Genomic DNA, 144,179 nt, shown 5'->3' on the forward strand with positions numbered 1-144,179 from the left:
CATTTTTTTTTTTTATAATCTAATAATTTTAGTGAGACGATAAACATACAATACCATTGGCTAATTTCAATTAAAAATTCACAAATTTGGTTGAAGGATCTCTGATACTCAAAGAATGATAATATCAATTTCTGGAATGGGCGAATATGTCTATATAAGTTTATATAATACTGAAATGCTCCGACATGAGAAATCAAAAAAAAAAAGGTGGTACGTTAATAATAATAAAGATATCTTATCCCTTAAAGCGTTTTGCAGCTAAATTTGGCTGCGATTTACCACTACTCATGTGCCGATCTAAACTGTAATACAATGAAATTCCATGGAATCCTCTGCGGAAATCCTAAAAATTCCGCGGAATTTAGAACAATAGCTATCATTTAAGGGATAGGTAGGGTATTATTTACATTGTAACACAATTGTCGATAACTGGTAAAGATGGGTAAATCTTACTTTTATCACATTGTCACGTGATGGAGGCGTGAAAAGGAAGTAGACCGTTATTCCGTTCGTGCCGTAGGAACGTTTACATTAAAATTTTCGTGGTAATTCATCTTGGAGCCCATTCCCAATTATTATTGCACTTTTGGAAGAAATATTCGATTATGATTATTTGAATATCATATTATTGATTATCACCCATAATAAATCCATCATGTTGGAAATTTTATCCTAATGGAAAGTTATGTAAAAGCATCTTATGGATTCGAATCATTATAACAGGACTAGACGAACTACTCTGGGAGTAGTCCTGTTATGCTAATCAAGTTCAAATGTTCAAATTTGTGTCAGCCCAATTAAAAATATGTATAAACACTCATAAATTTATTCGCTTAATCACATATGTGATCATAATAAATAGAAACAAATAAATAAAAATAAAAAAAAAATAAACTTTGAAAAGGTATAACTCTTACTTTTTTCAGAACATAACGATTATATAATTAATTTAACAACGAAGTTTAGGTCAGGCCAATAGGATTTTCTGTTTAACAAGAATTTTCATTGAAAAAAGAGGGGAGGGGAGGGGAGAGGGGGGATTTAAAAAAATTGGTAAATTTTTGCTTTTTTTGGTATCTATCTAAATTAAAATTTTTGAGGGGAGGATTTTGTTAAACAGAAAATCAAATTGGTCCGGCCTTAGTTTATAATAAAAAAAGAAGGGACATCACCGACTGCATAATATCCATAATCGAACAAAGCGAAAAATTTGAAGAAAAGAGAAAGGATCAAAAAATTTTATTTTTTCATTCTAGATTCCGGAATGAAATATATATTAATCGAGTATAGTCCTTAAGGAGAATTCTGTAATTCCTCATCTTGAACGTTATCGACGTTTACTGAGATTGAAGTTGTATCATAAGTATTGTTGTTCGAATATACTTGAGAAGTAGGTTGAATACAGTCATATAACTGTGGTTGAATGGTGTTTTGTTGATAAACAGGTTGTTGGACTAGTTGTTGAATTTGTTGCTGAATTAGAGAATGTATATTATTATGGAGTGGAAACTGATGATCGGGAATATGTGATAAACTAATGCTATTATTCAAGCGTCGCGCATTTTCTAATGGATGTAATTCGGTATATTGATATGTAACATGATAGATACGTGTATCAATTGATGAAGGAAAAGGAAAGTAAAATTCAAATGTAACGTTTTGAGGCGCAGGAGTCGCACTATTAATGAAAGCACCCACGTTGTTGATTGGATTATTCTGTTCATTGCTATCACCCATTGATAAGTTAGAATAATCTTGTGCAGTTTGATTATTTGAAGTCATTTTTATAAAGCGAAAAATATTATAGAGAACCCAAAAGTTGGACTGGTTCAAAAATTTTGGTGGGTATATATACACTGGAAATGTTACAATACTTGTTGAATGTCGATCCATGTTCAAAATAACTAAAATAAGGTCATCATTCTATAATAGGTTATTACTTACGCCATCAACTCATCCAACTTATCCAACTTATCCTATTCGGGCTATCTCCAACTCAGGTCTTTCTTTTTCTATTTTTCCCGGTTTTTCTGTAGAAAACAATCTAAGAAAATTTTTGGAATAATTTGATAACCATTGAAACTTCTGTAAATAAAATATCTGTTTATAATACTACATAAAATAGTTTCCTTTTTTATCATTAAACTTACGTTAAATTGGTAAAAATAAGATATCTGTGGAGAACAAGTAAAAGTGATTGTCGTACAAATGATTTGACAATCAACATGTGCATAACGATAAATAATATACAGTACATATCTGAGATAATCTCAGAAAAAATTATACAATTTTCTGACTCTTGATCCAAATCATCAAATAGATTCAATAGATTCGTGATTGTTTCGGACTTATTTCATGAAGCATTTCGTCGATAAAATTTTTTTGATTAGAAGAATTGTATGCATTTAAGATTTAAATTATTCTTTCTAGATTGCAGAATCCTAATAAATCAGATATTCTGGCAAAAGTTCTGTTGAAATTCATCCAAATTCTATGCAAGTTATCGAAAAAATACGTTTTTATTCTGATATCCCCAACTATATATATTTATTGCTTCTTTTACTTTTAGCAAATAATAAAATAATTGTATACCTACGGAATATGAAAAAATTAGAATAATGCTACCAAAAAAAAGCTGGTGATTTTTTTTTTTGAAGTTTTATTTTGTTACACGAATAATTATTTACCATCCTCAATTTTTCAAGAGATAGCAGATAGTTCATAAGACGGCAAAAAAAAAAAATTATAAAACATGGCAAAAAAAAAATTCTATATATCATCGAAATATTTTTATAATGATTTCATAAAAAACCTCTGGCTATTATTATATTATATTTCAGAAAAGTATTTATTATCCATAATAACCTTATTTTTTTTTTTAATAAATCAAGAAAACAATGAATACAAGCTTTTTATAATTTTTCGCATTAAATGTTTTGATTAAAAAATTCGAAAAAGTAGATTCTAAAAAGAACAATTAAATTAAAACGTTCTTTATAATACGATCGAAAAAAATAATAATAGAATTAATTTTTTATTTAATAAAAATTACATAATATAAAATTATAATTTTGCACGAACGGTTTGTGAGGATTTATCAAAATCAGCATAAAGTTGATCAATTATTTTTCGATAGAACTTGGTCATAGCTGGACGTTTTGTTTTAAATCTATAAAAAAAAAATTGAATTGGTTATTTTGATTTGATATTTAAGCGGGTATAAAAAATAATAAAATAAATTAAAAATTAAATTTTAATAAAATAATATTTACGTCGCAGTTATAATTCCATCTTCAGGTGTAAATGCTTTAGGTTCGACATAAATAGCCTTAAGACGTTCAAATCTTTTTTATATATATATAATTAAAAAAAAAAATAATTAATAATCAAAATTTAAAAAAAAATGTATACTAGTTTCTTTTCTTTAAAAAAAAAAACTTACCCGTTTAATCCATATTTTATTCCAACTTGATTCAGATTATCTAAAAGAGCATCACATACTTCTTTATTTTTTACAAGTTCTTCAAACTCATATGTTTCTCCTAAAAGATCGTTTGCCCATGGAACAAATAATTCGGGATTCGGAACTGCGATACCAACAAGATATGATTTCAATGGATCCCCATAAACAAACAATTGTGCTAACAATAGATTTCTTAAGTAAATTTGTTCAATCTAAAAAAAAAGAAAAAAAAATTAATTAAAATTAAATCTATAAATAATTTTTCCTAAAAAAATTATAAAATATTTACTTTTTCGGGAGCAATGAATTCTCCTTGAGATAATTTAAAAATGCTAGTTTTACGATCAATTATAACTACACAACCTCTAGCATCAATATAGCCAATATCACCAGAATGTAACCATCCTTCTTGATCAATCGTTTCTTTAGTTTTCTTTTCATCTTTAAAATATCCAACCATAACACCTTTACCTCTAACACATATTTCACCTCGTGGAAAAGGTTTATCTTCACTTGTATATCCCATTTCTGGAACATCAACAAGTTTCAATTCTGATCTAAAGAAAAATAAATTCATCAATTTATATTTATATATATTATTCTTTTTTAAAAAAAATCTACAAATCAAACATAACTTACGAACAAACTGGAGGTCCAACATGAGATGGTTGTGCATCTCCAAACATAGTTGCACAGCCTAATCCTGTAGTTTCAGTTTGACCATAACCTTCTTGAAAAGAAACAGAAAAAGCGACTCTAAGAAAATCCATCACATCTTTAGCGAGAGGTGCACCTCCAGTACTAAAATATTTAACTCTTCCGCCAAAGAAATCTCTAAATTTGTTTAAAAGAATTCTATCCCAAATTGGATGAGTTACAGATCCAGTTTTTTCAAAATTTTCTGTTTTATCTTTGATTGCCTTTCTCGACAATGCACCAATAATTCCAGTTGATTCAATAGTATGACTTTTTAATATAGCAGCAACCCTATTAAAAATTCTGGGAACACTCGGAAATACATTTGGTTTTAAAACTTTCATATCATCAAATATACCAAATATATCTCCTCTATAATATCCAACTGGACATCCCCAAAAAATCGAAAAAACTTCAACGTTTATACCAAATACATGAGCTAAAGGTAAATAAGAAATATATACATCTCCAGGTTTTATTGGTGTCGCTACTGAAATCGAGGCAAACACTGCTACCATATTTTTATGAGACACCATCACACCTTTTGGAGCTCCTGTTGTTCCTGATGTATACGGAATTACAAATAAATCATCTGGTGTTGGTGGATTATATTTCCTAGGATTTTCTTTTCCTAATGTTTCAACTTCGGAAAATTCATAAATTTTTATATTATATTCTGATGCCCATCCTTTTACACATTCAGCCGTATCTTCTAATGGATCAATTGAAATTATAACTCTAAGTTGTGGAATTTTAGACGCTAGTTTTAACATTGATGTGATATGGTTTGCTGTCATACAAACAATTTGAAGTTCAGCATGATTCGTACAATATTCTATTATGTCATGTCCAAGTGTATCAAAAAGTGGAACTGTAATTAAATTATAAGCTGCATTTGCTTGAATAATTAATTGAAATTCTGGCTTATTAATTGACCACACTCCAACTGTGTATCTATCCTTTTTTCCATTCTTTACAACAGTATCGTTAATATGAACTAATCCACTTCCAAAATTGGTGAATCTTTCAAGAACTTTTTCATATGTTTCCCAAACATAATCACCATAGTTTCCTGTTTTATCATCAAATGGACGATATCCGAGACATGGTTTTTTTGCATGTCTACTAACAGCTATTCGAAAACATAAAAAAAATCATTAATAAATTATACGACGCAGTAATTAATTTAATACGAGAATTAATTACCGTATTGAAAGCTATCAAATACAGTGCTAACTTCGGGACATGGCTTTTCAATTAAATTTTCTGGCATAAACGAGTTTCTGTAGACACCTATGAAAAAAAAAATTTCAGTTTAAAAAATTGGGAACGAATTAATTTTAATTAATTATTCAACGGTTACCTGTTTGTCCGGGTCTTTTTGAATCAGGAACGACGACAGTTTGTTTATTAAAATCAAAATTAGCGAACATTGACATATTAATTGATTTTTTTCGTTGTGTAAAAATCAAAAAGAAAATTTTTTTTTTTTAGGTTCGTTTATATATATATATTAAATTTTAAATAATTGTGTGACTTAATAATCAATTGAAAGGGTTGCCAATTTTGGAATTCTGTACATCGGAATACCAGTTTAATGAAAGAATTGACTATCACGACTATCACTGCGGTAAAACTCCTGATTAACTGATGACAGCTAAATTAAGTAGTACCAGGGGTAATTGCGTAAGACAATAGTGCAAGGGTATTTGATAGAGAACGTCACGAATTACCGTTTATTCTTTTAAAAAAAAAATTTTTTTTCATTGCCAATCTTGTATAAAATTGAATTAGATTATCAGCGGTAAGACGAATACCAGTGGTGTAGGATCGACCACCTGTGTGGTGTATGGTGATATTTAGCAGTGTGTAACAGTGTGTAAAATAAGGGGTGTGAACCATACACTGGTGATGATTAGCATTTCGGCCCACTCAAAATCACGTGTTTGGCCCGTCGCGTTATTTATCACGTCACATAGGAGACCATACACTACACATCTCCTTGACCCTACACCACTCATCTCCGTAGCACTCGATTATCAGTGCGTTATTTGCGTTATTGTGCGCTAATAAAAATTGTGTAAATCTCCGACCAATTAGCGAATCCACATTTTACACGTTGTTGCTTGTGTGATAATTATAGGATTTGTAATTTTTTTTTTCGGACTTCGGATAATCCGGATAAATAAATAAATATATAGGCAAAAAAATTAAAAAATCCCTTATAAATAAGTCATTCCGATAAAAAATAATAATATTAAAAATAATAATAAAATGGTTTATAAACTATTTTTCATCTTTATTAATATTATTATTCTGTCAACTCTTACTTATTCAGTACCATATGATACAGTCGAAAATATAGACTATGATATTATTAAAGGACAAGATAATGAATTCTTTTGTCCAAATAATTCAAATGTAATTTGTTGTCCTCTCTTAGCGCATCGGGTTGCTTCTGAAAATCATTCACGATGCGCAACAATTATTCTCGTTAATAAGAGTGGTTATAATTTGACTTTAGAAACAGTCAACCTTGAAGATGGTCGTTGGGTAACGATGGAAGATTATGGTCGTGTTATTGATGTAAATTGTGAACCACGCTCTATTCTAAATGGTGAATCTGAAGCTATATCTACTGTTACAAGTCATTTTCTTGGTGGAGTATTAGGGTTTGTTACTTTTATTATGGATGATGATATGTCAAGCAAATTTATTATCTCTTGGGATGTTCCAACGATCGGATTCCCTGGATATTATTTTAACTTCATGGATGAAACATCTAAACATAAGTTTGCCATTAATTCTCAAAATACCTTTGGAGATACAGTTTTTCGAATTGAAATTTATGAAAAAATTCCTTGGACTTGGCCAACTATACCGTTATATTTTCTCGTTCCGTTTCTTATGCTTTCTATCGCTATACCTTGCTGTTGCATTTCAATTATATTCGGAGAAACACAATATCCACGACAAGAACAACGACGATCATATGTTCCTCAAAGACAAGGACAACAATTTCATAATAATCTCGTTAATCAACAAAGACGACAACAAGGACGACAATCTTATAATTCCATCAATAAACAAGCTTATAATTTCTTCTAAAAATAGAATTATAGACAGACATTTTTAACATTATTTTCATTTTAATGGTATTTATTTCAGAATGATGTATATTACAGTATATAAAAAAAAAAAAATACAAAAATAATAATTATTATTATACTATCCTTCTCGAAAATTAATCGTAACAAAATGGTATTTAAGTGTAATAATATGAAAAAAATTTTAGCGTGATCCCCGTTTGTGTTCGGAAAGCGGACGGGAAATTTTGGATGAAATCAGTATTATTGTTGTTGCCAGTCCACGCGACAATCCTATTCGGATTATTATTTGGTAATGCTTGGTTGCCATTCCACCAAGTGGAGGCAGCATCTTTGAGATATGCTGGTGCTTAGCGTCGTCACTTCCAACTTGATTTAATTGTAGGTCAGGATTGAATCCATTCAAAATCTTCAAAATCATCATCATTTAAATCATTATAATAATGTTTAACTATTCCTTTCGCTTTATATTTTTCAATTAAATCAAAATATTGATCAACATCCACATATTGATTCATTTGAATTGTTCGTAATAACATAGGATGCATAGGAATTCTATTATTCCAATTATCAAAAAATAATTTTAAAGCTTCTAATTCAGGGGTTCTACTATAATAAAAAAAAAATTTAAATTTAAATAAACTTGCAGGGGAAGAAATAGATAAAATTTCAAATAATTTACTCCAATTAAACATATAAACATCAATAACTAAACCATTTAAAAATTTACAATTAATTAATAAATTTTCCAATTCTAAAATATTCCTATTAAGTAAAGATAATTTAAGATATCTAAGATTTTTACAATTTTGATAAATGGCTCTTATAAGACTTTTATTATCATCACCTACAATACTAATTTCTGTAATATGACCTTTAGTACTTTGAATTAAATTTGTTAAAATATTTGAAGGAACTCTTTGAACTTTTAAAATTTTTAAAACTGGTAAAGATAAATTTTCTAAATGATTCCAATTTGTATTATAATAAGAATTAGAAGAATAAATTTCTAAACTTAATAAATTTACAAGGTATGAAAGAATTTTTGTAATAGGTTTCCAATAAATTCTTAAATGTTGAATTGTATCAGTATGTTTAATTAAAGATTCTTCAAGAGTTTTAAAAAATGGTACGTTTCTTATACTTGAATTATATTTTATATAAATAAAACGAACATCGTTTAAACCTTTTTGAGATTCAATTAATTTTATAACCCCAGAATTATTATTATGTTGTTTAATATAAAATATAAATTTTTTAATTGTTTCAATTATTTTAGATAATCCTTCCAAAATATTTTGATCGGTATTATCATTACAATAAATAGATTCAAGATTTGAAAAACAATATTCAACCCCTGAAAAACGATGTAATTGATAATTAAAATTTTCTGGGATAGTAAGTGATATAAATTTCTTATTCTCATTAATAAATAATTTTAAAATTTCATTTCTTATAATTGATATTTTATAATCTTCAACATTTTTTATACAAGTTAACATTCTTTCCAATAATTGTAAATCTAAACATTTCAAAAAATCAATATAATTAAATAAAGGTTTTTTTTGATCTGTTTCTTTAAAAAGTTCAATTTCTCTATTCTTTAAAAAATCCTTTGATTCTTTTGATAAATGTTTAACTATTACATTAAATAATGTATTTAATGAATTAATGTTATCGGTTGAATTAGTATGATATTGTCCTAGAAATCTCCATAAAATAGATACTGTTTTTTCACACCAAGTTCTATTAACTAAAAGACATGAATAAAGAGTTTTTTTATCATATTGTAATTCTTCCAAAATTAAAATGAGAACGTCTTCGTAGAGTTTAGTCATTTTAGACAAAAAAAAAAAGTAAATAATGATAATCATAACTCTATATATACTGATGACGATATTTGTATGACGAACTGGTTACATTTTGTTACATTTCGCCGAAAGAATTTTCCTATCCAGATTAGGTTAAGCTCAAGATGTGATGAACCTATTAAAAAACATTTGATTCATAATAACGTTTATAACATACAGGTTTTATTCTAGTAGAAATTGGTAAGACTTTTGTTATTAACATTATTAACATTTTATAAATGATTGATAGGATAAACTTTATGAGTTTGTTTAAACTTTGTAACTTGTTTCACACATAAGAAAATCGTGATAATTCTAATATAATTAATGTTTTTCCGGGTATTTGTCATAAACACTGTATAATTGGATTGCTCACGTACCAAAGTACCAGCCATAATGTTTCCATTATCTTCCCCTTTGTTAGATTCTTTAAAATAAATTAGACGGTTTTTTTTTTGATAGGTTCTACGACTACCCGATTCCCACCTTCGGCTATTTTGGTATTTTTCGTCTTACCTGAATAATATTTTATCGCAAAAAACTTTGTAAATCTGTTACATGATCGTCCAAGATCTAAACAAGTTGAATTATTAATTCCGCACGGATCAACATAACAACAATGAATAATAGTAATATAGTATCCTATCGAATTTATCACTGTGCTACCATACAAATTACTAGACAAAAACCGAATTATTGAAAACTGTTATAATATAAATATTTGGATGGTGTATTTAATTCTGGAATACTTTAAATATTTCCATAATTTTTTATAAATATTTAGCGAAACGAACTATTAATATCTTGCTGTTTCGGTAAATTTTATTAATAGGGTTTGGTTTTTTTTGTCCAATTAACTCAATCCTAAAATGAAGCTAATAATAAAGTTGCATTATTTGCATTGTTCAATTATTTCATCATATCCATCATATCAGGTGATCAAACAAATCGTGTTGATCCTACTGAAATTACTTCATTTCTCGTAATTTTAACGCCTTTGATCATCATTGGCTTAAGAAAATTCTTTTATTCTTAAACATAAATGGGATGATTTGCAATCGAATTAAAATATTAAAAAATACGTCCAAACTTCGACCGCATTTTTTTTTAAAAAATTCTCTCACATCATTTTTCCCTTTTTTTTTTTAAATTGTCGTTAATTAAAATTATTTAGTTACATATTTTTTTTAAATAATGGCAAATTTATTACCAAGGGAATCATTGGAACAAATTCTTTATCATTTTAAAAGTGATAAAAAAACTCTTGTTTCTTGCGTTTTAGTGAATAGATTTTGGTGTTCAACAGCATCTTCAATATTATATCAACGTCCATTCAAATTTCTTAATAATCCTTCCCCTAAACTTATTCGTACTCTTATTTCTTGTTTATCACAAGATTCAAAAGATTTATTAATTAAATCTCACGTTAATCCCGAAATTTTTGATTTACCTAATTCAAAATTAAATTATCCTTCATTTATTCGATATTTGGATTATGAATTAATATATAATTCAATATTTGAATTATTTAAAGAAATTTATGAAAAACAACAAAATAATAATAATAATAAATTGAATAATAATAAATTGAATAATAATAACGATAATAATAATAATTATTATTATAGTTATAATTATGGTATAATTACAAAAAGATTATTCACTATTGAATTATTTAAATTAATTATTTCTTCGACCTCTGTTATAAAACATCTTATATTAGATATACAACATATACAAGACGTGATTAATGATGGATTTATTAATTTTGATAATGATATTAAATCTATATTAAATACTTTTAATTCAAAATTTTGTTTATCTCAAATAAAAAAAATTGAATATGGTGGTATTGATGATTTGGAAATTATGAATTTATTAAAAAATTATTGTAATCAAATTAAAAGTTTAGATATTAATTTTTGTAATAGGATGACAAAATCTGAGATAAAAACTATTACTACTACTAATACTAATACTAGTAATTATATTAATAAATATAATTATAATAATAATAAATCAAATAATAAGTTAAATAAGTCGAATAAATCGATCAAGTCGAATAATCAATTATCAAAAGATTTAATTAATTCTCAATTTGGATTAAAAAAAATCACTTTAAGAGGAAGATATGAAAATTTAGGAAAATTATTTTCATCTATTGAAACTCAAATTCAATCTTTAACATTTTTGGAATTATTTGAATGTTATTTAAATGATAGAATTATTATGGAAATTATATCAAAATTTTTTAATTTGGAAATTTTGAAATTTATTGAATGTTATAATACCACTTATGGTAATAAGATGATTCCTTTAAATTTTAAAAAATTAAAAAGATTTGAATTTAAAAGAAATAATTTGGGTAATACCGATCCTTTATTATCAATCTTTAAAAATTCAACTGAAAGTTTAAAAGAATTGGTTTTAAATCAAAATGTTAATAGAATTATTGATAGACATTCAAGACATCGTCCAAGAGTGAATTCAATGTTGGTAAAATCTATTGGTTTATATTGTCAAAATTTATTTTATTTGGAAATTTTTATTACTCAAAATATTATAATTCAATGGTATGATACTTTAAAATTATTAAATAATTTAAAAAAATTATTTATAAATATTATAAAAGATTTATCAAATAATGAAGAATTTTGGATTAATACCACTATTAATTTACCTCCTTCTTTATCAGCTTTAACTATTCTTATTAATTATGATAATTATAATAATATATTATGTTGGATTATGGAAAATTGTAATATTAATTTAGAAATATTACAATTATTGGGTAGGGGTCTAGTTGAGCCAAAAAGTATTGAACATATTATTAATTATTATTATAAGTTTGGTTCTTTAAAACAATTGGCTCTTAAAGAGTATAGCTATACTTTAAAAAGGGAAATTCTTTTATACGTTAAAGATTTATTTAAGGTTTCTTTTATTGGTCCTATTGGTATTTATGAAGAATGTCCAAAACATTCTTCTTTAAATATTCGTTAAGTAATACCAAACGCTAGGTAAAAATTATTTGTTATTTTTCCTATGATATAATTTGATTTTATTTTTATTCAATTTTATATGTTTTTATCATAAATAAAACAATTTGTAATTATTGTATCTATTAAAGAAATAAAATAAATAAATATTTTCTTAAAAACAAAAAGTTTTCGGCGAAACTTATTAGAAATTAAAAAATTATTTCTAAATATTTTTACTATAAATTTATATGCTTGCTCTTAGCCAGCTATAGATTAACCTATAACTGTTTCTCCTGAATACCACGTAGAGGTGGCAAGCTTTTATTCAGGATAAAAAATATTAAAATGATAACTACAGGCAATGCTTTATAAGCAAAACCTATATTATCATTTGGATTATTATCCATAAAAAGTCTCACTTGACTTTTTAACCATATAATAATATACGTCCCTATATAAATTTAACTTTAAAAACGTTAGTACGATTTATATACAACTTAAATACAACGGTTTTAATTTAATCCCAAAAAAAAAAGTTAGTCAAAGAAATTTTTTGATCCAGAAGTCTTTTGGTTTAAGTATGTAAGTGTTGAAGTGCAGAATCAAACCATAATTAAATACAATATTCTAAGAGAATATTGCATTTAATTAATGGACGTATCAAAGCAACTTACATTTCAATATAAAAAATCGTATATTCTAATCTCCAATCCAATAAAATGTTATCCCAGCATTATAATCTTCATATTCTATCCTCTAATCCAATTAGAATGTAAGTGTTGTCGTGCAAAATCAAACCATAACTAAATACAATATTCTAAGAAAATATTTGCATTTAATTAATGGACATATCAAAGCAACTTACATCTCAGCATTAAGAGTCTTCATATTCTATCTTCCGATAATCAAACGAGAATGTAAGTGTTGTAGTGCAGAATCAAACCATAACTAAATACAATATTCTAAGAAAATATTTGCATTTAATTAATGGACATATCAAAGCAACTTACATTCCAATATAAAAAATTGTATATTCTAATCGCACTTGATTTATCATTACTTTGCTTTTCATTTTACGCAACTGCTACCTCTTATTAATTAGGATAATCAGAATCGGTCGAGGCACTGTATATTAAGATTTGTATACAGTATTCTGTTCTATTTTATGTGCTTTATTTCAATCCAATAAAATGTTATCTCGGCATTAGAATCTTCATATTCTATCTTCCATTCCAATTAGAATGTAAGTGTTGTAGTGCAGAGTCAAACCATAATTAAATACAATATTCTATGAGAATATTTGCATTTAATTAATGGACATATCATAGCAACTTACATTCAAATATAAAAAGTATCATATATTCTCATCTCCAATCCAATAAAATGTTATCTCAGCATTAAGAATCTTCATATTCTATCTTCCAATCCAAACAGAATGTAAGTGTTGTAATGCAGAATCAAACCATAATTAAATACAATATTCTAAGAGAATATTTGCATTTAATTAATGGACATATCAAAGCAACTTACATTCCAATATAAAAAATCGTATATTCTAATCTCCAATCCAATAAAATGTTATTTCAGCATTAGAATCTTCATTGAATTCTATTCTCCGATCAATGAGAATGCAAGTGTTGTAGTGCAGAATCAAACCCTAATTAAATACAATATTCTGTGAGAATATTGCATTTAATAATGGACATATCAAAGCAACTTACATCCCAATATAAAAATTGTATATTCTAATCTCCAATCCAATAAAATGTTATCTCAGCATTAGAATCCTCGTATTCTATCTTCCAATCCAATTAGAATGTAAGTGTTGTAGTGCAGAATCAAACCATTATTAAATACAATATTCTAAGAGAACATTTGCATTTAATTAATGGACATATCAAAGCAACTTACATTCCAATATAAAAATCATTAATCTCTAATCTAATAAAATGTTAGCATTAAGAATCTTCGTATTCTATCTTCCAATCCAATTAGAATGTAAGTGTTGTAATGCAGAATCAAACCATTATTAAATACAATATTCTAAAAGAACATTTGCATTTAATTAATGGACATATCAAAGCAACTTACATTCCAATATAAAAAGTATCATATATTCTAATCTCCAATCCAATAAAAATTATCTCAGCATTAAGTATCTTCGTATTCTATCTTCCAATCCAATTAGAATGTAAGTGTTGTAATGCAGAATCAAACCATAATTAAATACAATATTCTAAAAGAACATTTGCATTTAATTAATGGACATATCAAAGCAACTTACATTCCAATATAAAAAATCGTATATCCTAATCTCCAATCCAATAAAATGTTATTCTATCCTCAAATCCAATGAGAATGTAAGTGTTGTAATGCAGAATCAAACCATAATTAAATACAATATTCTAAAAGAACATTTGCATTTAATTAATGGACATATCAAAGCAACTTACATTCCAATATAAAAAGTATCATATATTCTAATCTCCAATCCAATAAAAAATTATCTCAGCATTAAGAATCTTCGTATTCTATCTTCCAATCCAATTAGAATGTAAGTGTTGTAATGCAGAATCAAACCATAATTAAATACAATATTCTAAAAGAACATTTGCATTAATTAATGGACATATCAAAGCAACTTACATTCCAATATAAAAATCATCATATATTCTAATCTCCAATCTAATAAAATGTTAGCATTAAGAATCTTCGTATTCTATCTTCCAATCCAATTAGAATGTAAGTGTTGTAATGCAGAATCAAACCATAATTAAATACAATATTCTAAAAGAATATTTGCATTTAATTAATGGACATATCAAAGCAACTTACATTCCAATATAAAAAATCGTATATCCTAATCTCCAATCCAATAAAATGTTATTCTATCCTCAAATCCAACGAGAATGTAAGTGTTGTAGTGCAGAATCAAACCATAATTAAATACAATATTCTAAGAGAACATTTGCATTAATTAATGGACATATCAAAGCAACTTACATTCCAATATAAAAAATCGTATATCCTAATCTCCAGTCCAATAAAATGTTATTCTATCCTCAAATCCAACGAGAATGTAAGTGTTGTAGTGCAGAATCAAACCATAATTAAATACAATATTCTAAAAGAACATTTGCATTAATTAATGGACATATCAAAGCAACTTACATTCCAATATAAAAAATCGTATATCCTAATCTCCAATCCAATAAAATGTTATTCTATCCTCAAATCCAACGAGAATGTAAGTGTTGTAGTGCAGAATCAAACCATAATTAAATACAATATTCTAAAAGAACATTTGCATTAATTAATGGACATATCAAAGCAACTTACATTCCAATATAAAAATCATCATATATTCTAATCTCCAATCTAATAAAATGTTAGCATTAAGAATCTTCGTATTCTATCTTCCAATCCAATTAGAATGTAAGTGTTGTAATGCAGAATCAAACCATAATTAAATACAATATTCTAAGAGAATATTTGCATTTAATTAATGGACATATCAAAGCAACTTACATAGCCTTCGTATTCTATATTCCAATCCAATTAGAATGTAAGTGTTGTAGTGCAGAATCAAACCATTATTAAAATACAATATTCTGTGAGAATATTGCATTTAATAATGGACATATCAAAGCAACTTACATCTCAGCATTAGAGTCTTCGTATTCTACTCTCTAATCCAATGAGAATGTAAGTATTGTTGTGCAGAATCATTAAATAAAATATTCTAAGAGAATAAATATGTTATTTAATTAATGAGCAACTTACATCTGTAGCCTTTATTTTCTCTTTACCCATAAATCTGTATAATATACTAATTTGGTACGTTATAACGTTATAAAAATACGCGTTCTAACGGATTATTTTAAGAAATATTCATGAATACTACTTCATTTTAATATTACAGTAAGTTATCAAGATATACTTAGCTGTGATTAGTAGCCTTTATTTTCTCTTTACCCATAAATCTGTATATATACTAATTTGGTACGTTATAACGTTATAAAAATACGCGTTCTAACGAATTATTTTTAAGAAATATTCATGAATACTACTTCATTTTAATATTACAATAAGTTATCAAGATATACTTAGCTGTTATTAGTAGCCTTTATTTTCTCTTTACCCATAAATCTTTATATATACTAATTTGGTACGGTATAACGTTATAAAAAACGCGTTCTAACGGATTATTTTTAAGAATATTCATGAATACTACTTCATTTTAATATTACAATAAGTTATCAATATATACTTAGCTGTGATTTTTCCTTATAGAAACAAGTCGTGTTTGTTGATGTTTTCACATTTTTTCTTTACATTTTATTTGTTTAACTTTTTACTCTTTTACTGAAAAAAAAATAAAAATGGAGAAAAAGACGATATATATCTCTCTGTGGGAAAAAAAAGCGATTTTATGAGTCATACTATATACTTCAGCCAATAGATCAGTAAGTTTAATGTATAGTTTTTATTTATTCTCCGCGATGATGATTGACGTAATTTTGATGTCACCGTAATTACTAATAATATGTAAATTATTATCAGCGGTCTAACGTATAATTTTTTTTTTAAAAAAAAAAAAATTGTTAATGTTGTCAAATATAAATTCCTATCATGAAAAATGAAAATAAAATTATCGATTGATCCTTTTCATATGATCTTATTATTCAAGTTCTCAATGATTAAACTGTTATTGAACACGAAAGAATATTATCATATTACACAAATGATAATACAGAAATATTTTACGTAACAGTGAAGCAAATCTTACAAAGCCATGGGCACGAAATATTGATTTCTATTTCCAGCAATGTTTACATCTTATTTTTATTATTTCAGGTCAATTAATTGACCCAAGTATTACTTATCATATTGTAACCGACTTACAAAAAAACCTACTAAGTCTTCGGCCGAATTTTTATCTCGCGTTTGTTACTTTAAAGAAAACAACACTTCAGACTATGTTATATCACGATGCTTTCATAGTTATTGTAGAGAATACTAATTACAATAGTACATCCTACTTGGTCTTGAAATTGAATGCATCCGAACGGTAGCTGATCATTTTGCCATTGAGAAAAGCGGTAATATCGTATAACCTTTCGAAATATGGATTCCGGCTTGTTTTTATGATTTGACTTTTATTTCCGTTTTTTAATTACATATGATTTTAGGAGCTCTGGGATTGGCTGGTGGTGCTTTTGGTAAGTTAACCCGAGCGACAGTAGAATATAATGGAAGGATAACATTGATTGAATAACATAGATTGAATCGATTCTCAATATCGTTTTTTGATAGGATTAGTTAACGGAATTTTTTATCTTGCTCTTCGGACAACCAAAAATTAATCCTTGGTAGGTCATAAGTGTTTTAATATAATTTGTCTTTAAGCATCCGACTGAACTTTAACGAAAATTATCTTAAAGGGCGTGGTGCATCGAATAGAAAAGTTGAAATTTGCAATAAATCCTACACAAGTTCCCAGTCTTTCTACTTCACAGAGGGTGGAGTGGTTAGAAAATAGAATTTTAGAATTAGAAAATATCTTGACAGATGTGCTTAACCCATCTGCCCTGCAAATAATGCGTTATGTATTGTCTCGATCAGAGTCTAATTTTGGAAATGATCGGTAAAATTGATTCCGTGCCAGTAATTGTTTCGTTACAAACCTACAACTTAGAATGCAATAAGAAATTTATCATTTAACAAAATGGTTGACTGTGAAGGTGACATGGCTGTTATTACGTCTTATATATGATTATATGATTGTCCTTTTGTTTGCTGTCTTTTTTAAGTAGCCCTAATTTTCAAATCTCTTCAATTGTAAGAGAGCAGATAAAAAAATTGAAACTATAGTGCCGATCCCATATTTACATAGGTAAATTCTTGAAATTTGCGTTTTAAGAGACTTATCTTTTTTGACTGTGAAATTGTTAAAGTGTAAATGGTATTTGATATTTTTGATTTTGAGCTAACAGACTCAACTTATATACGTTTAGTGGCGAGAAATTTTAATCAAATCCTTTTACTGCTAAAAAAAAACCGTGATAAACAAATGTGAGTTCTTTCTTCGGCAAATTATAATCAGCGATCAATATTAGTTTATTTTAAGTTTGCTTTAAAAAAAATTGGTTGATAATATCGTGGTAAGAACATTTACAAGTTCAATTTTGTACCACTTAATATGGGTTAATAAAACAATAAGAAATCTTTTAGCATATAATAACAGCCATATTTCCTTCACAATGATATCTGGATTTCTAAATTTTGTAACGGACCGAAGTTAAATAATGATTGCATATGAAGATCAGCTTCTATCGGACAATATGACAATGATAAACGAGTGACTAAAATCACACTCATTCACCTATGTCAGATCTTTCACATTTATAATATTTATCACGACTCCCACGATCAATTAACTGCCGCGGCGAACCGTTAATAAGCAAGACGTAATATATCAATTTTAAAAAATAAAATGATTTATTATTTTAAATTATCCAGGTAAACTATTATATTATTATTTCAACAATAAATAAAAATATTTATTCTACAAAAAAAATGAATATTTAACCCGTGTCCTTGCAAACATGGTTGACAGTCTATTTTATTAGTTAATTTATTTAATTTATAAATAACAATAATACTAAGCTCATCTTTTTCTGTCTCATTATGCGCTAAACGCTCTTCACTCTCATTCTAAAAAAAAAAAAAATTATTATTATAAACTTGTTCCATTCTTTTAAAAATGTATTCCTTATACATACCTGTAAGTCATAGTTAAATCACCAGAAAATTTCCATATATGAGATTTAATAGTAGCCAATGTCATAGTAGGAGATAACACCTAAATTGTAGTCAAAAACATAAAAGATATTAATACTTATTCTAATATACGATACTTTTCTTTCATTTAAAATAAAAATTACCTGATCCTGGCAAATTAATTCTAACCATAATTCAGGTTTCATAGCGTTATTTCTTTCTTCTTCAGCTTTAGTAGCAATTTGCCCTGTATTATTTGCTTCCTGATCATTATTATTCGCTTCATTACTATCATTTAAAGATTTTTCGAGATATTCACTAGTAGCAGCCGATTCTGTTACCGAATTACTATTATTTATAGGTGAAGTTGACGGTTGATCTAATTCTAATTTTTCTACTATGTATGCTAATATTTTCCTTGTTCTCAACATTCTATTTGCTGTTAATCGAGCATTGCCATTTGGTAATTCGTCTAACTCCGAACCTTCATGTGGCTTCAATATAAAGCTAATTTTTATGGGCTCTTTAGCCGGTATTTTATTCTACATAACAAAAAAATTGAGTGTTAATAATTTAAACAAAATCTCCCCTAAATCTCTCTCTCCTCACCTACCTTAATGAGAAATTCGATTAACCAAGTAGGAGCCTTTTGTTCGATAATCTCAGCATCTCTTTCCATATCTTCAACAGTACCTCTATATAAATCAACACTAGTAGAAGCTTCATGACTTTCTTCGCTTATTATCACGGTAGTATGTTGTGGTAATTGTAATTCAGGAGTTTCATTAGCCGGGTATGTGACAAATGGTGGCTGTATTAATGGATGCATTTGTCTTATTGGATAATAATGATGTGGATGATGTGGATGATGATATAGTGTTGGTGTTGGTATATTTTGTGATGATGATAAACTTGCTGTGGCTGTATCATCAATTGTTTGTTGTTTTTGAGTAATATTTTCTTCTTGAGATTGTCGTTGTTTCGCTTCATTACTGCCAGTAGTAGTCGAATTTTTTGAATTACTAGTAGTATTTCCTGTATTGCCTCCACCATTGTTACTAGTTTCTTCCGGCTTATTACTATCATTTCTAGAAATTTTACCACTCCTCAATGTATGTTTAAATTTATTCATAAAACTAATAGATACACTATTAGTAGTATTTTGATTAACAAATGCAGGTGGTGGTGGTTGTATAGTAGTAGTAACAACACTACTACTAGCAGAAGTAGAAGCGCCAGTATTGTTTCCATTATTATTGTTATTTTCTCCTTCGGCAACTTTGTTACTGGGGTTACCAGGAGGAGTGGTTGGAGAAGTAGCGGGAGAATTTAAATGATGTGATCCACTAAAGTAATCAGATTGTTGTGAATTTGTTGTTGCAGGTGCAGTAAATGGACCAGTCGTAAATGCTGCTAAAGGTGTAGTTGGTGATTGTGGCAATGGTGGATTAATATTACCACTAATAGGATTAGGATTTGTTGTGGTTGGTGATGTACATGTTGATGATGTTGCTGCTTGTGGTGGTATATTTACATTTACTTGTGTTGTAAATAAACTATTACATTATTAGAAAGTAATATTAGTATTAATTAATTATCTTTATTTTCACAACCTCGTCACCTTCATACCTATTTCCCTGTCGTTGTTGTTGCATTAATTGTCGTTGTTGTTGTATTTCTTCATATGTTTGTATTTCTGCCTGAGTAAATTTTGCAAATAAATATCTTAATACCCATCTGCCAAGATTAACTATTGCAAATAAGAGAAGAGTGGAAAGATCAGTAATTATAACAGAAATCGCAAAAATGAAACTAATATAAAAATTTAATTCTATTTACTCCTCTGATCATCTCGTATTTCTACATCATCTGATAGATCTGCTTCATCCGCATACATTTCTGCATCAAAACATTTACTTTCATCTAAATGCACCGTTAACGCCTATTTAAATAAATAATGAAAAAGTTGGTAAATAAATTATATATTTACCAAACCACATTTATTACTTACACCAATTCTTGTATCAACGGAACACCAATTTGGTATAGATTCGGTTGTATTGATTTCTTGAGCAATTTCATCAATATTACATTTACCATAGACTTTAACTCTAACACATTTTATAATGTCCCATAAAGTAACTTCACCACTATTATCTAACGTAAGTATATTTCTACGATTATTCAGCATAACATATTTAATTAATCCATGTTGTCCTTTTATTATATGATCGGGTTTTTCTCGAACAGGTATTGGATCTTCATAATCTATATCAATGTAATGGTCATCCATCGCTACGCTATATATAGTTGCCACTTCACTATCTGATGCTATTATTGGTGGCGATAATGATGTAGTATGAGTAGGTGAGGATGTTACGGCTGATGTTAATTTTATTAAAGATGACGATGGAATTTGTGACATATTTTGGGAAGATGTTAATGTAGATGTTGATGTTGGTGGTGACGACGATATTGAAATTTTTCTTCTATTTTTTCTCATTGGTATATCTTGCTATAGAAATGCGAGAAAGTAATTAATTGAAATTTGAACTTAAGAGAAAATACCCAAAATTACGTTACTTACCCATCGCTTAATGCCTGAATCATAAGTTGCCGTCCATATATATTTATTATCAAAAGCAACAAGCTAAACAAATCAAGAAAAAAAACATTAAACTTTTTTTTTAAAAAAAAAAAGGTTTCCTTATTCCTCGTTTATTTACCTTGACAACTCCAGCATCTTCTTTGCAAACGGCAATACATTCTCCGTCACTGATTTCCTCACACTCACTATAATCTGTACGAGTAATCAGTCCATCTTTGCTCCCAGAATAAAATACTTCTAATCTGGGATGATCAGAATACAATGACCACACTGAATCTGAATGTATCGTAAATGTATTAATACATCTTTGTCTTGATAGTGACCACAATTTTATAGTGGTATCTGATGAGCCGCTTAATATTAATTCTCCATCGTCACTGATTAATAATGCTCGAATGTTATCTGTATGCCCTAATAATTTGGTTATTCTTTTACCAGATTTTGGATCCCATACTTTAATAACCTGCGATAAGAGGAGAATGAATGTCAAAAAATAATAAAAAATAAAAAAATAAAAATTTTAAATTACCTTCTCGGGCGACCCAGATACGAGAACTGATCCTGATGGATTACACGCCAGCGCGTATATCGAAGATTTAGGCGAATTTTCAGCTATTGTAACTAAAAATAAAAATAGAATAGAAAATTAAAATTGCCAGCTTTTTTCCTTTTTCCCTATAATCATCAACTAATTAAAATACCTATAGGTTGAAACTCTTTTTCCGAAAATCCTGCGAGACTACTAACACTTGATCCTGATGATGACAGCGGTCTACATTCTTTAACATCCCATAAAGCAATTTTTCTATCAAATCCTCCGCTCGCTACCCATCCAGGTCCTGAAGCATATGCCAATGCTTTTATGTAATCTGTGTGATATCCTATTGTATGTGGCGCCGATGTTTTATGAGGATGCCATAATTTCATTGTTCTGTCTGATGAACATGATATCACTAAGAGAGAATAGAATTAATGTTAGAATTTTTTTAAAAAAAGAATCAAATAAGTAAAAAGGAGAATATAAATTTAAATAGAAATATTTACATGTTTCATTATTGTGACATAGTATTATATCATTTACCCAATCCGTATGACTCTGAAATGATTGTCGGAATGTTGATTTTGGTGTTGGTTGCTATAATTATTATTTATTTAATTTTTTTTAAAAAAAAAAATAAATAAATTTTTCGAAAAGGAAAATTTTAATTTATTTATAATAAATTCCTACCGAACTTAATGCCTCTTCATCAATTTCCCAATTCTTTTCGTCATTAAATTTTTGTAAAGGTACGTCATCGTCATCATTCTCTTTCTTCTCACCTTTATCATCTTCAGCTTTATTAATACCATTCAAATTACTATATCTTGGCATAATTTGTTTCCTTAAAGGCAAATGTAAATCCCATGAATTAATCACACCATCTCTTCCCGCACTATATAATATTCCTTCCGGTTTACCGGATGAGCTAAGTGTAGTGGTATCTAATGCTAAACTGTTTATACCTAGTAAATGACCGTGATCATCCTTATTGTGTGTTATTACGTAGCTTACTTTACGCTTTGCTGCCCTTCTCATAATTAAATTCGAACATGTATTGTTCTTATATGTATTAAAAAGATTGTTTTTACTTATTTGGTGATTTAATAGACTAAATAAATTAAGAATACTTAAATAAATTTAAAAATTTGATTATAAATTTATTATTGTAATCAAATGTTTGATTTGTATTTTCATAAATTACATTAAATTAAATTAATCAATTTTTCAATTTATTTAATTAAAGTTACTTTTCTAGAAATTAAAAAAAAATAACAATGATTCTTTATCTTGTCGTTTTTTAAAATGTTTTTATGAATTACAAAAATTTTAACTTTTTCTCTAAAATATTCAAACTTTGAAGAAAGCGGGAAATTTGATCCATAAAAAATTTTTTTTTGTGTCACAAAATGTTGTACTAACAAACGGTACGAAATTGTATTACATTACTTTTAAAGCACGTGAAAAGAATTTCGGAAATTTCCGTATTTTTTTGACCAATTAGAAATATATAAAAAACGTGATGTAGTTTACACGAAGTTACAGTAGATTATCTCATTAAATCGTGAATGATTACTTAGTTGTTTATTTTAACACGTTGTTTCTGATTCTTTTATACATCATCAACATTTTTCACGAAGTTTAATAACTGTACTTTTTTTTACATCGTCTTGAAAAAAATTTTTTATTTTCTCTTCTTTTGTGTAAGTTCTCGAATAAAACTCCTCCTCTTTATTACACCTCGTCTTACCTTGTCCATCTTTGTTTCTCTTTACTTAGTAGGCGAACAATATGAGTAATACACGAGGATCTATTAAAAAGTCAAATTCACGTTCAAGCTCTGAGAGCTCGAATAACTCTAATTTTGATGAGCAATACAGAGACGCGTCGCCAATCAGCACAACAACGACAGACTCATCAGATGATGATAATGGAACCGCACGCGATACTACGCCGACCACACCCACTACACCCACTAAATGTTCTCCATTCAAAGCAAACAAAGAATTATCGCTGGTATCACAAATTCTAATAACATCACCTCATTTTCCGCTACCCTCACTACCCTCAGTAGCTGTATCTAAATCAACCTCACAACGAACAGCTTCTGACAATATAGAAGATTTTAATCATTTTCGTAAAATGAAAAAGCGTATCTATTGGACATCTTTGGAATTAGAAGCTTTGGAGAACGGTATGAAAGAGTTCGGCACTCAATGGGCTAGAATTTTGAGGTCGTATGGTGGAGATCATGGTCCTTTAAGAAACCGAAATGCCGTTCAGCTAAAGGATAAAGCGAGAAATGAGAAACTAAGAAGAATTAAGTCTAGACTAGATTTGGGTATATTCCATATGGCGACCGGTGGTGGTGAAGATATTACGGAAGACGAATTGGTGGAAGATTCAAATCTTTAGATCTTCTTTATCTTACTGTGATTGAATATTTGTTTTTTTTTAAGACTTGTATTTTTTATAAATTTTAAATTTTATTGTCTTTATCGGGCAATTTTTTTATATAGGCTAGTTTTTTTGCACTAATATGAAATTTTTTGAAAAAATTTTGGTTGGTTAGAGTTAGAAAATAGCGTATCCAAAAAACAACATTTCTTTTTAATTGTCATGTTTGAATTCTTTTCTCTAAAAATCAAGTTATTCGCAATAAAAGTTCTTATTCGAATTATGAATGAATATATTTGGTCCGGATTACTTACAATTTAGTTATGATGATAAACGAATTTTTCCTAAGATAGTTAAATTTGTTATTCGTTAAACATCTCACAGCGTACCTACATACAACTCATATTAAAGGTAAGATTTGATATAATCGATTGGATACTGCTACATCAACACGAAAAATTTAAAAATTTATCTGATTAATTTTGAACTATAAAATTCCATTATTTGTGTCCGATTGTCGGTATTGTCGGTATTAGAAGAAATGCCCATTATAGTTATCTTCGATTAGTTCAAATTATTATTATGATAATATATGAACTTTTGTTGTGCGCTTTATACCTTGTGCACATGTATTATCAAGAAAATTAAGGAGTGAACATTGAATTCCAGATAAGATCTTGTATCCTATTCTCAGAAAATTCTCTTCCTTATCGTAAGCATGACAAACTGACGATTAGTCTTGAAGAGTTGAATGGAAACTTGTGCTTCCGATATCATAAAATCAAATTAATGTTTGCCGAGAAGGTGAAGATAGTACTAGTCCTAAAACATTGGACAATGAATTGTACAAGATAGTCAAAGGTATTTATTACTTAGTCTGATTAACTTCCTTATTTATATACTTTCGATTCCTAACATAATTTTTTTAAATAAAAGCACTTTCCTTAAGAGTTTAATGTGAAACTGGAATAGTTGAAAGTTAATTTATAATGTTTAAGCGGTTTTCTAGAATAATTGTTTAAATCTGTTATAGAAACACTTTATTATCCGCTAAATCCACTAACTCGCTGCTAGAAGGAGTAATCACTGAAAGAATCGAAACCTTTTTGCCAAGTTCTTAGTAACTACTCCTGGTTATAAAATTTTATTGCTAACTTGGGTAAGTTTGTCATCAAGAAGAATTGTTGATATAATTCAACATTATATTACCGCTCATTTGTGTTAATCGTTATTAATGAAAGTATGAGTCTTCTGACCAGAATTTCCAGGTAACAAGATAATAATAAGATTTTTAAAAAGTTCGTAAACGATTATTTAGTTAGTTACCAATCAATGTTCGCTATCATGACATCATCTCAAGCTACGTAGGATTTTAGACGATAATATTTAATCTCTCGTGGACAGATTGATGACCTACCCGAATATCGTGAATTTGTAAAGAATTGCCAGAGACTTAAGCTTATTTTATGATAAAACCAAAATTTTAAATTTGTTCAATGGTATTTCAATCTTTTTTTTCGTTTAACCATTTGTACGACAAAGTACTATCCAATTTAAGATAATTATTTTAATTATATAACATAAAAGAAAAAAGGATTTCTATTTTAGGAGTTTATTGATTATTTAATTCATATGATAAAGAAAGGATCTTCTAATTGAAAATTTACTTATAAACGGGCTTTATAATTATCCCATGCATCCGTTATCATTTTGCTACGAATATTATAGCTCATTTAAAAATTAGTGATGTCTGAAGAAAAAGTTACTACTGATATTATTACTTTAACTCGTCACGTTCTCGACGAACAGCGCAGACATAAAGAAGCTAGTGGTGACTTGACTTTATTATTAAATGCTGTTCAGCTTGGATGTAAATTCGTAGCAACTAATGTTAGAAAAGCTCGCTTATTAAACTTGTAAGTCTCGAATTTTGTCATTAATGTAGTTCTATTTAATTCAATTAAAAAAATTAATTTGATATTATCACTCACTGAGAAGCTCTTTTTAAAAAATTAGAGTTGGACTTGCCGGTGGTGCAGTTAATATTTCAGGAGATGAACAAAAAAAACTCGACGTCATTTCCAATGAAATTTTTATTAATGCACTTCGTTCATCAGGGAAAGTAGCTGTAATGGTTTCCGAAGAAGATGATGAAGCTATTATCGTTGAAGATGAGATGAAAGGAAAATATTGTGTCGTTTTTGATCCATTGGATGGTTCTTCTAACATTGATGCTGGTGTTAATGTTGGTACTATATTTGGTATCTATAAAATTGTAAGTGTAATATATTATATTTATAAGAGAATTTTATATTTTCGAGACAAAAAAACTGTCTCTTATTTAAAAACCTTCATTTTTAGAAAGATGGATCTAATGGAACAATTTCGGATGTCTTGAGACCTGGTCGTGAAATGGTCGTTGCTGGTTATTGTATGTATGGTAGTTCTGCTAATATGGTCATCTCAGTTGGTAATGGAGTAGATGGATATACTCTTGATAACGTAAGTTTACCTTCTTGAGGAGCTTGTTAATTAAAACATTCAAACACACACTAAAATTTTCTAAAACTATTTTAGGCCATTGGAGAATTTATTCTCACTCATCCTAACGTAAGTATCGGGATCTATTATCTTCAAAATTTTCCAAAAGCTAACTAACTATTCCTTTATTTTTTAGATTAAAATCCCAACACGTGGAAAGATATATTCAGTTAATGAAGGAAATGCTAAATATTGGGATGAATCATGCACGGAATATTTTAATTCATTGAAATTTCCTCCTGAAGGTAAGAATCCATATTCAGCGAGGTATATTGGATCAATGGTAGCAGATGTACATCGTACATTATTGTATGGTGGTATATTCGCGTATCCCGCTGATAAAAAATCTAAAAACGGCAAGTTAAGAATGTTATATGAATGTTTTCCTATGGCTTTCCTTACTGAGCAAGCTGGTGGTAGAGCTATTACTGGCAAAGAAAGAGTATTGGATATTACTCCTCAGAAGATTCACGATAGATGTCCTATTTTTTTGGGTAGTAAAGACGACGTTGAAGATATAGAAAATATCTATAAAAAACAGTGCTAAAGGGGATAAATTAAGAAGAAATCGAAAAGTATTTAATTCTACATTAGATAAATAAAGAATTTGTATTTACAAATTATAAATATAAACTTTAATACGATTAGTTAACTTCCTTTCAAATGATAATTCTGTAAAATTTACAAACTCAGTAAATTAAACCTTAAAATTATAATTTTTTTTAATTCAATAAAATAATGACATCAAACCAGAACTCGTATAATGTGTTTAAGGAAGAAATAAAAAAAAAGATTTGGATTTTAATGAACTTTAACTTGTTGAATAATAATAATAGTTATATATAAATTAAATTCACAAACTTATAAGTGTATTTATTTTTATGAACTAATACACTAGTTGGTTTACTGATTTATCAATACTAAATAGTTAGTTTGTTAATGTATTTTCTTAAATTGTATTGTTTTTTTATATTTTTAAGTAAAACATAAAAATAAAGTTAAATTTGTTTATAATATATATATATATATTTGTTTTGAAAATATTTTTCTTTAAATGTTTTTTTTTTTGATTTATAAAAGTTAAAAAATTTATAAAATATTTCAACTTTACTAAATCACACCATTGGTGCTCAATACCATAGTATGCATTTTCATGAAAACTATAGCTTAAACTGAAGAAATCACTCTAATTAAAATTGTTCAGCACCTTTAAAAATAATTAAAAAGTTTACTTAATACTTTTTTTTTTAATATCACAAAAAAATTGAAAAACTAAAAAAAATAATTAATTTCTTAAAATATTCAAATAATAATAATAATAATTTAATAAAAAAATAAATTAAATTAAAATAAATTAATTTTAAAATAATATTAAAATAAATATATAAATAATTCATTTTATATTAAACTGTAGAGTATATATTTCAGCATTAAATATTGCAATATAAATTATATTTTATTAATAGAAATATCTTAATTAGACTATTAATAATATAAAATAAAAAAATTATATAATAAATAAAAAAATAATTAATACATATAACTGTAATATTAAATAACAGTGGTATGATTTATAATTTTTGAAATATTTAATACTAATTGAATTTAATAATATTAATAAATATTTTTTTTTAATTATTTTATTAAAAGTTAAATAATTTATATAATTAAAAAAATTTGTAAAATTTACCTATATAAATAAATTCCAAATTATGTAATATAATCTTACTTTCAGTTTATCATATAATATTAAATAAAATAGAAAATTTGCTTTTTATAAAAAGTAAAATTTATATAACAATTATATAATTTTAGTTAGTATTATAGATTTATAGTCAATTTAATGCAAAATAACAGGTTATTTAATTAATAAGAAAAATTTTTTTCTTATTTGATTTTAAAAATATAATATATTATTTTTAATATAAATATAAATTCAATATTTACTATATATATTTAATCTTTCCTTAAGAATATTAATAATTTGCTAAAAAAAAGACTTTAATTTCTTTTAATTTTACTATTTTTTTAAAAAAAACTACAGTATCACAGGTCAAAATGCTAAAAATCAGCAAAAAAAATGGCATGAAAAGCAGTGGCTATTCAGGACCCCAAAAAATATATATGGAAGTCATAAATGATCGGCAAGATTTTGGCCTAAAATAAGCAATTTTTCAGGGCTGGAATTATGATAATGCTAGCCAGTATCAAAACGAACAATAAAATTTAGGCCAGCACTATCTAAAAAAGGCAAGATTTTCATGAAAATTTAGGTTCTTTTTAAGCAAACTCAAATGTGACCTTTTTATGTATTTTTCGGGATCCTGGCTATTCTTGGCTGTTTTTGGCTATTTGCGAATTAATCTATACTATTTGTAAATAGTTTATACAAATTTGTGAATAGTTTATGCAATTTGCACCATTTTTTTGCCTGTTTTTGGTCATTTGACGTGTTTATATTTATAGATTTATTAAAGTAGTAAGATAGAAATTATATAAAATACAAAAAACTATATATTATTTTGATATAAATCACTTATTATTTATTTAAAAAACCTTATATATATACTGTTAATCATTTTAGTTCTATAAGTATAACATATATAAAATGAATATTTTAGTATAAATATTTTATATTTTACATTTAGTAGACTATAAGATCCACTTAATTTTACTATAAATAATAGGATAAATTTAGATTTTTCTTTCATATGTGATATTTAAATCCTTTATTTTAAAAAAGAATATTTTATATACTGATCATTAATTCTGGCCAAAATTAAATATATCATATAATTTAATAAAAAAAAAACTTTGGAAAAAAAGTTTTACTAAAAGTTGCAGAATAAAGAAAAATACATATATTAAATATTTTTAAAAAAGTTTATTTATATATTAAGAATTTCTTTTTTATTACAAGATGTAAAATTTTAACATTATATAAGGGTAAGATATATATTTTTCCTAAATAATATATATAAAAAATTCTTTAATTTTGGGCAGATCATCATATAATTTTGCAGCCAAATTGATTTACATTTTAACCATAAATTGTATGAGTTAGATATGCAGTTGATTATTAAAATTGAATAAGAAATTAACCACAAAATAGTATCAGAATTTTTATATAATAAAATCTAAACTTTTTTTACCATATTTTTTCTCTATTTGAATATTTATTATAACTTTTTTTTTCATTATAAAAATTTTGCATTTTAATAAACAAAATAAAGATAAAAAATTAATTTTATGTATATATATATAATTAAAATGCATAATAAAATTTTTATTAAAGTTCTATATAAAGTCAAAATCCTACTTTTAAACATCAAAAATCATATTAATAAAAGTTGTTTCTCAATTTTCATACCAAATTCTATATATTCTATTAAGCTTTTATATAGCTATAATTAATTATATTTTAAAATACAACTTTTGATGACCAGTAGAAAATTTTAGATTTTCTAATAAATAATTAATAAATGATAATAATTGCTGTACTAAAAATGTTAGCCTTAATTATTTTTTAAAAAATTTTAAATTACGGCTATAAGATTTTTATAGTTTTAATTACGGTATATAAAAATTTTGTGTTACAGCCTTTTTTTGAATTACGGCTAACATCTTTATACTGTACAATATATAATTTAAACTATTTTGGAATAAAATTTTATTAAAATTGCTTTATGTTTCATAAAATTAGATGAGAGCTAAAATTTGGTAAAATTGCAGGCAAATTTACCTGCAATTGCTTACAGTTTAAAAAATAATATGATAAAAATGTAAAAAATGAATAGTAAGAATACAAAAACCTTTATTTTAGGAATAAATAAATTTTATTTAAATAATAATAATCTTTTTACCTTAAAATATCAAATAATTCTGTTAGAAGTATTTTAAAAAGTTTTAAAGTTAATACATATAAAAATTAAGAAAAGAAGCAAGAAAATGAAAAGTAAGAAAAGTAAAATTAAATAAGTTTTCTTAGAAATGCTGTTATTCTTATTAATAAATTAATACAAAACATATCATAAAATACATAATAAATAGTATAATTTTTTATTTTATTTAGTATTATAAAATTTTTTATAATATTAGCCTGTTAATAATTAAAGGACTGAAAACTTTAATACTTTAATAGATTAATTAGAGTTATTAGAAAACTTTTATCTCAAATAATTATATAAAAATATATTGAATATTTAGTAAAGAAAATAAAATAATGTAGAATCATATATATAATATAAAATATAATTGATAAAATTAAACTATCTTAAATTATATTATTGGAAACAAGTACTTTAATATAAAATTTGACTTCTGATTTTCTTTTTTTAACTGAGTAAATCCTAATACTATTTATAGTAAAAGTTATAAAAAATAATAAAGAAATTAAATAAAATAAGTATAATAATAATTTAGCAATAAATAAAAATTAATAAAATAAAAAAATTAAATAAAATAAAAAAATTAAATAAAATAAAAAATTAAAAAAATGAAGAAAATCAAAAAAATTGAGATCTACACAAATTATTGTATAATAAATTGTATATTAAATAATAAAACTCATTAAATTTATATTAGTACTAATATATTATATTAATAGAATAATATTTATTATTTATAATATTTTTTTTTTTGTTATTTATAATTATTTCATAAAATTTAATTATGAAAATTTTTTTGTAATGGCTTTTATTTTTCTTTAATAATTGTGAAACTTCATTATAACTGTTAAATAATTATATAATTATAGAATTTTGCTATAAATTAAATCAGTCTTAAATCACTTCCTTAAAATTTATATTTTACATCAATCATTTTTTTTCTTTAAAAAAAAAATTATTTATATTATCACTTTATATAGATTTTATTTATTTGGATATTATAGAATATAATAACCAAGTTTTTTACATTCTTGATAATGTTTCTTGTTTTTGATTGTAACCATAATTTACAAAATTATATAATTATATAAAATTTACTAATAGGTTAAATCACCCAGATTAAAACACCCTGAATTAAAAATTAGTCTTATACATAATTATAAATTGTTTATTAATATTTAATATGCAAATTTAAGTATACAGTATGAAGTAACTAAAATTATTAAATGTATAATGCCTTTTTATCTTCCAACTTTTTATCTTTTGTTACTTTATTTTAGCAAATGAATTTACTATTATTTTAACCTTTTCATTTCCAATATCAAATATTGATTAATTGCTATATCACTTTCTGATTATTCAGTAATATTAATTTCATATATTTCTCAAAATATTCCTTTAACTTACTTCTTACCAAGTATATGAGAAAAAAACCCTGTCAATCCATACCAGACAAGTCTGTGCGACATATTAGTTTCGCGTATAATCGAAATGAAGTTACCAGTACCTCTATTTTTTTCCCGAATAAATGTGAGAAAAGGTGAAAAATGCTTAGTTATGGTACAGGGGTTGCCACATAAGTAAAATAATGACAACAAAAGTATATGTTATGAAGGGCCGAGAACTTTGTAATTTCGAGATCTACAAGAGTTAACTGTCTTTGCGTCTTGCAGGGTAGATCTTCATGTGAAGAGGTATGAAATTTCCATACTCGTGTGCTTTCAAAGCTTTCTTGACATCATACGATAATGTTAATCACTTATCTCCTTATCTTTTTCCCTAGCAAGATATAAAGCACGTAGGTAGGTGTATGTGGAAGATCAGCCAACTTTCCCACAAAAAACCTTCTCACAAAAAAATTACCAAGGATAGGTATGTATATGCCAGAAATCATGTTTATATGCAAACGAGTTTTTCTCACTATGGGCTCTTGTATTTAGGAAAGCAAGATGCCTTCCCCCTCCACTCTAGCTGACAGGTTAAAAGAATATGAAACGGAAAGTTTTATCAATTTTTTACGGGAAGATTCCAAATTAAGACACAGAACTTGGTGATAAATTTTTTACGAGGCTTTGAGAAGGAAAACATCACCGGACATTTATTTCTTAACCAGACAGGAATGGAGTAAAAATGAAACTTGAAGGAGCTGTGCGAGTAATTTATAATGTTATAACTGAATTCTAATGCGCGTTGTTCTTACGGTCATTATCTTTGGTAACAGATGATCGATGACAAACAAATTTAGCGGATTATCTTCCCCCAATAAATAGAATTTTTTATTCGCATCATGTAACAATTGTAACATGTTAGTTGTTGTTTCGGCAACGTTATATTATGATATTGATGTTGCAGAAATGAGTGGGAATAAAGCTAACAGGGAGTTAGTTCGTTTTTATTTTCAGTTTGGAAAAGCTCTATCAAAGCGACTCGCTATACTTTTGCAAAGCAATCCGCATACAAGGCTGAACAAAGAAGTCAAGGAGGAAAATATAAATGGAGCTATACGCAAGAGAAAAGAAAAATTTATGACATCTTTAACGTGATAGGGGAAGATAAGATTCATCGTATCAAATCCTTTACTGCATCCAGCTTTTCAGATCTAATAAGAAGTGAGGTCGCACTATATTATAAAAAATTTCGAGATTAAAATTACTGCGTCCTAGTCACGTGACTCTGTTCTGAATAATCTGTATGCGTGTTTTTACAAGTGGTGTAATTTGTATTATCCGTGTAATTTGTACGGCAACCTTGTTCACTCAGAGAAACGAAAATAAAATTCACAAGTGATATTAATGAATATTACATGTGCTTCTGTATTCTATTACAATTATGAAAAAACAATAGCTAGGTTTGCACCCTGAAAACTTTTAGGTGAAATTTCTGGCGAAGCTTTAACTAACTATGAATGCGGGAGTGAATAATAGGACTAATTCTGCTCGTCTGAACCAATTCCTTTGAAATCACCACCGCCGTAATTAATAGTGACATTGGTAACATTCGCACTTTGTAAAAAAGAGGTGTTACAGGCCTAGAAACCACAGGTGTTTCTACAGATGATGTTACTGGTCTTGACACCGCAGGCGAATCCTCGGATTATGCAACAACTGATGATTCCTTAGGCGACCGTTCAGATCTCCCTGAAGAAGAACTTGATTGTCGAAGCTTTAGATCCAGAGATTGGCGAGGGATCCGTAGATGCTTCTACATGTGATGATGATGATGTCATACTCGCCCGCTTAACCTCCTAACGCTGTTCGATTGTCGCACAGACCTGTCACATTAAATATACGTGACTCTTGAACAAAGTACGGATGATCTTTATCTGTTATGTCGGCACAATCATTGCGTGCAATGCATTGGGCGTTGAGCATCTATACCTAATCTTAAAAATAGTAACTAAAAATGAGTGAAATTCCGGCTTGTTTTTATATACTGAGTCCGTTTTCGGACTAAAAAAGGCAATAATGAATCCTTTTTTAAAGTTAACATTTTCACTTTCAATAATAAACATTTAAAGTTTTTTTTTAAAAAAAAAAAAGAAAAGAAAACAAATTTAATAAATTCAATTATGTCAAATTTTTTATCATACCTTCATGTATTCTCAGTATTGTTTCAGTTATTAATTGGAGTGAATAATCCACCTTTTAAGCCAGGAAAGAGATTTGAACATACTGCTACGATTGTCGACAACAAACTTTTTATTTTAGGTGGATTTGGCGAGAAAGAAGGAAAAGAATTTTTTTACCTTGATGTTTCATCTCCATTCACCACCTTAAAACCGTCATGGGACGATTTGACGGACATTAACACACTTGAAGCACATTGGGGTGCTATATCCGTTAATGGTGGTGCAGATAACAGTTCATTAATTTTATACGGGGGAATACAATACAATGAAGACAGTAGTCATAGTAATTTTCCTTTGATTCATATATTTGATGCGCAAAATAACTCGTGGAGTGTTCCTGAGGTACCCGGTCAGGAACAAATTTTCTATCTTACTGGAAGCGGAGTTATTGATCATAGCGGACAAATGTATACACTTGAAATTATCCATCAGATGATGGTCGTGTTTGACACGATAGATTTAACTTTATGGAAAAAAAGTTCTATTAATAATATATTTATGACCTTTTATGTCGCTGTCTTATTACCAGATCAAAATATCATTTATTTTAGTAAGCAAACGAGTTGGTTATATCCATTGCTCGCATTACTTTCATTGATTATTAAAGTTTATATTTAGGTGATTCGGACGGAGCTGATCCGAACCTAAGTGAGGTTGATAGTTTAACTTTCAAGCGGACAATGTTACAATTATGTGGTTAAAGATTTCTAAAATTTTTCATTTACATGTAAATAGGTCCTTTTATACAATACAATTGATGATAGATGGCGTGTTCAAGTAAGTTATATAATAAAATCAAATAAAAACTGTTTCTAATATATTTTGAATACAGGAAACTATAGGAAACATACCTTCTAATCGATCGGATTTTTCCGCTGTTCTAGGTAAGTATAAAAAATTTTTAAACAAGAATTTTATAAATGTTACGACTATAGTGATATTATATTATCGTAATTATAGCATTGGATGGTCAACGAGTAATAATTTTTGGAGGTATAAATGAAAATACTATGGAACTTATTCCGGGAGAAGACGCACTTTATATATTGGAAATGAAAAATTTTGAATGGTATATCCCAAAAGTCTCTGGAAATTTTCCAGCTCGAAGTAATCATAAAGCGAACATAATTGGAAAGTATATGGTTGTAACTTTCGGTAAATATTGATCTTAATTATAAAAAAAACTCTTTTCTTTTTTAAAAAAAATATATGTGCTTATATGCCGTATTTTACATGATTTTTCATTTTGAAATTTCGATAGGATTATTTTATTTTGACGGAGTTCATATTTTATTGCTTGATATTAGTAATAATGACGAATATATCTGGACAACAGAATTTACAAATATGGCAATTCAGATAAAATCTAATATTTTTTATTTTATGATCATTATTTTTCATGTTCTTTACCATCTTTTGTAACGTAAACTATCACTTTGAGGTATTCTTGCACGAATTTTCTTGTACTTATTACCATTATTTAATTTTATTTAACAAATAAGATCTTTATTGAAAGTTGAAATAAAGAATTATTATCACACGATATCTCTCACACTCAAGCACAAAAGTATTATAACAAATTAAATGAATTAAGAGATTTGAAGTGCCTATGATTTTTTAAAAGCAAGTTAATTCAGTTAATTAAGGTTTTATATTCAAATAATATGACTTCTTACCTAGTCAATGACTTCAATAGAATCAGTAATTTCCCCAAATTGAGATAATTCTTCGAAATCAAGATGAATTTTACTTGCACCAAAATTTTCTTCTAAATATTTAATTATCTTTGTGCTAGGAATATTAACAATATTTCCCTATAAAATATAAATTATTATTAAACCTATCATAGGACGTACAATAAATAATCGTATTTATATTTACCTGTACGATGACCCAAGTCAAACAAAGTTGACCTGGAGTTACTCCTTTCTTATTCGCTATTTCGTTAATTTTCCACAAGTTTTAAATTATTGGCGAAATTTTCACCTTGAAAACGTGGAATTGTTCTTCTAAAGTCATCTGGGTCAAAATCTTATACTGTATTTTCCCTATAATTATTTTTAATGGATTATAAGTTAAAGCAATCGCAATATATATGGTAAAGTTATTAAAAAAGAAAGTGAAATTTAAAGAATCCTTAAGAATTGGAAGGAATCTTTAGGGATAATACAATTTATTGACTTCGAATTGATTTTATATATTGTTCTTTTAATTAGTTATTTCGACAAATACTATATGGCATTATAATAAGTTGTTATATACATATATATAAATATGACAATAACTTTTTATTTTAATATTCTTGAAAATCTGACTGGTAGTTTAAGGTTACCAGTTTAGATTTATAAAATTTTAATTTTTAATAATAAATCAATCAAATAAAATTAGTTTCACGGCGCAGCCGTTAAATCATGATATTTATGCGACACGTGAAATAACTCTTTTATCTCATGGACCAGTGATGGAAAAAGTGGGAAAAGTATAAATAAACTATAAAAGTACATGAGCATAAAAAATCAATTAGTAAACATGAGATAAATTTATATATAAGTTTAGTGAAAAAAAAAATCATAAATATGAAATTATTAATAAAACCGGCAAGAACTTTTTTATGATAAATTATAAAATATTTGTTAATTGCCCTAATCCTTTTTTTTTTGGACGGTAGTATCACGTGATCATAGTAAAAATATTTGTCACGTAATTTTTAAATTCATCATCCTCTACATCACACCCCTGGTTTCCATTTTTACTATTTATCCTGGAACAATATTTTCGGTGCGTGAAAATTTATTTGTCACAAATAAACCACCCTAGCGTCGCCTCTAAGAAATGGTAGCCGGATCTAATTTGCTGAATTACACATGATTTTTTTGGTACGTTCATGAGTATTTCGATATTTATACACATCTCAATTGCAACATACGTATTTTATTTATACTACTATTCCCAATATCTTGTATTCTTATTAAATCTTTCCAAGTTCTCGGCATAGTTCTACGATTTTCAAGTGCTATAATATCATTATTCATTTTTTTCCAATGAGTTAAAATTAGAACGAACAATTTTTTAATCATAAATGCCGTTTTTGGCTTGTTACGTGATTCTTCTAATAATTCTTAATTAGTATTTACATCAATAAAAAAATTTAAAAATTACATTTTTATATCATAATAATCATGTATCCCTGTAAAAAAAAGTCAATCTTTTTTCCGTAAAAGGCTCATATTTCCGGAATTAATAACTTTATATCACGGAATTTATCGAATTATTTACATTTTCCGTGAATGGATCTGGGAAAGGCTCATTTTACGGAGTTTTTACAGAAATAACGGATAAATTTTTTTATAGGTATATCATATTTAGTATTTCCTGCTTTATATTATTTCGGCAATGTAAATTGTTTTGTTAGCTTGATCATGGTCAAATAAAAAACAGTTCATTAAAATGAAGAGAAAAAAAAAACTGATTTAAAATTGATCAAAACGAAAAAATTAATGCCACGCCCGTTGCATCAAAATGGACGATATGAGATTACCAAAAATTATTATCCGAAATCACGTGTAACCCGGAAAATTAGATCCGGCTACCATTTTTTTGGAGGCGACGGTGGCATTTGATTTCGGGAAAAGGTATAAAAAAAGAAATTGGTCATGATCATACTCTATTGATATGACCATCAAGATTCTTTAAATTTTTAACAGTAACCCCCAAAAAATTATTTCTTAATTTGGACGTGAGATCCTACTGAAAGATTAATTTGTAATTCATTTCGTTGATTTTAAAATGAAAATTAATTTGCTGATCCATGATGAATTACATCGGGTTTATATTTATATAAAGACCTTAATCCATTCTTCTCTGCTATAAAATTTTAATCAAAAAAAAAAAACCTATAAATAATATAAACAATGAACTTAAATATTATTCTCATATTTGTCTTTTCTCTTCTTTTTGTTACGATTTCTCAATCATTGCCCGTAAAACAGATTACACCTTCACTGTTTACCGTCGATGATGCTGGAGACAATAAATTGACTGTAACAGTGCCATGGGATGGAACTGGAAATGATGATAATCGTAATATATACTAATATACTACTTTAAATATTTCTTTTTTCTATTTTATAATAATTGATTAAATAAATATTTATATTTTTTTTTTTTAAAAAAAAAGAAAATCTTGTATCCAGACTCTCTTGTTTTCCTCCCGAAGCCATAACCGTCGCAAATTCTCCTCAGGTAAAAATTTCTTTTTATTTTAAAAAATTCATTGGACTGAAATTTTATTTAAAAACTACTTTCATTTTAAAAATTTAATTATTAGAATCATGTATTTAGTGACCGTAAGGCCTCATTCGAACTAACCGTACTGAAAAAAGACACTACTGTGACTTGTGTATCTGACATTAAACTTGATACGACAGATCCCGTAGTTGAAAAATTTTTACTTAGCTTTGATTTTCAAACATGATTTACGTTCTACCATAGTAAGACTTTTGATAGTTGATACTGGAAATTATTTTTTTAGATTCGAAAATTTATGTATAAAAATTTTTTCACATCCTAGACTAAAATATTATTTTAGATAACAACTACTAATTTATTTTTAATGGTTTATAATTTTGTATATTTTTGGCATATTCGTATACAGTACTATACGGTAATGCTTTTTAAAAAGTACAAACATATTAAAAGATATCACTATAATATCACGACAATAAAAAAATAAGATAATACTGCAAACCAAAAATCGATTTAATATATTAAAATTCTTTTTTCAACTTTATGTAAAATAGGTGCTGTAAATTTTGTGTTTAAAGTAAGCAATCTAACATAAATGCCGACTATTAATTCAAAAAATTACTTCTTATCGTTGTATTTTGTGAGGTGAAGAAAAACTCACTAAATTTCCGTAAATGATCGCATGGTTTCCCATGATGTCCCACTCTTCATTAGTCCTTTAGCTTGCTGTTTTACATGAAGTTTCTTGAAAGCCGAATATATTCCCGATTTTATGTAACTTCAATTTAGAAGACAATTTTGTGTGACAAAATTGTTACTGCGTATTTACAATAAATAAAACTGCAAAATTTCGGAACTTTCACATGTTAAAAAGCGGAAAGAATGTTTATCGTACTGTCTGTACTGTCTGTATTTGGATGACAATTTACATAACTAAAAATTTTGTACGGATCACGTGACATACATGAATGAGGTTTACGTCATCGGATAATACACGTGGGCGAAAAATTCGCAATAAATATTCCCTATATTATATACAATCAAATATAAATGTAGAAAAAAAAATATAACATACTTTTTATTTTAATCAAATATAAATTATCTCCGTAAATTCTCATACAGTAATGCGAAGTACAGAAAAATAAAAAAATTATATACCTTCCGTTCAGATTAAAAAATAAAAAAAACAATTCGCTTTAAATTATCAAGGACCCTGAGACAAAATAGATAATGGCAGGCGGCATTATGTAATTCTAGCCTGAAGAGATGACCAGAGCTAATCGTAAATGAGTGTCGATCTCTTGTTACTTTACGAGGTTTTGGAAGATACAAGAAAAAACTTCACATCAAGTTAGAACATATTATTAATCATGGCACATCAATAGTATAAATATTAGTTACTGGATAGTAGATGTTAGAATATCACCGAACTGCGAAATGTTTTAAAAAAAAAACTAAGAGGGAGGAAACAAGGAAGAACTAATACTTTTTTTCTAAACACTAAAAACCCGAACAATTAAAATAAATATCTGACATTTTTTTTTTCTACAAAGAAAGATGTTTTTATATGTATTGTATATAATACATAATGTAGATAAGTTTATAAACTAAAAAAGGTTCCCAAAAAAAATTTTTTTGTGTAAAAAAAAAATTTAAGAGAGAATTTTATTTATTTATTTTTTTTGTAAAAAAGAAACAGTCCCTTTTATAAGATTTTTTTTATGATCGACAGTATGTTATATTACTGTATGGTATATACTGTATATGATATTATGATATATAAATAAATAATTATGATAATGTGATCGACAGTATGTAATATCTGCAAAATAAATTAAATAATGTACTGTAATGCTGTGTTTTTTGGCGTCATCACAAAAAAAGCATTTATAGACCCATAGATCCTCCATCCATAATTAATTTTAAATTTTAAATTTCCTAATTATTATTCAATTTTTACTTATTATCAATTGGATTTTAAACAAATAACCAAAATACACGAGATTATTACAACTTACAGTATTAATGGATCAAACTGAAAACAGCTCCACACCTTTACAACACACTTCAACTAACGGTGTAGGAATATCTATTATGAGTCTAAACGACTTTCATAATATTAATACCGCGACTCCAGCACCTCAAAACGTTATATTTGAGTTTTATTTTCATTTACCAGATGATACTCGTATCTATCGTGTTACTTATTCTGAATTAAGTCCGTCGGAAAATGTTCAACTTCTAAACGCCTTGCATAATATTAATACCGCGACTCCAGCACCTCAAAACGTTACATTTGAGTTTTATTTTCATTTATCAGATGATACTCGTATTTATCGTGTTACTTATTCCGAATTAAGTCCGTCAGAAAATGTTCAAGTTTTGAATAATGGAATTAATCTATCTCATATCCCTGATTACCTTTTGCCGGATCATTATTATTTACAATTTTTAATTCGACAACAGATTCAGCAACAAGTCCAGCATCCTGTTTATCAACAAAATGATATTCAACAACAATCCTTCGATAATTCTCAATCTACTTCCCAAATATATTCTAATGACACCTACAGTAACGAAACTGTTTCTTACAATATGCAAGATACGAGGAATGCAGGATTCCAGAATTCTTCCTAAGGGCTAAAGACTCTATTATGCATTTTTAATCTTTATACATGCTACTCCATGCAAATTACTTAATAAAATAAAATTATACAAGAAACCGGATAATCTGTCCGGTTTCTTGTGTAAGTTATTTATTTTATTATTTCGTTTCATCTTATTTTTTTTTTGATTATTTATTCGATTATTTTGTTTTATTTTCTTAATTTTTCTTTTTTATAATTAGAACACTATTACAACATAATTTTATATTAATAATAATATATTTATTATAAATTATTTTTTTTATATATAAAAATTATAATTATTTTGAATATTTTAAGTGATCCGATAGCTCAATATAAAAAATTACAAGCCAAATAAATAATCATTTGTACTTGTTTTACTGCGGATATATTACCTACGTGCTTTTATCATTTTAAGTTCGGTCATAAAAAATTCAGACCCAGTGATAAATTCTTCCAAGTTTTAAACGCAAAATGCAAAATGTCAATAAAAATGTTTCTTTACTTCCATATCTTTTTATATAATTTTTTTTTATAAGAGAAAAATAAAAAATCTGAATTAATTTTACATTCACCGAAGGTTAATTTAAAATTTTATATATAAATATTTTATTAAGATATAAAATTTTAACGAAGGTGAATTTTCACCTTGAATACATTAAATTTTCCGATATTTTATGGTGAAATTCGCCAAAGATAAAGATAAATTTTACCTTAATTTACATAATGTGTAAAACTAATTTTTTGATGTTTTTATTTTTTATTATTATTATTTTTTTTTAAACTAAATTTTAATATAATAAATATAAATTATATAACATGATAAATTTTTATCTGAGAGGATTCTTTGACGGAATTTTATTCCTAGTATAAATTTATTCTAACAAAAAACCTAATTTTTTTTCAAGTGAGGAAATTAAGGATATTTATATCCCTTCTACATCCAGGGTCCATCTTTTAGTGGGTAATTGACATGCAGGTTTTACTACATTATTGTTTATCTAATATATTTTGTGGAATGGCAAACTCCGGTATACAAAATAAAGATTAATCCGGTCCCGGATCGTCGAATTTCTTTTCCGTTAAAAAATTTTTAATTTTTAATTACTAAAATGTTTGAATAGTATTGCAAATAATCACAGGTAATTTAATGGCTTGTCTAGTAGTTTTAATGTTGTGCATATAATGGAAGGTTTTCAGTTTCTATTCGGAATTTCGTTACAGTAAATTAAAAATTAATTTTTTTCTATCCGGATTTTTGTTACAGTAAATTAAAAATTTTTATCCGGATCAATCATTATTTTAATCCGGATGATTCACTCTGATTGAAGCACTATTACTGCGTTTTCGGTTAATTCCCGATTATTCTACTGAAATAAGCACTTTAATAAAAGTCGTAGCATTGAGTACTTTTATCATCTATGTATATTTTCAAATAAATTATAATAACACGCATTAGATAAAGATAATTTTTACCTTAATTTACATACGACCCAGAAATATATATCTGATATATTAGGGTCAGGTTTGAGTTTGCGTATTTTGAACTTAAAAAAATCATGAAAATCTTTCCTTTTTTAGATAATTTTTGATAATGCCAGTCAGAATTTATTTCCTATTATAGTAACCGGCTGACATTATCATAATTCCGGCCCTGAAAAAATGCGTACAGCTCATAGTAAAAATTTTTTTCATCAACTGAATTTATATCCCTTCTACATTCAGGATCCATCTTTTTAGTGGGTAATTGACACGCAGGTTTTACTACATTATTATTTATCTAACATATTTGTGGAATGGCAAACTCCGGTATACAGAATAAAGATTAATCCGGTTCCGGATCGTCGAATCTCTTTTCCGAAGATAAAAAAAAATTAAAAAATTAAAAATTTTTAATTATTAATTACTAAAATGTTCAGATTTTAAGGTAATTTAATGGCTTGTTTAGTAGTTTTTAATGTTGTACATATAATGGAAGGTTTTCAGTACCGTGTCGATATGGTAAAATGGCTTTTGTCGTCAAAATAGGGATTCGTTAAAATGGTTTTGGAAAAAATGTGATGTCGGTAAACAATAGCAAGTAGAAAAAATGACGTTGGTAAATTTTATGTCGGTGAAACAGGTGTCGGTAAAATGGATGGATACGACATAGTTTATACTAGAATACATATATTATTATGGCTGATAATAAACTCAATCTTTAAAAAAAAAAAATTTTTTTGTACCGCAAATATTGCAAAATAAAAAAAAATGGGAAAACTAAGAAAAATATATGTGAAGTATATGTATGCTACAGCATTAAATATTGTAATATGAATTATAATATTTTATTAATTATAAATGGAAATATCTAAATTAGTCTATTAATAAATATAGGAATAATAAAAAATTATATAATAAATAATAAAAATAAATAATACGTATGACTGTGGTGTTGAACACCAGTGGTGTGATTTATAATTTTTGTTTTAAAAATTAATTGCAAATAAAAATATAGAGATTATATCTAATTTTATAATAAGATTTCATTAAATTTCAAATTTTATAAAAAGAATTAAAAGCAGTTTGCTCACACTTATAATTGGTGTTAAACAAAACCATCTATTAAAAAGAAACTATATAGTATTCTGTTTATAATGTAAAATAATTAACATAAAAAAAAAACATTCATCTTAAAACATATGCTAGAGAACCTACAGCTTGTACTTCCTCATTAGAGCCTGGATAGAAGCAGAAATACAAGGTATTAGAAAAATCTTCTTGTTTAATAGGGAAGGTGTAATTATTTTCTTGATAGATATAATCAGCAGAAAGGGGAATACTAGATTGTTCATTGCTATATCTTGCTTGTAGCTCAGCTACTCCCCAGATTTTGCATATGTTGTCATTCCAGCTACAAGTTGAAAAGACACATGTGGTGGCACTAATAAAACAGGTGCTGAACATACGACTTTATTTCATTTTTACTGTCCCATACTTGAGCACTGCTGTTATCGTCAACACAGAATGCATCATTTGGGGTAATATTAACACAAGAATCACCATCTCCACAGCTAAAATTAGTATCAACAGGTGTGCCTGGTTGACTAAAAGATTCACATGAAACCCTCACTGATTTCCTTGTAGCGCAAGTATATTTAGCATTATTAGGATCAGTGCATTTAGGCCTAGTGGGTACAGCAGAACCATCAATACTAAAAGTCTGATTTTGTAAATTTACTACAGGTATTCCTATTACAGCTGAAACCAAAAAGAATATATATATAATATATAATTGAGTAAACATATTCTGAAGTTTTTAATTTGTTCTTGTAAGAAACAAAAAAATAAAGAAAATAAAAAATATTATTTTTTGCAGTGGTATTATTAAAATCATTAATATGCATTTTCATGCCACTATTTATACATTTTACCAAGTTATCCCTATAAAAAATTTTATCCGTAAAAATGAGCCTTTCACGGATCCATTCACCGAAAATGTAAATAATTCGATAAATTCCGTGATGAGGTTATTAATTCCGGAAATATGAGTCTTTTTACAGGGTATGATAATCAAATTCGTTTTTATTAAATAAAGTTAAAAAATAATTTAATTTATATTTTTGTAATTTCGCGAAACCTGATTAATAACTTGCACTACGCGGTCATTAAAAAAAATTAATTAAAAAAATGACATAATATTCCGTTAATGAATAAGAAAAGTAAGTATTTAATAATATCAATCGGGTTTCGATTCTTATTTGGATAAACTATCATTTATGTTTAATTAGGTTATCCGAATTAGAGTATCCTGACTTTTCACCGAAGTCTATTTCACCGAAATATATTTTGCCGATTTCACCGAAATACATTTTTACCGGAGCCATTTTACCGAATGAACATTTCGCCGAAGGAATTTTTACCGATGCTATTTCGCCGAAAATTTCAAATTATATTTTTCCAAATGTTATTTACGAAAATTTTGTTACTAAAAATGTTATTAATAATTAATATTTATTAATAAAGAATTAGAGTATTAGATTGAACCCCAATGATTGAATATCAATCGATAACATTTTCGGAATGACCGACCTATTTGGTGTGAAATTGATGATTCGGAGAAAAGTATTCGGCGAATGTCCATTCAGAGAAATTTCCAATCGACGAAATGACCCAGGATCCCAGGCAATACTGAAATAGGTAACAAGAAATAAAACGCGTAGAATAGGCCAAAATAACCATGAAAATCTTTCCTTTTTTAGATAATTTTCATTAATGTTGGTCAGAATTCTATTACTTATTTTAGTATGTGACTTACATGATTATCATAACCTTGAAAAAATGCGTAGAACTAATAGTAAAATTTTGCTAATTTCCTATGACCTATTTATATATTGCTCGGGTCCTAATGACCCTTCGGTGAAACATCCTTTCGATGAAATGGCTTCTGTGACAAGTCTTCCGGTGAAATGGACTTAGGCGAAACGTATATATACACCCATTTAATGTCTTAATCTGGTATGATAGAATTTATCTATATTAAACGTTTATTTAACTGAAATATACTTGCCGTCAGAATTAATTACGACATATGAAGCTATGAAGCTTATACCGTAATATATTAAATCACCGTAATGCCGTAATTATTTAATGCCAAATATACAAAATTACACAAAGAAAGTAAATATTTTTTTTGTTGTGCCGTAGATAATTTGTAATCCGTAAATCTATAATGCTGATCTTGATGATTTGTAATGCCGTAATTTCAATTCGTCATTTCCGACGGCACCTATAAGCTGAAAATTATTTATTTCCAATATATCGATTAAATATTCTGGCTACTAGTTATAATTATTTTATTTATTTTTTCAACATAACGAAGTTATTTTTTATTATCAAATTCTTTTAAATAGCAATATTGAAATTAATTAGATTATTATTAGATTACCCGCTTCAGTAGCAAAAAATGCTTTGTTGTAGCAACAAAATAAAATTTTTGATCGATCAGTTTTACAATGAATTAAAATTTCTTTATTGGTAAAATAAATGCGTGAAGAGTTTAATGAATAATAACTTTACCATTACATAACTGTTAATTTTACCTCTTGAAACTTCTCCTGCAGTGATATATATATATATATATATATTATATATAGCACTGGAAGCTAGGATGTCTACGCAACTCTTCACGGGCTGTGTAGCATTCATGTTTGTACATGTGCGCCAGCATACCGCATGTAGTATTTTTAACTGATAATATATTTGTACTCGTTAAAAATATCATTAATATTTGTTACTATCGTTAAAACATTTCGTATCAATCTGAGTAACTTGTTCATAATTCATTTTTTTTTCTTTATTATGTAACATGTTATGTGCAATTACATCGACAATAATTAAGTGCCGCTGAAAAAATTTTTATCACGTGTTGTATCATTACCAGTTTTGTTATAAATAAGATAGATTATATTATACACCATTTTAATATTGTACAAAATGCATTACACACAGTTCTAGGTCTCTCTTTTTAGGAAAAAAAAAGAAAAAATAATTGAATGTTATAGTTTTGCCATTTTTCTTTCACATTCATTCATTCATTCATACACAATATTAATTAATTTTTTTTGATTTAAGAGAAATTCGATCTATAATCATCGATTTGAATGTTCTTCGTAATTGAAAAAAGTTTAATAATTATATAATTATTATATGATCAGTAACTATTGTAATGAAAAAGTAATCATTGACACGAAATTAATATAATAATAATTTATTTTTATTTTACTTATTTTTGAGGTTTTGAATTTCGTCACTTTTTTATGTTAGTTGTAAAAGCGGCGGTGTTACCATTGTACAGCATTCCTACTTGGAAATATTTTACTTTAGTGACGGATCACATCATTTCTCTTATGATTTATTTAATAGGAATAATTAATATTTAGTTTAGTAAATATATTTTAAAACTTTGACCAATTAAAAATAGATATTAAAGAAAATGTGCGGTCGGCGCAGTATATATACGTATTATATATATATATTTATGATGCATAAATATTTAATTATTACGCTATATGGATAAAAATATCAATGACGAAAATTATACAAGTTAATAGGATGGTATATATATATATTAACACTTATTGAAGATACTATTCTTAATTTCAGTGCCTGAATGATAATTTATATAATTTAAGGATCGTTCAGAACTAAAAATTAAAGGAATACTTATTTATTTGTTTATTTTACGTACTGTATATTTTAATAGGATATGTGTGATTTAACCTAGATTTAGGATAATTTTGTGATTTGTTTATTCAATTTGATCACAATTATAAGGCCACTTTTGTAAAAATGGAATAAATGATATTTTAATTTATTGTACGACCTTATAAAGCATAGTAAATACCGTTGTCGGACCGATTCCCGACATCCGTTTTCCCGGCGTAACCTTTTCCCGACAACGATTTCCCGACAGGACAAATCCGGAATGGACATTTTCCCGAATAACATCTTTTTCCGACATGACATTATTCCGACGATAAATATCGTGAAAATGTAATTTGGTTAGGTATATAGTTTTTAACAATAATACATTATAAATCGCAAATTTAAATTTTTTAAAATTAAGTTTTATTGATAAAAAATATTGTTTTATGATAAATAACTATACAAATGCTTTACAAAAGATATACAAAATAAACTGGGTAAAAATAATCTTCTATTTAGAAAGTAACTGTTAAAAAATTCATGTGTAACAGTTACGTTTAACTGATAAATAATTTTGAATTGCGCAGCTGTCGGTCATGTGTACGTTCCAATAGCCAATCTGAGAGATTTTCATCGCTAATACAGTTCCGGTTAATGAAATTTTAATTGGATTTTTTTTTTCAATTAACGAAAAAAAAACTTACAAATCATGTTTCATTTTCGGTCATTCAAGATGATAAAATGATTGCTGCCACAGCAGATCGATTACCGTAGCTATTCGATTGTTGATTTTAAAATCTTTTTCAGTCTCTTTTTTAGTCCAGATTTTTTTTAAATTAATATAAATAAAAGTAAATTACGTAATTAATTTAATATGTTTAATATGTGAAATTGTAATTGTGTTCAAAAAAAAACAATGTCTCAATTAAGATAAATTACGTGATAAAATGTAATAATTGTAAAATAATAAATTCATTTTTCATTTAATAAAAAAAAAAAATTAAGAAAATATTTACACAAAGAGTAAGTTAGATAAATATAATAAACATAAAATTTAATTTTTCTATTAATTTATTTATTATATCAAAACATTTAATTTTTATTTTATTTTATTTTTTTGCAGTTAAATCAAGTTTTTTTGTGAACCATTTTTCATAATTTGATTTCGGGAAAATATCATGTCGGGATTTTGTCTTTTGGAATATTTATCGTCGGGATAATGTCATGTCGGGAAAGTAAATACATACGATTCAAGAAATGATATTATTGATTAGTAATTAGGCAACATGCATGGTTAATGGGATCGTTGTTTTATTATACGCACGTATATGAATTTCATTTATATTAAAATAGGTCGTGTTCGGTGATATATATACATATTTATAAAACAGCTACATAGATTTGCTACAGTACTATTTACAGACAGAATTTCATCGTGAAATTTAACCGATGCCATTTTGCTGACTTCCATTTTACTGACATGAAAATTTACTTACTCGAAATGCCATTTTACGACTGCCATTTCACCGAAAATTTATTAACTCCCTAATACGCCATAATTTCAAGAAGTTCAACAAACTGATTACAAATGCATTAATAATGCAAGATTTTATAGCATCAATATAAATTGTTCCTTTGTAATCTTTTTTCTCTATTTTTTTTTTTTCAAATAGTACGGTTAGAATTTAAAAACAAAAAAATTTATATTGAAAAACTTCCTTGCTTTCGTAAGGCAAAATTTCATGATCGTTAATACCGTGTCGATCATGTCGGCAAAATGGCATTGTCGCCAAAATAGGGATGGTTTCGGAAAAATGTGATGTCGGTAAAATAATGGCAAGTAGGCAAAATGACGTCGGTAAATTTTATAAAATGGGTGGATACATGTTATTTATGTCCGAATTTATACAAATTACTATTAAACCCAAATAATTCAGAAAATACTAAACAAAATCCCAAGTATAATTGAGCGATAAAAAGGCTAAATATTTTATTAATGGAATAATATAAAGAATAAAGAATTATATTAATAAATAAAAATAAATAAATAATACGTATAACTGTGGTGTTGAACACCAGTGGTGTGATTTTTTAAAAAAAATTAGTTACAATCAAAAATATAGAGATTATATCAGATTTTATAATAACATTTCATTAAATTTTAAATTTTGTAAAAAGAATCTAAAGCAGTTTGTTCACACTTATATTTGGTGTTAACCATACATTAACAAATATATATATATATATATTCTGTTTATAATGTAAAATAATTAACATAAAAAAAAACCATCATAGTACATATAGAGCAGCTACAGCTTGTACTTCCTGTGAAGTACCTGCAGTGAAGCAGAAACTTATATAATGAGAAAAATTTTCTGCTTTAATCTTGAAGCTGTAATTATTTTGTTGTTCTGTATAATCGTTCGAATCTTTATCGTCATATTTTGCTTCTAGCGATTGTACTTGTATTGGATCCCCAGTTGTTGAATATGTTGTTATTCCAGCTGCGAGTTGAAATAACTTTGGTGGTGGCACTATTAAAACAGGTGCTGAACATACTCTCCCATCAACATGATTATTTTCCCATTTTTGAGCAAGCTTACTGTTTTCATCAACACAAAATGCATCATTTGAGGTAATATCAATACAAGATTCGCCTTCTCCACAGCTAAAATTAGTATCTACAATTGTGCCTGGAAGATCATAAGATTCACATGAAACCCTCACTAATTTCCTTGTAACGCAAACGGAGCTTCTATATTTAGTATAAATAGGATCAGTGCATTTAGGCTTAGTGGGTAGAAAACTATCAGTGCTAAAAGTCTGATTTTGTAAATTTTCTACAGGTACTCCTACTACAGCCGAAACCAAAAAGAAAATATATACAATATATAATTGAGCAAACATATTTTGAGAATGAAAAGTAAAGAATATTATTTATTTTTTTACAATGATATTATTAAAATCATTTTCATGCCATTATTTATACATTTTACTAAGTTATGATAAACAAATTCATTTCTTCTTTTATTTTTTTATTCTATCAAATGAAGTTGAGATATTTAACATTTAATTATTTTTTCCATTGATTGATTAATCGATCAATTAAAAAATAATTTAATTATATTTTTGTAATTCCACGAAACCTGATATTAAAAAAAAAAATTAATTAAAAAATGACAATATTCTAAGAAAAGTAAGTATCAATCGGGTTTCGATCCTTATTTGGTTGGATAAACTGTTGTCTATGCCTAATTATGATATCCGAAATTCGATTTAGGGTTTCATTGAACACCGAGACACATTTCGCCGAAATTCTTTTACCGAAGCTCATCTCACCGAAAATTTCATAACATTTTTTGTAATTCCACGAAACCTGATATTAAAATAAAAAAATTAATTAAAAAATGACAATATTCTAAGTAAGTATCGATCGGATTTCGATCCTTATTTGGATAAACTTGTCATCTATGCCTAATTAGGATATCCGAAATCCGAATTAGGGTTCATTGACACATTTCGCCGAAAGACTTTTACCGAAGCTCATCTCACCGATAATTTCAAATCATATTTTTCCAAAATATTCATGATACAGTATTTACGAAAATTTTGTTACTAAAAACATTATTAATAATTAATATTTATTAATAAAAAATAGGTATTTTAATGGGGGCGTCCAAAATCTAGAAACTCGAAATCCCGATGAGCCACGGTCCAGATGCTTATCCTGTACCAGCAAATCTAATTGGATTAGATTGGTTTGTGTAACATTTGTCCTTAATTCGCGTTTTTTAAAAAAAGTTACGAACCGCCTTTTTTAAAGGCATTTACTACTATCGTTTCAAAGTAATATGTTATTTAAAATTTATATTTTGGTATGCATTTTATTAAACTTTATTAATAAAATTGCATATATTACTTTATAAAACATGATTTTTTACTGTAATTTATTATTAAAATTTAAAATTATTTAACATGATTAATATCAAAACAAAAGTACAAAGTATTATATTAGCTTTAAAAGTAATGTTATAAATATATAATTTACAATCTTTTTGAACAACTTTGTTTAATCCCAAAACTTTTTTTTAAAAAAAAATACTTGATACCACAAAAAGAATAGTGGAGAAAGATTGAGAGATTATGCGGAGTTAATATGTAATAAAAGTGATTAGCTAATCAAAAGTTAACTGATCCAGAATAAATATCCGGACCGGTGGATCAGACCTGGTTCGATATTCGAATCTCAACCGGATATTCGAATCTCTCAAACTTTACAAACATATTCGAATCACGTGGAATTTATATGGAGCTTTATTCGAATCAAGAGGTTACCTTAATATAGTTTTATCATTAGTATTATTCATTTATTTTATTTATTTATCCAAAGTTTCTCAGTTACCAATGCAATTATTAATATTAAGTTTTTTAGTAAAATAAAATTTCGAGATGTAGATAACCTGCGTCAAATGTTGATATTCTTTTATCACTAAAGGATTAGGTGAATAACGGAATAACAGATAGACAGATTCTATGCCCAGTACCGCCCTATAAAAAATTTTCTGGGAAAGATTCCGATAAATGATATTTCTCTCCAAAAAACTCCGATAAGTGATCAATTTTCTAAAAAAAATTTTTACAGGGCTAGATGACGAAGAATAATATTCTTTTTCCTTCATTTTCGTTAATTTTTTTAATTTTTGTAATCCTTAATTGATTAAAGTTATAACACCAGCTTACGACCTACCTGCTCGATCGTTGAAATATTTTTTTCTTTTTTATCGTTGTTTTTAACTTCAGCGTGTGACTCAAAAATTTATTAACTGCGCGCCTGCGCCTCACTCCTTACTGCGCCTTAATTTCAAAATATTTCAAGTGCTGAAATGTTAAAAGAAGTTCAACAAACTGTTTATAAAATGCATTAATAATGCAAGATTTTATAGCATCAATCTAATTGTTTCTTTGGTAGTCTTTTCTTTTTTTTTTCCAAATAGTACGGAAAAATTATGTATATTGAAAATCAAAATTTCATGATCGTGTCGATCATGTCGGTAAAATGGCATTGTCGCCAAAATAGGGATGGTTCGGAAAAATGTGATGTCGATAAAATAATGGCAAGTGGGCAAAATGACGTCGGTAAATTTTATAAAATGGGTGGATACATGTTATTTATGTCCGAATTTATACAAATTACTATAATTGAGCGATAAAAAGGCTAAATATTTTATTAATGGAATAATATAGAATAAAAAATTATATTAATAAATAAATAAATAATAAATAATACGTATAACTGTGGTGTTGAACACCAGTGGTGTGATTTTTTTAAAAAAATTAGTTACAATCAAAAATATAGAGATTATATTAAATTTTATATCAAGATTTCATTAAATTTCAAATTTTATAAAAAAGAATTTAAAGCAGTTTGTTCACACTTATTTTGGTGTTAAACAAAACCATACATTTAAAAAAAAAGCCATATATTCTGTTTATAATGTAAAATAATTAACAAAAAAAAAACACCCATCATATTAAAACATATCCTAGAGAAACACATATCCTAGAGCACCTACGGCTTGTACTTCCTCTGAAGTGCCTGCAACGAAGCAGAATCTCATATAATGAGAAAAATTTTCTTTTTTAATAGTGAAGCTGTAATTATTTGTTAGTTCCGTATATTCATTTGCTGAAGGGTTATCATCATATCTTGTTTCTAGCGTTTGTACTTGTATTGGATCCCCAGTTGTTTAATATGCTGTTATTCCAGCTACAAGATGGAAATACTTTGTTGGTGGTTTCACCAATAAAACAGGTTCTGAACATACTCTTCCATCAACATGATTATTTTCCCATTCTCGAACAGAATTAATGTTTTCGTTGACACAAATTGCATCATTTGAGGTCATATCAATACAAGATTCGCCATCTGCACAGTAAAAATTAGTATCTACAACTGTGCCTGGAAGATCATAAGATTCACATGAAACCCTCACTGTTTTCCTTGTAACGCAAGCGGAGCTTTTATATTTCCTATAAATAGGGTCAGTGCATGTAGGCTTAGTGGGTATAACCTTACCCAGAAGACTAACAGTGCTAGAAGTCTGATTTTGTAAATTTTCTACAGGTACTCCTACTACAGCCGAAACCAAAAAGAAAAAATATATAATATATAGTTGAGCAAACATATTCTAAGAATGGTATGGAAAGAAATGTGAAGTTTTTAATTTGTTTTTGTAAAAAAAAGTAAAGAATATTATTTTTTTTACAATGATATTATTAAAATCATTTTCATGTCATTATTTATACATTTTACCAAGTTATGATAAACAAATTCATTTCCTTCCTTTATTTTCTTTTTTCTATTAAATAAAGTTAAGATATTTAACACTTAATTATTTTTTCCATTGATAATTGTATTTTTGCAATTCCGCGAAATCTGATTAATAAATTGCAATCGGTCATTGAAAAAAAAATTAATTAAAAGATGACATGATATTCCTTTGATGAATATGAAAAGTAAGTATCAATCGGGTTTCGATCCTTATTTGGATAAATCTGTCATACTCCGAATTAGGGTTCATTGAAACTACTGATATACATTTCGCCGAAAGTCTTTTACCAAAGCTCATTTCACTGAAAATTTCAAATCATATTTTTCCAAATATTCATATGATATTTACGAAAATTTTGTTACTAAAAACATTATTAGTAATTAATATTTATTAATAAAAAAATAGGGTATTTTAATGATAGAATATCAATCGCCCTGCTGTAAAAAAGGTCGATCCATTTTTTTATATTCCATCTTTTTTCTGTAAAAGGCCCATATTTCCGGAATTAATAACCTTATATCATGGAATTTATCGAATTATTTACATTTTCTGTGAATAGATCTGTGAAAGGCTCATTTTTACGGAGTTTTTATAGAAATAACGGATGTCGCCAACATTTCGGAATGACCTATTTGGTGTCTGTGAAATGGATGATTCAGAGAAAAGTATTCAGCAAAATGTTCATTAAGAGAATTGTCCATTCAGAGAAATTTCCATTTAACGAATCCCCATAAAAATGAAATGTGTTAAATTCGTTTATATTTGTTCATATGTAAAAAACGTCTAAAAAAGCACCATTTTGTCTGATTTATGTTTTATTATTAAAAAACAAAAATTAAACAAAATGGTGCTTTTTTAGACATTTATCACACATGAGCGCAAATATAAGAAAACAAGTTTATGAATTGGCTTCTGCGAAAAGTCCTCCCGGCGAAATGAACTTAAGCGAAATTCTGAATTAGAGGGATATTGGTCACATGACAAATGATTTACAGGATCACGCTATTGTTACCGAATAATGACGGTAATAAAGAGACGAATGGCGGATGACTTATATCGTATAACTACACGGATACCAACGAAATTCTTACTCAATACTACCTATCCAAGGTATTTCCGGTATTGTTCGTTAAGAATCGTCAAGGTAAACAACTATAAAATACGATTAGTAGTAATACGCGATATATAAGACAAATCTTATATAAATATATATAGAAACAATGTATAATAACCAAAATGTAACGATTTTATTTAAATAGAAGGGGAACTTTCGGTTTACAACAAAGCGAATAAAGGTAATAGGGGAAAATTCTCTAGAACAACTATATATGTCTCTTCTTTTATAATGGAGTTGGTAGAGGCGTATTTATATCTTACTGCCATCTCTTTTTCTAACAATCAAGGGCGAAATCTAATCTAATAATGTTTAATCGTCAATGTTTCATCTCAATATATTACAATAGCGATAATTTTTATTGTAAGCCACCTTTTTAATAGAACACAAACGATAATTTTAGACAATTAATATTATTGAACTAATTTTCACACAATTATCTTCAAATAAATTCAATAAAATTGTTACATATAAATAATACAAATAAAGAAAATAAATGATATAACTAATAATAAATAAATAAATTAAAATAGATATAAAAACGATATATAAGTAAAATATCAAATAAAATCAATATCTTTAATATAGTTAACTGATATACACAAATCAGCAACTATACATCGGCGTAAATCGTCTCGTAACACCGGAAATCGACATGTACACAAATGTACCGAAATTTCATCGGATCATCATGTAAGATCGGAAATCACGTGCGCAAAAATTCGCGTAACACTATGTTGAACTCATCCAATAACTGAGTTAATAGTTACTAGTCATTAAGAATACTGTGGCGACCAATAGGAATTAAACTGATTTCAATAGATGCCTCATAAAATATCGGTCAGTAAAATCCCGCACATTCCTAATCGACTGAACAATAACGCAATTTTATGGTGCAATACATACAGTATAATACATATATAATAATGATAAAAAGAAATTAAATTTCTGATTTGAAATCTATAATAAAATAAAATAATAAAATCTAAAGAAATATTTAACGTATGAAAATTAAAAAAAAAATATGAATCCCCAAATCTTTAAACATCCAATAATGGACGACTAAAATAAAAAAGCTTTGAAAGTAGAATAATTTCGATGAGATCAATTTCTTATGTTGGTCTACTTGATGGGTGTGAAAAAATCCGGTACGAAGTGTAAAATGTAAATGTAGATCGTCTTTAAAAAAAAATAACACCTTTTAATTTAATCAGATATAAATTATTTCCGTAAATTCTCATACAATAATGCAATAACGCGCGAAGCACTCATTCTTACTTATTATATTAAAAAAAAATTATATATCTTCCGTTCAGATTAAAGCGTAAAAAAAAAATAATTCTTAAATTTTTTTTAAAAAATTCATAAACAAGCAATACATAAAGGTGACCAAAATAACGTGTAGATTTTTCCTTTTGTTCTTTTGGATAATGCCAAGCGGTATTATGTAATTCTGGCCCTGAAGAGAAGCGCGGAGCTAATCGTAAAATTAGTGGTTACCTATTCGGAGAGTAATAAGATTATTCTTAATTAAACTGGAAATAACTTCACATCACATCAAATTAGTACATATTAATCACGGCACATCAAGAGCATAAATATTAGTTACCGGATTCATGTTCTTCCATTGATTTTAATATTATAATAGGACTTTTTTATTATAATTAGATAATCTTGTACCCATTAAAATTTCAAATTTTACGTAATTACGTAATTTCAATTTTTATAACTTGACGATAAAATCCTTTTAAGAATTCCTTTAAAAAATTTCATCATCTTATTATTCTTATTATTATCATTAAGAGATGTTAGTATATCACCGAACTGCAAAATGTTTTAAAAAAAACTAGGAGGAACAAGGAAGAAATACTTTTTTCTAAATACTAAAAACCCTAACAATTAAAAATGATTTTTTTTCTACAAAGAAAAATGTTCTTTATATATATTATATATAATACATAATATAGATAAGTTTATAAATTAACCCAAAAATTTTTTTTCGTAACTTTTATAGTTTTATTCATATGAGTGATATGACCGATATGAGTTAATATTAGTTTCATAAGGTAAGATCTTTTTTAACCAATAATATTCAATGATACATATAATACTAATTTTAACCAATAAAAATGTTTAATTTGTGTCACGTAAGATTTTGCTTAACCCCACCCACTGATGATAATATTGATTGACTGTATTTTTAGGTTAAACGATATTGAGTATCATCCTCCGATGTTGTATAGTATAGTTGTCAAAAATCTATACAGTATAGTTTTTATCTATACAGTATAATTTTTATCTATACAGTATAATTTTTTATTTATACAGTATAGATTTTATCTATACAGTATAGTTTTTTTATACTATACTATACAACATCGGAGGTATATATCATACTCAATATCTATATTATCGTATTTTTCAACGTTAAATGATCGACACAGATTTTTTTTCTGTATTTATTTTGTTCGGGAGTTTATGAAAAAGGAAATTTCTTACTTTAATAATCTGTGATTTCTGTGATCATCAGCTGACTTCTTGAATGATTTCATTGTATTGCCCTAAATTTTGTCAATCGCTGCTGTGCAACTGTAATACGTTTTAAAAGGTCCTTTTTTTAATTTTTTTTAAAAATTTTTTTTTTACTCCGTTTAGATATAAAATTGAAGTCACATTTATTAATCCAATATGGAAGAATTTATACTCAATGATGATGTATTTGAGCAAATAAAAGATTTTGACCGATGGAACCTAACTGAAGAACAAAGTTTGTTAATTGGTAAGTTAATATTAAATGAAGAATTAAAAAATCGTTATAAAGAAAATGGTTTATGCAAAGAATGTAAGCAGCCTAGAGCTTCTGATAGTTGGTGTCAATGTAAATTTCAACAAAATTTTAAAAATTGGACTAGTGGAAATCATGAAGTTGACAAGTTTATTCAAAAAACACAACTTAAAGCTAAACGTTATCGTGACGTTTTAGAATGGATTGAATATGATAGATTTGAAAATGTTGAATACTTGGCAAAAGGAGGATTTGGAACTATTTATAAAGCAATTTGGAAAGATGGATTTATAAAAAGTTGGGATTCTGAGAATAATAAATGGATAAGAAGTAAAGCTTGGTTTAGGTATTATGAGAAATTCCCAGTTGTTTTAAAATGTTTACATAATTCACAAGATATTACGTCCGATTTTTTAAGAGAAGTAAGTTACTTATTTGTATATAGTAATTTCAAGATATTGTCCTATTATAAATATTAAACTGTCTATTAATTATTATTAATATGGATTCTTTTTTAGATTGGAGCTCATAATATGATTCCAGATACAGGTAAAACAGCACACTGTTTTGGCATTACTAAAGATCCAGAATCTAGAAATTTTATGATAGTAATGGGATATGTAATAAATGGTAGTTTAAGACAACATTTAAATAATAGTTTTAATTCAACAAAATGGTATGAGAAGTTGAAAATTTTACAAAATATTGCAGATGGCCTCAATTATATTCATCAAAATGGGTTAATTCATCGTGATTTTCATTGTGGTAATATATTAAAAGAAGATAGTTGTGCTTTAATTACTGATTTAGGATTATGTCGACCAGCGAATGTAAAACCATCCCAAAATGAATGTAAAGAACTATATGGGGTATTACCCTATGTAGCACCAGAAGTTTTAAGAGGAAAAGAATATACTCAAGAAAGTGATATATATGGATTTGGAATTATTGCATATGAAGTCTATACAGGGCTTCCTCCTTATCATGATATTGTTCATGATAATTTCTTAGCTATTAACATTTGTCAAGGACTTAGGCCAAAATCAAATTATGAAATTCCTCAATTAATTCTAAACATAATTAAACAATGTTGGGATGCTGATCCTTTAAAACGACCTAAAGCAAATGAATTATATGAGTTATTATACAAGTTATATGACGAATCATATTATGATGAAAATGAAATCTATAAGCAAATTGAAGAAGCAGATAAAATTAATGAAAAGTTAACATCATCATCATCATTATATACTGGTCCTACACTTTCATATACTACAAATCCTCAAGCAGTTTACACGAGTAGACTTTTAGATTTTAAAAATCTTCCAGAACCAAAAAATGCTATTGATAACAAGGATGATGATAATTCATTTGGAGAATATTCAGGTAATTAATTTCTTAATTTACTTTACGAAAGCATTCTTTTAATATTTTATTTGATGTATATAATTATTTTTTTTTTATATTATAGAATTAATAGAAGCAATAGATTTTACTAAACTAGACCTAGGTACTTATTTAACATTAACTTTTTTACATGATTTATTTTATTAATAATACTATTTAATAATTTATTTTCACTTATAGATAAAAGTAACTGAATTAAAGAAAGGAAAGGAATCTTGGGTATAAATTTCTTTATTATTTACTATTTATTTTCTTTAACATTATTACAATATGATATTTCGTTGGAATATATTTTTTATGATTAAATAAAGTATTTATAAAATTATATGAAAATAAAGAATTGTTACAAAAATGTAATAAAGTAAAAATTACATTGTATTTTATGTTATGTTAATCTTATTATAAAGTTACCCAACCCAAAGGTAGGTTAAAAACCTGGCCCAGATTTATAGTTCGGTTACCTGATCTGAGCTGATCTAATTTGGAGCTCTAATTAGATATTTGACGGTTGAGACATGGTGATTAGTAAATTAACTAGGTAAAAAAACTAAAAACACTAGGGGAACGGTAAACAATTGTAAAGAACAAATATGTAAAATAAATTTGAAGCAAATATAGAAAATTCGTTTAACGTGTACTAGTAGCAATGGTAATTATATTTCCTGCTGATGATAGTAAAGTTGATTTATATACGGTATGAGTTGTTTTGCAATATTGAAAAAACTTTGATAGGTAGGTAACTAGAAATTTGCTGGCATATGCAGTAGGACTTCGTCCCTATAGTTAATTTTATTTGTATTGTTTAAACAAATAAACTAAATAAATATGTAAGTTGCAGTAATAAATTTTCAGGTCTATAATAGTTTCCATTAACAATTAATAATAAAATAAATTTTAAATTTTTAATATGATTTAATTTTAAAATAATAGGTTTTTCTTTAACAATAAAATAAAATTTACGTTTTTGTTTATTAGATCATCGAATAATTTTATAGGTAATTCGTATTATTGCATAGCTATTAAATTATCCAGCCAATTTAACACATCACAATAAATTTACTGTTTGTAGATTATGCTGATTAGAATCTTCTTTTATATTGTTCGATAGCATGTCGTACGCCAGTCTTTATTTAAGATTATTAGTAGGTCTTACTAATATACAGGTTAGAATTTATTGTAATCGCCTAAGGTAGGTTATTTGCACTCTTGTTTTTGCAAATATAAAATACGAAACAAGATTAGTCCCACTCACATATTGTGCGTCAGAAAGATAATCACAAGTATAGAATCGCCCAGAAATGAACAATCATTTGTACCATTATTTTTGGATAAATAAAATACAAAAAGATTGGCCCCATTAACTGGCGTGTCAAAAAATTATTCTTAGTAAATATGATGCTCAACATATATATGTTCACCTTAAACTACTAATTATTACAACAATTATCCAACAAAATGCGTCATTTAAAACGTCTTCTCTTTGGAATTATTCTCTTGTCATCCTTTGGGTTAGCTTTTGCTGATGAATATGATCCTAGACAAGATGTATTTGATCAAGTAATCAATGCGCTTGTTCCTATATTAATAGTTTTTTATTTGGCACGAAAGAATCAGAAGATAAGAAAGAACCGGAACTAGATATCGAGGCAAATTCGATAAACTCAAAAGGTTCAGACGAAAAAAAGGCAGAAGAACTCAAGTTAATGGAAAAACAAACCTTTAAAAAAGTAATGTCCAAACTAACCTTTAAAGGAGTATTCGAAGACCTTCTTTATCTTTCATCATTATACACTAGTACTAAGTATAGTATTTTATAAAAACCATGAAAGAATTCGCAATACCCCTCTGGATTCCAATCCTTTCTATAGTTACAACTGGCGTTGTTATCATTTTAGTTGTATTAACTCTTTATAATTATCTTGCAGTATCATCTTTCTTAAGTTTAAAAGAGTACATATTTGATTTCCTTGTTCATATATTTGCAATCATTAATGAAATTTGTTTCATATTTTACACCAAAATACCCCTGCGAATAATTTAAAATACGTTTTCATATCTTTACATATAATAAATGTAATCATAAATACGTTTTATGTGTTTATCCAGCCAATTAACTATAAACTTACATTACCTAGAGATAGTTATGATTGGAAATTTGTTAGTTTAGTCTATAAAGTAAAAATCACAGAGGTTCCGATAGTCCAAATGTTAAACATTGCACTCCTTTCCGGCAATGACTATTATTGGACAAAATCAATATTAGCAATAAATATAATTTTCCTCTCAAGGGTTGCAGATCGTATTAGAGAACCAAGTATTGATAAAAGAAATCCCAGCTATATAAATGTTTACATTTACGTAGCCTTTAAATACGTATAATAGTTTCTCTCTTTTCAATTTGTATATTATAATTATTGTTGATATTTATTATAGTTTTATGATAATACTAAATATGACAAACTTATTATTTTTTCTTTTTAAAGTTTTATGATATATTGATATTATCCTGGAAATTAAGAATTTTTTTGAAGTTTTGGGAGTTAAGTCAGTAGTTTCATATACAAATTGAATTTTAGAATTTTGTGGTGGAATAAGTTTTTTTAGATATTCCTCATTTGGTATTAATTTGGTTAGATCGATCTTATTGGGCGAATATTACGGATATCGCGGATATTTATTTTTTAGCAACTTTCAATGGTTCTTATTGTTCTTTCAACAATAGTGTATTTTCTGATAGGATACGAATTTCCGTGAAACTGCGTTGCGAAGTAATGAAGTTTATACTCAAATTCTTTTAAATATTAGATATATTCTAGCAAATCTTGTGATACGACGAGAAAATATATGATACCCGGAAATACTGTACAAGTATGTATGATAGTATACGTACAAATAACACATAATTATCAACAGTTATACAGACAATTACACAATATATTAAATACGAAAAATATAATTATGTAATTATTCTTTCCCTAATGTTTTTTATCAATTCAATATTCATTTTTTTTTTGTAAATATTTTATTACATAAATATAAATAAATTTAAAATAATTACATCAATTAAAATATTAAATAATTAATAAAATGGAAATTAGCTCTCTCAGATGTAAAAGAAATTATCGAAGCTTTAGAATTGGCTAATTTAGTAAAGAAAAAGGAATTAGGATTATAATGTAGCAAGAAATCCTATGATTTTTTTTATAGGTAATTTAATATTTTGCAGCTTCAATTTTTTTTACTTAAGTTCTGCGAGAAATTAAAAAAATTTAAAAAATTTAAATTTAATAAAGTTAATAAAGAACATGAATACATTTTTGCAAAAAGCTTAAATATGATTATTATGTTTATAATTTATTTATTTAAAGATGATTTATATACATATGTATGATTTTTTTTCTATATTTAGAAATCAAAGTAGTACGTACGATTTAAAATCATACGTACTAACAAAAAACGCAAATACTTTACTAAGATCAGATATACCGGAAATTTTGCAGTGAAAATTAATTATGGATAAACCTGACTAATTGAAATGGTAGAACAATGATCGGCCTATATGATCGATCGATCAATCGGAACAGTGGTATTGGCTTATCTTATTTTCGCAGAAATCTGCATTACTCAAATGACCAATTAATAATTACGTAAACTTTGATATCAAGACACAGCAAGAAGAGTGACGAATAAATTGCATATAATATTATTAAAAATAATCCGTGAATAATTATTTATTTTTGTTATCTAATTGACTAATTCAAAAGAAAGATAAAATAATTTAGTATAATCATTACTTTAATTGGATTTATTTGATTAATAATGACTAATTGATGAGAATTTATCGACAATCAAATTATATTGATTATTAAGACTCAAAAATCATTCGATTAATCGATTACTAATTTTTCGATAGGTCAATTAAATTCCCAAATTAAGAGTATATTTTTTAGTATATTTTAAAGAAATTTTTTTTCACGGATGTTAATATACCACGCATTATAGTCCGCAACACATATCGGGCTTTACAAAAGTATCACATCGCAATCAGTATAACCAATTTTTTTAAAAAAAAATAAATAAATAAATAATATATATTTAAATTGATTTTCCTTATTAAGCATCCATATTTGTGTAATAGGAAGCGATAATATTTTTGATCCTCATTAAGGATTTCTTTTAATTAATTAGTACAACATTTTCAAGGCTAAACTTTGTTTTTTTTCTATAAATATTCATACATTTTTTTTTTTACTTAAACAAATAAGAAAAAAATGGCTGTATCAAACAAAGGACTCATTCTCAAGGAATATCCTAAAGGATTACCTAATGCCGATAAGCATTTTGAATTAGTTCCTCGTACTATTGACATTAAAAATTTGAACTTGGGAGAGAATGAAATTGTTGTAAGAAATATATATTTATCTTTAGACCCTTATGTTCGTTTTACTTTAAGAGAACCAGAACCAGAATATGTATCAGTCGACACGCTACTTGAAAAGAGGGTATCAATTGGACAAGTCATTATTGGCGTTGGAGTTTCTGAAGTTGTAAAAACAAATAATCCTAATTTCAAAGTTGGAGATCTCGTCTATGGACCTGTTGGTAAATAATATTTAAAACGTACAAACAAGTTAAAAACCTTTTTATAACAAAAATCATTTTTAATTTAGGTTGGGAAGAATATTCTCATATTAAATCTGATTTTGCAGCAATTTTTTCACCCATAAATAAAGAATCATTAAAAGATATTCCGTTGAGTTATTACGCCAGTCTTCTTAGAATGGGTGGTTTAACTCCTTATGCATCCCTGGTACTGGGGATAAAGTACTGGCTAGTTAATCAAACAAATTTTAGATCGACTAGTTAACAATCTTTGGACCATGTTATTAATACATTTGCGAAAATTAAAAAAAAAATTATTTTTAATTCATAGTTATAAACATATTTAAAAATCGTTAGTACTTGTTGCTGACTTAGCCAAGTCTTTTAAAAACTTGTTGTCACTTGATCACCACGTTGAGGTGCAGAAACATTGATCAGGGGGGAAGAAGAGAAAGGAAACGAAAGGAAAGGAAAAGGGGAACGAAGGGGAAGGGAACGAAGGGAAGGGGGTAAGGAAAACGAAGGGAAGGGGAAAACGAAGGGAAAGGAAAACGAATGAAAAGGGGAAAATGAAGGGGAAGGGAAAGGAAACACGAAGGGGAAATGGAAACCGAAAGGGAAGGGGAAAACGAAGGGAAAGGGGAAACGAAGGGAAAGGGGAAACGAAAAATGAAGGGAATAGGGAAAGAGACACAACCCACACTCCCACCTACATACCTATAAAAAAGGAACCGAAGAGAAGACCTGACTTAAAGAAAAGAAGTCCTATCGGGGGAAGATACCATGTTCAAGATTATTTAATTGAAGACCTAAGAGAAGAGAAAGCAAACTCCAGAGAGACGCCTAAAAAAAAGAGTTCGTTAAAACTAAGGTATTGGGGACATATCTATATTATTTATATTATATATTCATGAATAATTACTTACTTGCATGAGTAATTTTTAATTTCTGTATAAAAAAAAAATATAAAGAATTTGTAGTTAAATTAGATTTTAGTGCATTAGATTTTAATAGGTTTATCAACTTTAACGTTCTCAAATGTCAGCGTCTTAATGACTGCTCAATTAAATAAAAATTAATAAAATATCCGATTTGTTATGTGATTTTTCGATAGAATGACGATGCATTTTGTTTGGACAAAAAATTTTGGAAAGCATTTGAGAGTTAAATTTAAAGGCTTTAATATATTTACTATTATGAGTCTGCTATAATAAAATCTTTTGTATTTTATCATCTGAGGATGAAAATTCCCTTTATTGTATAATCAGTTGAAATTTATCAGTAAAACAATATAATATTACAATTAATAGCGGCTATAATACTGTATGTTACGTCACACGATACAAGCCGTCAAATCATGTGCAACGTAAAGTAAAATGAGCTGGAAATTTTTTAACTCAATTAGTAATAATCATATTTGATTATGTCACGATTTTTTATACTTTGGCTATAACCTACCACTAACTTACGTAACTTCAAAATTCATTATTGTCGCATACTTTTTTTTCTAATCAATATTAGACCTGAATTTTACTAATAATACACCTCTTCAAGAACTAAATATAAATGAATAAACCTTAAAAAAAATATTTTGAAACTTTATGATATTAAGATAATATGATTTTGATATTATGGAAAGGTAAAATTATATTACACGAGACACTATGGGAAATATTTAGTTATAATATTAGTTATGACTCATAAGTTAATGAGTCATAACTAATTAATTTCACTACTCATACCTCAAAAAAAAAGTATAAATACTTTGCCTTTCCTTTATCCTGTAAGATTTTTTTTTCTTACAATACATTTTACTCTTTTCTACACTTTATAACAAAATATTTTTTTTTTTTACAATATGATAAATTTTCTAAACTTTATAACAAATTTTCTACACGGTACAACAATATTTCACTCTTTTTCTACGAAAAATGATTCGTTTTTTTTTACATTTTTCACATTTTCTAAACTTTTATAACAAATTCTCTACACGTTTCATTTTTTTTTGGAACTCTCAAAACTCTCACCAATAAGTCTTTCAGGGCAGCATGACGTTCCTTTCTCACGCTAATGTCCAGTATTATCCCTCATATTAATCCTTCTAATAACTATACAACTAAGCATCACTCTCAATATACATTTGTGGTAAGGTGACAAAGGAAAAAATATTCTGCTGATGATAGTTTTAACATTTTTCGTATTAGATATCTAATAATATTTATATTATTTACTTTACAACAGAGAGACTTCAAGCTATTAGCAGATGCTATCTGAAGAAGCCTAATAAACAAAGACGTCGCGTACTCCTAAGAAAGGGATGAAGTGACGTCCGTGGCCAAAATTTCTGCTGATATTTTCAGCAAAGCTAATAGTAAATATTTATTACTTTATTATTTTTATACTTGAATCAATATTAAAAAAATCATTTTTTTATTTCAGAGTGATAGGATAAAATGAAGATGAAGGTGCACATAAAACACTCCACATATTATTTGTGCAGTTTTCAGTTGTTTTATAAACTTATTTTTTAGAGAAGTTCTTGAAAAAGGGTGCGTGTCAAATATTAAAAATGCAAAATTTTTTTTTTTTTGATGTTTATACTTATACTTTATATTTGTTATCTGACTTTTTATCATTGGATCATATTTATTCCTTTTTTTATTTATCAGTTATAGCACTATTTTGTATTGAAACATTAGACAACAGATGAAAGCTCTCTGAATGGTGCATTACCAGTTTTCTAGATGGTAAAATGGCTCAAGAGACTTTAAAAGAGGTGTGTATTTTTTTATTTGCAAAGTGGGTAACTTCTTAAGCTAAAATTAGAACGGATAACTCATTGAGTCGGGGAGTTCACAAATTTTACTTAGGAGGGTACTGGATTTATTTGTTTGGGTTGGGTAAGGGTGAGCAAAGTGGGTAATTCCTATGAAATTACCTGCTTTTTCTTTTTTATTTTATTTTTATTTTTATTTTTTTATTCCCTTTTTTTCTTTTTTTTTTCTTTTTTTTTTATTTCTCTTGTTCACTTGATAACCAACTCAAGCAAATAACATCCTACTTTGTTATTGATAAAGTCTGCTAATTCTAAAGGAGGAATTGGCTATGTCTTCTTTACCATTAAATAAAAATTTAGCACACTATCAATAATTTTTTCTTTCTCATAATAGGTAAATGCAGAGATTTACTATCACTGGTAAAATGAAGAAATTTTCTAGAGGAGTTCTTGAAAAAGAGTGTGTATCAAGTATTAAAAATGTGAAAAATTTTTTTTATGTTTATACTTTATATTTGTTATCTGATTTCTTATTATTGAATTGTATTCAATTATTTATCAATTACAGCATTATTTTGTATTGAAATACTGGACAACAGATGAAAATTCTCTGAATGGAGCATTACTGATTTTTAGATAAGTGTAAATGGCTTATTAAGAGACTTTAAAAGAGGTGTGTATTTTTTTATTTGCAAAGTGGGTAACTTCCTAAGCTAAAATTAGAACGGATAACTCATTGAGTCGGGGAGTTCACAAATTTTACTTAGGAGGGTACTGGATTTATTTGTTTGGGTTGTGTAAGGGTGAGCAAAGTGGGTAATTCCTATGAAATTACCTGCTTTTTCTTTTTTATTTTTATTTTTATTTTTATTTTTTTATTCCCTTTTTTTCTTTTTTTTTATTTTTTTTTATTTCTCTTGTTCACTTGATAACCAACTCAAGCAAATAACATCCTACTTTGTTATTGATAAAGTCTGCTAATTCTAAAGGAGGAATTGGCTATGTCTTCTTTACCATTAAATAAAAATTTAGCACACTATTAATAATTTTTTCTTTCTTATAATAGGTAAATGCAGAGATTTACAATCACTGGTAAAATGAATAAATTTCCTAGAGGGATTCTTGAAAAAGAGTACATATCAAGTATTAAAAATGTGAAAAATTTTTACTTTATATTTGTTATCTGATTTCTTATTATTGAATTGTATTCAATTATTTATCAATTACAGCAATTTTGTATTGAAATACTGGACAACAGATGAAAATTCTTTGAATGGAGCATTACTGATTTTCTAGATGAGTGTAAATGGCTTATTAAGAGACTTTAAAAGAGGTGTGTATTTTTTTATTTGCAAAGTGGGTAACTTCCTAAGCTAAAATTAGAACGGATAACTCATTGAGTCGGGGAGTTCACAAATTTTACTTAGGAGGGTACTGGATTTATTTGTTTGGGTTGGGTAAGGGTGAGCAAAGTAGGTAATTCCTATGAAATTACCTGCTTTTTTATTTTATTTTATTTTATTTTTATTTTTATTTTTTTATTCCCTTTTTTTTCTTTTTTTTTATTTTTTTTATTTCTCTTGTTTACTTGATAACCAACTCAAGCAAATAACATCCTACTTTGTTATTGATAAAGTCTGCTAATTCTAAAGGAGGAATTGGCTATGTCTTCTTTACCATTAAATAAAAATTTAGCACACTATTAATAATTTTTTCTTTCTTATAATAGGTAAATGCAGAGATTTACAATCACTGGTAAAATGAATAAATTTCCTAGAGGAATTCTTGAAAAAGAGTACATATCAAGTATTAAAAATGTGAAAAATTTTTACTTTATATTTGTTATCTGATTTCTTATTATTGAATTGTATTCAATTATTTATCAATTACAGCAATTTTGTATTGAAATACTGGACAACAGATGAAAATTCTTTGAATGGAGCATTACTGATTTTCTAGATGAGTGTAAATGGCTTATTAAGAGACTTTAAAAGAGGTGTGTATTTTTTTATTTGCAAAGTGGGTAACTTCCTAAGCTAAAATTAGAACGGATAACTCATTGAGTCGGGGAGTTCACAAATTTTACTTAGGAGGGTACTGGATTTATTTGTTTGGGTTGGGTAAGGGTGAGCAAAGTAGGTAATTCCTATGAAATTACCTGCTTTTTTATTTTATTTTATTTTATTTTTATTTTTATTTTTTTATTCCCTTTTTTTTATTTTTTTTTATTTTTTTTATTTCTCTTGTTTACTTGATAACCAACTCAAGCAAATAACATCCTACTTTGTTATTGATAAAGTCTGCTAATTCTAAAGGAGGAATTGGCTATGTCTTCTTTACCATTAAATAAAAATTTAGCACACTATTAATAATTTTTTCATTCTTATAATAGGTAAATGCAGAGTTTTACAATCACTGGTAAAATGAATAAATTTCCTAGAGGAATTCTTGAAAAAGAGTACATATCAAGTATTAAAAATGTGAAAAATTTTTACTTTATATTTGTTATCTGATTTCTTATTATTGAATTGTATTCAATTATTTATCAATTACAGCAATTTTGTATTGAAATACTGGACAACAGATGAAAATTCTTTGAATGGAGCATTACTGAATTTCTAGATGAGTGTAAATGGCTTATTAAGAGACTTTAAAAGAGGTGTGTATTTTTTTATTTGCAAAGTGGGTAACTTCCTAAGCTAAAATTAGAACGGATAACTCATTGAGTCGGGGAGTTCACAAATTTTACTTAGGAGGGTACTGGATTTATTTGTTTGGGTTGGGTAAGGGTGAGCAAAGTAGGTAATTCCTATGAAATTACCTGCTTTTTTATTTTATTTTATTTTATTTTTATTTTTATTTTTTTATTCCCTTTTTTTCTTTTTTTTTATTTTTTTTTATTTCTCTTGTTTACTTGATAACCAACTCAAGCAAATAACATCCTACTTTGTTATTGATAAAGTCTGCTAATTCTAAAGGAGGAATTGGCTATGTCTTCTCTACCATTAAATAAAAATTTAGCACACTATTAATAATTTTTTCATTCTTATAATAGGTAAATGCAGAGATTTACAATCACTGGTAAAATGAATAAATTTCCTAGAGGAATTCTTGAAAAAGAGTACATATCAAGTATTAAAAATGTGAAAAATTTTTACTTTATATTTGTTATCTGATTTCTTATTATTGAATTGTATTCAATTATTTATCAATTACAGCAATTTTGTATTGAAATACTGGACAACAGATGAAAATTCTTTGAATGGAGCATTACTGATTTTCTAGATGAGTGTAAATGGCTTATTAAGAGACTTTAAAAGAGGTGTGTATTTTTTTATTTGCAAAGTGGGTAACTTCCTAAGCTAAAATTAGAACAGATAACTCATTGAGTCGGGGAGTTCACAAATTTTACTTAGGAGGGTACTGGATTTATTTGTTTGGGTTGAGTAAGAGTGAGCAAAGTAGGTAATTCCTATGAAATTACCTGCTTTTTTATTTTATTTTATTTTATTTTTATTTTATTTTTTTATTCCCTTTTTTTATTTTTTTTATTTTTTTTTATTTCTCTTGTTTACTTGATAACCAACTCAAGCAAATAACATCCTACTTTGTTATTGATAAAGTCTGCTAATTCTAAAGGAGGAATTGGCTATGTCTTCTTTACCATTAAATAGAAATTTAGCACACTATTAATAATTTTTTCTTTCTCATAATAGGTACAGTAAATGCAGAGATTTACAATCACTGGTAGAATTAAGAAATTTTCTAGAGGAGTTCTTGAAAAAGAATGTGTATCATTAATATTTCATATTAGTCACTCAGACGCCACCAATCATTTCCTTTTAAATTCGGATTATAATGTTTGGCGTGATCGCCATCACGAGACATTTAGTTTAAAGGCCTTATTATTACACAAATGCTAATTATTACGACTGCTCCTCTTGAATGTAGTGATACTTCTATATTTAAAGTTTTAAGCATTATAACGAATTTCTTTATTACAAATGAAATTATAAAATAGCCTGGATGATGACACCGAGACGCTTTCAGTTTTAAAACAATGAATGAATTGGTTTTTGGTTATCGTAGGCCAATTAAAATTTAAATGATCCATTTATCTAATAATAGTAAAAGACACCCTTTCTATAAAGAAAATTATTCTATTTCCTTTTTGACCATTAAGAGCTGCGGCGCAGTTTTCTGGATTTATTACTTACTGTATTTGGGCGACGTTTATTTTCAATATTGAATAGTAACTATTCAATGAAAATTTAATTACAAAAAATTCAAATACCAGAAATACTGGTGATTTGATATATATATACAGTATATATATGATGTATAGTTAAAAAAAATGGTCTATTTATTTACTAAAAACCAGAATAAAAAACAAACGCTACACAATAAATATAAAACGCGTTATTTTTAGTATCTTGTTTTCTTATAAAAAGTGATAGGAATTTTACAATGAAAAATTTACGTAATTATTTTGTTACTCGTAATATCTAATGTCGCATAAACATAATAGAACATATCCGTACATTAAAAAATAAATTGGAGCTATGTTATAATTATTGAGTATTGCGTTAAACTAGTTACTAACAAAGTAAATAAGTAAATAAGATTGAAGAAATTTAAAAACCTTACAAAAGAAGCAATCCATTAAGCTTTTTAAATTTAATGCAAATTTTACCCTAAATAATGTTCCCTGTAAATTGGAATACGAACCTATCGAGTTTTACTTTAGAAAATTTACGGAAACTTGTCGTTTTTACTACACAATTTTACAACCCTACTTCTTTCTCAAGCGATAATTCTGAATAATTTAACTGAAAAATGAAATACAAAACATTACTATTCTTTCTCATTGGTATTCGAACTAGTACCTTTACAAAATTAATTTTACTCTTTTACTTTGTTCTATTTTGTAAATTTTTGAATATTCTAATCAAACGACTTTTAAAGAAATTAGTTTTTTCACAAAAAAAATAAGAGATTTAGCAATCAAACCTTTGCCATTTTGGCTGTGTAACCATCAATTTATCTTTAGTATAATAGGTATTCTCATTTCTAATTTTCTTTTTTTAGTTAATTCCATCGAATTTTTCGTTATCGAACTTATAGAAATAATAGAAATAAAGATTAACTCTGTCCTCATACTTGCTTTTTTTCACCTTCTAGAATGGTCTTTTTGGCGTCCGGGAATTGAAACACGTGCGTGGGATAGATTAAAATAGTAAATTTTGTTTATTTGCCTTGTATGATAAAATTTATCTTGCAAAATCTTCGTTATACTAAAAAAAAAAAATTCGTTATAAAAAGGGTTATTTCGTATATGCAGTGCTGTCTACGCAGTAGCAATGAGTGTCTTCTAAATATTAGATTAGAAAAGGATTCATTCAACTTTCAGTTCTTTTCTCGCAATAATACTATGAAAAAATCGTCGTATAAAATGTCAAAAAATTTGATTTACTTAAGAAAATGACGAAGATCCTAAACATCTATCAAAATTAAACATTGGAGAATTTCATTTTCATAGAAGTTTGTTCATTAAATAACTGCCTTCGAAAGAACTGTTTGTAAATTGTATTAATTCGAGAGATTCGATGAATAGTATCAGCGTTACGAATATGTTTATAATAAACGGCTTTTTCTGTGAGGTTGTTAAATAACGTGAATTCCAAATTTAATTCATTGCTGGATTATGTCATTATTAAATTGCAACTTATGAACTTCTTGTTAAATCTTTTCCGACTTAAGTATTTGCATAGCGCCATTATGAGGAGGTGGAAGTATTCCAAGATAAAAATCTCTCAACACAGTGTAAGACCCACGCCAATAGTAAACTACGTTGCCACCGTGGTCTTAACAAAAATAATATTTTATTAATAGTATAAAAGTTCAACAAATATATAATGCTTGGTTATAATAATATTTCCTAATTAGTTAATTTTATAAATTACAATCATAACTTCCGTTAAATTCCATAATTATCGATCCCTTTTCAACGTATAAATTTACCCCTAACAGCTAAATGATTTTCATCAAAATGAAATCTTAAGTTCATAAAAATATTTTATTTCTGCCTTTTGAATTCCGCCATTTTAAATTCTCCTGAAATTTGATCTTAATATTCTGGCATCCTGATTAAGTTCCTCTTCAGAAAATAATGTTTCTGACCTTTCATCATTATAATCTTTTCAAAATTCACGATTTTTGATCTTCAATCCTATTCCTTATTATAGTAATACCTTCGAACTTAGATTCTGATTCCCAAGTCTAAAAATAAATATGAACACAAGAACTATGTACATTACACATATAACTGCCCTGACACCCGAAAATCTGCCCAAAAAATTCCGCACAGGGCTGGCACTATGCAGTAACACGTGAATAAACAGTGACGACTAAGGGCGTGACAAATAGGATTTTGACTAACCGAAAAAAACTAAGTCCCTCTGATACTTATAGAAAATGGAAACACAGAGGGACGTGACAGTCGTGACACGTGTGATGAATAAATTTACTATTGCGGAATTTTTTCGGGTGTCACTGGGGTTAATCTACATATAGTTCAGTTTATACTCGTGATCCAGGATAAAAATCAAACACGCAGTAAGAATTTGTGGATCTTATATAAGAAATTTTTTAATTAAATGTGCATAATTATTAACCGGAATGAATCTATAAAAATCATCAAACAATCGACAATGAATGATATATACTGTAACTATGAATTATTTAAAAGAATGATTTATATGAATGATGATATATTAGGAAAAAAAATTCACACAGATGATCTGGCGTACTATTTATTTCCTTTTATGTATTTTGGGGGGATTTTAATATTTTTAAAAAAAAAATAAATAAAAAAGGATTCATTTACAGTAGTCAAATTCTTGTGCAATTAAATAGCGTTACCGTTTTTTCGGGATATAAAAAACGCGCAAAATACCCTATTTTTTCTGTCAAAAAAAAAAAAAAATCAAAAATCAAAAACCTTCAAGTAAAAAATTAATTCGCCTTTAAATCTTAAATTTCCTAAATTACCTATATTAATTATTATTCATTTTTTACTTATTATTACCATCTGAATTTTGAACAACATGAATTCAAATAACCAAAATACACAAGATTATTGTAATTTACAAACTGATCAAACTGGAAATAGTCCTTCTCCTCAACAAATTCCTAATAATAATAATAACAATGAAAACATCCAACATACTTTAATTAACAATGTTGGAGTATCTAATATGAATTTAAACACCTTGCACGTTAATACTATTAATTCTACGACTCTTGCGCCTCATAATATTATATTTGAATTTTATTATCATTTACCAAATGATGCTCGTATCTATCGTGTTACTTATTCTGAATTAAACCCATCAGAAAATGTTCAACTCTTGAATAATGGAATTAATCGTATTCCTGATTACCTATTGACGCATCATTATAATGTACAATCTCAAATTCAACAACAGATTCAGCAACAAGTCCAACATTCTATCATTTATCAACAAAATAGCATTCAACAACAATCTTTCGACACTACTCAACCTATTCCCCAAGTATACTCAACTAGTGACACCTATAATGCAGCAGTAAACGGAACTGTTTCTTATGATATGCAAGATATGGGAGATACGGGATTCCAGAATTCTTCCTAAGGACTTAGAGACTCATTATTATATTTAATTGTTTGGTAAATAAAGTTAATTTATTTATTTATTTTTATTTTATTTTTAAAGTTCGACAATAAAAGTTAAGATGACGAAATGATAACTCATTTTTAGTATTTACATGATTGTTTAATTTGTTTAGCGTAAATTAAATGATTAAATGGCCTTTTCCACGTTTTTCTCTATAAAGAATGATTTTATTCAAGGTTTATTTAACTAATTTCATTTTATTATTTTTATATTTTTATATTTTTATTTTATCATTGCAATATATGTACGAAGTGGTCTTCAAGTCTAAAAAGTTTTATGAAGCCACAGTTGCTCTATTTTATTTTGTGAATTTGGATTTGTATTAAATTAGTATTTTTTTTTTCTTTATTATCGATATATTTTGTTTTATTTTATTTTATTCTATGTTTATATATTATTACATCGTACTTTTCTTCTTTTCATCTTATTTATCAATTCGATAGTATACATATGGGTTGATTACATATCAAGTGGGTGAGTGACATAGTTAGTATAGTTAGTATATGAATTTTATATCGTATATGAAATCGTATCAATAAACATGTCACGTTTACTATTAAAAAAAAAAGTTTTTTTTTTATGATTAGAACGAAATTCATTAGAATGCTATCCATCCTTTTAAAAAAAATTTTTATAACCTTCGAAATTTTTCTTTTCTTTTTTTTTATTTCTAATACCCGTACAAACGTGTTTAAAAATGGTGTATCAACATAAAAATTTCAATATAATTAATTGTGTTTTATTTGTTTTAAGACTACTACTAATTTGTAAAGATAAAATTCGGGAGATACAATTATATTTAACTGTTAATCCTTCCTGAAAAATAGTATATGATCGTTATTTGAGATAAAAGCTTTTTTCTTTCTTTTATTTCAAAATATTAAAATAAATACATCTAAATTTTTTCAACTATTTACGGAATCCTCATCACGTCCTGATGCTCCACTCCTTATTAGTATTACCATCTATAGCAAACCAATCAATTAAGCAAATACAGTACTTTCAAAATACTACATAAATCTTCGTTACTGACAATAGTTACTGCTGACAATGGATATTTAGTGATGCGTTTTTTTTTATTTCTTACCTATTCCTTTTTCCGTCATCTCTACTCCACTTTCCCTTAATATCCTTCTTCCTCTTTTTGTACTCACTCCCTCCGGCTTTTTAGTATCATTTCCCGGTTTTGCTTTCTTTCTTCGTAAACGAGGTTAGACCCAGTTAAATCCTGACCGACCAGTGCTGGTAGCCTCTTGTTATTTCTTGAAACTGTCAAAGAACACAACTATCTTTTCTGTTTGTCCTGGAGGGGAAAGTTTAAAAACGATTTTATTTAGCCATCATCCATCGACATCCACTAGTGGTATTGGAAATTTTGCAACCAATTAGCATTAAAAATAGCCAATTAATACGGAGTTAATAAAAAATATAATCATAATTACCAGGAATAGGTACATCTAAATAAACTAAAAGATTGGTTTCAGCGATAATAAATTTTATATACTTGTTTTTTCATCGAAGGTCTACTAGTTTCTTGAGCGGTGAAATATCATACGATGATCCCAGTATATCTTCAACATTTTGGTTCAGTTCCTCTTCTCCCTACTATTCCCCAAATTCTATTACTTTTTTTGTTCTTCAGAGGTAGAATTTGTGGCTACATGTTATATGAGGAAGTATTACCTCGTACAACCAACTATGCAAGACTGTTGGTTCATGAGGAATTCTCCATCTGAGAAGGTACACCCATTCCGAGAGGTAGTAAATCCCCAATTTTTTACAATTTACTTTACAAAGTAGTGATTATTTGGTAGTTAACTGAACAGAGGGTACAAACGCAATTCTCTTAGGTGATTAGTTCCTCAAATATTCCCGTTTGGTCTTATCATGTGACTCAACTATCAAAATGATATCTCAACTTAGTGTCCAATACGGGAACGTATCTGCTACATACACTATTTTGACAACAATTTCTTCTAGTATGTCGGTTATTTATTTAGAAAAAAGGATATAGTATTTTGTAAGGTGAAGGAAAGACCCTAAATTTCCGTAAAAGGTCGCAAAATGTCCCTATTTTCATTAATTGTTTTGAAATTTTTTGAAAGCTGATATATCCGTTTTTATGTAACCTCTATATTTTCTTTTTTTAAGTTGATGTGTCAAGAATAATGTGAAAATTTATGAAAATTTACAAATTAAATTTTTTTACTGCGGAATTACAATATAAATTGCAAAATTTCGGGAAAGAGTTATTTATTTGTTTGTAGGTCAACATTCTGTAATATAATTTCTCTCGTCCTACAAAAGGACAATCAAATATAAATTAGGTTTAGTGAAAATTACTTTATTACACAATTTATTTACACAAAGTCTATTTTTAGTTAAAATCTTGGTTTGTGGCAGGGCAGTAAAAAAATTTTTTTTATTTCTAAATAGACTCCCAATGAGGTATTCAGCCATCAGATATGATATAGTTACTACAAAATTTTCTGAAAGAAAAAAGGCCGAAAAATTTTTATTAAATGCAAATTTTTACTTTGAATAATATTCAAATTAGAAAATTTACAAAAAATTAGTAAGTTTTAATAATTCTTTTTATTAATTTGATTTTGAAAAAACATGAATTCGAATAATCAAACTGCACAGGATTATTCTAGTTTTACCAATAGATCAAACTGGAAAGGTAGCTTCGCATATTTACAAATTCTTGATATAGTATTCAACAATTTCAACATGACTCAATTCTATACGCCTTATACATAAATAGTACTAATACCGCAACTCCGTACCTTAAAACGATACATTTGAATTTTACTTTCCTTTACCAAACGATACACGTACCTATCACGTTACATATCAGTATACCGAATTACACCCATTAGAAAATGCGAGACTCTTGAATAATACTGATTACCAGTTGTGACACCTACAGTAAAAGATACTGTACGAGAAATACAGGATCCCAGAATTCTTCCTAAGGGCTAAGGAACTATTTCCTCTTTTTTTTTATTTTACTTTTAAAGTTCGAAATAAAAGTTCCATCATGAAATGATAAATAAATCTTTATACAACTAAGCTAAAATATTTAATTTTAAGTTATTAAATTAGCTTTAATCTTACATTAATACTATAAATTTTTTAACATAACCAAATGGTCCTTATCAATATTATTTTATAACCTGAGGGTAGAAATTTAGCTTTTGCAAATGAAAATTCAACTTTAATTTTTTGTGTAAAGTTTATTTATTTTATTTCTTTTCATTTTATTTCTTTTTTTTTTTTTTGATTATTATTACATTTCATTATTTTTCGATTATTTTGTTTTATTTTTCTTGATTTTTTTTATAATTAGAATAAGAATGTTCAATAAAAATAAATTTTATTTTATTTTTATTTATAAAAATTATTCATAATTAGTATTATTTATTTCATGGGGAGTTGGGAATAATAGGGGTTTTTTCCCTTCGGGAAAAAAACCCTAATGTTCCCCTTCCCATGAAATAAATGGGAGCATGTCACTCATTAAATATTAACTATTTTAAACTTAACTATTTTAAACTAAAATTAGTAATTTCCCGGCTATCTGTATGAGACCGGGAAATAACTAAACGAAGATTCCCGGTCATTTATGAACTCAGATAAGAAGGTGATCATGAGTGACACTTAATGCGACAGGGGATTATTTTGTTAATCCAATTAACAAAAAGAGTTTTAAAATTAAAATTGTTAATTATTTTAATATCTAATATACCTAATATATTTTTTTAATCAAAAGTGTTTACTATCATATTTTTCGTATTTTATTAGTAATATAAATATTGTTACAATTTTGAGTTGTAAAATTTAATAAATTATTCAAAAGTAAATTATGTATTTAATATAGAAAATTATTTCGATTTTTTTTTTCTAGTAATTATTAATAATTTTTTAATATATAATTTTTGAATTATTGTTTCTTTTATTTAAAATTCTTTATTTATATCAGATAATTCATATGGTTTGTTTTACATGAACATTATGGTATTGGAAGAAAATTTGATTTCGTTAATGCGAAATTAAAGAAAGGAATAGAGTGAGAAGTATATAGAAGTTAAAAAACCAGTCCGTGTTTTATTTATACTGAAAAAGATCGCGTGAAAAATTTGACAAAGTCAAATTATTGATCAATGAGAAAAAATAAATGTAAAACCGGAATAGTAAGAATAATATTAATATACAGTATAAAAGAATTAATATATAAATATCACCGGTGAATTTATGATGTAATGCCGGCCAGCGTTTTATTATATTTATAATTCTGGCCCAAAGTACATCATAATGCTGGACTCATATAGGCGGATTTGGCGAATGTCGATCATCAAAGTGAACCAAATCTGCCCATATGTGCTGGCGGGCGACTGCCGTAACAAAATGCATTAACAATGCAAGATTTTAAAACAAAAAAATTTATATCATTGAAAATCTTTCTTGCTTTCGTAAGGCAAAATCACCAAAATAGGGATTCGTTAAAATGGTTTCGGAAAAATGTGATGTCGGTAAAATAATAGCAAGTAGGCATACTTTTAAACTCAATCTCTAAAAAAATTATGCTACGGCATTAAATATTGTAATGTGAATTATAATATTTTATTAATAAACATCTAAATTAGTCTATTAATAAATATAGAATAATAAAAATTGGCAACTTTAAAAGATAATTTGTAAAATTTAAATCTTATAAAAATCATATTGAGCATTTGAATAAAAGAGACCTAATGTCAAAGTTTTTTTTAATAAAAATTTCAAGCTAATTTGGCTAAAAATTAATAGACTTATCTATAGGGGGGAACGACAGATTTCATATGATTTTCCATATTTTTTGATTTATAAGCAAATTTGTAAAATTTTGAGCTTTGTAATAATTATATTAAATACATAGATAAAATAGATCCAATGTTGAAGTTTTCAGTAAAAATTTCAAGAATTTGAATAAAAATTGATAAACTTGCCTATGTTGGGAATGGCAGATTTCATTGATCTTCACTTTTTACTTCGGCAATTAATTATTTAAATTATTTAATTAATTAATTATTTATTTATTATGTATAATCATTACGATTATTATTATATATAAAGTAAAGTGTAGAATGTTGATGTAGTCAACAGGTACTACTAGTATAAGTTTAAAAACTTTATGTTGAAGAAAAAAATGTTTTTAAAAAATTTGCTGCGCCACGAACCTGGCACACAAATAAAGGATGCCTCCACAAAAAGGAAATGAAAGTCAGTCACATTTCATTTTCATTGCTAAGAAATCAAATTATTTTTACTATTTGAAGACCTTTCGAATTTTCGTTGATTGATTAGTGAGTCAGTGAGTGTACTACGATCAATAATCAGTTAATATTGATTCTAATAACCTAAATAGGGTTAATTGACGCACAACGTACATGTCTATGTATACAATAAAATGAAAAAAAAAAATCACTTATTTTTCTAAAAATGCAAATTTACGGACTTTGTTTTATTGTTGAACAGGAAATAAAACCGATTCCTTTACAAAATGTTGCTGTTGAAGCTAATAGTAAGTTCATATTGATTATAATTTATTTTTCAATTTTTTTATAATGATGTTCCAAAATTGATTAATTGCCAATTTTTTTTTAAAGTCGTTGATATGATCGCTGAAGGTACGTCAAATTTATATAAACGATATTATGATTATTCATTATGTTTTTTTTTTATTTATTATTTCTTTTTTTATTAGTTACGATCAGCCAGGTATATAAAAATATTGAAGAAGACACTATTGAAGCGCTCTATAAGTTCCCTATCTATGAAGCCGCAGCAATCTGCGGGTTTGAAGCAGAAATTGATGGTCAAAGAAAAGTAAAGGGTATCGTGAAAGAAGCAAAAGAGGCTGCGAAAGAGTATAATGAAGCAATTCAGGTAATATCAAATTTAAAATAATTTCAAAATATTATTTAATATAATTAACTTTCATTTTCTTAAATGATTAGAAAGGACATGGTGCTTATTTGTTAGAATCTGAATCTGAAGATGTATTTCAATGTTCTGTTGGAAATATTACATCGGGACAAACTGTAGTCATTAAGATTACATATGTTACCGAACTTAAACATGATTCTGAATCAGAAAAAATTCGATTTGTCCTACCAACTAATATTGCTCCAAGATATGGTTCTTCAGAATACTCGTCATCTTCAAATGATGGGAAAATTCTTAATCCTGATGTTGTATCTTATTCTAATAAAGCAGATTTTTATTTAGAACTTGCTGTTACTTGTAGAATGACTTCAGCTATTCAAAATATTGAATCACCTTCACATAAAATTTCTACTGAAATGAATATTGAAGGAAATCCTAAAATATCTAAAATTACTTTGACCGAACAAATTACTTATTTAGAAAAAGACTTTATTCTTGTGGTTAAGAGTAAGGACCTTGATCAACCACGGTAAATATTTCACGTAATTATTTTTTATTTAATTACTATAATTAAAATTATTTAAATTTATTTCAGAGCTTTTGTTGAGTATAATCCTGAAACACAAACTAATTGTATTATGTTAACTTTGGTTCCAAAATTTTCATTAAATACTACCATATCCGAATTAGTTTTTGTTGTTGATAGGTATGTTATAATTCAACTACAAATTGAAATTTTCTGTTCAATTAATAAAAAAAAAATGTTTTAAATAGATCGGGATCAATGGGTGTTGAACCTATGAAGAAAGCCGCACAAGCACTTGAATTATTATTACGTTCCCTCCCCGAAGATTGTTATTTTAATGTAGTATCTTTTGGATCTGATTATGATTCTCTTTTTCCAAAAAGTGAACTTTACTCCGAAACAACTTTATCTGAAGCTCTTAATCTTGCTCAAACAATGAAATCAAATTATAGGGGAACAAAAGTTTATAATGTGTTAGAATGGGTATTTAAAAATTCAAGAGATGATATGTCAACTTCAATATTTCTTATTACAGATGGAGAAGTTCGGAATGTTGATCAAATTGTAGAACTTGTAAGTAAACATGAAGAAGAAAAGAACGATGATTTACGTCTTTTTTCGTTAGGAATAGGTGATTCTGTTTCTCATAATTTAGTTGAATCTGTTGCTCGTGCTGGTAAAGGATACGCTCAATTTGTAACAAATGATGAAAGAATGGATAAAAAAGTTATTGGAATGTTAAAAAATGCTTTAAAACCACCAATTAAGGATTATAATATTACTTGGACTGAGGTCAATTTATTGGATGAAAAGGAATTAGATATGACTCCAATTGAAGTAGATAAACCTACTATTAGTTTTATGAGTGATGACAATATAGAACCACCACCACCACCACCAAGTGATATATTCACTGATATTAAAGTTCAACAAGCTCCATATATTATTCCACCCATTTATTCTGGAGTTCGATTTATTGTCTATTGTATTTTAGAAAAAAATATTGAACCATGGAAAGTTATTACTTTAAAAGCTACTTCTCAAGATGGCCCTATGAAACTTGATATTCCTTTAGATCCAGTTACTTTACAAGGTTCAAAGATTCATAGATTAGCGGCAAGGAAACTGATTCAAGATCTTAATGATAAAAAATCATTTATTCATAAACATCCTAAAAATGCTAATAAACATATCCCAGATTCATTAGTTAAAGAGCATATTGTTAAACTTGCTAAAACCTTTAATTTAGCCTCGAAATATACAAGGTATAAAATTCATTTAATTATACTTACGATTAATTTATTTTGTATGTTACCTATTAATTATAATTTTTTTATAGTTTCATTGCAATTGATGAGCGAAATAATGAAAGTTTATTTGAGTCCCAAATAATTCCACAGATAAGAGAAGTCCCTCAATTAATTAAATCATATGGGAGGAGGAGGATGTTAACGGGAGAAGCAAGGCAAGAAGATTATTTAAAGAGTTTGTGCTCTTTTAACGGCAGTAGTATGTTTGTTTTATAATTTTATTTATTTAGCGGATTGAAATAATGACACTTACTTAAATTAATCGAATATTTATATGATTTATTAGTGGATGGTCTTGAAAAACTAATTGAAGGGTTAGTATACAAGTTCATTTATGTTCTTATAATATGAGGATGATAATTAATATTTTTTTTTCAAAAATTTTTTTCATGAAGTTTATCTGTATCGCAACAAGAAGTTAATGTTATTCATAAAGAACCAAAAATTGAAAATTTATTCAAATTTTTGAAATTACAATCATTTGATGGGAAATTCTTACCTAATGAAACATTTTATGAATTTTTTTATAAAAATTATTTAGATGGTTTTAATAACTTTAAACAAGAAATTGAAAAAGAATTAAGTGAATTAAGTGAAAAGGAAATTGAAGAAATATTAACTAGTTGTATTGCTATTGCTTATTTGAAAATTGTTATGTTTGATGATTTTAAAGATGAATGTGAAATGTGTTACGAAAAAGCTGAAAAAGCTTTTAAGAAAATGATTGGAAATAATGAAAAAGAAAAAATTATCATTGAAAAAGCTGAAGAATCGATTAAAAATTGGGTCAATAATAGTGATTAAGGAAAAGCAAGAGTGATATTAAAATATCAATCTGTTAGAGTTTCATACTGTATATTTGTTATGATTATCTTTATATTAAATTTGACAAATAGAAAAAAAATATTAACTATATATTAAATTGAATTGTTAAAGTGATAATTTGAAACATGTGAATTAAATTTGATATGTTGGCCTATCCGCGGATAGGATAGTCGCCAGATCGAAACACTACAATTTACGTTAAAAGCATTTGTTTTTGTATCACAAACTAGCCAGTATTTTTTTTTTTGTTCCAATACCCACCACAGAACACGGGACTGATGGAAACAAATTTGGGCGTATTAATTAATAGCATCACGAGATCAACGATCGGGGATCGGAGCATATTATATTTTAATAATAAATTAAAGTTCGTAAATTTTAGAAATGTAAGGATGCTTATTTTTATACAAGATTATCGTAAATGGTGTAAATCATCATTAGAATAATGAAGGAAAATAAAACGTTTCACCTGATGTATTGTTTTAATTTTATTTATTATTTAAAAAAAAATACAATAAATTAAAAAATTAATGTGACAAATTTTACATGTCTAACAAATGATTGATATTTTTAATACATTTAATAATCAAAATCAATCTTGCAACGGCTGTAATTTCCTTCACTGTAAACTCCTGAGTAAGCTGTTCAGTGAATTCGTGAATGTAACACATCGTGGAGATTTTGCGGGCATATTCTTTTTATTTTAATTAAGAGTAATTAAGAGTAAAAAATTTTTTTTTCTCTCACTAACGTACTCAAGCCATACATATATATATTTTAAAACTTCAATATTTCCACAGCCAACTTCCCAATTCTTCAATACCCAATACTCAACATTAAACAAAAAGCCAGAGGCTTCATAATGTTGTTTATTTAATTTAACTTTCAAAAATTTGTTTTCTATCCTACGATAAATTGATAGTCACGTCGTTACTAATCACTTTTTTGTGTAATGAGTGTGGGAGAATCTCTTTGAAATTTTGTTATGGCTGCTATTTATAATTGGAAAAGAATATACTTTTGAGTCTGACATTTATACTTATGTGGAAATTCTAAAAAATTGGTATAACGAAGCCACAGTTTCTATAGGGTGGGTTATTTTTATTTTACTTTAGCTAGTGATTTAATTTTGGTTTTATATTAGATTAGTATTTTTCTTAGTTCTATCTTATTTTATTTATTTTATTATTACATCGTAGTTTTCTTCTTTTTATTTTTATCAATTTATGAGGGTTACATAGTAGTTAGTATATGAATTGAGCTTGTATCAGGATTTCAGAATTCTTCCTAAGGGCTAAGGAACTATTTCCTCTTTTTTATTTTTTTTTAAGTTCGAAATAAAGTTCCATCATGAAATGATAAATTCTTTATACAACTAAGCTAAAGTATTTAATTTTAAGTTAATAAATTAGCTTTGATTTTACATCACTACAATTTTTTTAACATAACCGAATGGTCCTTATCAATATTAATTTATAACCTGAGGGTAGAAATTTAGCTTTTGCAAATGAAAATTCAACTTTAGTTTCTTATTTATTTTATTTCTTTTCATTTTATTTTCATTTTTTTTTTGATTATTATTACATTTCATTATTTTTCGATTATTTTGTTTTATTTTCTTGATTTTTTTTTATAATTAGAATAAGAATGTTCAATAAAAATAAATTTTATTTTATTTTTATTTATAAAAATTAGTATTATTTATTTCATGGGTAATCCACTGAAGCGTGTCACTCGTTAAATATTAACTATTTTAAACTTAACTATTTTAAACTAAAATTAGTAATTTCCCGGCTATCTATATGAGACCGGGAAATAACTAAACGAAGATTCCCGGTCATTTATAAACTCAGCTAATCACTCGCAATTTTTAAAAATTAGTATGAAAGGTGATCATAGTGCGACAGGGGATTATTTTGTTGATCCAACAAAAAGAGTTTTAAAATTAAAATTGTTAATTATTCTAATATCTAATATACCTAATATATTTTTTTAATCAAAAGCGTATTTTATTAGTAATATAAATATTGTTACAATTTTGAGTTGTAAAATTTATTGATTCTTATAAATTTTCTAACGTAAAATTTAATAAATTATTCAAAGTAAATTATGTATTTAATATAGAAAATTATTTAGATTTTTTTTTTTCTAGTAATTATTAATAATTTTTTGATATATGATTTTTGAGTTATTGTTTCTTTTATTTAAAATTCTTTATTTATATCAGATAATTCATATGGTTTGTTTTACATGAACATTATGGTATTGGAAGAAAATTTGATTTCGTTAATGCAAAATTAAAGAAAGGAAGAGAGTGAGAAGTATATAGAAGTTAAAAAACCAGTCGTGTTTTATTTATACTGAAAAAGATCGCGTGAAAAATTTGACAAAGTCAAATTATTAGATCAATGAGAAAAATATTAATATACAGTATAAAAGAATTAATATATAAATATCACCGGTGAATTTATGATGTAATGCTGGCCAGCGTTTTATTATATTTTTTAATTCTGGCCCAAAGTACATCATAATGCTGGACTCATATGGGCGGATTTGGCGAATGTCGATCATCAAAGTGAACCAAATCTGCCCATATGTGCTGGCGGGCGACTGCCGTAACAAACTGATTACAAAATGCATTAATAATGCAAGATTTTAAAACAAAAAAATTTATATCATTGAAAATCTTTCTTGCTTTCGTAAGGCAAAATTTCATGATCGTCAAATACCGTGTTGAACATGGCAAAATGGCCTTTGTCACCAAAATAGGGATTCGTTAAAGTGGTTTCGGAAAAATGTGATGTCGGTAAAATAATAGCAAGTAGGCAAAATGACGACATAGATTATAGAATATATGTTATTATGACCGAATTTATACAATCAGTACTTTTAAACTCAATCTCCAAAAAAGAATAAATTGTTTTTTTTTCTTATACCGCAAATATTGCAAAATAAAAAAAATTTAAAAACTAAGAAAAATATTTGTGAAGTACATTATTATATGTATGTATTAAATATTGTAATGTGAATTATAAAAATTTTATTAATGGAAACATCTAAATTAGTCTATTAATAAATATAGAATAATAAAAATTATATAATAAATAAAAAGATAAAATAATACGTATGACTATGGTGTCGAACATCAGTGGTGTGATTTATAATTTTTGTTAAAAAAAATTAATTACAATCAAAAATATAGATTATATCAAACTTTATAATAAGATTTCAAATTTTGTAAAAAGAATTTAAAGCAGTCTGTTCACACTTATATTTGGTGTTAAACAAAACCATACATTAAAAAAAAACTATATATTCTGTTTATAATGTAAAATAATTAACATAAAAAAATCATCCATTATATTAAAACATATCCTAGAGAAGAACATATCCTAGAGAAGCTACAGCTTGTACTTCCTCTTGAGTGCCTGCAGCGAAGCAGAATTTTATATAATGAGAAAAATTTTCTTGTTTAATATTGAAGCTGAATTTATTTTTTTGTTCTGTATAATCATCTGAATCTTTATCGTCATATTTTGCTGATAGCGATTGTACTTGTATTGGGTCCCCAGTTGTTGAATATGCTGTTATTCCAGCTACAAGTTTAAAAGATTTATCTGGTGGCACTAATAAGACAGGTGCTGAACATACTCTTCCATCAACATGATTGTTTTCCCATTCTTGAGCAAGACCACTGTTTTCGTCAACACAGAATGCGTCATTTGAGGTAATATCAATACAAGATTCGCCTTCTCCACAGCTAAAATTAGTATCTACAACTGTGCCTGGAAGATCATAAGATTCACATGAAACCCTCACTGATTTCCTTGTAACGCAAACGGAGCTTTTATATTTAGTATAAATAGGATCAGTGCATTTAGGCCTAGTAGGTATAATACTATTAGTGCTAAAAGTCTGATTTTGAAAATTTTCTACAGGTATTCCTACAACAGCTGAAACCAAAAAGAAAAATATATATATAATATATAATTGAGCAAACATATTCTGGGAATGATATGGAAAGAAATGTTAAGTTTTTAATTTGTTCTTGTAAAAAAAAAAATAAAAGAAAAAATAAAGAATATTATTTTTTAGTGATATTATTAAAATCATTAATATGCATTTTCATGCCACTATTTATACATTTTACCAAGTTATCCTTATAAAAAATTTTAACCGTAAAAATGAGCCTTTCACGGACTTATTCAACGGAAAATGTAAATAATTCGATAAATTCTGTGATGAGGTTATTAATTTCGGAAATATGAGCTTTTTACAGGGTATGATAAACAAATTCATTTTTATTAAATAAAGTTAAAAAATAATTTAATTATATTTTTGTAATTCCGCGAGCCTGATTAATAACTTGTACTACACGGTCATTAAAGAAAATTAATTAAAAAAATGAAATAGTATTCCGTTGATTAATAATATTTAATAATATCAATCGGGATTACGATCCTTATTTGGGTAAACTATCATCTATGCTTAATTAGGATATCCGAGTTAGAGTATCCTGACTTTTCACCGAAGTGTATTTCACCGAAATACATTTTACCGAAGCCATTTTACCGAATGAACATTTCGCCGAAAGAATTTTTACCGAAACTTATTTCGCCGAAATTTAAATCATATTTTTCCAAAATATCCATATGTTATTTACGAAAATTTTGTTACTAAAAACGTTGTTAATAATTAATATTTATTAATAAAGAAATAGGGTATTAGATTGAACCCCAATGATAGAATATCAATCGCTAACATTTTCGGAATGACAGACCTATTTGATGTCGGTGAAATGGATGATTCGGAGAAAAGTATTCAGCGAATGTCCATTCAGAGAAATTTCCATTTGACAAAATGACTCAGTAATGACCCTTCGGTGGAACATCCTTTCGATTAAATGGCTTCTGCGAAGTCCTCTGGTGAAAATCAAGATATAAATCGTTAATGTTACACCGTCGATCATTTTGCAGATCTCATTTTGCATATCCTAGTATATAAATACCGTTATGTCATATGTATAACAGCATACCTCACTAATTAGCATGTAATAAAACTTAGTTTTTCTGAAACTTTAGTGTCTTGAGCGTCAGATTCAATTGTCTCATCCAGTTGATCTAGTTATTTACGAAAAATAAATGAAGAGGCTTTACAAGAGACTTTTCTTTAGTAAAATAATGGAAATATTTTTTATTGTAAGTTTATTGCCTTAAAACAAGAAAGTTAAACCCTTAAAATATAAAATTTCATTGTTTAAATAACTGCATAGCACTTATAAGTCATTAATTATTAATTAATCATTTATTTATTATAGGTTTTATAAGCCAAACTGAATATTTTATATTATTTATATAATAATAAGGTTATGCATCTTTAAAATATCCATAACTATATATAGACGTAATGGTCATGATGATTTATATTTGTTAGAAAGAACACCGTTTTCTCTTCAGAAAAATCAAAGATTGTTCAAATTGAATTACAGGGAGCTTAGCTATTAATTTTTAAGAGATTATCGATTTAATTTGAATGATTTTTATATTGTGAGAATGTACACAGCTGGTGGTTAGTCTGTAAAAATTTTTACTTATTGTGAATGTTGTAAATTTACGAAAAATTTTATTTTTTTATTTTTATTTTTATATCCATGTGAACAAGATTATAGAAAGATAGACAAGAACCAATTACAATAAAAAGTCAAACGCTATCTAAACTATGCTATAATCAAACCGCCTGAAGACAGCGCCACCCTGGTGCGAAAAATATAAAAGAACCGTGGAGGGTCAACCGAAGCCTCCCCTACCACCTTACACTAGAGAAAAGGCTGTAGGATAAAAAAAATAAAGAAGAAAAATGTAGACTATGGGGATCTGAGGAACGATAAATCTGGTAAATAATTACAAGGTGCATATAATAGAATGTCTCTATAAGATTCCCAAGTACCACTATGTAAAAAATTACAGGTTGTCCATCTAATACTAGCGGAATCGTCTATATTGACGATGTGTTTAAAATACGGTAAAGTTTTATTATAGTAATAGTGTGTATAATTCCCACGTGATCAAGTCGGTATGCGGCGATTAAGATCGGTGGGAGGCAAAAGAGTTTGCCGAGATGAAAGTCGTAAATGATGATAATTCTTTTTTTTCTTGGATGTGATGTTCAACGATTTTTCCCACCTTTTAAAAGAAAGGGAACGTGAGGACCATGTGAGAATTTTCAATTCTGTAGTAAAGTCTGATAGAAATTTGATAAAATAGCGATCACGGTCGCATTTTTTGCTGTAATAACTATAAAAAAAAGTTGAAAGGTCGATTGGAATTAAATGATGTAATAAAAGTATCCACGGTTGTTCACATGGAACAATAGTTAAATTTGAAGAATTTGAAGAAGGTTCATCTGGTAATAACGCCAGATTTAAAATATCTGGTAATAATTTGAACATATTTGATGCATTAATGCTTGATTCTATATCAAATGTGAAACTACTATCGTTGTTGTTTCTAATTAGCTCTATAAGTTTAATTTTGTATTTTTCTAATAAAGATGAAATAAAAGTACGATGTTTAGGACAAAGTCCGATGTGTGCATTCGAATCTTCATATGTATTACAATTGGTACATTTAATGCGCCCTAGAGGATACAGGTCTGGGTAGTTTCGTTGTAAAATATTTCCTGTAGGGTAGTTGAAAGTAGCCTTTTTAACTTTATCAACTTGAATATTTCTAAGTTTTTCTGACGTGGGAGAATCTAGAGGGTTATAATTAATCCATTTTTTAGTGTAATCCCAGTCTATGAGGCCATGTTTAATCTAATGATTAATAGGTGAAAGCGCTGAATTATTCATTGCCATGTTGAAACTTCTTGATTGTATTGGAACGTCACTCCATTTGCAGACGTTACGGTCAACAATATAAATATTGTTGTATAAATTAATAAGACCTAAAGACGATTGATGAAAGAATTTGTGATTGATAAGGATAGGGTCGGAAATATAACGACCTTGTTTCACCAAATCATCGGCTATATCATTATATTTGTTATTGCTATGAGCTTTTACTTTCAATAACTGAATAGTTAATTTGTTATGAGCTATAATCCAGAATATTAAATCCCAAATTAAAAAATTATTTTGTTTGAGTCTTCGACGCGGGCTGATAGTCGGCATGTTCAAACGAGTATTGTATGTATCAATACAATTTTGGGAATCCGTATAGATAAAACAAGTTGAATGTTGTGGTAATACAATTAAAATTGTTAGAATAGCTAGACTTTCACTTTTGAAAGAGGACGGGAAAAAATTATCGAGCCTTTGAAAGAAAGTCCAGGAATTGTAGGATTAGTTTGTATCCATCCAAAACCAGATTTACTATCTGTAGTTCCTATATTTGAGACAGAACCATCTGAAAAAAATTGAAAATAATTAAAGTTAATAAATTGAAAGGCTATATCTTTAAGGATAATTTTAATAGAATTGTCACAAAGGAGAGCAGAATTAATAATAGCAGAAGAAATTTCGAAAGTATCCGACGTAGTATCTAATGACGGACGTAAAGGTTTGGAAGTAAGAGAAGGGGTAATTATATTATGACTAGCTAAATGAATGATATGGGCACTGTGTCTAAGTAAATGAAGTGGTTTTGTGCTGATATAATATTCCATGAATGGCATTTTTGTATTTTTTATGTTCAGATGACGAAGAATGCATATGATAAATATTAAAAGTGGATAATCTATCCGTACGAGAATTAATTGTACATTTAACTCGGGTATCATAACTAGTAAGGTATATGTCATTTAAACGACAACCCGGACAAGGTATTAAACAAAGCGGAATTGAACGTGGAGAATTATTTGGTGAAATTTGGTTAAGTGAAGAATTAGTAATGTTCTATTGTGGTAATTGAAGAATGTGTGTCGGTATCTTGTATTAGAGATTTACCGATAACGCAATTTTGTATGGATGCATTCCAATGATAAGTCCTTCATTGAACTTTTTGTGTTTACTTAAAGATTTTGTTGGAGGTTTCTGTAATCGTTTTGGGATATTATAATGATCTTTTAACGGATAAGTTAATCTTCGATAATTGCTTAAAATGTAATTATCTTCTAAGTGTTTAAACCATTTAGGTTTGGGTCCGCTAAAATTATTGTTATTATTTCGTTTGACTTCATCCCAGGTCAGGAGGTAATTACCTGTAAATTTATGAAAAATAAAGTTTTCTTTTTTTTTGTCCGCGTAATTTCTTATATCACGTGAAATCGGCCATTTGCAATTTATTGGCTGATCAATGTTGATTATCACGTGAAATTGATCACAACCATTTTTTTGAACTTAATTCTGGCCAAAGTGGTCATAATCCTGGTCAAAATCGCTATAATGCAGGCCGGGGTTGCTTGTTTTCGGGGGGTTGTCTAATTTCGGAATGGTACGGGTATCAGTAATAACGAATTACACCCATTAGAAAAATCTATCTCACAAACTCAATCTTCGGTTTAAAAAAAATATATTTTATTTTTTTTTCTTATACCGCAAATATTGTAAAATAAAAAAAAAATCGAAAAACTAAGAAAAATATTTGTGAAGTACAGCATATGAGCTGATTCAACGCATAAAATGGATATTATTGGATATTTTAAGGGAAATTTGGCTAAAATTATGGTAATTCCGGCCAGTTTGTACGTTAATATCGTACACCCTCAATGTACATTAAGGAACCTCGATTATTATTATTATAACTTTATACTATCTTGCCAAAAATGATAATTTTGTAACTAAAGTAAATTTGTTACTCTTTACCATTATTGTTATATAAAAAAAAAAATACTTCATTAAAATTTTTTAACAAAAATTTTAATAAATAACAAATTTACTACTTAATGCATCAAATCGGCCCATATGTATATGTATGCATTAATTATTGTAATGTGAATTATAACATTTTATTAATGAAAACATTTAAATTAGTCTATTAATAAGGCCGTTCCAAATTAATAATTAGTTTAACGTCCTTTCCGGCCAAAAATTTTGAGGGGGGGAAGGGATAATTTAAACAAACATGAAAATTAAACATATTAAAAATTTCGGAAATTTTTGGTAAAATCGGAAATTCTCGGTACTATTAAATTTTAGTAAAGGAGGGGCATATTTAAACATATCAAACATATATGTTTAAATCACCCTTGAATTTTTCAAAAATAGAGGGGGGGGGAGGACGTTAAACTAAAGATTAAATTGGAATGGCCTAAATATAGAATAATAAAAATTATATTATAAGTAATAAAAATAAATAATACGTATGACTGTAATGTTGAACACCAGTGTTTGATTTAATAATTTTTATTAAAAAATTAATTGCAATCAAAAATATAGAGATTATATCTAATTTTATAATAAGATTTCATTAAATTTCAAATTTTATAAAAAGAATTTAAAGCAGCTTGCTCACACTTATATTTGGTGTTAAACAAAATCATCCATCATATTAAAACATATCCTAGAGAAGAACATATCCTAGAGAAGCTACAGCTTGTATTTCCTCTTCGTTGCCTGCAGCGAAGCAGAAACTCAAATTTTTAGAAAAATTTCCTTGATTAATAGCGAAGGTGAAATTATTTTGGTGTCCTACAAATTCACGTGATTCGTTATCGCCATATTTTGCTAATAGCACAACTACTTGTATTGGATCCCCAGTTGTTGAATATGTTGTCATTCCAGCTACAAGTTGAAAAGACTCATGTGGTGGCACTAATAAAACAGGTGCTGAACATGCAAATCCAGAATAATGATTATTTTCCCATACTAGAGCATTGTTTTCGTCAACACATAATACATCATTTGAAGTAATATCAACACAAGATTCGCCATCTCCACAGCTAAAATTAGTATCTACAACTGTGCCTGGATTATCATTAGATTCACATGAAACCCTCGCTAATTTCCTTGTAGCGCAAACGGAGCTTTTATATTTAGCATTATTAGGATCAGTGCATTTAGGCCTAGTGGGTACAAGACCATCAGTACTAAAAGTCTGATTTTGTAAATTTACTACAGGTATTCCTACTGCAGCTGAAACCAAAAAGAAAATATATATAATATATAATTGAGCAAACATATTCTGAGAATGATATGGAAAGAAAAGTGAAGTTTTTAATTTGTCGTAAAAAAAAAAATAAAGAAAATAAAGAATATTATTTTTTACAATGATATTATTATTAAAATCATTAATATGCGTTTTCATGCCATTATTTATACATTTTACCTATAGAAAATATTATCCGTAAAAATGAGCCTTTTATTAATTCCGGAACCGGAAATATGAGCCTTTTACGGAAAAAAGATAGACTTTTTTTACAGGGCATGAAGCATCTTCCCGTCACGTATGTCGATCCTATTCATGGTGTATTGTAATATATGTGATCGACAACGTGCATGGTCGGGATTCATATTTTTGCGGGTATACCGTATGATAAACAACTTTATTTTTTTTTCTATTAAATATAGTTAAGATATTTAACATTTAATTATTTTTTCATTAATCGATTAATTAAAAAAATAATTAAATTATTCCACGATACCTGATTAATAAATTGCATTACGCTGTCCCTATAAAAAATTTTTCAGAAAAATTATGGTCACGTGTACTGAGTTTCTTCGGAATAAAAACTAGAAAAATGATCATTTATCGGAAATTTTTTTTTATAGGGGGTCATTAAAAATAATTAAAATCAATTAAAAAAAATGACAATGTTATTCCGTATCGGGTTTCGAACCTATGTTTAATTAGGCTATCCAAATTAGAGCATCCTGATTCCTGACTATAAATGTAATATAAAATATTCATCTTACAAATTCGCCACACGAAATTTTATCAAAGGACTTTTTACCGAAGTCATTACGCCGAAAATTTGAAATCATATTTTCCGAATATTCATATGATATTTACGAAATTTTATTACTAAAAACATTATTAATAATTAATATTGGGTATTGCTAAACATTACCGGTGGTGAAATTGTGATGTAGTAATGCTGGGCAGTATTTTATTAGATTTTTAATTCTGGTCGAAAGTACATCATAATGCTGGTCACCACCGGTGAGCTTTAGCAATTTTCATTATATTTATAATAAAAAAAATAGGGTATTAGATTGAATTTTAATGATAGGATATCAATCGCTAACATTTTCGGAATGACCGACCTATTTGGTGATGAAATAGATGATTCGGAGAAAAGTATTCGGCGAAATGTCCATTCAGAGAAATTTCCATTCGACGAAATGACCGAAACATCCTTTCGATGAAATGGCTTCTGCGACAAGTCCTCCGGTGAAATGGACTTAGGAGAAACGCTATACCGAATTACACCCATTAGAAAATGTGAGACTCTTGAATGATAGAATTAATCTATCTCACATTCCTGATTACCAGTTGTCACGTCATTATAATTACAATCCTAATTCAACAACAGATTCAGCAACAAGTCCAGTATCCTATTTATCAGTAAAATGATATTCAACAACAATCCTTCTATACTCAATCTACTTCCCAAGTATATTCAAATAATGACACCTACTGCTTCAATTTTAGTAAACGGAACTGTTTCTTACAGTATGCAAGATGGATTCCAGAATTCCCCCTAAGAGCTAAGGACTCTATTAATACATTTTTCGAGTAAAATAAACGAGCTATTTCCTCTTCTTTTTTTATTTTACTTTAAGGTTCGAATGATAACTCATTTTTTATTCTTTATATGGCTAAGCTAAAATATTTAATTTTAAATATAACATTACTATAAATTTTTTAACATAACCAAACGGTCCTTATCAATAGTATTATTATTTTATAAACTGAGAGTAATATAAAAAATTTAGCTTTGCAAATGAAAGTTCAACTTTAATTTTCTTATGTGAAGTTTATTTATTTATATCTTTTCATTGAATTTATTTCATTTCATTTCATTTTTTTTTTTTATGATTATTACATTTCATTAATTTTCGATTATTTTGTTTATTTTCTTGGTTTTTTTTTTATAATTAGGACAAAAATGTTCAATAAAATAAATTTATTTTTTTTTTATAAAAATTATTCACAATTATTTTGTTATGTTTTCAAAATCCAATTAACAAAAAGAATTTTAAAATTAAATTGTTTATTATTTAATATCTAATATATTTTTTAATCGATAGTAACTATCATATTTTTCGGAAAAAATTGCAATCATATTTTTGTAAATTTTTTAATGTAAAATTTAATAAATCATTCAAAGTAAATTATGCATTTAATACAGAAAATTATTTCGGTCTTTTTTTGGAAAAATTTTTTTGTACCTGCTTAGATTTAAAACTCTTTATATTCATATGATTAATTTTACATCATGAACATTATGGTATTGGAGAAATTCTGATTTCGTTAACGCAAAATTATAAAGGGAAGAAAGGTTGGAAAGTATATAGAAATTATAATACCGATCGTGCTTATAAACTTCTGAAAAATAAATCGGCGACACCTGTGGGAAAACTAACTCACATAAATTTCTTATAATAACAATAAAAAAATTATTTTGTCGGACATTCCCGCGTCAATACTCTTGAAGCAAATTTCGAAAGATCGATTCTAAAGTGATATTACGATAATATATAATCCTCAATGGACATTTTATTTTTTTTTATCTCGTTCATGTAAGCATATCTAGGTTCTCAGTATTTATTAGTCCGAAGTGTAACGAAGGACTATATACTTCTATGCAAAGGTCCACTACTGTCCGTCCGGCACGTGATGATATAGAATAACAAATATAATTACTCATATCGATCATATGAATAAAAAAGTTACTCATGCGAAAAAAATTGCAACTTATGACATAAGATCTTAGTAATATATTTTTATTAATAATGTAAAAACTTGATGGCAAGTCTAAATATAAAATATAAATCTATAAAATTACATAATCTTAATGTGGGTTTCGTCATGAGTAATCGAGTATGTAATTTAAATAATATAAATGTCTCAATATTTTTAGGTTCTTTTTTTTTGTCATCTTTTTTTTAGGTCTTCTTTATCTTCTTTTTTTAGGCCTATCTTCTTTCTATCTTTTCTGTCTAGGTCTTCTCTTTATTAGGTCTTCTCTTAGGCCCCTTTTCTTTACATCTTCCTTTAGGTATGTGGGTTGTGGGTTTGTATTGTATGTGGATGGTGGGTGGTATGTGTATTTTTGTGTATTCTCTCGCTCTTTCCTTTTTTTCTCTTTCCCTTTCCCTTTCGTTTTTCCCTTTCGTTTTTCCCTCACGTTCTCCCCTTTCCCTCTCGCTCGTTTCCCTTTCCCTCACGTTCTCCCCTCTCCCTCTCGTTTTCCCCTTCCTTCACGTTTTCCCTTTCCCTTTCGTCTTTCCCTTTCTCTTTTGTATTTCCCTTTCCCTCTCATTTTCCCCTTCCCTTTCGTTTTCCCCTTTCCCCCTGATCAATGTTGCTGCACCTCAACGTGGTGATCAGGTGACAACAAGTTTTTAAAGACTTGGCTAAATCAGCAACAAATAGAAATTACATGTTATATAAACCATAAACCGATTTGTTCACTTTATTAATTTATTAAATTGATTTCATATAAACATAACTAAATAAATAATTTGATATATATATCTAATTTTTTTAAGAATATTTGATTTTGAATTATTGTGCAAAGTTTTCCATGATAACATTCTTAGGAAAAATATTAACTAGTAGCACGTTAAAGAAATTTAACATTCAAATTCAAACAAAGATTTTCTATATTTTTTAAAAAATCCTTTCGATCATATGATAAAGATATTGTAAGTTTAGTGTTAATGAATTTACAAATTATATATCTATTTTTTTTTAAAAAAAAAATTCTCTAATACAACCAGTTTCACACTTATGTATCAATTAACAAGAAATAATCCGATATGATAAAATTATTGGGAATGATGGAGAAACCAAAATAAGTTAATTCATTGAGAAATAATAAAGAACTTTCGTAGGAATAAGATTCCGATAAATAAATTACCATTAAAGAGATTATTCTAAATGTAATTAATTAAATAAACAACTCATTATGCTTTATCAAGAAACATTAAAAGATTCCTAATATAGTTTTATCAGATTGAAATTTAATGTTCAAATTAGTATTTTTCATTTATTCTATTCATTTATCCAAAGTTTTTATTAATGCAATTAATTTGAATATTATAAAATAAAATTTCGAGATATAAATAACCTGCGCCAAATATTGATATGGAACTTTCTTTCTTTTGTAGATGAATAACGGGATAAACAGCTTCTCCGGTACTAAATGATGAGGAATAATGTTCTCCTTCATTTTCGTTAATTTTTGTAATCCTTAATTACAGTTATTACATACGACTTATCTGCTCGACCGTTATAAATATTTTTTTTTTTATCGGCGTATGTTACATTTGAGATTAAAAGAAAAGAAATCGTCGAGTGTCACCTTTTTTTTTCTAGATAACTTCTGACAACATTAATAATTAATTATGAATCTTGCTCCTCAATTTATGGTTTATTAAAAAAAATGGAGAAAAGAATTTAAGAAATTATATGAATATTTTACCCGTCACGTAAGCATGTAAAGTGATGATTAAAAAAAGTACAAGTAAAACTCTATTTGAAAAAGAAATTAGGCCCTATAAAAAAATTTTTATCTATTGTTTCTCCGTGGCATTCGTAAAAATTCCGTGAAAATGATACATTTACGGATATCCGTATTAGAGAGATGAAAATTTACATGATTTAAGGCTATAAATTCCATGAAAATGATATATTCACGGAAAAAACACGGAAATATAAAACATACAAATAATCAAATATTACGTCATACATAATGAAAATAAATTGCTCATCATTTCTTATAGGGAGGAAGTTATTATTCTACGCTACTAACGAAAAAATTTTATCAAATTGAGGAACAAAGTTTTGAGAACGATTCTTTCTTGGAATTACAAAAATTTTGTACTGATTTAACGTCTAAAGAACCGGATAAGATATTCAAATCTTTAAATTTTTCTTCAATTCCAGAAAATAGTGTTTGGAATCGAATATATTCGAATATACTCGAGTATTCATTTAAATTTATAAAGTGTATTCGAATAATATTCGAATAAGTTAAATTTCCTTTTATAGTAATGATTTACATAATTTTTGGCCTGAATTATGATTTTAACTCAGTTAAATTTAAGGATTTAATGCCCAATTAGAATTTTAACTATACTATATCTGGCTAAATGAATACTTGAATAACCACTATGCTTATTCGAATACTCGAATATACTCGAGTTATTCGAATAACTGTTATATGATTCCAAACACTACCAGAAAAACTTTTGATCACAATTATTCAAAGTGATAATCTTCAGATGGACGAAATTCAAGTATGGAAACATATGGTTAAATGGGGACATGCTCAAAATCAAGAACTTCCTTCTGATCTTACAAATTTTTCAAAAGAAAGTGGAAATTCGCAGGTAATCTAAATGATCGGCGGCGTAACAGTATAGTATAATTTATACCTGGAATACAGTAATTTGTATCTAATATTTTAAGTTATTGTTTATTAGAATAAATATACACTTTAAAATTATACATATAAGTTTTAAATTTACATATATACTTTGTTTCACTTTATTTTACGATAAACATAACACAAATCGTTACTATCACGTGACTTCGACGCAGATCGATAATGTCACGGGATATTTCTTTTTATCTTATTTATTATTCTATTTTTATCTTTTAGTTATTTTTAGTTATTTTTAGATATATTACCTGTAGTTGTTTTTAGTTGTTTATGGATTAGATAAAAAGTGGAAGCTTAGCGATGTAAAGTGGCTGAATATAGGTGGCTGTATAGACAAACGTGCCCGGATCGCCACAATTATTGGCCGGGAGACAATTATGTCCGAAGGACAGATTCGTCCTAAAAATTTAACATTATATAAAGGGCCGATGTTGGAAGATAAAGTTCTAGTTCAGTTTAGAATTCGTCTAGTTTTATTGTTATAAGATAGATATCCAGATATTACAGAGCGCCGGTTGAGGCAGTAATATCGTATTCTTTTTATTAACGAATAAACCTGTCGATTTGCTTCCGAATTATTTATACACGTTTTATCACATATTATCATATTGTTTATTATCGTTCCATATCATTTATTATCATTGTTTTTTTTTTATTATCACTTACTAATTTTTCGTTATACATCGTTGATTATCTGTATACACTACATTATTGACTATTATTATATACACCCACTCCGATCTACCTTTAATTTGTCATATTGATTATTATCATTCACTATCGTTTGTTATCGTTTATTAACCTTTTATTATATATCATTATTTATCTATACCATTATTTACCTTACCACTTGTTATCATTCATTAACCGATCCTTATATTTATTTCTGTTACTACCTACCAAACGTCATAAATCGGTGGTAACAATAATAACAAAGATTTCAAAACTTTAAAGAATAATATTAGCCAATGTATTCCATTTATCAATTTCATAATTTATCTTTTGAAGAGTTTTCGGATAAAGTATATATGTTGTTGATTCAAAACTACCAATAGGATGTGACGAATTATGTATATACACGTGATGATCTACATAGTAAAATTACAATATATGTAATGCACGTGATCTGGTGTTGATCTCACGCAGCGTGAGTTTTAATCTGAGGCAAGAATCAATCTGAGGCACAACATATATAAGAATGATTTATTATGAAACCTAATAACCTATCAGTAATCTCGTATGAATATTGATTCCAAAATCATTACAACTCAATATTAATCTCAAAATGGATCGACAAATTAGAAATTACGGATGAATAGAAAATGCGTACGAATTCAAGTTATTACTTCGTGGAACTCGTGATGGATTTACATCTAAAAATTTCATGAAGTCTGTGACAATCAATCTCATACTATAACAATCATTCTATTACATGGGAATCTAATGAGTTTAGTGAAAGTTGTGATGAAGCTTTTAACTCTACTAAAGATAGTTTTATATTCTCTTTTAAAGATAGTGATGATATTGAAAGTTATATTTTAAGTCGTATAAAATTTGAAAAATATGTTATATACACAGTGAAATTCGATAAACCGGATCTATGATAATTAATAGTTGGATGTATTTGTAAGAATACATTAAATATTAACTATTTTAAACTAAAATTAGTAATTTCCCGGCTATCTATATGAGGCCGGGAAATAAGTAAACGAAGATTCCTGGTAATTTATAAACTCAGCTAATTTTTGTAAATTAGTATGAAGGCGACACAAATAATTGTCCGAGTAGGACAATTCTTGTCATATGATTTGATCGACACTAAATAGTGAAATTGCGTAATTATATGGTTATTTATAGATATCATAGATATCATGAAATGTAGTGTTTTTTTTGTTTGTTTACCGTTTGACAAGTTTTGGCAATCCCCGCCCCATTTTTTCTTATTCATATATAAATAAATAATATAAAAATTAAAGTTTAATGTATTTTTACCCCCCGTAATTATTAACTTACACACATTTTTTTGGCAATCCCCGCCCCATTTTTTCTTATTCATATATAAATAAATAATATAAAAATTAAAAGTTTAATGTATTTTTCCCCCCGTAATTATTAACTCACGCGCATTTTTATTAAATTTGAAACAATCACAAAAGTTTTCAATTCAATAATAGAATAATGAAAATGATATTCTTTCGTCTTACAGTAATTCACGTACTTTGTACTTTTTTTTTTGATATAAATTTCTCATTTTTTCCTTTTTTCATCTACCATACTCCAAAAAATTCTCTTCATAAAGATCAAAAATAAAAAATAAATAAAATTTCCACACATTATTTTCACAAATATTTAATTATAATTTAAAAATTTATTTATAAAAATGAATTCAAATAATCCAACTTCTCAAGATTATTCTGATTTACCAACGTATCAAGCTGATACTATCTCCGTGCTTTTTCATAATAATAATAATAACAATGACCAACACACTTCCATTAACAATGTAGAAATGTCTAATACCTTCATTATTAATACTTTGCCCGCACTTCATAACGATACATTTGAATTTTACTTTCCTTTACCAAACAGTGCACGTATTTATTACGTTACATATACCGAATTACATCCATTAGAAAATGCACGACTCTTGAATAACAGCATTAATTTATCTCGCATTCCTGATCATCAGCTTCCACATCATTATAATATTCAATCTTTGATTCGACAACAAATTCAACAACAAGACCAACAACCCGTTTATCAACAACAAAATAATGTTCAACAACAATTTTTTGATACTACAATTCAACCTACTTCTCAAGTATATTCAGATAATAATAACGCTTATAATGCAGCTTCAAATTCAGTAAACGGAACTATTTCTGATAATATTCAAGATACAGAATTTCAGAATTCTTACTAAGGAAAATATATTTTGAGATCGACACACCTAACTAAATTTGTAATTATAGTTAGCCACAATGCATGATACATGATTTTGTGTTTAAGTTGTTATTTTAAAAATATTAGATTTTAACTTAATGTCATAAATTTTTTTTTTAATTTATTTATTTTGATCAAATTTATTTACTTATTTATTATATTTTACTTTTATATATATTTTGCGTTGACATTTAAACTGAAATAAAACTGTTTTTTAATAAAAAATTACGTGTTTCGTGCGAAGTATTCGTAAAGTTAAAGGCACTGCAAGAGGGTAGCAGCTTTACTTCCAAGAACCAGACCATCGCAGATATTAATTTGACGAGCTAGTAATTCTAACACTTTAAAAATAAAAAATAAAAACTAAGTACTATAAATAAATGTATGGCCGTGAGATCAACACCAGATCACGTGCATTACATATATGGTAATTTTACTATGTAGATCATCACGTGTATATACATAATTCGTCACATCCTATTGGTAGTTTTAATCTGAGGCAAGAATCAATCTGAGGCACAACATATATATTAAATTAAATTAGTTTACATTCTTTCTTAATTATACCAAATTTGGCATAAATCGGCATTTACGCCAATTACACTACATGCTAAATTTCTTTAAAAACGAATTAGTAAATACGTAGGTTTGAACAACATAACGTGGCGGAGGGAATTTTACAATTCTGGTACTTCTATGCAAAGGTGACACAAAAAAATGTCCGTCTGTCCTCCAGCACGTGACGACGTACAGCAAGTTTTAATATTCAAATTAAAAGTATTAAAAAGGAAAGAGAAGTATAAACATGATTTGATATTGAATATTTTCGAATGAAATGTATTGTACTGATTAGTTTCATTGCAATTAACAGTTCCCTGTTAGACTTTTTAGCGAATAGAATCTAATTTAAAATTTATTATTATTATTATTATATTTTTTAAAAAAGTGAAAATTAAAAATGAATATTAATCATTGGTTTGGTATTACTTATAATGTTACTAATGTTACTCGTATTTTCATTTACCTGCAATTTATGTCAGCATTATAATCATTTGGTGTCATTTTTATCGAAGCTCAACATGAAAAGTGTTGAGAAAAAACTCGGTGTGCTAGGAGAATAAACTTATTTAACACTATTTTTTATAATTAAATTAACGCGTGTAATATTTTTAATACATTAAGATAGTATTCTTTTAGTAAATTATAGTCATTTTTCTTTTAAGCCTTCTTTAACTTTTATCATCATTCTTTAATTAATAATATATTAGATTAGTATAACGACTGTAATCGTGACGCTCTAAGAAACGATTGTTAAGTAACCACATACTGTGTAAACTCTTAGATTTAATTAAAATTAAATACTTCCGAAACTAGTTTGGTATTATTTTAAAAATTCAAAATGTATAAATGTCCATGGAATGACGGAATTTGTTGATAAAAGTCATGAACCATTATTGAGCTTAATTATATAGTCGTACCAATAAAAATCATGATATATTGTGTCACATGTAAAACCGTGAAAAATAGTGTTAAATACGATATCATTAATAATACTATCTGAAAGTAAAAGGTTACGTTCAGGAATAGATGATTATCAATTCCCCGTAGACAATTTAATAAAATCTCATTATACCATTTTTATATTTAAATAAATTAGGTGATGTCGATAATAATTGAGTACTTGATCGATGAAAATAAAATTGCATAAATATTCGCAATTTATTAAGAACCTTAATTTTATATAAAAATATAGTGAGTGTCGCAAAAAGTGAGTGAGTGACATGAAATGTTTGAAAATTTATTAAAAGAAATAAAAATATAATAAATAAATTAACAAATATAAAAGATATTTATCCAATAATTTTAAATGCTTTGTATTCTTCCACAGAAAAATTATCAACACCATTTGATGTGTTTTTCGTAAAAACCCTTCGAACAACCACCAAAAACTCCAATTAAAGAAAGTCACCACCAAATGATGGGCCATAACCGCCATAACCAAAGCGTTATACACAGTGAAATTCGATAAACCGGATCTTATATAAACCGGATTTGGGCCTAAACCGGACTTTTTTGCTGGAATCAGATCACGTATATTAAAATAGTTTCGATATACCGGAGTTTACTAGTAAAAGCTCGATATTCGATATAACGGATCAATTTTCTAACCAGCTATAGTAAAAATGATTCGATAAACCGGATCACATGATCATTAACCAATAAAATTTAAGTAACGTGATGCGGTGAATCTTAATTTTGGCCAGAATTATAAAAATCTTAATTCCGGCCGAAGTTATATATTACTTATATATTCAATTAAAAATATTTTATATTCATTTTCATGACCTCTATGACGTAAAACTAAGATGAAAAATTAAAATATAGTGTATATTAATTTTATTAGCATGAATTTTTTTAAAAAAATTCAGTATAATAGATTTTCAATATATCGAAATTTTTTCGCTATACCGGATATCCTGGTAAACTGGATATTTTTAGTGGAACCGATATAAACGGTGGTTACAACTCCCGGGTAGTGTTTAGAATCGAATATATTCGAATATACTCGAGTATTCATTTAAATTTATAAAGTGTATTCGAATAATATTCGAATAAGTTAAATTTCCTTTTATAGTAATGATTTACATAATTTTTAGCCTGAATTATGATTTTAACTCAGTTAAATTTAAGGATTTAATGCTCAATTAGAATTTTAACTATACTATATCTGGCTAAATGAATACTCGAATAACCACTATGCTTATTCGAATACTCGAATATACTCGAGTTATTCGAATAACTGTTACATGATTCTAAACACTACTCCTGGGTTATAGAAATTTCGTGATTTTCATGGTTACACAGCATAGTTTCAGGTTAGGCTGCTCCAATTTAATAGTTTGTTTAACGTCCTAACTTTATATAAAAATTGAGGGGGGGGAGGGGATCAAATTAAGTAAACATTTAAAAATAAACATAGTTTTTTCTTTATCACTCAATGCATTTTTACTAAAAATACATCTTGGTTTATTACAGATAATGCAATTAATAAGTTTACGTATATTACTTTTATTAATTATACTACTAGGAATATTTTCTTTGGTAGATTCAAATGCACTGGAAAGAAATTCTTTTAAATATTATACAGATCGGTGATGTTAGTATTATAAGTCACGTGATATAACATATGTTTGTTTATTTTTAAAAATTTTTCAAAAATGAGGGGGGTGGGGTACGTTAAACAAACTATTAAATTGGAGTGGCCTTACCTGTTAAAATTATTTTAGCTAATTTCTTTTTGTGGTATAAAATGTGTATATTATGACTTTTTCTTACAATAGGAGAACTTTAGTGAAACATATCATATTCTAATTTATTTAGTTTGTGGAATGCGGATTTATGGTTTAATGATATAGTTCATTAATTTTTTATAAAATTAAAATATGATAGACCGCAGCTTTCAATGTTTTTTTTAAAAAAAAAGAGGGAAGGAACAAGGAAGAAATACTTTTTTCTTAATACTAAAAAAACTCGAAACAAAAAGTCGCTATACAAATAAATTTAATCCTATTTTCTTTTTTTTTTCTTTGCTCAATTTCCAAGAATAATCGATATACATATACTAACTATATTTTATATTGTTGAAATTTTACTGAGTCAGATTTAAAGAATAAAAGTAAACTATTTACTATTTACGTAAATTATCAATGATCTCACATTCAGAAATTATAATTTTTTTTTGATTATCTTTGCATATTCAAGATTTGACAATGTTGATCTTTTGTATATAAGATACGATCTTTACTTTCGGATTTGAAAAAAATTTTATGAGGTATATTTTTTTTTTCTACAAAAAAAAATTTTTTATACAGTATGTTTGTACTGTATATAATACATAACATAGACAAGTTTATAAACTAATCCCAAAAAAATTTCATGATTGGATTATTTTCATTTTGTACGTCCACCTAGTGTCACTAACGGTCAGCTATGCTACCATTATAATAGGAAAAAAGAAGAAATAAGAAAAATCTTGTAAAAAGGAATTTCTTTAAAAGTCTTATATTAAGCACGTGACCATGTTGACTGTCAATTTTAATCTTTTTACGCATACTGTATATGTATAATATTGATGGTTATTAGAATTAATACTACGCCTGTTGGCTTTATTTTTGAACCACACGGATGCCACTAAGTCATTAACTAAATACTTACAGACTCATTTATATAGGTGGCACCTTTTTTCAACGCTCCAACTGGAGGACCTCAATACCCAACTTCTTCTAAACGAAAGTTTAGTCATTTCAGCACTTTATTATATAGTTACTTCTGCCAATGTTTTTATTTTTCTTTTTTTTTATCCCCTAAGTCCAATTTCTCTGATGTAAGGTGGTAGTAAATGCTTCGGTTAATCCTCCACAGCCTTTTTTTATTTCGCAACAGGTGGCACTGTCTTCGGGCGGTTTGATTATAGCATAGTTTAGATAGCGTTTGGCTTTTTTTTAATTAGTTCTTGTCTATCTTTCTGTAATCTAGTTCACATGGATATTAAAAATAAAAATAAAAATAAAACTGTATATGTATAATATTGGACATTGAAATTTAAAAGAAAAAATACACAACAGATGTTTTCGCGGTTATATTAAACATATGGCGTAGTAAATAAAAATTACTTGTTTTCCTTTAATAAAAAAAAGAACCTGCGTAATAGTCCCAATTAATAGAAAAATGGACACAAGTTCTGGCTATAATAGTATAATGATGTAAATTCAGTCGTCGATGCAAATTGTTTATATTAAACAAAAAAAAAAAAATTCGACGTAAAAAAAAATTAATGTGATTTTTAAAAAATGATCTACTGATTTATAGTACTAATTTGTACCCATGTAAAGGTGTGATAATTAGATTATTTTTGTAATAATATAAAAAAAAGGGGTTTATATTAAACAAAATAAATAAAAAAAATTATTTATAATTTATATTGTATCACATTTAAATCATTATTATAAATAATGTGATTTTTAAAAAAGGATCTACTGATTTATAGTACTAATTTGTACCCATGTAAAGGTGTGATAATTAGATTATTTTTGTAATAATATAAAAAAAAGGGGTTTATATTAAACAAAATAAAAAAAAAAATTATTTATAATTTATATTGTATCACATTTAAATCATTATTATAAATAATGTGATTTTTAAAAAAGGATCTACTGATTTATAGTACTAATTTGTACCCATGTAAAGGTGTGATAATTAGATTATTTTTGTAATAATATAAAAAAAAAGGGTTTATATTAAACAAAATAAAAAAAAAATTATTTATAATTTATATTGTATCACATTTAAATCATTATTATAAATAATGTGATTTTTAAAAAAGGGATCTACTGGTTTATAGTACTAATTTGTACCCATGCAAAGATGTGATTAAATTATTATTTTGTAATAATGTAAAAAAAAGGGATATATTATTAATATAAACGATTAATAAAAACTTAATATAAACAAGTATTAACCGTAAAATCGCAAAAATAAGCACCCCTCGAAAATAAGCACCTCCCCCTATTTTGCACGAATAAAACATAAGAATATATATAAAAAAATATCGCAAAAATAAGCACCTCCCCAAACTTTTCATCCAGAACCCTTGCAAAAAATGGGTGCTTATTTTTGCGATTTTACGGGTACTATACATAGCTAAAATTTTAATGTACTGTACTCTCTGATTTTTGGGAACTCAATCATATATATAAAGCCCATCTTGACAAAGAAAAAAAACCTAAAAAAGTTCTAAAACCCTTCCATCTAGTTTAAAGAGTAGAAAATTAATCAGCCTTCAAATTTTAAATTTCCTAATTATATTTGTTATTTTTCATTTTTTACTTAATATTACATTCGGATTTTGAACAACATGAATTCAAATAACCAAAATACACAAGATTATTATAATTTATCAATGGACCAAACTGAAGACAGCTCCGTTTCTCAACAAATTCTTAATAATAATATCAATGACAATATCCAACATACTTCAACTAACGACGTAGGCATATCTAATATGAGTCTAAACGCCTTGCATAATGTCGCAACTTCTGCACCTCAAAACGTTACATTTGAATTTTACTTTCCTTTACCGAACGATACACGTATCTATCACGTTACATTTCAGTATATCGAATTACACCCATTAGAAAATGTGAGACTCTTGAATGATAGAATTAATCTATCTCACATTCCTGATTACCAGTTATCGCATCATTATAATTTACAATTCCTAATTCAACAACAGATTCAGCAACAAGTTCAGAATCCTATTTATCAGCAAAATGATATTCAACAACAATCCTTCAATAATACTCAATCTACTTCCCAAGAAGTATATTCAAATAATGACACCTACAGTAACGGAACTGTTTCTTACAATATGCAAGATACGAGGAATACAGGATTCCAGAATTCTTCCTAGGAGCTAAGAAACTATTTCCTCTTTTTTTATTTTATTTAAAGTTCGAAATAAAAGTTCCATGAAATGATAAATTCTTTATACAGCTGAGCTAAAATATTCAATTTTAAGTTAATAGAAATTTAATCTTACATTGCTATAAATTTTTTAACATGACCAAATGGCCCTTATCAATATTAGTATTTTATAAACTAAGGTAATATAAGAAATTTAGCTTTTGCAAATGAAAGTTTAACTTGTGTAAAGTTTAGTATTTATTTTATTTCTTTTTATTTAATTTCGTTTCATTTCTTTTTTTTTTGATTATTTATATTTCATTATTTTTCAATTATTTTGTTTTATTTTCTTGGTTTTTTTTATAATTAGGACAAAAATGTTCAATAAAATATTACTCGTAATTATTTTGTCATGATTTCAAAATCCAATTAATCTTAATATCTGATATATTGCTATTTTATTAGCAATATAAATATTGTTACAATTCTGAGTTGTAAAATTTATTAATTATTGTAAATTTTCTAACGTAAAATTTATTGTATTTGGCGGTATATAAGCACCCTTTTTTGCACTTAATGCCGGCCAAGATCCTCATAATTCTGGCTAAAATATCCATAATTCTGGCCAGGGGTGCTTATGCATTTGCACGTGATAGCGTTAGCAATATCTTACACCTCCTTAATCATACTAACAGAAAATACAGTAATAAATTATTCTATGCATTTAATACAGAAAATTATTTCGATCTTTTTTTTTCGGAAAATTTTGTAATGATTATTAATAATTTTTTAGTATATTGATATGATTTTTGAGTTATTGTTTCTTTGATTTAAAATTCTTTATTTATATCAGATAATTCATATAATTGGTTTTACATGAACGTTATGGAAGAAAATCTGATTTCGTTAACGCAATATTATAAAGAAAAGAAGAAAGGCCGAAAGGGTGGAAAGTATATAGAAGTTATAAAACCAGTCGTGTTTTATTTATGCTGAAAATGATCGCGTGAAAAATTTGACAAATCCAAATTATTGATCAATGGGAAAAAATAAATAACGTAAAACCAGATTACCAGAATAGTAAGAGGTAATATTAATATACAGTATAATATATAAGGAATTCATTCAGAGGAGAATGAATTACAAATTAAATCGATGGACATTGAAAAAACAGGTATGGAATTTGGACTTTATAAAAAGGTTATAGTAATTGTGAATTTTATGATGTAATACTGGCCAGTGTTTTATTAATTTTAATTCTGGCCGAAAGTACATGGACTATTAGCAATTTTCAATATGGCAAAAAGAGTGTCGATCATCATCGGAAATTAAATATGGGTACAGAAATGTTGGACTTATGTAACGATTAACAAATGAATAACTCTTTCCGAAATTTGCAATTTTATTTATAATTCCGCAGTAAAAAAATTTTTATTATGATATGTATTATTCTTGACACACAAAAATGTCTTCAACTTATCTTAAAATAAATATAGAGTTACATAAACCGTCGAGCTAAAGAACTAATGAAGAGAACTTTTACGATATTTTAGTATCTTTTCTTCACTTCACAAATACATATCCTACTTTATAAATACAATAACCGACATACTTGTTGACAAAATATTACGTAATATATACGTTATTATATCGGCTAAGTCAGAAGATATCATTTCGATAGTTGAGAAAGAACAAACTGTCATTAAATCGCATAATAATTTCAAAACGAGAAAAAGGGGCCAAATAGGAATATCTGAGGGAATCAATGACTACTTCACAATGTTATGTAATGAGTTGAGAAAGCTTTATCTGATATATAGAAGCGACAAAAAATCCAGTAATTACCGCACTGGCGAATAAAGCGCAAACTCAAAAAACGTGACATTCGAGGAACATGCGGTATTGATCTTCCGTGTGTAGGGGGGGGGGGGGGGTCGGCTCAAAAGGGTTGCGTTTGTACCCTCTGTCCTGGTGGTCACTATTTTGCCAAGTAATTTGGGATTCTCTACAGGCTTGAGATACAGTATGGCAATCGCGTGTTGTAATGATATTATATGCAAAAGTAATAGTATGAAAGGATTTTATAATAAGGACTGTCACATATGGATTAGTGAGAGGTGCTTAAACATATTTAAAAATCTATAAACTCATGTGGCGACAGTTCGGAGAATTCCTTATGACCTAACAGTCTGGCATGGTTGTACCAGGTAATACTTCTTCATAGCATGTAGCTACAACTCTTACCTCTGGAAAACAAAAAGAAAATTTTTTTGAGGAATATTAAGAGAACGTCTGAACCATAATATGTTGAAGATATACAAGCTCACAAGATGGACATTGTATGACATTCCCGTGGCTTACAGAAACTAGCGTAGTAGTTAAACCTTCGATAAAAAACAAGTACTATGTAAAATTTAATATTGCTGAAACCATTCTCTCAGTTTATTAAATGTACCTGTTTCTGGTAATTATAGTTTTATTTTTTTTTTTAACTATTTACGTATTAATTATTTTCTAATGCTAATTGGTTCCGAATTGAAGCGCAAAAAATCCAAACATCGCTATTAGGCGTTAATGGGTGGCTAAACATATCATTTCTTAACCCGCAGATAAACGAAGAAATTAATGATGTTCTTTAACAGGTTCAAGAAATTACAAGAGGCTACTAGCACTAATCTGTCTGGACTTAACTGAGTTATAATCTCGTTTACGAAGAAAGAAAGCAAAATCGGGAATAATACTAAAAAGCCGAAGGAGAGTCTAAAGAGGGGAAGAAGGATATTATTAATAGGGATGGATGGTGGAAAAATAAGGTGAAGGTAAGAAAACAAAAAAGAGAACGAAACACCGATATCCATTGTCAGTAGTGAAGGTTTATATGGCGTTTTGAAAGTATCTGTTAAATTGATTAGTTTGCTATAGATGGTAATTCTAATAAAAGAGTGGAGCATCAGGACGTAACGAGGATTCCGTAAGTAGTTGAAAAAATTTAGATGTATTATTTTGTGGAACTACTTTAATATTTTGAAACAAAAAGAAAGAAAAAAGCTATAACGATCGAATTTTATCTTTACAAATAGTAATAGTCTTAAAAAAACAAAAATAAACACGAATAATTAAGTTCTTGCACTTGTTTATACGAGTATATAAATTTTTAACATTTTAGTAAACTTCATTCTAATTATATATTATTGATAGTAAGTACTATAGTAAGTAAACGTGATGGTTGTTACAATGTTACATGATACAAACTCAATTCATATACTAACTATGTCACCCTCAAAAATTGATAAAATAAGAAGAAAACTACGATGTAATAATAAAATAAATAAAATAAGATAAATTGAGAATTAAGAAAAATACTAATCTAATATAAAACCAAAAATAAATCACTAAAAATAGACTTGAAGACACATTTTGCATATGTATTGCTATCATATGATTAAATAAATAAAAATAATTAAAATGAAATTGGTTAAAAAATAAACCTTAAACAAGAAAATCATTCATTCTTTATAGAGAAAAAAACGGCAAAGATCATTTAATTTAGCTAAAAAAAGTCAACAATTATTTAGAAAAAATAAAAATGAGTTATCATTTTATAATCAACTTTTATTGTCGAACTTTAAAAGTAAAATAAAAAAAATGAGAAAAAATTTCGTTCATTTTACCCGAAAAATGTATGAGCCATTAGCCCTAGGAAGAATTCTGGAATCTTGTATCTTGCATATCATAAGAAACATTTCCGTTTACTGAAGTTAAAGCTGTATTATAGATGTCATTATTTGAATATACTTGGGAAGTATCGAAGGGCTGTGATTGAATTCTATTTTGTTGATAAACGATAGAATGTTGGACTTGTTGCTGAATCTGTTGTTGAATTAGAGATTGTACATTATGATGATGTGGCAAAAGATAATAAGGAATACGATTAATTCCATCATTCAAAAGTTGAACATTTTCTGATAGATTTATTTCAGAATAAGTAACACGATAGATACATGTACGAGTATCATTTGGTAAATGAAAATAAAACTCAAATGTACTAGTATTATGAGGCGCAGGAATTGTAGAATTAATGTGCAATCTGTTTGAATTAGATACTCCAACATTGTATGTTGGATGTTTTTATTGTTACTATTATTAAGAATTTGTTGAGAAGCGGAGTTTGATCCGTTGGTAAATTATAATAATCTTGTGTATTTTGGTTATTTAAATTCATGTTATCCATAATCCAAATAATAAGAAATTTAAAATTTAAGAGCGAATTAATTTTACTCCTTAATCAAGATGGAAGATTTTTAAGTTTTTTGGGCTTTTTTTTTGACAATAAAGAATGGATGTTTTTGCGCGTTGTTTATATACTGTATCTGGTTTGACTCTGGGGTAACACAGGTTCATAAATCATTTTGTAGATAGATTAAACAAATATTTATAATAAAGTTGTGAAAAAAAAATTTCTTATCTAAAAAAAGAAATAAAATAAAAAAAATATTATACTAGGAATAAAAGCAAACATGCAAAGTCATTATGTAATATTTTTTAAAATTCTCGGACTCGGACTTATCGGATCATTTACATGATGTATTTATTTATATTTATTTGTTTTATCATTTTATAATTTTAAAGAAGGTTCCCAAGGAAAAAAAAAAAAAATTTTTTTGGTGGGTTAAAAAGATCTTTTTTTATTTTAGGATTTATGGCGTAACCTTAACAGATTATTGCATAAAAACTCTAACCTCAAAAAATTATTTCCAGAAGTTAAGAAATCAAACTCCTACTGTACAAATAATATTTATACACAATCAATCAAATTTCTCCTAATTAAGACTTCAGTTATTCATATATTCTTTAGATATTACATAGTTGAGTTGCAGCAGTTGATGACGCCGAGACGGCAGAGACACTTTAATCATGTAATAATAATATAAAAAATATATTATCCTACTCAAGTTCTTAAAATGGAAATAATGGTGCTATTTTTTTAATTGTATACTAAATAAATAGTACAGAAAATTAGAACAATGAATGAATATTGGCCATATTAAGATCTATTTACCTCCTATGGATAAAATATGCGGCGCAGCTTTCTATCATGTAATATGTACAGTAGTTGCACATTTTATTTCAATAAAACCTATTGAGTAATAATTCAATTTTTTCTACGAGTTGTTTTTTGGTTCTATTATAAATGTCGAAATGATTATGACGCATAAATACTGGTAACTCAAATCACTATTATAAAACTTGTAACAACTTTAAACAAATAAAATACTTATTCTTCAGCTGCACATACAGTTGATTTTATGTATAAAAATCTTAAGAATAAAAACCAAACGCTACATAATATAAAACGCATTATTTTTAATATCTTATTTTCTTATAAAAAGTGATAGAAATTTACAATGAAAAATTTACGTAAATTACTTACTTACTCGTAATATCTAATGTCGCATAAACGTATATTAGAACACATCCGTACATTAAAAATAAATTGGAGAAGCCCCAAAACTATGTTATAATTATTGATTATTGCGTTAAACTAGTTTCTAACAAAGTAAATAAGATTGAAGAAATTTAAAAACCCTCAAAAAAAGCAATCCGAAAAGCTTTCCAAATGATCCCTGTAAATTGGAATACGTCAAATCCCGAAGCTCGCGGGTAAAATATCCAAACATTCTAAATCCTGACACTCAAAATCCTGACAAAATCTTAATCCCAACATATGAAATATCATAATCCCGAAACTTTATAATCCCGACACCTCATTCTTTCTTTATTAATAAATTTCAAGATTTTTCATTTTGGTATTTTGATTTTTCGGGATTTGAATATTGGGATATTATACCTTCGGGATTCTAGTAAGCTTCACCAAACCCGGCCTATCAAGATTTACTTTAGAAAATTTATAAAAGCTTGTCATTATTACTACAAAATTTTACAACGAGAACATTTGTATCAAATTTAAAATCTTGGAGAAAATTAAAATTTTAATTTTTTTACTTTTTTACTTCTTATCTTATTCATGTAGGCTTTATCAACACATTCTCTCTTATTGTTACATCATTACATCATTACTTTTTACGTATGTCGTGCGTCATCTGATTTACGTCAGCTGTCAGCACGCAAATCGACAGTCGACACTCGACACACAACAACATACATATGTATTATATACATATATATTTTTAATAAAATTCAGAATATTTTGCTAATAATAATAATGAAATTTTCAACTACGTGTATAAACATGTCTAACATGTTCTTAATTAAACGAGATTTTTTTGTTTTTATCATTATATGATATAAAATTTTGAAATTACACTAAAAACTACCCCAAAGTTCGAATGGATTAAATTCAAATCCATGCCACAGATGCACAAAAAATAGTCACATTTATTCGCTTTACCACATTTATTAGTTTACACCGATAAGTAAATTACCATTTTAAAGAGGTTATTTTAAATTTAACTAATTAAATGAACAAATCATTATACTTTGTCAAGAAACGTTAAAAGATTACCTTAATATAGTTTTATCATTAGTATTATTCATTTATTTTATTCATTTATCCAAAGTTTTTATTACTAATGCAATTAATATAATACAGTAAAAAGTTTTCCAATAAAATAAAATTTCGAGATGTAGATAAACTGCGCCAAATGTTGATATTCTTTTGTCACTAAAGGATTATATGACAGATAAACAGATTCTATGCCCAGTACTAGATGATGAAGAATATTATTCTTTTTCCTTCATTTTCGTTAATTTTTTTAATTTTTGTAATCCTTAATTTAATTAAAGTTATAACACCAGCTTACGACCTACCTGCTCAACCGTTGTAAATTTTTTCGTTGTTTTTATCACCAAAAATTTATTAGCCGCGCCTCACTCCTTACTGCGCCTTAATTTCAAATGCTGAAATGTTAAAAGAAATTTACAAAATGCATTAATAATGCAAGATTTTATAGCACAAATCTAATTGTTCCTTTGTAATCTTTTCTCTCTATTTTTTTTTTTTTCAAATAGTACGGTTAAATTTAAAAACAAAAAAATTTATATCATTGAAAATCTTCCTTGCTTTCGTAAAGACAAAATTTCATAATCGTAAATACCGTGTCATTATAGCAAAATGTCAAAATAGGGATTCATTAAAATGGTTTCGGAAAAATTGTGATGTCGGTAAAATAATAACAAGTAGGCAAAATGACGTCGGTAAATTTTATGCCGGTGAAACAGGTGTCGGTAAAATGGGTGGGTACGACATAAATGTTATTATGGCCGAATAATAAACTCAATTTTTCAAAAAAAAAAAAAATTTTTGTACCGCAAATATTACAAAATAAGAAAAAAATTGGAAAGCTAAGAAAAATATATGTGAAGTAGTATATATATATATATATGTATGCTACAGCACTAAATATTGTAATATGAATTATAATATTTTATTAATTAATGGAAACATCTAAATTAGTCTATTAATAAATATAGAATAATAAAAATTATATAATAAATAATAAAAATAAATAATATGTATGACTGTGGTGTTGAACACCAGTGGAATGATTTATAATTTTTGTTAAAAAATTAATTGCAAACAATAATATAGAGATTATATCTAATTTTATAATAAGATTTCATTAAATTTCAAATTTTATAAAAATAATTAAAGTATAATTGGTGTTAAACAAAACCATTCATTAAAAAGAAACTATATATTCTTTTTATAATGTAAAATAATTAACATAAAAAAAAACATTCATCACATTAAAACATATGCTAGAGAACCTACAGCTTGTACTTCCTCATTAGAGCCTGGATAGAAGCAGAAACTCAACTTTTTAGAAAAATCTTCTTGTTTAATAGGGAAGGTGTAATTATTTTCTTGATATTTATAATCAGTATAGATATTTGAATTGTTATCATCATATTTTGCTTGTAGCTCAGCTACTCGTATTGGATCTCCAGTTGTTGAATATGTTGTAATTCCAGCTACAAGTTGAAAAGACACATGTGGTGGCACTAATGAAACAGGTGCTGAACATACGACTTCATTTTCATTTTTATTGTCCCATACTTGAGCACTGCTATCGTCAACACAGAATGCATCATTTGGGGTAATATTAACACAAGAATCACCATCTCCACAGCTAAAATTAGTATCAACAGGTGTGCCTGGTTGACTAAAAGATTCACATGAAACCCTCACTGATTTCCTTGTAGCGCAAGTGGAGCTTTTATATTTAGCATTATTAGGGTCAGTGCATTTAGGCCTAGTGGGTACAGCAGAACCATCAATACTAAAAATCTGATCTTGTAAATTTACTACAGGTATTCCTACTACAGCTGAAACCAAAAAGAAAATATATATAATATATAGTTGAGCAAACATATTCTGAAGTTTTTAATTTGTTCTTGTAAAAAAAAAAAATAAAGAAAATAAAAAATATTATTTTTTTCAGTAATATTATTAAAATCATTAATATGCGTTTTCATGCCATTATTTATACATTTTACCTATAAAAAAAATTTTATCCGTAAAAATGAACCTTTTACGGTTCCATTCACGGAAAATGTGAATAATTCGATAAATTCCGTGATGTGAGATTATTAATTCCGGAACCGGAGATATGAGCCTTTTACAGAAAAAAGATCGACTTTTTTTACAGGGCATGAAGCATCTTCCCGTCACGTATGCCGATTCAATATATGTGATCGACAACGTGCATGTAGTGGGTCAAGATTAATACATGTGACAGGTCAAGATAAACAAATTCATTTCCTTTCTTTATTTTTTTTTCTATTAAATATAGTTAACATTTAATTATTTTTTTTTCATTTTTTTCATTGATCGATTAATTAAAAAATAATTAATTATATTTTTGTAATTCCACGAAACCTGATTAATAAATTGCACTAAAAATTTTTTTAGAAAAATGATCACGTGTCTGAATTTTTTCGGAACAAAAACTAGAAAATGATTATTTATCGGAGTTTTTTCCAGAATTTTGGGTCATTAAAAAAATGACATAATATTATTATCAATCGGGTTTCGATCCTTATTTGGATAAATCTATCATCTATGTTTAATTAGGATATCCGAATTAGGTCATCCTGACTATAAATGTAACAATAAATGCACAATAAAATAAATTAAATATTCATCTTACAAATTCGCCACACGAAATTTCGCCGAAGGACCTTTTACCGAAAGCTATCTCTTATTAAATCGTATTTTTCCCAAAATATTCATAAAATATTTACGAAAATATTGTTACTAAGAACATTATTAATAATTAATAAAAAATAGAATATTAGATTGAATTTTAATGATGGAATGTCAATCGCTAACATTTTCGGAATGACTGACTGACCAGAGGGCGGTTTTTTTTTCTTATTTATTTCGATAGCTTGAAACTTGGATTTGAATTTAATCCATTTGGGGTCTGGTTCATTTCACCATTTCACCGACAAACGTTTCACCGACACAAATAATAAATATTGAATATGAGATATTTTATAAAAACTTTTTATTTAGATACTTTTTTTAGTTTAGATCTAATAAGTATAGATACTTACTTTCATCTTAGACGGGTAGTAGATAAAATAACATATAGTTATATCTATTGTATTTTTTTATTTTTTTATATATGTTATTATAAATTTCATTAAAATAATTAAAACTAACAAATATATACATTGCAGAAATTTTTAAAATCGAAACCATATCGTGACCAAGTCGAAATTTTATCATACCAAGGCTTGATCACGATATGGTCTCACATCGTTACAATAAGTTCAAGTCAATCGAAGTTGATGTATATTAAGGTGATCGTCACCTGATTTAACATCGAAAACATATGGTAAATGTATATTTAAATTACATTAAATTCATGTTTAAGTCATAGTAAACAAATATTAATGTTGTAGTAAAGTTATAGTTTATTTATTTCAAAAGTTGAAAAATGTACTGTAAATTTATATTAAAATGTTCTATTCTAAGTCTAATCATATGCATTATTCTAATCTATAAATAAAACTAAATTTTTCGATATACCCTCTTACTCTATTAATAACATTTATTAAAGAAGTTTCAAAAGTAGGAAGCCATTCCTCTAAAAAAATAAAAAATAAATAAATAAATAAAGGTTATTAAAATGTTTTTTAGAAGTTTTTAAAGTACTCTGAAAACAAACCTCTAGGGTTCCGGTAACAAAGGTGGAGCTGGTTTCTTATGAAAGTGATGAACAAAAAATATTATTAAAATATCTTTTTAAATTTAACTTCAAATCATTTTAAAACTCACATTCGTCCTTCATAATTCCATATAAACGAATAATATTATTATGAATGACCACTTCTTGTTGAAGTTTAAGCTAAAAGACAACAAAAAATTTATGAGTAAAAAACATCTCAGTGAATTCTGGTATCATGAGGGGCCGGATTCTTACAAAATTTTGAAAAGCTATCCAGGTTCGAACTTCAAAGCTGGTTTCCTATAAATGAACAAAAAAACGTTATTAACATGTTTTAAAGAAATAAAAATTAGTTTCAAAATTGTTTTGAAACTCACTTGGATTCTGGTATATAGGAGAGGCCAGAATTCCTATAAAATTAACTGAAAGTTAATTGATGCGTTTATTAAAAAAGCTTTTGAAGTCTTTCAAAAACTTTACCTAAGGGATCAGAGCTAGTTCCCAAGTAATATCCGTCATTCTAAAAAAAAGAAATGTTAGTATTGTTTCGTACTTTACTTTTGTTAAAAAAATAAGTATACTGAAAAAATGCACCTATTGAAATAATTAAATTCCTATTTATATTTAATTCAAAATGAAGACAAAACTTAAAAAAAAAGAAAAAATTAGCACAAATGACAAAAAAAATCAAAACAAATAAAAAATCAAACAATCACCTTCAGTTCATTTCACAAAAAAGGTGCAAAACCCTAAAGGTAACGATTCAATTTAAGATATTTTGTCGAGTCAAGTTAGTTTTTAGAAAAAGTAAAAATTTTCACTTGCAAACTCTTATTTAGAAAAATATACAGTCCAACCCTTGATATATCAAACTCAATAGAAGTTCAGTATGTCAATCATACAATCACATAAAATATCACAAAAATGAAAATTTGAAATTTTTATATCCAGTCTGATTTTCCACACTTTGATCCACTAACTGAGGATCTCTCCTGGCCTGAGCTAATTTAACATTTAATTGCCGATCCGCATGTGATCGATAGAATCTACATAGTAAAATGCGGCGTTATGTTAATTAATAAAAAAATGCAGTTTGAAAACTCTGTTTCCCCAAGAACAACAACGTCAAATACATATATAACACAAAAAAAACTTGTTTTAACTGGTGCTATTATATCAGAACTTCATTATTGTGGTCATATTTATATGACTTGTTTATTATTTTTAAGAAAAAAATTCAAGATAACTATTCCTATTTTGAGATTACGTTAAAACTTAATCAAAGTCCTTTTATTATTTATGAATTTCATTATATTCATATTTTTTACAAACCGGACGTATTTGTGAAAGAAAAAGAGATATAGAAGTGCATAGTGTTATTAAAAATGTAATAGTTGACAGAAATAATAATCAAAAAAGTTTTATAAGCGTCAAAAGAAAGTTAAAGAGGTAGAAATCGGTTATACCATTTATACCATAGAAGTAAAATACTATGAAATCTCCGTTTCCTACATATAAAACTTCATAAACTGGAAAGAAAAAAAACTTTTTATAAAAAATTTTTTTCTAAGATCTTAAACGTGTGTTAAATTACGCAGTTGTATAACAATATGGTCGCATTTTATTTGATATAAAAAATGATCAACATGGCTTAATATATAAATGTTGCGCCGTATTTTATTATATAAATTCTATCGATCACATGCGGATCGGCAATTAACTTTCATTTTCAAACAATGGCACAGTAGAATTAATAGAAGAAGTACTGATATCTAAAATAAGAAAAGAAAAACAATTGTTAGTAAGACAAAAGGGAACAATAAAGCAAAAATAAAATCAACAACCTACTCTTAAGAATCGGCAAAACCTAAAAAAGAAAAATCCAAAAGAGTTGTCAAACCTTTAAAAGAAAAAAAAACCAAACCCTACAAAAAATAAAAGGTAAAAGTTAATAACAAAAAAGGACAACACCTCCATTTCCAGTGAGTATCAGAAAATTCTAAAAGAAAGAAAAAAAGAAAAAACTAAAAAATTACCTTACCGAAACCCCATTTTAGGGAGAACTGCCTATAAAAAGAAAGAGAAAGAATGGTTAACTGTTCGTTAAAATAAGAACAATTAAAGAAAAAATTGGAAACTTATCAAATTTCGCGTCCAAGGAAATTGAAAGAACTAAAAAAAAAATAAATAAGATGGTTCATTAAGGATTTTTTTTCAACAGGAAGTATGAAAAAGTAAGAAAGGAGAAAAAATGAAAGAAAAAGTAAAAGTAAAGGGAAAAGAAAGGAAAAGGACAAAGGAAAAATGAAAAAATAAAGGAAAGTTGTACAGATATCAACGAGAAGTAAAAAGATGAAGTTTAAAAAAGTTAAAAATAGTTTATTTTGATAGTTGTTGAGCTAAAAATAGTTTATATCGAACTATAGTTACTTTATAATATCACATGTATCACATGATACATACTAAGGCTTTTTCCCGATGTTAAAATTTTATCAATAAAATTTATATAAAAAAATATGAATAAAATAGATTGACAGATTCATCGCTAAATAATATTTAATACATCTAAGAAATATCTTAGATTAATTTTTGCTGCTAATTCTCGATGTCATTCAATATCTATTTACTATCTATTTAAGACTATCTTTTAACATGTTATCGACTTCGAAAAAGTATGTCGTCGATAATTTTATGAGATCCACATTGTCATGTGTTAGATACTGGACTGTTGTGATTTGGTGACATCTTAACCGCATGGTAACAAATCACGAGTTTCTGCAATGTAATTAGGCAATCCAAATTAGGGCATCCTGCATCCTGACTATAAATGTAACAATATGATATTTTAGGCTAGGACCTAGCACAATAAATATTCATCTTACAAATTCGCCACACGAAATTTCGTCAAAAGACTTTTTACAAAGTCATTTCGCCGAATTAAAAATTTTTAATTATATTTTTCCAAATATTCATATGATATTTATGTTACTAAAACATTATTAATAATTAATATTGGGTATTGCTAAACATCACCGGTGGTGAAATTATGATGTAATGCTGGCCATTTTATTAGATTTTTGATTCTGGTCGAAAGTACATCATAATGCTGGTACGGTGACCATCCGTATGTTTAAGTTTTATTACATTACGACAAATTAGTAAATATTTGCGTCAAATTTATATATAATTTTCTCTAGTTGGCTCGCGGATTGTCAATTAAAGTTAGAATACCAGCTTACGACCTACCGCACCAAAATTTATTAATTGCGCCTCACTCCTTACTGCACCTTAATTTCAAATTATTGAAATATTAAAAGAAGTTCAACAAACTGATTACAAAATGATTAATAATGCAAAATTTTGTAGCACCAATCTAGTTGTTCCTATGTAATCTTTTCTCTCTATTTTTTTTTTTCAAATAGTACGGTTAGAATTTCAAAAACAAAAAAATTATACCATTGAAAATCTTCCTTGCTTTCATAAAAAATTTCATGATCGTCAATACAGTACCATATTGATCATGGAAAAATGACTTTTGTCGTTAAAACAGGGGGATCACCCAAAAATCCTGACACCTATAATATCGACAGTCTATAATACACCAAAATCCTGATAAATGCAAATCCCGATTGAATCAAAATCCTGACAGTCACAGAATCCCGATGATCTACAGCCAAAATCCTGGCTCAGATGAATTTGTCAGACACGGGATTATTTTTCTAAAGAATTTTTTACAGGGACAGCGCAATGCGCAATGCAATTAATTAGGTTTCGTGGAATTACAAAATATAATTAAATTATTTTTTAATTAATCGGTCAATGAAAAAATAATTAAATGTTACCCTATAAAAACGAAATGAATTAAATTTATTTAATATTTGTGCTCATATGTAATAAAAAAGCACCATTTTGTTAAATTTTTGTTTTTTTGTAATAAAACAAAATCGGACAAAATGGTCTTTTTTTGGACTTTTTTATAGATGAACACAAATTTAACCCATTTCATTTTATAGAATTAAATATCTTAACTATATTTAATAGAAAAAAAAAATAAAGGATTTGTTTATCATACCTGCAAAAATATGAATCCCGATATGACATGCACGTTGTCGATCATATATATTACCATACGTGACGGGAATTTGTTCCATGCCCTGTAAAAAAAGTCAATCTTTTTTCCGTAAAAGGCTCATATTTCCGGTTCAGGAATTAATAAAAGGCTCATTTTTACGGATAAGTTTTTTATCAGTAAAATGTATAAATAATGGCATGAAAATATCACTGTAAAAAATAATATTCATTTTCTTTATTTTTTTTTTTTACAAGAACAAATTAAAAACTTCACTTTTCTTTCCATATCATTCTCAGAATATGTTTGCTCAATTATATATTATATATATTTTCTTTTTGGTTTCAGCTGTAGTAGGAATACCTGTAGTAAATTTACAAAATCAATCTTTTAGCACTGATGGTCTTGTATCCACTAGGCCTAAATGCACTGATCCTAATAATGCTAAATATAAAAGCTCCGTTTGCGCTACAAGGAAATCAGTGAGGGTTTCATGTGAATCTTATAATAATCCAGGCACAGCTGTAGACACTAATTTTAGCTGTGGAGATGGCGAATCCTGTGTTGATATTGACTCAAATGATGCATTCTGTGTTGACGATAAAAGTGCTCAATTATGGGAAAATAATCAAAATTTTGAAAGAGTATGTTCAGCATCTGTTTTATTAACGCCACCACAAGAGACTTTTCAACTTGTAGCTGGAATGACAACATATTCAACAACTGGGGATCCAATACAAGTACTTTCGCTAGAAGTAAGATATGACGATAACGATTCAGATGACTTTGTATTACAAGAAAATAATTACAGCCTCACTATTAAACAAGAAAATTTTTCTCGTAAAATAAGTTTCTGCTTCTTTGCAGGCACTCAAGAGAAAGTACAAGCTGCAGCTTCTCTAGCGTATGTTTTAATGTGATGGGTGTTTTTTTTGTGTTAATTATTTTACATTATAAACAGAATATATAGTTTTTTTTTAATTTAACACCAAATATAAGTGTGAGCAACCTGCTTTAATTCTTTTATAAAATTTGAAATTTAATGAAATCTTATTATAAAATTAGATATAATCTCTATATTTTAATTTGTAATTAATTTTTTTAACAAAAATTAATAAATCACACCACTGGCACAGTCATACATATTATTTATTACTTATTATAATTTTTATTATTTTTTATTTATTAATAGACTAATTTAGATGTCTCCATTAATAAAATATTACTATAATTCACATTACAGTATTTAATGCTGTTAGTTTTCAATTTTTGTATATTTGAGGTACAAAAATTTTTTGTATAATAACATACATGTATTCTATAATTTATATCCACCCATTTTAATGACACCTGTTTCACCGGAATAAAATTCACCAACGTCAATTTGCCTATTTACTATTGTTTTACCAAAATCTCATTTTTCCGAAACCATTTTTAATGAATCTCCTGTTTTGGGTTTACCACAAAATCCCGACACCAAGATCCCGACAAACCCAAATCCCGCTGAAATAAAGTCCCGATAGTCACAAATTCTGACAGTTAAAAATCTGACAATCAAAATCCAAAAGTTTTTTTTTTAAATATAATTTTAAAAATGCAATGACGCAGTTTAATTTATTGTAAATTTTATTAATACCAATGTAAATTGTTTGCAAATTTCATTAATATTAATGCAAATTAACTAACGTTATGAAATTAAAAGAAAAAATTTTTTATCTTAGTTAAAAGGATTATGTACAGTATATACTAGACTACTAAACTATTCCTTATCTTCTAAAATTAGAAAATTTCTTCAGAATAGAAACTAAAAAAATGATCATTTATCGAAGTTTTTTCCAGAATTTTTTTTATATAGACAAAGTAAATAAGACTGAAGAAATTTAGAAACCTTAAAAGAAGCAATCTGACAAGCTTTCCAAATTTAATGCAAAATTTAATACCTGTAAATTGGAATACGATCTATCAAGATTTACTTTCGAAAATTTACAAAAGCTTGTCATTATTACTACTACACAATTTTACAACGAAACATTTCTGTTCATTCTCATTGGCATTCGAACTTGTGTCGTGACAGCTCGAGCCAGCTCGCGAGCAGCATCATAGATATAAATCGTTAGTGTCATATTGTCGATCATTTGTAGATCCTATATATATATACTATTAAAATCTATTACGATATATATAGGCGGTAGTCACACTACGTTCTAATCAAAATTTTTTTTTTTAATGTCTTTAGCTTCTTGTGCGTCAGATTCAAGTGTCTCATCCCTTTGATCACGTTAACTACAAAAAATAAATAAGAAACTTTGTGAAAAGCCCTTTACCGGTTAAATATTTGATATTTTGTTTATGGTAAGTTTACTTTCTTAATTTAAAAAAGTTAAATACCAAAAACATTTAAAACACAAATTTTCATTTATCAGTTATTTATTTAGAATCTAAAAAGCTATTCATTATTAATTCCTATTCATTTTATTATAGATTTTATGAGCCAAACTGGATATTTTATATTATTTATATACAATAAGGTCATGATCTTTAAATAATTATAACTATAGCTAGACATGTTGAATTGTTATGATTTCATATTTGTTAGAAAGAGCTTTTTTTGTTCTTTCATAAAAGTTAAAGATTGTCCAAATTGAATCACAGGAAACTTAGATATTAATTTTTGAATAAAAAATTATCTGTTATTATTTAATTAATTTCTTATTATTTTATGATTTAATTTAGATTATTTCTATTCTGTAAGAATGGTTACAGTTTCTTTTATTAGTGATTGGTCTGTGAAGAGTTTTTGTTGTTTCAAAAATAAAAAAAAATGAAATTATTTTCTTAGACACGGATAGTCACGTGATCGTTATTCGTAATTTATTGGCTGATCGACATCGATTATCACGTGAAATTGAACCTCTTCTAGTAATAAAATAAATCACGTGAAATTAAACCAATAAACGGATTTTTATCTATGCAAGCTAGGTATATTGAGCCGAGCCTAGAGTTGGCTCGAGCTGGCTCATGCGGACCTTTAATTCGAATTAACTTTACAAATTTAATAATTGGCAAAACCTTGACATAAATTTTTTTATTTTACTTTTTTACTCTTATTTTTTTTTATCTCATTCATGTTCTCCTATTGTTACATAATTAATCTTTTTTACGTATGTTGTACGTCATCTGATTCACGTCAGCTGTCAGCATGCAAATTGACAGTTGACAACAGCATATACATGTATTATATATATTATTTTTAATAAAATTCAGAATATTTTGCTAATAAAAATAATGAGATCTTCAACTAGTAGTACGTGTATAAACCATGTCTAACATGTCCTTAATTAAACGAGATTTTTTGTTTTTATCGTTATATATGATATAAAATTTTAAAATTGCACTAAACTACCCAAAGTTCGAATGGATTAAATTCAAATCCAAGTTTCAAGTTATCGAAATAAATAAGAAAAAAAAGAAAACTGCCCTCCGGAATGTCACAGATGCACAAAAAATAGTCACATTCATTCACGCTAAACATGGGTATCGAAACCTCCAGAAGCATTTCCGAAAGTTTCGGGTTTCGGTATATACGAATCGAAACTTGACCCGAAACCTAAACTCTCACCGAATCCCGAAACCATTTCCGATATCCGAAACATATCCCGATTTTCCAATTTTTCAAATTTTCTATAATATATAAATTGATCAGTTGATCACTAGACAGATTACTGATAATCTCTTTTTCCTTCGTGTTTATTAACTTCGTACTCTGTCTTCGTTTTATAACTACAAGTCTACAACTCTCTAAGAATGTCTGATAATGGTGATAATAGTGCACCTTCAACTTCAAAAAAAATAAAGTCCACCAATTCTGGTGGACGTCCAAAAAAAACCTATTTGGAGATTTTTTGAACAAGGGGATGAAGTAGATAAGGGACATTATGCTGCAACGTGTTCAGCTTGTGGCCAAACTTTTCGACCTGGAAAGACTGCAATAATGGAAAAACATATAATTAATTGTTCAAAGGTGGACCATTCAATTCGTGAAGCTGTCATGTATATGGTAGAAACGCGTGAAATATCTTCCTTTAATCCTACAAATCCTAAACGAAAAATCACACAAGTTGAGAATGATCAAACAACTTTGAATAATTTTTATGAAAACTCAGAATTAAGTAAAGAACGGAAGGAAGCTATTGATACAGTTCTTATCAAAGCTTTTGTATGCTGTGGTTTGCCATGGCATCTAATTGAACACCCGTTTATCATTGAACTGCTCAAGCAACTACGGCCAAATTATATTCCACCAGATCGGAAAACAATTGTTGATACTTTATTAACACAGGAAATTTTGCGAGTTAGTGTAAAATGTTATAAGTTACTTGATGCTGAAGATAATTTAACATTAGGTAAATTATTTATTGTAAATATATTTTTAATTAAAGTTTGTATTAATAAAACTTTGTTATATTCTTTATAATAAGCTTTAGATGGATGGACGAGTCCATCAGGCAAATCCCTTTGGAATTTCGTCATTCATCTTAGTAATGGGAGAGATCTTCTTTGGAAGATTGGAGATTTTTCTGGCGAAAGTCATACAGCTGAATTTCTTGTACAACAAATACAATTAGTTCTTGATGATATTGGTGTTCAGAAATTCGCTGGTATTGTTACAGATGCTGGATCAAATGTACATTCTGCACGAAATTTAATATCTGAAAAATTCCCACACATTATTAATGTCCGATGTATAGCCCATGCATTAAACTTAATCACGAAAGATTTAATAAAACATGAATTTGCAAAACGAATAATTCAATGGTGTACAGTAATTGTTACCTATTTTAAAAAATCTCATAGACCCAAAGAATTACTAAATTTAAAAATCTTAGAAAAAAAAATAGGAGGTGGAGGATTAAAAACTTACTTGGATACACGATGGACAACAGTTTATGAAATGTTAGAATCAATTTCTCGATTAGAAATTTGTCTTAAAGAAGTTATTAATGAAAATCCTAACGTTATTACAAGTGAAGCTGTTAAAACAATTATTAATCGAAAAAAAGGATTTTTTAATGATGTTTCTGATTTGGCCAATATTATGAAACCTATTAAGGAAGCTATTCTTACTCTTGAAAGTAATAAAGCAACACTGGCTGATTGTTATTTCTCCTTGGCATATCTTGGTCAATCAATTAATAAAATACCTGAAGATGATCACATGATTTTTCGTCAACATGCAATAAAGATTTTTAACGAACGCTTTATATTATATGACTTTGATGAATACCTTTTAGCATATTATATTCATCCTGGATATAAAGGTGTGAAACTTGACAATTGACATATAAAATTTTAAATTTATCTGATATAATATATAATACAAATTTTTTTTAAAAATTAATAGGTATTGGCGTAAAGGATGTACATTATCGAAGAATTCAAAGTGCAGCTGCACACATTTGGCAACAAATGTTAAAAATTCCTGATATCGCTGCTCACCTTAGAGAATATAAACATTCCAAAAAACAATCTGCAGAAACGCTTTTGTCACAAATTGGTGAATTTCATCTCCAAGCGAACCCATACAAATTACCATATGATTCTCAAACAAACACCCCTCTTAGTTGGTGGAGAATGTGTAAACCTACCCCCCCTTATATACAATTACTTGCAAAAAAATTATTTTCTATTGCTCCTCATGCAGCTAACTGTGAGCGAGTTTGGTCAATTTGTGGATGGATGACTGGAAAAAGGAGGACACGATTATCAGTAGAAAATTTAGAGGCTATGTCAAAAATCCACTCGTATTACATTACCAATAGTAAATCTGAATTAACTAATTATGGTAAAGATCGAACAACTGATGAAATTTGTGCCACTTTAAACAATGCTCGTCGTCATATTGAAGAATATGAAATTGAAGAATATGATGAGAAGCAAATGGAAGAAATGATCATGGCACGTTCATCTGATGATGATGATGAACAAATTCCGCTTCAAGAATTAGAGATTTCAAAAGTACTTGATTTGGAATTAATGTTTGGAAATAAACTAGCGATGAATAAACAATTGGAAATTGATGATGAGCTTAATAAGTTTATTCAAGAATTGGATAAGGAAGAAGATTTTGATCCAGATTCATTAGTTCAAAATTTTAGTTAATTTGTATTTTGATTAATATAATTGATACTTGATAATAATGTAATGAAATTAATATAATAAACTTATAAAACAATAAAATAATTTTTGATATATTTCGGTATATAAGTTTCGGAATCGGGATTCGGGATTCGGAAAAATAAATGCATTTCCGAAACTATGTTTCGTATATATCGAAACCTAAAGAGTTTCGGGAGGTTTCGGTTTCGATACCCATGTTTAATTCACGCGACGTAATTTCATACATTTACTTTATTTAGTATTAGTTTACATTGATAAGTAAATTACCATTTTAAAAGAGGTTATTTTGAATTTAACTAATTAAATGAACAACTCATTATACTTTATCAGGAAACGTTAAAAGATTACCTTAATATAGTTTTATTATTAGTATTATTCCATTTATTTTATTCATTTATCTAAAGTTTTTACTAATGCAATTAATATACAATAAATATTGTTCTGGCATTTGATAGGTAGTAACAGAAAAAAAAATATAGGGATCGGTTAATAAATGACAGGGTAAGGCCACACAAATTCAATTTTTCGGTTCACGTAACATTGAAATTTAAAATTGACCCGGGAACCCGGGTTTAATAAAAAAAGTTTATATATAAAATCGTGACATCTGATTGGTTGACTTTTAAAGGGGAGAGTAATTAAAGAATTTATTTTCGCTCCAGAAGTTCTCAGCCACGTGATAAACTTACTTCGCCAATCAAATTACGTATTGATCACGTGATAAACTTTTTATATAAACTTTTTTTTATTGAAATTTGAAAAAGTGACCCGGCCGGGTGAAGTGAACTGAAAAATCGAATTTGTGTGGCCTAATATTACAATGTATGACAAGCGATAAGGTAAAAATGTATACGGATAAACGATAATAAACGATTGTGAACGATTAGTGATATTATGTATACGGATAATCAACGGTATATAACAAAAAACTAACAAATAATAATGAAAGACAATGATAATAAACGATAATAAACAATAATAAATAGTGTGTTAGAAAAACAAAACGTATATAAGTAATGCGGCAAGTTTATTAACAATGGAATAAAATATGATATTACTGTCCTATAAAAATGAAATGTGTTAAATTCGTATTATATTTGTGTTCATATGTAAAAAGCGTTTAAAAAAGCACAATTTTGACCGATTTATGTCTTATTACAAAAAAACAAAAATTATACGGAATGGTGCTTTTTTAGACATTTATTATATATAAGCACAAATCCTATACAAAACTAAAACCAACTAACTCAAACTTAGAACTAACTGAACTACTTCAACTGCACTTTCAACAACGGTCCTTTTTATACTGTTAAATTCTGGTGCAAATCTGACAATCTGTCTTTCGGACAGAATTGCCACCCGGCCAATATCATCACGCACCTGGCCAATTGTGGCTGTCTATACCACCCACCTTCCTACCGCTAAGCTTCCGTTTGTTATCTAATCACTAAATAACTAAAAATAACTGAAAATAACTCAATGTAACATAGCTAAAAATAAATAAAAGATAAAAATAAATAAAAAAAATAAAAAAATATAAGAAAAAAATATTCCGTAACAATATTAAGTTTTTAATAAAATAAATTTCGAGATTTAGATAGTAACCTGAATGTTGATATTCTTTTGTCACTAAAAGATTATTATATGAATAACGGAACTGAATAACAGATAATCAGATTATATGCCCAGTAATAGATGACGAAGAATAATATTATTTTTCTTTCATTTTCGTTAATTTTTTTAATTTGTAATAATTAATTGGCGATCTGTGAATCAGGTGATGAAAATGATAATTCGACGAAAATTTATTAATTAAAAACCGCATTTCTGAATGTGAAGTTGTTCACGAATTTCGCTAGCCAAATGTCTTAAAAAACGCCGTTTTACTTCAAAACTTTTAGAAATTTGGATTTATTTCTCCAACATTACAGTTTTTATGTAATAACATTAATTGAATGAATTCTTTACACGTTGAAGCTGGTGAACTTGAAGAAGAGAACATCCAAAAGTCAATACCATACAAAATTGGATAAATACATAAGCCCGCGTTTTTAAAGAAAGAGTTACAGAACGTGATTTGGCTAATGAGTGCAAAAAAGTATTGAGTTAATCAGAATAAAAGTTGTTACAACTTAGTTTACTTATAAAATAATAAAGTAAATATGCACAAAAATTTGGTGAAATGTAAAAAAATTTCACTTTCCGAAGACTTATTTACCTAATAACATATAGTAAATGCCGCGTGCCTCCAAGGTAAAGTTCGCCAAAAAAAATATTTTACGCTTTGATGACTTTGAAAATAAAAGTATGACGTATACTTTATATATTGCTTGTTTCTATTTTTAGCAAATTATGTTTAAGTTTTGTTACACCAGAAATTGTCAAAATCAGTGTATATTTGCGTCAAATTTATATGCAATTTTCTCTAGTTGACTCGCGGATCGTCAATTAAAGTTAGAATACCAGCTTACGACCTACCTGCTCGACCATTATAAATCTTTTTCTTATTTGTCGTTGTTTTTATCACCAAAATTTATTAATCGCGCCTCACTCCGTACTGCGCCTTAATTTCAAATTATTAAAATATTAAAAGAAGTTCAACAAACTGATTACAAAATGCATTAATAATGCAAATTTTGTAGCACCAATCTAATTGAATTTTTCTCTCTATTTTTTTTTTTTCAAATAGTACGGTTAGAATTTCAAAAACAAAAAAATTTTATACTATTGAAAATCTTCCTTGCTTTCGTAAAAAATTTCATGATCGTCAATACCGTATCGATCATGGAAAAATGACTTTTGTCGTCAAAATAGGGATTCATTAAAAATGGTTTCGGAAAAATGAGATTTTGGTAAAACAATTATAATATTTTATCAATGGAAACATTTAAATAAATATAAAATAATAAAAATTATATAATAAGTAATAAATAATATGTATGACTGTGCCAGTGGTGTGATTTATTAATTTTTGTCAAAAAAATTAATTACAAATAAAAATATAGAGATTATATCTAATTTCATAATAATAAGATTTCATTAAATTTCAAATATTATAAAAAGAATTAAAGCAGTTTGCTCACACTTATATTTGGTGTTAAACAAAACCATCTATTAAAAAAAACTATATATTCTGTTTATAATGTAAAATAATTAAAAGTACCCATCACATTAAAACATATGCTAGAGAAGCTACAGCTTGTACTTCCTCAAAAGAGCCTGGATGGAAGCAGAAACTCAACTTTTTAGAAAAATTTTCTTGCTTAATAGGGAAGGTGAAATGATTTTTGAAAAATAAAAAATCATCTGAGAAGTGATCATCATATTTTGCTATTAGCTCAAATACTTGTATTGGATTCCCATTTGTTGAATATGTTGTCATTCCAGCTACAAGTTGAAAAGACTTATGTGGTGGCACTAATAAAACAGGTGCTGAACATGCGAATATACTTTCATGATCATTGTCCCATAATTGAGCACTTTTATCGTCAACACAGAATGCATCATTTGAGTCAATATCAACACAAGATTCGCCATCTCCACAGCTAAAATTAGTATCTACAGCTGTGCCTGGATGATCAAAAGATTCACATGAAACCCTCACTGATTTTCTTGTAGCACAAGCGGAGCTTTTATATTTAGCATTTTTAGGATCAGTGCATTTAGGCCTAGCGGATACAAAACCATCAGTGCTAAAAGTCTGATTTTGTAAATTTACTACAGGTATTCCTACTACAGCTGAAACCAAAAAGAAAATATATATAATATATAATTGAGCAAACATATTCTGAGAATGATATGGAAAGAAAAGTGAAGTTTTTAATTTGTTTTTGTAAAAAAAAAATAAAGAAAATGAATATTATTTTTTACAGTGATATTTTCATGCCATTATTTATACATTTTACCTATAAAAAATCTTATCCGTAAAAAAGAGCCTTTTATTAATTCCTGAACCGGAAATATGAGCCTTTTACGGAAAAAAGATCAACTTTTCTTACAGGGCATGGAGCAAATTCCCGTCACGTATGTCGATCCTATTCATGGTGTATTGTAATATATGTGATCGACAACGTGCATTTCGGGATTCATATTTTGCGGGTATGATAAACAAATCCTTTATTTTTTTTTCTATTAAATATAGTTAAGATATTTAACCCTATAAAAAAGAAATGTGTTAAATTTAGATGTTCATGTATAAAAAAGTCCAAAAAAGCACCATTTTGTCCGATTTTGTTTTATTACAAAAAAACAAAAATTAAACAAAATGGTGCTTTTTTAGATATTTACTGTATTACATACACATGAGCACAAATATTAAATAAATTTAATTCATTTCGTTTTTAATGGGTAACATTTAATTATTTTTTTCATTGATCGATCAATTAAAAAATAATTTAATTATATTTTGTAATTCCACGAAACCTGATTAATAAATTGCATTGCGAAATTTTTCAGAAACTAGAAAAATGATCATTTATCGCTCGGAAATTTTTTTTTATAGGAAGTTATTAAAAAAAATTAATTAAAAAAATGACATAATATTATTCCGTTGATCAATCGGGTTTCGAACCTATGTTTATTAATTAGGCCATCCAAATTAGGGCATCCTGACTATAAATGTAACAATATATTTTAGGACCTAAATATAGTATTTTAGGTACACATTGCCTATAAATGCACAATAAAATAAGTTAAATATTCATCTTACAAATTCGCAACACGAAATTTCGTCAAAGGACTTTTTACCGAAGTCATTTCGCTGAACTAAAAATTTTAAATTATATTTTTCCAAATATTCATATGATATTTACGTTACTAAAAACATTATAATTAATATTGGGTATTGCTAAACATCACCGGGGGTGAAATTATGATGTAATGCTGGCCAATATTTTATTAGATTTTTAATTCTGGTCGAAAGCACATCATAATGCTGGTACGGTGACCATCCTTACATTACGACAAATTAGTAAATATTTGCGTTAAATACTTAAATTTATAAATAATTTTCTCTAGTTGACTCGCGGATCGTCAATTAAAGTTAGAATACCAGCTTACGCCCTACCTGCTCGACCATTATAAATCTTTTTCTTATTTGTCGTTATTTTTATCACCAAAATTTATTAATTGCGCCTCACTCCGTACTGCGCCTTAATTTCAAATTATTGAAATATTAAAAGAAGTTCAACAAACTGATTACAAAATGCATTAATAATGCAAATTTTGTAGCACCAATCTAATTGAATCTTTTCTCTCTATTTTTTATTCCAAATAGTACGGTTAGAATTTCGAAAACAAAAAAATTTTATACCATTGAAAATCTTCCTTGCTTTCGTAAAAAATTTCATGATCGTCAATACCGTATCGATCATGGAAAAATGACTTTTGTCGTCAAAATAGGGATTCATTAAAAATGGTTTCGGAAAAATGAGATTTTGGTAAAACAATTATAATATTTTATCAATGGAAACATCTAAATAAATATAAAATAATAAAAATTATATAATAAGTAATAAATAATATGTATGACTGTGCCAGTGGTGTGATTTATTAATTTTTGTCAAAAAAATTAATTACAAATAAAAATATAGAGATTATATCTAATTTCATAATAATAAGATTTCATTAAATTTCAAATATTATAAAAAGAATTAAAGCAGTTTGCTCACACTTATATTTGGTGTTAAACAAAACCATCTATTAAAAAAAACTATATATTCTGTTTATAATGTAAAATAATTAACATAAAAAAAGTACCCATCACATTAAAACATATGCTAGAGAAGCTACAGCTTGTACTTCCTCAAAAGAGCCTGGATGGAAGCAGAAACTCAACTTTTTAGAAAAATTTTCTTGCTTAATAGGGAAGGTGAAATGATTTTTGAAAAATAACTTATCATCTGAGAAGTGATCATCATATTTTGCTATTAGCTTAAATACTTGTATTGGATTCCCATTTGTTGAATATGTTGTCATTCCAGCTACAAGTTGAAAAGACTTATGTGGTGGCACTAATAAAACAGGTGCTGAACATGCGAATTCACTTTTATGATCATTGTCCCATAATTGAGCACTTTTATCGTCAACACAAAATGCATCATTTGAGTCAATATCAACACAAGATTCGCCATCTCCACAGCTAAAATTAGTATCTACAGCTGTGCCTGGATGATCAAAAGATTCACATGAAACCCTCACTGATTTTCTTGTAGCACAAGCGGAGCTTTTATATTTAGCATTTTTAGGATCAGTGCATTTAGGCCTAGCGGATACAAAACCATCAGTGCTAAAAGTCTGATTTTGTAAATTTACTACAGGTATTCCTACTACAGCTGAAACCAAAAAGAAAATATATATAATATATAATTGAGCAAACATATTCTGAGAATGATATGGAAAGAAAAGTGAAGTTTTTAATTTGTTTTTGTAAAAAAAAATAAAGAAAATGAATATTATTTTTTACAGTGATATTTTCATGCCATTATTTATACATTTTACCTATAAAAAATCTTATCCGTAAAAAAGAGCCTTTTATTAATTTCTGAACCGGAAATATGAGCCTTTTACGGAAAAAAGATCAACTTTTCTTACAGGGCATGAAGCAAATTCCCGTCACGTATGTCGATCCTATTCATGGTGTATTGTAATATATGTGATCGACAACGTGCATGTCTGGATTCATATTTTTGCGGGTATGATAAACAAATCCTTTATTTTTTTTTCTATTAAATATAGTTAACCCTATAAAAAAGAAATGTGTTAAATTTGGATGTTCATGTATAAAAAAGTCCAAAAAAAGCACCATTTTGTCCGATTTTGTTTTATTACAAAAAAACAAAAATTAAACAAAATGGTGCTTTTTTAGATATTTACTGTATTACACATGAGCACAAATATTAAATAAATTTAATTCATTTCGTTTTTATTTGGTACCATTTAATTATTTTTTTCATTGATCGATTAATTAAAAAATAATTTAATTATATTTTGTAATTCTACGAAACCTGATTAATAAATTGCATTGCGAAATTTTTCAGAAACTAGAAAAATGATCATTTATCGCTCGGAAATTTTTTTTTATAGGAAGTCATTAAATTAATTAAAAAAATGACATAATATTATTCCGTTGATCAATCGGGTTTCGAACCTATGTTTATTAATTAGGCCATCCAAATTAGGGCATCCTGACTATAAATGTAACAATATATTTTAGGACCTAAATATAGTATTTTAGGTACACATTGCCTATAAATGCACAATAAAATAAGTTAAATATTCATCTTACAAATTCGCAACACGAAATTTCGTCAAAGGACTTTTTACCGAAGTCATTTCGCCGAACTAAAAATTTTAAATTATATTTTTCCTAATATTCATATGATATTTACGAAAATTTTGTTATGATACTAAAAACATTATTTAAAATAACTAGTTTAAAATAATTTATTGCTAAACATCACCGGTGGATGTAATGCTGGCCAGTATTTTATTAGATCTTTAATTCTGGCCGAAAGTACATCATAATGCTGGTACGGTGACCATCACCGCCTGTGAGCTTTAGCAATTTCATTAATATTTTTTAATAATAAATAGGGTATTAAATTTAATTTTAATGATAGAATGTCAATCGCTAACATTTTCGGAATGACCGACCTATTTCCTTCTAAAGATTGTTCGAAAATAGATATTTCGTAAATAATTTAAAAGGGAACTAATAAATAAAAATAATAAATATTATAATAAAATAAAATTCGAAAAAAGTTCACATGTATTTGCTTATAATATAAAATATGAGGCAGCCTTGGTGTCGGTGAAATGGATGATTCGGAGAAAAGTATTCGGCGAAATGGCGAAATGTCCATTCAGAGAAATTTCCATTCGACGAAATGACCCTTCGGCGAAACATCCTTTCGATGAAATGGCTTCTGCGACAAGTTCTCCGGTGAAGGACTTAGGAGAAACGACAGAAACGTATACATATTAGTATACCGAATTACACCCATTAGAAAATGTGAGACTCTTGAATGATAGAATTAATCTATCTCACATTCCTGATTACCAGTTGTCACGTCATTATAATTTACAATCCTAATTCAACAACAGATTCAGCAACAAGTCCAGTATCCTATTTATCAGCAAAATGATATTCAACAACAATCCTTCTATAATACTAAATCTACTTCCCAAGTACTTATTCAAATAATGACACCTACAGCTTCAATTTTAGTAAACGGAACTGTTTCTTACAGTATGCAAGATGGATTCCAGAATTCTTCCTAAGAGCTAAGGACTCTATTAACACATTTTTCGAGTAAAATAAACGAGCTATTTCCTCTTCTTTTTTTATTTTACTTTAAGGTTCGAATGATAACTCATTTTTTATTCTTTATATGGCTAAGCTAAAATATTTAATTTTAAATTATTAAATAAGCTTTAAATCTAACATTACTATAAATTTTTTAACATAACCAAACGGTCCTTATCAATAGTATTATTATTTTATAAACTGAGAGTTATATAAAAAATTTAGCTTTTACAAATGAAAGTTCAACTTTAATTTTCTTATGTAAAGTTTATTTATTTTATTTCTTTTCATTTAATTTAGTTTCATTTCATTTTTTTTTTTTTGATTATTACATTTCATTATTTTTCGATTATTTTGTTTTATTTTTCTTGGTTTTTTTTTTCATAATTAGGACAAAAATGTTCAATAAAAAATAAATTTATTATTATTTTTTTTTTTATAAAAATTACTCATAATTATTTTATTATGTTTTTTTATGTTCAAATTAACAAAAAAGAATTTTAAATTAAATTTATTAATTATCTGAAAAATGGTTACTATCATTATTTTTCGAGAAAAAAAAATTGCTAATATTTTTATTAACAAATAATATTGTTACAATTTTTGTGTTGTAAAATTTATTAAATTCTTGTAAATTTTTTAACGAAAAATTTTAATAAATTATTCAAAAGTAAATTATGTATTTAAGACAGAAAATTATTTTCGATTTTTTTTTTTTCGGAAAATATTGTAGTAACTATTAATAATTTTTCAGTATATGATTTTTTGAGTTATTGTTTCTTTGATTTAAAATTCTTTATTTTAACTGTTAATAAATTTATATTCGATAATTCATATGATTGGTTTTACATGAGCATTATGGTATTGGAAGAAAATTTGATTTCGTTAACGCAAAATTATTAAGAAAAGAAGAGAGGGTGGAAAGTATATAGAAGTTATAAACCAGTCGTGTGGCAAAGCTGAATTTACACCTATGGGAAAAAATAAATGTAAAACCAGAATAGTAAGAATAATATATAAAAGAATAAATGAATAATATCAGATGTACAACACATAGTCCAAAGCCACGAAAAAGTGCCAAATTTTAATCACGTGATTTATTCATCTCTCAGCGGTCATGTTTTCAAAGAAATTTCAGTATAAGAAATAGGCTAAGTTGTTTGAAAAACACTAGGGTTTTTAGAAGCTTTTAATCAAAAGCTGGGAGAGTTCATTAAGTGTTTTTTTCAAACTCCTTACAATATCCTATCCGTTAACAGTTAACTGATCATTCTTGTTATTTTCACTATCCTCTAATAAAATATCTTCAATTATAAGTGCTTCTGTTTTTTTCTATTTCTTAAATATGTTTTTAAGTTGTACATTTCTCTTTTTTGGAGATATTTTTGAATTGTGATTTAAAGATTAAACGAAAAGGATTTCAGGAAAATATACGACATGATTTTCGCAATTATTTTTATATTGAGAAATCTAGCCGGAATCATCATTGAGCCTTAATTCCGGCCTAATTTATGATAACCAAATTCTTTCGACTTTCATATAAAATTACCTTTAAAAATAAGATTTTTATGATCGAATTAGTATCCAATTGGAAAAAACTCTCCGTTATTATAACTGAATCACAGAACAATATTCTATCAAATAACAGGCTTAAATTTTTTTGTAATAATAACTAATGTTTTTTCTATTCATTTTTAACTTCCCTTTAAAGTTAACTTGGATTTAGACTGTGTGCACCGTGTGCACCGTAGCAAAAAGAACGTCGATCATCATCCAAATACTGACGAAAATTAAAATATGGGTACAGAAATGTTGACCTATGTAATGATTAACAAATGATTAACTCTCTCCGAAATTTTCAATTTTATTTATAATTCCGCAGTAAAAAATTTTTTATTATTATATGTATTATTTTTACACATAAAAATGTCTTCAACTTATCTTAAAATAAATATAGAGAGGTTACATAAACCGTCTTTCATGAAACTTCATATGAAACAGCAAGCCAAAGAACCGAACTAATGAATGGAGTTTTATATCTTTTCTTCACATCACAAAATACATATCTTACTTTATAAATACAATAACCGACATACTGGATTGTTGTCAAAATATTATATAATAGGATACGTTCTTACTTCTTATTTCGGAGGCTTAGAAGTTCGATAGTTTAGAAAGAACAAACTATCATAAAGTCGCATAATAATTTTCAATCCGAGAAAAAGTGGCCAAATGTGAATATCTGAGGACATAATTAAAAAAAAAACCAGTGACTACCTCATAATATTATGTAATAAGTTGTGAAAAAGTGGGCATCATCTGATATATAGATGCGACGAAAAATCCAGTAATTACCGCATTGGCGAATAAAATGCAAACTCAAAAACGTAACATTCGAGGAACATGCGGTCGTGTGTAAGAGGGGTTCGGTTCAAAAGGATTGCGTTTGTACTCCCTGTTCTGATGGTCACTATGTGCCAAGTAATTTGGGATTACCGGCAGGGTTGAGATGGTAATCGTGTGCTGTAATGAGATTATATACAAAAGTACGTATGAAAGGATTTTATTATAAGGACTGTCACATATGGTTTAGTGAGAGGCGCTTAAACATATGTAAAATCTATTAAACTCACGTGGACGACAGTACCATGGATCTCGGGATGTGTTGTCTTATTGGCCAGAGAATTCCTCGTGTCCTAGCAGTCTGGCATAGTTTGGTTGTACCAGAAAATACATCTTCACATAGCTTGTAGCCACAACTCCTACCTCTTGAAAAAAAAAAAAATTTTTGGAGGAATATTAAGATCCAAGGAAAAGAAGTATAAGATGGTCATTGTATGACATTCCCGTGGCTCACAGAAACTAGCGTAGTAGTTAAACTTTCGATATAAAAACGAATAATATCGCTGAAACCATTCTTTCAGTTTATTTAGATGGAGGGTAATTATAGTTTTATTTTTTTTTAACTAATTATGTATTAATTGTTTTCTAATGCTAATTTATTACGAACTTAAGTGTAAAAAATTCCAATCATCGCTAGTAGACGTTAGTGGGTGGCTAAATAGGATCATTTTTAACCCGCAATAAACGAAGAAACTAATAGTGTTCTTCGACAGTTTCAAGAAATTACAAGAGACTACTAGCACTAATTGGTCAGAATTATAACTGAGTTCTAACCCTCGTTTACGAAAAAAGAAAGCAAAAACGGGAATGATACAAGAAGAATATTATAAATAGGGATGGTGAAAAAGAGAAAGGTGAAGGTAAGAAAACAAAAAAGAAAACGAATCACAAATAACCATTGTCAGTAGGGAAGGTTTATGTACCGTATAGCGCTGCATATAGTACTCTGGGATACTGTGTGTGAAGAGGGTACTATACAAAGAATGGCTTTGGTCAAACATCAAATTTTGACCTAAATTGGTACCGAGTACTAATCAAAAATACTTGTAGTTGAATAATACCAGGGTACTACTTAAGGGTTCAGGGGATATGGTATGCAGCACTCTACGGTAATTTTTTGGAAGTATTTGTTAAATTGATTAGTTTATTGCTGTAGATGATAATTCTAATAAAGGAGTGGAACATCAGGACGTGACGAGGATTACGTAAGTAGTTGGAATAATTTTTTAAACACGTACTTTAATATTTGAAAAAACTTTCATCTCAAATAACGATCATATATTATTTTTCAGGAAGGATTAACAGTTAAATATAATTGTATCACCCGAATTTTATTTTTACAAATAGTAATAGTCTTTTAAAAACAAATAAACACGAATAATTATTTTGAATTTTCAAAGCACTTGTATATATGAGTATATAAAAGAATGATAAAATTAAGAATTATTTTTATTGATAATAAGTAAACGTGACAGTAGTGACATTTTTATTGATAATGTTCACCCTCACAAATTGATAAAAAAAAATAAGATGAAAAGAAGAAAACTACGATGTAATAATAAAATAATAAAATAAGATATATCGAGAAAAATACTGATCTAAAATAAAACCAAAATAGGTAAATCACTAAAACAAAATAAGAATAAAATTAAAAATAATCCTATAGAAACTGTGGCTTCATTATGCAACTTTTTAGGCTTGAAGACCCGCTTCGCACATGTATTGCTATGATTAATGAAAATAAAAAATAAAAATAATTAAAATGAAGTAAGTTAAAAAATAAAGAAAACCGCGGCAAAGATCATTTAATTTAGCTAAAAAAAAAATCAACAATTGTGTACATTATTTACCAAAACCATTAACTATAATGATAAATCTATTAAGAAGAATTCTGGAATCCCGTATCTCCCATATCTTGTATATTATAGGAAACAGTTCCGTTTGCTGCTGTATTATATACTTGGGAAGTAGGTTGAGTAGTGTCGAATGGCTGTTGTTGAATGCCATTTTGATGATAAACAATAGGATGTTGGACTTGTTGCTGAATCTGTTGTTGAATCTGAGATTGTACATCATAATGATGTGGGATACGAGATAAATTGTTCAAGAGTTGAACATTTTCTGATAGATTTAATTCAGAATAAGAATAAATAACGCGATAAATACGAGTATCATTTGGTAAATAAAAATAAAACTCAAATGTAATATTATGAGGTGCGGGAGTTGTAGAATTAATAGTATTAATGTGCAAGGTATTATTATTAAGAATTTGTTGAGGTGCGGAGTTTCCGGTTTGATCCGTTGATAAATTGTAATAATCTTGTGTATTTTGGTTATTTGAATTCATGTTCAAAATCCAGATGATATTTAAAGTAGAAAATGAATAATAATAATAATAATAATTAATATAATTAGGAAATTTAATTTTTTAATAAGAAAGTAAACACGGATTCATCAAATCATTAAACAAATATTTTATAATTTCGTTATAAAAAATATAAATATTTTTTATTTTTTTTTTATTTACTTGAACAAACAAAATTGAAAAAGGAGCGTTAAATTTACTGCTTTTATACGAAAAAAAAACCTTTGATTATGAAAAAAATTTCAATTATATTCATTTTAATCTAAAAAAAAAATAAATAAATAAATAAATTCCGATTATATTAATTTTAATAAATTCAAATAATAATAATAAATAAATAAATAAATAAATTAAATTAAAAATATTATATTACGTTTAATATTTTTAGAAAATTCTTAAATTCAATTTACATACATGTATTCATTCATTAGAGAAAAAAAAAATTTTTTTTCATTGGCGTATTTTAATACAAAAAATACATATGATTTTTTTTTTAAAAAAAAAATCATTTTACAAACAAGGAAATATTTTCGGAAGTTAAGGAATTCAAATACCGTATATTCTTTTCTACAACTTGTTCAATCAAGTTTATAGAATTCAGTTATTACATATATCCTTTAATCCTTTAGATATTACATAGTATAACAGTTTTATCATAACAATTTTATTTATTTACAAATGAAATATAAAATAGCCTTCTGATTAATGTGAACTTAAGACGCTTTCATATGTTTTTGTTCTCTTGTCAGTTTTTTTTTAAATCGTGTATTATAGTAGAATACTACTCTCAAGTTCTTATAAATCGTATATATACTACTGAATGGTCACTTGATATATATAATATGAATGAATGAATTAACTAATAATAATAATATTTTGAAGAATATTGTTATAAACTGGATTTTTGATCTTCATACATAATACGTTGCACGGCTAAACATGTGACGTTTTTATTTCAAGTAATAAATCAATGAAATAATTCTTAATGAGTTTTTTTTTAGTTCTATTATAAATTGTCCAATTATTTATATGATACATTTCATAACATGAAATACAATCGTTTTTTAAGATAGAAATACATCACAATTGTGACGATTATATTTATAATAGTTGAATATTATTTTCAAACTTGCCGAATTAAGTAATAAATAGAATGATTTTGTTATATTCTTCTATGAAAGAACAAAAATCACAATTGATCATCATATAAGATTTTCTATTATTTACAAAAATAAATAAATAAATAATATAAAGAGTTGAATTATTTTGATAATGAAAACCACTAATGAACCTAAATGTGTACATCCAACGCGTTTGCAATATCTTAACTTGCAATATGGCTTATATTTTTTTATCCATATTAAAATAAAATTAATAAAAATTTTAAAAGGAGGAGTCCAATCAAAAAATTATTTTATATTATTCTCTATATGCATAAAATCAAATATTCAAAACTTTATTTACAGTCTCATCCAAATCGACAAATTAAATTTATTAATGTGTGCACTTATTTTTTTCATTTGAGATTATACAAAGATGTTAGCATAATATAATGTTTAAAAAGTTCCAGATCAAATGCTACGACTAGCTTATATTGCTTTAGAATAATAATAATTGTATGTTTATTGTACGGGCATGCCTAATAATGGTATGATGTGGCACTTCGTGTCACATCAGATTATTACTAAGCATAACGCCCATATCTGATATAAAAAATGAAACGCAGATAAACCATTGTGATATTTTAAGATGATAATAATTCACATTATTTATCATTATTATTTACTCATGTATGAAATCTCATTTTTGGATTGTTAAATATTTAAAAAATTTTTTCATTTATAAATTAAAATATGTTTGACCGCAGCTTTCGATAGGAAAATCCTACTGTATAATAGTAATTTTTATGATATATGACGTATATATATCATCAACCGTAAAATTCCGATAATTTAATAAAAATTTTTGTTAAATATTTTATGAATAATGTCTATTCCATAACGCTTACGCAGCAGTTCCGCAAATTATACTAATTTACCTTAATCTATTGAGCCTATTCTTGGAAAGTAAACTAATTCATAGTTTTTTTTTTGGATAGTAGGACATACAGTATATACTGGTAATTAAATATGCCCTACTATATTATTTCGATAATGCATGTAATAAAGTTGTTCCACAACTTAGGAAAGAAAAAAAATGTGGGGATCAATTTCCCCACTCTAGTTTATATTTTGTTTGTGTACATGGATCTTCAGGTACATACATTTTTAGAATTTTTGATTTCGAATATATATATGTGTAAAACTCATTTTTCTCGTCAAAAAAAAAAAAAAGTATAAAAAAAATTTATAAACCCTCCATCCAGATTAAAGAGTAAAAAATTAACTCACTTTTAAAATTTAAAATTTCTTAATTATATTTTCCTAATCATCAAATTCCACATCTCAGTAAACGGAACTGCTTCTTATGATGTGCAAGACATGGGAAATACGGGATTCCAGAATTCTTTTTAAGACTAAAGGAACTCTTAAAGTGAACGAATTTTTTTTCCTTAAAACTCGGCAATAAAATTTCTAATATTAGGTAAAGCAAAATACTCAATTTTATTAAATTATCTTGAATTCTACATTAATATTAGTATAAATTTTTTTTAACATAACTGAGGAAAATATAAGAAATTTGACAAAGAATTCTTTTACGACTTTTAATTTTCTTTTTCAAGGTTCATTTACTTCATTATTATTAATTGATTAAAAATATTACCGGACAAATTGAAGATATCGATAATCAAAATTCCGACAAAGCTTATAATAAAGGGGGTATTGGAAGTTCTTCCAACAATACCAATAC

The 144,179-nt window shown here is 27.1% G+C and overlaps 33 protein-coding genes across 33 annotated transcripts, besides 3 other annotated features; 17 read left to right on the plus strand and 16 right to left on the minus strand.

The window, feature by feature from the left end:
- Window positions 1-1,293: 1,293 nt before the first annotated feature.
- On the minus strand, window positions 1,294-1,782 carry OCT59_027279 (uncharacterized protein; the record flags this gene model as incomplete). Its single annotated transcript, XM_025330125.2, has 1 exon — window positions 1,294-1,782. The coding sequence occupies one exon, from the start codon at window positions 1,780-1,782 to the stop codon at window positions 1,294-1,296; it is 489 nt and encodes a 162-aa protein (XP_025184109.1).
- A 1,229-nt stretch (window positions 1,783-3,011) lies between these two features.
- OCT59_027280 (uncharacterized protein) lies at window positions 3,012-5,598 on the minus strand (the record flags this gene model as incomplete). The annotated part of the gene is made up of 7 exons (XM_025324847.2): window positions 3,012-3,169; window positions 3,273-3,344; window positions 3,443-3,675; window positions 3,753-4,020; window positions 4,103-5,291; window positions 5,366-5,452; window positions 5,523-5,598. 7 exons carry the CDS (start codon window positions 5,596-5,598, stop codon window positions 3,064-3,066), a joined length of 2,031 nt encoding a protein of 676 aa, XP_025184108.1. The 3' UTR covers window positions 3,012-3,063.
- A 792-nt stretch (window positions 5,599-6,390) lies between these two features.
- Window positions 6,391-7,386, plus strand: OCT59_027281 (uncharacterized protein). Its single transcript, XM_025314918.2, has one exon. The coding sequence runs from the start codon at window positions 6,434-6,436 to the stop codon at window positions 7,265-7,267; it is 834 nt and encodes a 277-aa protein (XP_025184107.1). The 5' UTR covers window positions 6,391-6,433; the 3' UTR covers window positions 7,268-7,386.
- Window positions 7,387-7,652: 266 nt separating this feature from the next.
- On the minus strand, window positions 7,653-9,111 carry OCT59_027282 (uncharacterized protein; the record flags this gene model as incomplete). Its single annotated transcript, XM_025324846.2, has 1 exon — window positions 7,653-9,111. The coding sequence occupies exon 1, from the start codon at window positions 9,102-9,104 to the stop codon at window positions 7,653-7,655; it is 1,452 nt and encodes a 483-aa protein (XP_025184106.1). The 5' UTR covers window positions 9,105-9,111.
- A 1,199-nt stretch (window positions 9,112-10,310) lies between these two features.
- On the plus strand, window positions 10,311-12,119 carry OCT59_027283 (uncharacterized protein; the record flags this gene model as incomplete). Its single annotated transcript, XM_025324845.1, has 1 exon — window positions 10,311-12,119. One exon carries the CDS (start codon window positions 10,311-10,313, stop codon window positions 12,117-12,119), a length of 1,809 nt encoding a protein of 602 aa, XP_025184105.1.
- Window positions 12,120-17,279: 5,160 nt separating this feature from the next.
- On the plus strand, window positions 17,280-17,748 carry OCT59_027284 (uncharacterized protein; the record flags this gene model as incomplete). The annotated part of the gene is made up of 2 exons (XM_066136861.1): window positions 17,280-17,319; window positions 17,561-17,748. The coding sequence occupies 2 exons, from the start codon at window positions 17,280-17,282 to the stop codon at window positions 17,746-17,748; spliced, it is 228 nt and encodes a 75-aa protein (XP_065993307.1).
- Window positions 17,749-18,792: 1,044 nt separating this feature from the next.
- OCT59_027285 (uncharacterized protein) lies at window positions 18,793-23,064 on the minus strand (the record flags this gene model as incomplete). Its single annotated transcript, XM_025314917.2, has 13 exons — window positions 18,793-18,814; window positions 18,883-18,962; window positions 19,045-19,422; window positions 19,494-20,436; window positions 20,510-20,630; window positions 20,720-20,822; window positions 20,892-21,395; window positions 21,468-21,530; window positions 21,607-21,951; window positions 22,018-22,109; window positions 22,190-22,441; window positions 22,533-22,623; window positions 22,717-23,064. The coding sequence occupies 13 exons, from the start codon at window positions 23,062-23,064 to the stop codon at window positions 18,793-18,795; spliced, it is 3,342 nt and encodes a 1,113-aa protein (XP_025184104.1).
- Window positions 23,065-23,676: 612 nt separating this feature from the next.
- Window positions 23,677-24,712, plus strand: OCT59_027286 (uncharacterized protein). The gene is made up of 2 exons (XM_066136863.1): window positions 23,677-23,729; window positions 23,809-24,712. The coding sequence occupies exon 2, from the start codon at window positions 23,818-23,820 to the stop codon at window positions 24,439-24,441; it is 624 nt and encodes a 207-aa protein (XP_065993308.1). The 5' UTR covers window positions 23,677-23,729; window positions 23,809-23,817; the 3' UTR covers window positions 24,442-24,712.
- A 1,376-nt stretch (window positions 24,713-26,088) lies between these two features.
- OCT59_027287 (uncharacterized protein) lies at window positions 26,089-27,983 on the plus strand. Its single transcript, XM_025314915.2, has 5 exons — window positions 26,089-26,339; window positions 26,440-26,698; window positions 26,785-26,925; window positions 27,001-27,033; window positions 27,101-27,983. The coding sequence occupies exons 1-5, from the start codon at window positions 26,170-26,172 to the stop codon at window positions 27,509-27,511; spliced, it is 1,014 nt and encodes a 337-aa protein (XP_025184102.1). The 5' UTR covers window positions 26,089-26,169; the 3' UTR covers window positions 27,512-27,983.
- Window positions 27,984-33,154: 5,171 nt separating this feature from the next.
- OCT59_027288 (uncharacterized protein) lies at window positions 33,155-34,062 on the plus strand (the record flags this gene model as incomplete). The annotated part of the gene is made up of 2 exons (XM_066136864.1): window positions 33,155-33,390; window positions 33,867-34,062. 2 exons carry the CDS (start codon window positions 33,155-33,157, stop codon window positions 34,060-34,062), a joined length of 432 nt encoding a protein of 143 aa, XP_065993309.1.
- A 357-nt stretch (window positions 34,063-34,419) lies between these two features.
- OCT59_027289 (uncharacterized protein) lies at window positions 34,420-35,645 on the plus strand (the record flags this gene model as incomplete). Its single annotated transcript, XM_025310263.1, has 5 exons — window positions 34,420-35,029; window positions 35,098-35,132; window positions 35,215-35,256; window positions 35,312-35,363; window positions 35,440-35,645. The coding sequence occupies 5 exons, from the start codon at window positions 34,420-34,422 to the stop codon at window positions 35,643-35,645; spliced, it is 945 nt and encodes a 314-aa protein (XP_025184101.1).
- Window positions 35,646-36,155: 510 nt separating this feature from the next.
- OCT59_027290 (uncharacterized protein) lies at window positions 36,156-36,498 on the minus strand (the record flags this gene model as incomplete). Its single annotated transcript, XM_025309108.2, has 3 exons — window positions 36,156-36,293; window positions 36,361-36,408; window positions 36,466-36,498. The coding sequence occupies 3 exons, from the start codon at window positions 36,496-36,498 to the stop codon at window positions 36,156-36,158; spliced, it is 219 nt and encodes a 72-aa protein (XP_025184100.2).
- Window positions 36,499-38,390: 1,892 nt separating this feature from the next.
- OCT59_027291 (uncharacterized protein) lies at window positions 38,391-38,953 on the plus strand (the record flags this gene model as incomplete). The annotated part of the gene is made up of 3 exons (XM_025324844.1): window positions 38,391-38,559; window positions 38,657-38,721; window positions 38,807-38,953. The coding sequence occupies 3 exons, from the start codon at window positions 38,391-38,393 to the stop codon at window positions 38,951-38,953; spliced, it is 381 nt and encodes a 126-aa protein (XP_025184099.1).
- A 1,796-nt stretch (window positions 38,954-40,749) lies between these two features.
- OCT59_027292 (uncharacterized protein) lies at window positions 40,750-41,361 on the plus strand (the record flags this gene model as incomplete). The annotated part of the gene is made up of 1 exon (XM_025329581.2): window positions 40,750-41,361. One exon carries the CDS (start codon window positions 40,750-40,752, stop codon window positions 41,359-41,361), a length of 612 nt encoding a protein of 203 aa, XP_025184098.1.
- A 2,657-nt stretch (window positions 41,362-44,018) lies between these two features.
- Window positions 44,019-44,637, minus strand: OCT59_027293 (uncharacterized protein; the record flags this gene model as incomplete). Its single annotated transcript, XM_025329580.2, has 2 exons — window positions 44,019-44,244; window positions 44,300-44,637. 2 exons carry the CDS (start codon window positions 44,635-44,637, stop codon window positions 44,019-44,021), a joined length of 564 nt encoding a protein of 187 aa, XP_025184097.2.
- Window positions 44,638-49,826: 5,189 nt separating this feature from the next.
- Window positions 49,827-50,444, minus strand: OCT59_027294 (uncharacterized protein; the record flags this gene model as incomplete). Its single annotated transcript, XM_025329579.1, has 1 exon — window positions 49,827-50,444. The coding sequence occupies one exon, from the start codon at window positions 50,442-50,444 to the stop codon at window positions 49,827-49,829; it is 618 nt and encodes a 205-aa protein (XP_025184096.1).
- A 2,840-nt stretch (window positions 50,445-53,284) lies between these two features.
- On the minus strand, window positions 53,285-53,722 carry OCT59_027295 (uncharacterized protein; the record flags this gene model as incomplete). The annotated part of the gene is made up of 1 exon (XM_025324843.2): window positions 53,285-53,722. The coding sequence occupies one exon, from the start codon at window positions 53,720-53,722 to the stop codon at window positions 53,285-53,287; it is 438 nt and encodes a 145-aa protein (XP_025184095.2).
- Window positions 53,723-60,630: 6,908 nt separating this feature from the next.
- OCT59_027296 (uncharacterized protein) lies at window positions 60,631-60,992 on the plus strand (the record flags this gene model as incomplete). Its single annotated transcript, XM_025324842.1, has 2 exons — window positions 60,631-60,683; window positions 60,764-60,992. 2 exons carry the CDS (start codon window positions 60,631-60,633, stop codon window positions 60,990-60,992), a joined length of 282 nt encoding a protein of 93 aa, XP_025184093.1.
- Window positions 60,993-63,446: 2,454 nt separating this feature from the next.
- On the plus strand, window positions 63,447-64,042 carry OCT59_027297 (uncharacterized protein; the record flags this gene model as incomplete). The annotated part of the gene is made up of 2 exons (XM_025310262.2): window positions 63,447-63,777; window positions 63,846-64,042. 2 exons carry the CDS (start codon window positions 63,447-63,449, stop codon window positions 64,040-64,042), a joined length of 528 nt encoding a protein of 175 aa, XP_025184092.2.
- A 304-nt stretch (window positions 64,043-64,346) lies between these two features.
- OCT59_027298 (uncharacterized protein) lies at window positions 64,347-64,691 on the plus strand (the record flags this gene model as incomplete). Its single annotated transcript, XM_066136866.1, has 1 exon — window positions 64,347-64,691. One exon carries the CDS (start codon window positions 64,347-64,349, stop codon window positions 64,689-64,691), a length of 345 nt encoding a protein of 114 aa, XP_065993310.1.
- An 8,968-nt stretch (window positions 64,692-73,659) lies between these two features.
- On the plus strand, window positions 73,660-74,226 carry OCT59_027299 (uncharacterized protein; the record flags this gene model as incomplete). Its single annotated transcript, XM_025314914.2, has 1 exon — window positions 73,660-74,226. The coding sequence occupies one exon, from the start codon at window positions 73,660-73,662 to the stop codon at window positions 74,224-74,226; it is 567 nt and encodes a 188-aa protein (XP_025184091.1).
- A 5,523-nt stretch (window positions 74,227-79,749) lies between these two features.
- On the plus strand, window positions 79,750-82,924 carry OCT59_027300 (uncharacterized protein; the record flags this gene model as incomplete). Its single annotated transcript, XM_066136867.1, has 9 exons — window positions 79,750-79,831; window positions 79,917-79,937; window positions 80,015-80,196; window positions 80,268-80,725; window positions 80,792-80,902; window positions 80,971-81,987; window positions 82,062-82,231; window positions 82,319-82,346; window positions 82,428-82,924. 9 exons carry the CDS (start codon window positions 79,750-79,752, stop codon window positions 82,834-82,836), a joined length of 2,478 nt encoding a protein of 825 aa, XP_065993311.1. The 3' UTR covers window positions 82,837-82,924.
- Window positions 82,925-86,232: 3,308 nt separating this feature from the next.
- Window positions 86,233-86,859, minus strand: OCT59_027301 (uncharacterized protein; the record flags this gene model as incomplete). Its single annotated transcript, XM_025310261.1, has 1 exon — window positions 86,233-86,859. The coding sequence occupies one exon, from the start codon at window positions 86,857-86,859 to the stop codon at window positions 86,233-86,235; it is 627 nt and encodes a 208-aa protein (XP_025184089.1).
- Window positions 86,860-88,921: 2,062 nt separating this feature from the next.
- On the minus strand, window positions 88,922-90,531 carry OCT59_027302 (uncharacterized protein; the record flags this gene model as incomplete). Its single annotated transcript, XM_066136868.1, has 2 exons — window positions 88,922-89,671; window positions 90,139-90,531. 2 exons carry the CDS (start codon window positions 90,529-90,531, stop codon window positions 88,922-88,924), a joined length of 1,143 nt encoding a protein of 380 aa, XP_065993312.1.
- A 1,826-nt stretch (window positions 90,532-92,357) lies between these two features.
- OCT59_027303 (uncharacterized protein) lies at window positions 92,358-92,975 on the minus strand (the record flags this gene model as incomplete). Its single annotated transcript, XM_025330124.2, has 1 exon — window positions 92,358-92,975. One exon carries the CDS (start codon window positions 92,973-92,975, stop codon window positions 92,358-92,360), a length of 618 nt encoding a protein of 205 aa, XP_025184088.1.
- A 7,814-nt stretch (window positions 92,976-100,789) lies between these two features.
- On the plus strand, window positions 100,790-101,332 carry OCT59_027304 (uncharacterized protein; the record flags this gene model as incomplete). Its single annotated transcript, XM_025324840.1, has 1 exon — window positions 100,790-101,332. One exon carries the CDS (start codon window positions 100,790-100,792, stop codon window positions 101,330-101,332), a length of 543 nt encoding a protein of 180 aa, XP_025184086.1.
- Window positions 101,333-107,266: 5,934 nt separating this feature from the next.
- On the plus strand, window positions 107,267-107,821 carry OCT59_027305 (uncharacterized protein; the record flags this gene model as incomplete). Its single annotated transcript, XM_025329578.2, has 1 exon — window positions 107,267-107,821. The coding sequence occupies one exon, from the start codon at window positions 107,267-107,269 to the stop codon at window positions 107,819-107,821; it is 555 nt and encodes a 184-aa protein (XP_025184085.1).
- Window positions 107,822-111,510: 3,689 nt separating this feature from the next.
- OCT59_027306 (uncharacterized protein) lies at window positions 111,511-111,926 on the minus strand (the record flags this gene model as incomplete). The annotated part of the gene is made up of 2 exons (XM_066136870.1): window positions 111,511-111,859; window positions 111,919-111,926. 2 exons carry the CDS (start codon window positions 111,924-111,926, stop codon window positions 111,511-111,513), a joined length of 357 nt encoding a protein of 118 aa, XP_065993313.1.
- A 3,650-nt stretch (window positions 111,927-115,576) lies between these two features.
- Window positions 115,577-116,206, minus strand: OCT59_027307 (uncharacterized protein; the record flags this gene model as incomplete). The annotated part of the gene is made up of 1 exon (XM_025334077.2): window positions 115,577-116,206. The coding sequence occupies one exon, from the start codon at window positions 116,204-116,206 to the stop codon at window positions 115,577-115,579; it is 630 nt and encodes a 209-aa protein (XP_025184083.1).
- A 1,606-nt stretch (window positions 116,207-117,812) lies between these two features.
- Window positions 117,813-117,818: a sequence feature (Short protein (OCT59_027308, UZO07004.1) was converted to a misc_feature.).
- Window positions 117,819-118,990: 1,172 nt separating this feature from the next.
- Window positions 118,991-119,012: a sequence feature (Short protein (OCT59_027308, UZO07004.1) was converted to a misc_feature.).
- A 1,039-nt stretch (window positions 119,013-120,051) lies between these two features.
- Window positions 120,052-120,062: a sequence feature (Short protein (OCT59_027308, UZO07004.1) was converted to a misc_feature.).
- A 2,319-nt stretch (window positions 120,063-122,381) lies between these two features.
- Window positions 122,382-122,999, plus strand: OCT59_027309 (uncharacterized protein; the record flags this gene model as incomplete). Its single annotated transcript, XM_025324839.1, has 1 exon — window positions 122,382-122,999. The coding sequence occupies one exon, from the start codon at window positions 122,382-122,384 to the stop codon at window positions 122,997-122,999; it is 618 nt and encodes a 205-aa protein (XP_025184082.1).
- An 8,423-nt stretch (window positions 123,000-131,422) lies between these two features.
- OCT59_027310 (uncharacterized protein) lies at window positions 131,423-132,040 on the minus strand (the record flags this gene model as incomplete). Its single annotated transcript, XM_025310260.1, has 1 exon — window positions 131,423-132,040. The coding sequence occupies one exon, from the start codon at window positions 132,038-132,040 to the stop codon at window positions 131,423-131,425; it is 618 nt and encodes a 205-aa protein (XP_025184081.1).
- A 1,976-nt stretch (window positions 132,041-134,016) lies between these two features.
- Window positions 134,017-134,634, minus strand: OCT59_027311 (uncharacterized protein; the record flags this gene model as incomplete). Its single annotated transcript, XM_025329577.2, has 1 exon — window positions 134,017-134,634. One exon carries the CDS (start codon window positions 134,632-134,634, stop codon window positions 134,017-134,019), a length of 618 nt encoding a protein of 205 aa, XP_025184080.2.
- Window positions 134,635-140,843: 6,209 nt separating this feature from the next.
- On the minus strand, window positions 140,844-141,311 carry OCT59_027312 (uncharacterized protein; the record flags this gene model as incomplete). The annotated part of the gene is made up of 1 exon (XM_025314911.2): window positions 140,844-141,311. One exon carries the CDS (start codon window positions 141,309-141,311, stop codon window positions 140,844-140,846), a length of 468 nt encoding a protein of 155 aa, XP_025184079.1.
- Between the last annotated feature and the right edge of the window lie 2,868 nt (window positions 141,312-144,179).

The sequence above is a fragment of the Rhizophagus irregularis genome, chromosome 7, assembly GCF_026210795.1.
Source record: "Rhizophagus irregularis chromosome 7, complete sequence".
Lineage (NCBI taxonomy): Eukaryota > Fungi > Glomeromycota > Glomeromycetes > Glomerales > Glomeraceae > Rhizophagus > Rhizophagus irregularis.

Coding starts and splice junctions, on each gene's coding strand:
- OCT59_027287 (XM_025314915.2), top strand. CDS start 26,170: ATGTCTGAAGAAAAAGTTACTACTGATATTATTACTTTAACTCGTCAC. Junction 26,699..26,784: donor TATTTGGTATCTATAAAATT/GTAAGTGTAATA, acceptor CTTCATTTTTAG/AAAGATGGATCTAATGGAAC. Junction 27,034..27,100: donor TTATTCTCACTCATCCTAAC/GTAAGTATCGGG, acceptor TTTATTTTTTAG/ATTAAAATCCCAACACGTGG.
- OCT59_027281 (XM_025314918.2), top strand. CDS start 6,434: ATGGTTTATAAACTATTTTTCATCTTTATTAATATTATTATTCTGTCA.
- OCT59_027286 (XM_066136863.1), top strand. CDS start 23,818: ATGAGTAATACACGAGGATCTATTAAAAAGTCAAATTCACGTTCAAGC.